The sequence below is a fragment of the Lathyrus oleraceus genome, chromosome 5, assembly GCF_024323335.1.
Source record: "Lathyrus oleraceus cultivar Zhongwan6 chromosome 5, CAAS_Psat_ZW6_1.0, whole genome shotgun sequence".
In the NCBI taxonomy this organism is placed as follows: Eukaryota; Viridiplantae; Streptophyta; class Magnoliopsida; order Fabales; family Fabaceae; genus Lathyrus; species Lathyrus oleraceus.
In genome coordinates, this window is record NC_066583.1 from 302,508,330 (window position 1) to 302,630,225 (window position 121,896).

Genomic DNA, 121,896 nt, shown 5'->3' on the forward strand with positions numbered 1-121,896 from the left:
TGAAATCTTTATTCGAAATATTTTCTTTTTTCCTGCAATTGTTTTTCGTAGTAAGGAAAAAATGTAAGACTCTCAAATTAGATTTTTTTAAGAAAAAAAGATAGTAAAATTAATAGTAAGTAGTGTAATATAGTTTTTTTTACCTTATAAAGATTTGAATAAGTTCTTCGTACACCCCTTTATCAATGCACTCTTGAGATTTAAAAAACTACAAATACTTGACGAAAGAGATAAAATCAGGTGGGTATAACGGCAAACCCTGAAATGTCACACAACATCCCAAACATATATATTCCCAGAAAGCCCTAGCGTCCAAACGGGCACCCCGTGTCCATTTGTCAACTTTTTTTAATATTCACACGTGTCAAAATATAAACGTGTATTTTTTATTTAATTTTGATTTTAATATAAATTGTTTTTGTAAAAAACTTTGTGATATGATTTATCTCCCCTCTCTCTCTAATCGTGTGTTACTGGTTCCTTATTCTCTTCATCATTATATCTCTCTCTCCACGATTTAAGAACATTAATAAAAAAATTATATAAAAGTATCAAATATATTAAATTTCATAGATATTTTTTTTGTGATTAAATTAAATAGACATACTATCATTTTATTTTTCTATTCTATTAATTAAATTTTGATTCACATTAATTGATCTTATAAGGATGCATTAATGGACACATTGCATATAGTAAAATATGCATTTCAATTCCAGTAGGCCTAACATTATTTTTGACTTTTCTATTTGATTTCATTGAAATGATTTTTACAGTATAATTGAAAATATTGAAAAATAAATATATGAAAAATGCAACCAAAGTTGGGGAAAAAAATCTAAATTAAGTTGAAATATTATAAAGAAAAAAGAAAAGATAGAAAGTGACAACCCTAAAATTCTTTAGTCATTATTTAGAAAGTATTCTCTTATCAAAAGTTTACAAAACAACAAGAATAACGTTGTTATTTCACTTTTGATTTTTCAAATGAGAAAGGAAAGGAAAGTAATATAAAACCAAACTCCAAAATTTTATTGAAACTTAAAAAGATCTTAACATTTAGATAAACATGTATCGAACAATTTGCATGTAATAATTCTATATGTATGTGTGCACACAAAAATCAAGTAAACGTAATTTTTTTATCTATAACATTTTCAATATTTTAACCAAATTTTTCAATATTTTACACAAAAAGCACATTTGTTATTAACCATAATTAATGTAGTACACATGTGACAATGATGTTATCTTTAATCAAGAAGAAAAAATATATCATCATATTAGTTCACTTTTCTCATTGTCACATTGTTAATGAAAAACATTGTAGAAAGAAACAATATTACATTGTTAATGATAAAATGATAAACGGTAAAAGAACCATTTTCAATACACATCATATTCTTCAACATGAACCATGACGACATTAGTTAAACATAATAACGTTTCAAAAAAGTTCATTGTCCTATAAAAGTATTATTGAAAGAGTAACAATAGTAAAATAGAAAATAACAAGAATATTATAGAAGAAGACAATACACTGACCATATATTATATTATCAAAGTTTGTTTAGCGAGACAGCAACCACAGATGTCAAAGAATAAATACTCTTTGACTGCTACCACATAAGAATGAAAAGGAAACTAAAAAATAGAGGATACAAAATAACCAATAAAGAAGTTGAGATTTGTGTGGTTATTATGTACAAACTAAATAGAAACGGATATTTTGACTGTCATAAATAATTTATTTGATGACGTGGGTAAATATAGTTATTGTTTATTACAATTTGGTAACCGTGGGTAAATATAATTATTGTTTCTTTTATATATAGTTATAGATGATAATAACTCTCTTGACATAGAAAGACTCATAAATAGAAACTCATGTTTTTACTCATCCAAAAACATCAAAATATATCGGATGATGGTGATGAGTGTTGTAACTTGCATTGTGGTTCCTAAAATACACTTATATCACCATCAAATATAAAGCTACACCAAAATGCTTAAACTATAACTATATATATACTTTCACCAAACTCATTAAAAACTCTATATTTAGTATTTACCATCAGAAAAGAAAAACTAAACAAATAAAAGAGTTCGATTCAATAGCAGGTAAACGAAATATTCATATTTATAGCATTATGTTCACAACTAAATGTTAACCTTTACTGTCAAGAATAAAAAAGTTAACATAGATTTGGAAAAAAATGTAATATTTGTAATTGCAAGAGAAAATATTGTGTTTAAGTTGAATAGAGAGACAAAATTGGACATATTTCAATTCAAGTTAGATGTTGTTTAGAAAATGAAAAGTGAGAAACACTCCAAATTCATCTTTGGGTCCATATTGAACCTTTATGATTTTTGGAATGAGAGAAACTTTGTTATTAACAACATCTATATACCAAAGACAAGTTTGATTATGAATAACAGAGTTTGTAAAAATGTAAAGAAATAATCTCCCATATGCAAGCTCCGGAATAGAAAAATCATTATCAAAACAGAGGTTAAAAATATTCTTATTGTTAAAAGAAGAAATATAATCAAAATACAAATGAAATAAAAGAGACTACAGAATATGTAAAAGAAAATCTCACTGTCACCATGAATGACACTTTCTGAGTCAGTAGTATATGCACCATGCTTTTGCGTTAGTGTTCATCTCCACCATGGGACAGGCCTACAAAAACCTATATGCTTCTTGTCAAAGACTCGCCCTTCGATCGCATATCATACCTTTGCAACCGACTCTCTATCACCTCACAGATTTCCCCATTAATAAGTTTAATGAATATATTATGGAAGAGAATGGTGAAAAAAAGTTATAATTGAATATGGATAAGGAGGAACCTTCATATGAAAGCTCTTAAAGTTTAAATTGTTCTTTTGTGGGATGAAGATAGAATAAATTTTGATTTCAAAGCATTGAGAGCCGCCGAGAGGATAATGAGTAGTTGAGAGAATGAAATCATGACTTCGAAAAGGATGATGATCGGTTGAGCAAATAAAATTGTAATTGTCGAGAGAATGATGGTCGGTTGAGAGAATAAAACCAAGAAATTATGTAGCCGGTAATTGATCTCAAATGTACATGAGGGTTGGTTTTATTATGTGGTGATCAGTAGAAAAATAAAATATAAAAGCAGTTTTCTCTGTAATGATAAATTTATAAAGACAAAGAGGAAGCTAAAAGGTAATTTTGTCATAAAGGGTAATTTTGTCATAAACAATTTTCTCTGTAATGATAAATTTATAAATTCAAAGAGGAAGTTAAAGGAAGTTAAAGGGTAATTTTTTCATTTAAGGATACATATCACATTCATTCGTTAATTATACACTAACACAACACACAAAACAAAATTCATCTTTCTTCCTTTATTTTTTTCTTTATTTTTTTATTATTCATTTCCAAACCCTAATTTTAATTTCCCCATTTTTTCTCCAATTTTCCATTATTGTTTTGGATCTAGGTGCTCCCTCACTTCCTCCTTATATAAGTGTTTCCATTTCACTTTAAATCCAAATAAATTTAAATTCATTTTTAACTTCACCCTGTGTTTCAACATTTGATCACAGTTTATTTTTTTATCTCATTTCTTCAACCTCTCTCCTCTTTATGACAAATCAATAATAATACCTTTGTTACCATAAAATTGAAAAGACACAAAAGCAAATTTAAAAAGGATTATTGAGGCAGTTTCTCTACAAAGACAACTTTCTCTCTCGATTAGTGTTCACTTCCACGAAAATTGCACATAATAAAAAGAATAAATAAATAAATTAAAAGTAACAAAAAGGATAAGACAAATTCAAAACTAAATTGAGCAAATACGTACACATTTCAACATCAAAACAATTAATTAAAATACCATGACATTAGAAGAATGAAAGTGATGATAAAGGTTGAAACCATATGGAAGACAAAAATAAAAAAGGTTGAAACCATAATATGAAAGACAAAAATAAAAAATGAAAAAAAAATAGATGAGAGAAGAATTGACAGTTCCATATAACTTCTAGATACTTATTCCATGTCTCTCTCATCCACAATAACCTCTAGGTGATTATTGTACGTGGAAGTTACTTAAATTGATGCTTTGAATTGTAAAATATGAAGTAAGTGAAGGATAATTATGTAAAAAACTTTGTGATATGGTCTATCTCCCTCTGCTCCCTCCGTCCCCCCCCCCCTCTCTCTCTCTCTCTCTAATCGTGTGTTTCAGATTCCTTATTCTCCTCATTAGTCTCTCTCTCTCTCTCTCTCTCTCTCTCTCTCTCTCTCTCTCTCTCTCTCTCCAAAATATCAACTTTGTGATGATAATACACCCACTCACTCCCCACTTCTCCCTACTTCTACTACTGCAATGCTTAAAGTAAAATTGCAAACCGGATTTCAGGATTTCAAACAACCACATGTCCATAATCATTTCCTTTCTCCATTCATGATATCAAACCAGATTTGCAACACATGAAAGAAAACATAGATAATAAAGAAGAGAGACATATATATAAAATTATAGATACTTTCTTATCATTACTTCCATATGGAATTCTAAATTAATACGAATAAGAAAAGAAAATAACGATGGGTTCAATTACAATTTTGTTAAGCATAAATCATGGTTATAAAACTTTAATGTATTATCTATTATACAACATTAGGGTAATAATTTTGTAAGTAGAATGAATAAACAAACCAATTTAAAGTGTAATTAGGAAAAGAAAATCATATCCAATATAAACTTATATTTTTGTGATAATGGAGAAAAGCAAAATAAATTTATCTTTATGTTTGTGCTTTTCAATTATTTTAAATTTTTTATGTGAAGATTAAAAAAATCTTTTTTAAGAGCAAATATATATGATCATATCTTGCAACAATGAGGTTTTTACGTTATGAAAAAATATGTCATTACCGTTACTAAAAGAAACTATTATCAATTAAAAAAATGTGGTGAGAGATTATTAAAATAAACTATATTGGAAGTAAAAAAACTGCATATTAGAAAGTTACAATAGAAAATCAAAAGTAAGATAGAAATATAATAGAATGAAAAAAATTCAACAAAAAAATAGTATGTTGATTAAGAAAGAGATAAAATTAAAAAAAATAGAAGAGGATTTTTAACTTATGTCATCATTCAACAGTTAATGGAAGTTATAGATACTATATTTTTTTTGTGAGAGATGGAAGTTAGTTTATCAATTGGTAACCAACAAAAGATATCAATCACTCAAGTTATTATAAAAAAGATAAAGGGTAATTTTGGAACAAAAATAGGTCACACCAAAAACTTGTATCCCCTTTATATATAGTTATAGATGTTTGTGCTTTTCAATTATTTTAAATTTTTTATGTGAAGATTAAAAAAAACAATTTTTAAGAGCAAATATATATGATCATATCTTGCAACAATGAGGTTTTTACGTTATGAAAAAAGATGTCATTACCGTTACTAAAAGAAACTATTATCAATTAAAAAAATGTAGTGAGAGGTTATTAAAATAAACTATATTGGAAGTAAAAAAACTGTATATTAGAAAGTTACAATAGAAAATCAAAAGTAAGTAAGATAGAAATATAATAGAATGAAAAAAATTCAACAAAAAAAATAGTATGTTGATTAAGAAAGAGATAAAATTAAAAAAAAAATAGAAGAGGATTTTTAACTTATGTCATCATTCAACAGTTAATGGAAGTTATAGATTTATTTATTTTTTGTGAGAGAAGGAAGTTAATTTATCAATTGGTAACCAACAAAAGATATCAACCACTCAAGTTATTATAAAAAAGATAAAGGGTAATTTTGAAACAAAAATAGGTCACTCCAAAAACTTGTATCCCCTTTATATATAGTTATAGATAAATTACGTGTTAGTAAATCAATTTATATGTGTATTGATTTATTATATATATTTTAAATTTTACAATAATATGTATTTATATATGAATTTAATTGATATACACTGACAGGGTAAAGATTTTTTACACTGTCAGTTAATCACAACCACCGATATATTTAAAAGATTTGACTTTTATTTTAAATATTTAAAAAGTAATATAAACGGATGATTGTAATGTATTGATAGTGTAAAACTTTTTACACTGATAATGTATAACAATTAATCTCTTTATATATTGTAGTTGCATTTAATGTTTATAGCCTTTTCGCTACATGTATACGTAATTATTGTATATCGAAAGACATGAAAATTTGTATTGATGTTATGATTCCGCATGATATTCTTGAAGTTTAACACGATCAAAGGTTTTAATTTATTTATTAATTTTAAATAAAATATTCTATTTATATCTTGAAATTATTTATTAAAATAGAATTTGTTAATCATCAAAGTACTTAAATTCATAAAATTTTATAATTTCAAATCTTACTATTGAATTTTGATTTGAATAACATGTTTGTGTTCAATGAGACTTATTATTATAAAGAATATAAAGATCATCCAAAGATGGATCACGACTTATATAGACTTTTGAATTTGGAGTCTAGTGTAATAATTGAATTCCGAGATATAGAATTTTGAGAATTTTTTACGGAGGATATGAAATTCGAGATTCCCACATTTGAAGAGCCTCGTGAGGAAGGTTCTCCACAGAGTGTTGAAATAAAAATTGAAAAGTCGTCATTGATTGTTGAAAAATAACTCGAACTTAGAATAAGAAAGAGAGTCTGAAAGGATAAGGATCTAGGACCAGACAAAATTAATAATCAATTTCTTTCTTTAATCTAATGGAATGAAATAGTTAGAATTTTGTTCGTAAGATTCATATTATTCTTCAAGTGGAAGATGATCCAAAGGCTTCTAAGGAAGCAATAGTTTCAAGGGACTCCTCTTATTTAGAAGGAAGTATCATAGTGTGATGGTACACTAAACACCCACAAGTCTAGATTAATGAACAAAGATTTTTTAAACAAAAAGAAGGTGCTTATTATTTTGACACATATGCACTAGTAGCAAACACAATGAAAATTAGAGTATCGTTTGCATTAGCTTCTTTGCATGACCTTATAGTTCATCAAATGGATGTCAAAATAACATAAATAGAGATCTCGATGAGGAGATTTATGATGGGAAAATAGCAAGTGTACTATTTTTCTCACTGTAGTAATAAAAGGGAAATTCCCCGTTTGTCGATCTCAAGGACTGCTTGACGATACAGAGTTTATAGATTGTTTCAATTAGACAAAAGCCTTTGGTTTTTATGTTGTGAGTAATTATACTACCAATTGCAAATAAATAAAACAAGTAAAAGGTTGAACAAGAGACAAATGAGAGAAGATTGCTAGGGTTCGGTGAATGAAACTTCTTGTAACAGATATAATTTAAGAAGGCTTAGACAATAATTCTGTCCAATTAATTCCGGTCCTCAAGGGTATCTATTCCTAATTCCTTAGTGAAAAGACCTTTGATTATGTAACCTAATTACTATGTCCATAAATAATTAAGTTCATACTCAAGCATTCGAATATCAAGAATTACCGGTCAGATAGAAAATCCCTAGTCCTAGGTTATTTTTAATATCCAGAATTCTTATACATATCAATGAATAATTGTTGTCCAGCTTAAACTATTCATATTAATCATCATTCGTTGGTCCGACGAATAAAGCATAAAGAACGGTAATAAGAACAAATCAATGGAAAAGAAGAAATAGTCAATGCACTCATAAACATAAAATCTGTCACATTCAGAATCAGGGTCACCCCCTAGTAATGCGGGGTTTAGCTACTCATAATCGAAATAAAAACAAAGATTAACATTGTTGTCATTACAGAATTTCGTGAGGAATCAATCTTCAATCGTCAGAAAACTCTTGAACATATGAATCCTCTGATAATCGTAGAGTCTCCAGCTCTCAAAATGCGTCTTTTTTCTCTCCAAAATCGTCCAACCCTTGAAAAATCGTTTTCTCCCCTCTAAATAGCTATTCAGTTGGGCTTTTCCTGATTTTGGGCTTGATACGCGTATTGCCCAGTCTCATACGCGTATTGCCCAGTCTGGTACGCGTATTGCCCAGTCTGGTACGCGTATCACCAGTTTGGTACGCGTATCACCAGAAGCTTGTCTTTTTGCTTGATTTTCAACCCCTCTGGTCATTTGCGTATGCTACGCGTACTGGGAAGGTCCATACGCGTATCATGTAAGGCCATACGCGTATGGACAGCAAGTTCTCCAAGAATTGATTTTTTCTTCCGCTTTCTTGCTCGGGCTTAATTTCGCATCTGACGTTTGATTCCCTGAGCTTCCAGACTAGTTTTTTACCTGCTAACATACCCAAAAGTGTAAAATATCCTCAAGAAATTCATAAGTAACAACACACTTCATATTATAGAATTGAGCTTATATCTAACTAAAAATGCTTCAGTTTACGCAGTTTACCTGACTTATTTACGGTTAAATAGTGAAATACCTAGCATAAATGGTGACTGATCACAACCCCAAACTTAGCTTGTTGCTTGTCCTCAAGTAACATTTTATTACCATCAAAGATCATGTCACCCCAAACTTACTGTAAAACAGTTCTTGCCACAATACTGCTGAAATCTTTCGCACTGGACCTCTTGATGTTTTCTCAGGTTTTCTGATTTTTCCACATAGCCAACGAGCTAGAAACTCTTTCCCTCAGAGATATGACTTTACCTGTCAGCTTATATCACACTCTCACCAAGTCTCTCTGGGTTAAAATGATATCACTCTCAAATCACAATATGCAATATCAAATCAGAAGTTTGAATAAATTCTCTCATCCTATCAACATGTACAATCACACACACTTTTTGAGGTCTTTTGGGTTGTAACGGGGCTTTGGTTTAGGTGGGGTGTGAAATTTGAACAAAGGTTTTTGGTTCAGAGTATATGAAATCATTCTCTCACTACGTTTCTTTCCTATTATTCCTGTAGGGTTTTGTAATCCTCTTTTCCTTTTTTTTTCTATAGTGAATGTAGCATTTTTCAAAAGCTGTTCTTTTATTGTTTTTCGCTTTTCTCTTTCTTTCTTTTCATGTTGTTGTTGTTTTTTTTTTGTTTTTTTATTTTTTTATATACTACATTCACTTACTATTCACTTACTGCAAAGCTACCCCAAACTTAAAGGTTGCTATTCCAAAGCAACCCCAAACTTAGATAGAAACGTAGAGATGAAATCAATCCTCACATACTCTGAACAGGGTAGGATAGCTACAAGGTCATGGGTTGAGAAAAACGGGTATATCAGAAATAAATGATTAACAGGCTCAACAGGGTGAAACAATGGATAATAATAATAATGGGATGGCTAGAAAGGCTCTAGGGGATAAACAAAAACATGCCTCAGTGTGTGTATTCGTACAGCTAATAATAACAAAAGAACATACGCAAACCAAGATTGATAAAGACATACCTGATATCTCTCATATGATGATAAGTGTTTGGCTTTTTCGGATCTCACCAGGACGGGTTAAGCTGACTTGTTCTATCATACCTCTGAGTTCAAAGCTCATGCTCGTGGTTCTGATGTTAATCTTAACCAGTGCGTCCAATCATAAACAACAGTATCTACAGTCAGGGGACTGAAAGAGAGGACGCCCAAGTATTTGGTGTAAGTGATCAAGATAACCAATAGCCAGACATAGTCACATATCTAACGAAATAAACAGGAAACTGGAGGTAAACAAAATCAAATTCATTAGATTAAAACAACCCATAATAGGTGATTACATCAAAGCAAAAGAAAATAAAAACTGACTCAAATGACATGAACAAATGCTAAATAAAACTAAAATTCAAATTTCAACTGACTCGACAAAATTAAAATAAAAAAATTTCAAACCTCCCTTGGGTTGCCTCCCAAGCAGTGCTTCGTTTAACGTCGCATGGCTCGACGGGACACCTCATACTCAGATGAGTTTAACAGTTTCAATTGGTCCCCCTTCACCGGGATCATATGGTTTCAACCTCTGACCATTAGCCTTGAAAGTATCGCCATGCTTCTCATTTAAAACTGCTGTGGTTCCCCCTTTCTTTGGTACCACATGCACAGGACTTACCCACGAGCTGTCAAAAATGGGGTAAATCATTCCCGAATCTAACAACTTTACAACCTCTTTTCTTTCCACTTCTTTCATCGCTGGATTTAACCTCCTTTATGGTTGTACTACTGGTTTCTGATTATCCTCCATCAGTATCTTATTCATGCATATTGTGGGCTAATCCCTTTTAAATCCTCAATAGTCCTACCAATAGCACTTTCATGTTTCTTCAGTACCTTTTCATCTTCTAATTCTGGTGAAGCTCTCAGATCCTCCCACCTGCGTGGTTTGGATTTCATCCAAAGGGGTTGTGTATCCAGCATAGCAAGCACTTCTTTTTCTTTTTTATCATCCTTCTCTTCAATCTCTCTGACCGGTATACTAAGAACTCTTTCAAAAGGTAATTCAGGAAACTTTCTTTGAATTGTGCTAGTTACAATCTGATCAATTACTTCTACAGAGTGGTTTGTACACATATCCTCTTTATGTTTCATAGTATCTCAGACATCAATTCTGAGCTCTTCATCATATACCTTTAGGGTCAAGGTACCTCCCTCAATGTCTATCATGCATCTACCTGTTTCTAAGAAAGGTCTGCCCAGAATCAGAGGTATCTCTTCATCTTCTGGCATTTCCAAAATTACAAAATCAACAGGAAAAACAAATTTATCAACTTTGACCAGAACATCCTCAACTACCCCAAAAGGTCTTTTCACTGAGTGGTCAGCAAATTGAAGTGTCATTCTGGTATCTTGAACATTTCCAATTCCTAGCTTCCTGTAAATAGACAAAGGCATAAGGCTAACACTAGCCCCCAAATCAATCAGCGCCCTTTTAAAGGACCTATCTCCAATGGTACACGGGATGGTCACAGAACCTCTATCTGGCTTCTTCACTGGAATCTTCATACCCTGCAAAATAGCACTACAAGTTTCAGTTAGTATAACAGGGCCAGTGTCAGTGGTGCGCTTCTTGGAGATGATGTCTTTCATGAATTTCGCATAGATAGGCATCTGCTCGAGTGCCTCAGAGAATGGAATATTGATTTCTAATTTCCTGAACAACTCCAGGAATTTCTGAAAAATTTTCTCATCTTGCTTCTTCTTTTTGTTTCTTTGTGGGAATGGAAGCTTAATGATGGGCTTTGGTTCAGGTAGCTTTTCTTGTACCACCGGCAGTATCACACTTTCTTCCTCAGGTGGTGTCTTGTTTTCTAAGATTTCCAGGTCCACTTCAAGCAATTGATCTTCTTCTTCATTCTTCTTAAGATCTTCAACAGATTTTCCGCTTCTTGTTGTTACTGCACTCACATTATTGTGCTCCCTCGGATTTGTCACTGTTGCACTAGGTAATGCGCCCGGTGTTTGAAAATTTGTCATCTGTTGTGCTATCTGACCCAATTGAATCTCTAGGTTTTTAATGGATGCATTGGTGCTCTTCTGATTATTCCTGGTTTCTTCCTGAAATTGCATAACCTGAGTTGCCATCTTCTCCATAGCAATCTCCCAATCCGCTTTCTTTGGTACTTGTTGCTGATAATGTTGTTGTTGCGACTCATATTGTGGTTGGTAAGGTGGTTGTTGTTGTGGAGGTCCTTGGTTCTGAATATTACCTTGCTGATCTTTCCAAGAGAAATTAGGATGATTTTTCCACCCCGGATTATACGTATTTGAGTAGGGATTATTCTGCCTCAGGTAATTTATAGCTTGCACTTGTTCTGCGGTTGCAACACAATGCATGGCAAAGTGTGGTCCACTACAAATCTCACAAATCATGGTCGGAACCGGTTGAACTTGAGCAACAGTCTGGGTACCTAAATTCATAGCTTTCAATCTTCTTTCAACCTCAGCTGCAATCTGGTCTTCCATTTTCACCACCTGATTTGCTAATTTCAAGTCAATTTTTCCCTCCAGCTGATTTACAGTACGGTCATATAATTCCAAATGCTCATTCGCTGCAATAGCTTCGATGATTTTTTTGATACCGGTTGCTGTTGAAAAATTAGACGAGCCACCAGCAGCTGTATCAATGAGTTGCTTAGTTCTCATCTTCAGCCCGTTTACAAAATTCTGCATTTGTTCAGTTTCATCCAGATTATGTGTAGGACATGCAACTAAACATCTCTTGAATCTTTTGTATGCATCTCCAAGTGTCTCTCCGTCTTTCTGTTTGAAATTCACAATGTCATACCTCTTACGGATATACACAGAAGCAGGAAAATACTCGTTCAAGAATGCTGTTTCCATTTGTTGCCACGTAGTAATGCTTCCTGCGGGTAGGGAATAGAACCATTCCTCAGCGTCCTCAGATAACGTGAATGGGAACATTACCAATCTCTTTGCCTCTTCAGAATGCCCATCAATTTTTAATGATGTAGTCATAGTCAGAAACCTCTGCAGATGCTTGTTTGCATCCTCATTGATCTTTCCTGCAAAAGGTTTGCTTTCTAACTGACGGATAGTTGAGGGGTGTAACTGGAAGTGAGCAACATTAACAGGTTGATTAACAATGGTCAACCGTACTGCTGGGTTATTCTGTCTGCCATAGTCACCTAAAAGTCTTTCCGCTGGGGGTGGGTCTGCAGCCATGTTAACAATGTCTGGATGTGAATCTGTGTCTGACTCAGATTTTTCGGAGTGAACAGAGGCTGGTGTGCTAAGTGTGGCCGGTTCTTCGGTGTCAGAGTTTGCCAGATTCTTTCTTCTAGCTTCTCTGAGCTTTGCGCGCAATGTTCTCTCTGGTTCTGCGTCAAAATGAAAATCAGCTGAGGCCTTACCTCGCATACACAGATTAGACAGAAATTAGTTATAATAATAATAAAAATTAAAATTAGCAGTAAATAAAATTTTGGATGCAGAGCAACAAAATTCTAAATGAAAATAAATTATTAAACTCTATTATCTTTGGCAGTCCCCGGCAACGGCGCCAAAAACTTGATGGGAAAATAGCAAGTGTACTATTTTTCTCACTGTAGTAATAAAAGGGAAATTCCCCGTTTGTCGATCTCAAGGACTGCTTGACGATACAGAGTTTATAGATTGTTTCAATTAGACAAAAGCCTTTGGTTTTTGTGTTGTGAGTAATTATACTACCAATTGCAAATAAATGAAACAAGTAAAAGGTTGAAGAAGAGACAAATGAGAGAAGATTGCTAGGGTTCGGTGAATGAAACTTCTTGTAACAGATATAATTTATGAAGGCTTAGACAATAATTCTGTCCAATTAATTCCGGTCCTCAAGGGTATCTATTCCTAATTCCTTAGTGAAAAGACCTTTGATTATGTAACCTAATTACTATGTCCATAAATAATTAAGTTCATACTCAAGCATTCGAATATCAAGAATTACCGGTCAGATAGAAAATCCCTAGTCCTAGGTTATTTTTACTATCCAGAATTCTTATACATATCAATGAATAATTGCTGTCCAGCTTAAACTATTCATATTAATCATCATTCGTTGGTCCGACGAATAAAGCATAAAGAACGGTAATAAGAACAAATCAATGGAAAAGAAGAAATAGTCAATGCACTCATAAACAAAAAATCTGTCACATTCAGAATCAGGGTCACCCCCCTAGCAATGGGGGGTTTAGCTACTCATAATCGAAATAAAAACAAAGATTAACATTGTTGTCATTACAGAATTTCGTGAGGAATCAATCTTCAATCGTCGGAAAACTATTGAACATATGAATCCTCTGATAATCGTAGAGTCTCCAGCTCTCAAAACGCGTCTTTTTTCTCTCCAAAATCGTCCAACCCTTGAAAAATCGTTTTCTCCCCTCTAAATAGCTATTCAGTTGGGCTTTTCCTGATTCTGGGCTTGATACGCGTATTGCCCAGTCTCATACGCGTATTGCCCAGTCTGGTACGCGTATTGCCCAGTCTGGTACGCGTATCACCAGTTTGGTACGCTGTAGCACCTCAAATTTGCACCTACATTTTGTACATACATTTTCATCATTAGTTCATTAACATAATATAGTCCACTGCATAACATTGCATTGTCCATTTGCCCAAGTGCAAGTTCAGCTGACAAGTTAGGTCAAACTGGTCAGGAGATCAGTCAATCAAGCAAACAAGTACAATCTCCATTGAGCCAAGGCCCTAGGGTTGGTCCAACATGTTCACATGACCTAGGGATCCTTTGGAAGTGTTTTGGTCAAGGATTGGGTGCCCAGAAGTCATCAGTCATGGCTCAGTTCACTAGAAACCCTAAAAAGTCAACCATGGTCAACTGTGGTCAACTGTGCCTGATTTTATGGATTTCAAAGTGGGAAGTGGTTTGAAGGGGTTCATTCATGTCCATATAGGCCTCATATAACATGTCAAACATCATCATGGAAGAATTTGAAGTCAAACAAGAAATTTCCAAAAATAGAAAGTTGACTTGTAATTGGAATTTGCCAAAAATGGAAACTTCTTGATCCTAAACTTACATCATGATACAAGCTTCAAATGAACTTTTGCCCAACATGAAAGTTGAAGATCTTGTTCTCCCATTTCCAAAAAGTCCAAGAACTCTCAATTCCCATGTATGGTTGGCAAGTTATGATCAATTCATTTTCAAAAATTCTTGAACTTCAAAAGGCCATATCTCTCAAACCATTTGGCCAATTTGGGTGGGGTTTTTTGCAACAAGTCACATTTGACCTCCTCTTTCCAAATATGTAGCCCTCATGCACCAAAACATTACAAATCAAAATGGCCTTTTTGCACTTACATTGATTTATTTTCAAGTGAGGGTGAAAAGTGAATTTTCCAAATAACCATTTTTAATCCATTTTGCCATTTGAATAAGGTCTGAAATGATATTTGAGACTTGTTACAAGCCCAATTTCGTGGCTTTTTCCCTAGCAGCCTCACATACCAAACAGAAAATCATTTTTCTCTCCATTCTTCATTTTGCATTTTGAAATTTTCTGGAAGAAATCTCAAAGGGGCACGATTATTGCTTGCTTATTCCATCATTCATCAGACATTTGGAAGCATTTTCAAGCATCTTTTCCCAACTGTAATGCCTGTTTGCACGACTGCTACATCAAGCTTCACTAATGGTAGATCTGGATTGGAGTGAAACCAAGCATCCTTGAGCTAAACTTCCATCACCAGTCATCTTTTGGAAGTCATTGGAGCAACTGTTGCGAGTTAAAACATCCAAATCCTCACTGCTTCAACATCTTCTTCAAAATCAAGTAAGAACTCGACCTCCTTATTTCTTGAAACTATGCCATGCTTTAGTTAGGTCTTGTTGTGCTGGTCATGTTGGAACTTGAATCATTAAAAATGGTTAACTATTCTGAGAGAGATCTAGGTTTTAAGTTTGATGTTGAAATATGTTTTGGCTTGATTCGTGTTGTTTAAGTTGATTTAATGGAAATGGCTTTTAGATTATGCATGTTGGATGTTTGCTGATCATGAGGATGTAGTCAATTTGTATTTCTGGGCATTTTAATTTTCCACGATTTTGGAAGGGATGAAGATATGTTACTGTTCAACATAAACCCTAATTGTTCATGAGTTGCCCAGAATTGGTCCCCTGTTCACGTTGCATGCTACTGTATGCTCATGCTGGCCAATCAGCTTATTTCATTTTCTTGCCCAAAACGCAGCGCTTTAGTTAAGTTGCCATTTATTTACAAAAGTGCCACTGCCGTGGCACATGTCCCATTAAACTCATGTTGTTCTTCAATATTCATTTCATTTGTTACACCAATTTGCAAAAATCATATCTCATCCATTTGTGATCCAAATTTCATGAAATGTTTTGCATTATGCTCTGCTTGATCTCTACTTATTAATCATGATTTTTCCTGATTTTTTAGATAAGTGAATTTTAAATGGTGCTAGGGTTTGTGACATGTATCCATTTTTTGTACCTTTTGCCAAAACATTTGTGAAATGATGATACTTTATCCAATGGCCTTGAACTTTTTTGTGAATAAACTAGACATATTCATGGTGATTTTGGTATAGAGTTTATGAATTTATCATCTCTGGTTGTTGAGTTATGATTTTTTGAAGTAGGATGTGACAATTTGTGTCACACCATTGATGTCTAACTTGATGATTTTCAATACCATGCCTCTGGACCTCAAATTGGATTGAATTTTTGCATGAATGTACTTGAGTATGCCTAGTTTACATGTGATTTTTCTTGGAATTATTTGTGGCATTTGCTAATTGATTGAGGTTTTTCTCCCCTGTTTGGTCTTATGTTGACTTTTTGTGATACATGTTCCCATTTCATTTGTGAAATTCTCATACTTTATTGGATGAACATGAAATTTTACATGTGATTAGTAGACATCTTAAGCTTTGCCATGGTTTTGATCCCATTCATTTCCCATATGCTATCACTGATTTATGATTTTTTGAGGTTGATGCATGTTTGGTTGACTTCTTTGAGCATGCTTAAAATTGCCTTGCCTTTCTGATTTTCATTGACCACCTTATACTTGTCCAAATGAGTTGAAATTTGACATGCATATCATGCTATGGATTATGTTTGACCATGATTTATTTGATGATTTTTGGAAATGTTTGAGATTGGTTTTGAGCTAAGTCTTGCTGTTGACTTCTATGAGCTTCTAAATGCCATGCCTTGACCTAATTTGTTCATGAAATGATGATGATGATTGATATGAATGTGAACCCAATTGAGTTTGTTTCTTGATTGTTTGAATATGATTTTGATTGGAGTCCATTTACTGTTTTGACTTTCTCATCCCCTTTTGACCCTAGGCTTATCCTAGTGGTCCTGTTACTCACATTTGAGTTCATGTTTTCAGGTTAACCAACAAATACCCAGTGAGACCAATTCAAATTTATTGAGCTTGCTTTGTTTATCATGACTAATCCATTTGTTTTGTAGGTTGCTTGACTCACATGCTTGAGCCTTGTGCATTGCACATTTATCTGCTTGTGTTGACTGTTAACATTTGTTTCATTCTGATTTAACTTTGACTTGTATACTAACTGTGCTTGATTGATTTCAGGTACTTTAGTTGCTTTTAGTTCCTTGTGAACTTTGCTTTGCTTTGCTTGATAAGCAATTTGCATTGAGGTATAAATTCTTATCTTCATGTAGTCTGGAAGACCTGGCCTGTTACTTGGCCAGGCAACTGTCTGAAGTCCTCCTTAAGAGGCAATGTTTGTGACTGTTTACATTTGTCCTTGTATAGAGTCAAAGACCTCCTAAGTGAAGAGGCAATTGGCAGAATCCAAGGGATATGCAACCTATCCCCTGCTATTTTGTGTGTCATCTGCTTTGCTCACACCACTGTGTTGATGCATTGCAGATACAAACCCGAGATCTTGTACAATTGTACAGTTGAGTCAGTTTTAAATGTGTAGAAGGGTTCCCACTTTCTGAACCCACACATTCTTGTCTTAAGCTCTCCCAGGCCAGGGATAAGAGCTGTGAAGTCTTATCTTCATTCACCTTTCATCTGCTTCACCTTGGCTCTCAATGTCAAGGTTAAGAGCACCATTAACCCAGTTACAGAGGTTTGTTTGTTGAGGTTGATATGACCCCTCGACTAAAACCTAACCTTGTTTGAGCCCATTGTTTGCATATAGTGTGTGCTACTTGTGCTTGTGTGTTTGTTTGACTTGCTTCCTGTGCAAGTTAGGTTTAGTTTAGCTTGCTTCCTGTGCAAGTTAGGTTTAGTTTGGCTTGCTTCCTGTGCAAGTCAGGGTTAGGATAGGCTTGCTTCCTGTGCAAGTTAGCTAGAAACCTTAACTTAGGGATGATTTGCATGATAACATCTAGGCTCGAGTCGTAGTCTCCCTAGTTGTGTCTCCCTCTGTTATCTGGTTAGGCTAGTCTTTCTCCCCTCTGTAGGGGAACTACATCGCCCTGATCCTCGTTCCAGACGAGGTATGTAGGCAGGAGACCGTGCGAGGTCTCTCCGGGCACCTTTTTTCTTTGTGTGTGTTGTTTGACGATTGCTAGGCTCGAGTTCCCGACTCCTTAGCAATTTGTTGTCTGTTTGTTCTTGTTGTGTGCTTGGAAGCCGGTATAAGTCCATCGAGTGGCATCTGGGTTCCAGTGTGCGTGTGTTGGTTTGGATGCTGATGTAAGTCCAGTGATTGGCATTCGGGCTCCACGTTTGCCTTTGCCTGTTTTTGTGTGCGTGTCAGCCGAGCTACGAATGCTCTGATTCTCCTTCGTCCAAGGAGATACGTATGCATAAGATGCGATATCCTAGCGAGCATGTGTCGTTTCCCCAGTCCGAACTACTTTGACTCTGATGTCTATGCCTGATAGACTAAGTAGGCCCAGGATGCGATATCCTGCCGAGTCAGTTTCAGTCTTGTTTGTTTTCTTGTGTCTCTTTCAGCCAGTGTGTGTGTGTGTGGTGTTTGTTTTAGCAACCTTTTCTTTCTTAGAGCGTGGATCCCGTCGAGTACGACGGACGTGAGGGGTGCTAATACCTTCCCCTTGCGTAACCGACTCCCTTACCCATTCTCTTTGGTCGCGAGACCATGTCTTTTCCAGGTTTACTCTGAGCGTTTCCTTTCCCTCTTTTGGGATAAATAACGCACGGTGGCGGCTCTGTTGTTCCTGTTTTCCCGCCGGTTTTTCGCGTAACGCGACAGCTGGCGACTCTGCTGGGGACTTTTAGATGTTGACCTTCTGCTGGTCCATCTTCCCTAAGCGAGTCTCTCCTAGCGCTCTAGGTTGGGGTTTTGGTTGCTTTGTGCTGTTAATTATTGCATTCATTGTTTATTGTTTGCATTTATTGTTTGCATTTATGTCTGCATTCATTCATATTCATCTGTTCATCTGGCTGTGTTGTGATCTCTCTGTTTGGGGGTGGGAGTCACTTGAGGTAAAAGGTCCAATACCCAGACCATGAGTGAAATCTAGGATGCTTAGGAATAGAGTGATTCGTGGGAAGCGGGTGGTATTGCGCCACTCAGCGGAACATTGATATCACGAACAGTTCAGACCCTGGTGGGATATTGTCGTTGCATACTTCAGGTGTGTATATGATGATATTCTGCGAAAGGTTATTTATGCTGTGTTTCTCTCGACTTTACCCTGGCCTAGACGACACCCGTGAGTGGGGAGGGAATGATCTTTATTACAGGTACAGATGGTGACTCAGGTGGTGACTAATGGTTCCGTTGATCAGAGTCATATTTATCAATCGGATTTATGGTCATTTATTGCCGAGACGCCGGAGTGCTGTCCGTGGTATTTATCAGTGGGGATCCGTTTATTTCAGGATTCCCCGGGCCGATTCAGAGATCCTATGGTTATCTGCTCAGAGATTGTCTGATGATGATGATGTATCTCCCGTTTATTTCGGGACCCTTGAGTCGGATTTGTGGTTAACCAGACCTCAGATGGTTGTGATCGGTTCAGCGACCAGGGCTGTGACTCAGAGCAACAAATGTTCAGATGACTCGGAGGATGGCACAGTGCATCGCATTCATACATCTGCATCATTCCCACTTTGCATTCATCTGCATCAAACCTACGTCTAGCCATATGAGGAGTATTATTGATTGAGAATCTGGTTGAGAGACATCTGAATGTCAAAATGTTATTGGTGAAATATTATCTGTCTCGATGAAACCAGGATCGAAGGACAGAATCTTCCTCATATGGACAGACGTTGCATTCATGCATATTAACCTGTTTGCTGTTTTGCAGGTATCTGTTGCTAACGTGCTTGATTGTTTCAGGAATCATTGCTCGTGCTCGCAGAGTTGTACCTTTGCACTCAACCCGACCTCACAGATACTTCACGAGGCGCAACACTCCTAGACTGATGGATCTTCCAAGCACAGATATCCTCGAGCTGAAGGACAAGATGACTGAGCTGATCATCATCATGCAGGGTTTTGCAGTTGGTCAGAAAGCTTTGGCTGACAAAGTTGAGAAGCTCGAGCGGGCTTCAGCGGCTAACAGTGGTGTAAACTTGGATGGTGTCTCCAACCAGGGGCTGGGTGGTTCTAGAGATGGTGGAAAGAGAGCAACGGTGGGTATGGCGAATAACACCGCTGAGGGTTTCGGTGCTGCTGGTGGTCAACCGGGGCAGAATTTGAAGGATAGTCTGTTTCCTCCATTCTTCGGGGTTGAGGATGACAGAGAGGAAGACAGGGAAGCAGACCAGTTCTCGATGCATAATGAACCTTTTGGTCAGTACAGTGCTCCGCCGCAGAACAAAGAGATTCAGCTGCTGGCTGAAAAGATCAGAGCTTTGGAGAGCTATGCCACTCCTGGGGTGGTAAACATGTCAAACATGGGGCTAGTGGAGGGGATTGTGATCCCGCAAAAGTTTAAAGCGCCCGCGTTTGATCGCTATAATGGGAGTTCCTGCCCCGAGACTCATCCGCAGGCTTTTGTCCGCAAGATCTCAGCTTACACCATGGACCAAAAGCTGTGGATGTACTTCTTCCAGGACAGTCTGTCCGGAGGCTCACTGGAGTGGTACACCAAGCTCAAGTCCTCAGATATCAAGAATTGGCAAGATCTGGGGGACGCATTCTTTAAGCAGTATCAGTTCAATGCTGATATGGCCCCGAGTCGTACCCAGCTGCAGGGTATGTCTCAAAAGAATAACGAAGGGTTTAAAGAATACGCTCAGAGGTGGAGGGAGTTGGCTGCCAGAGTGCAACCTCCACTAGTTGACAGAGAGATGTCTGATCTCTTTATGGGGACTTTGCAGGGGGCGTATGCTGAGAGGATGGTTGGTTGTCCGGTGACCAACTTTTCAGATATAGTTGTGGCTGGGGAGAGAATTGAGAGCTGGTTGAAGCTCGGGAAGATTCAGGGTGTAGCTTCGTCGTCTGGGTCAAAGAAGCCCTTTGGGAATGGACAGAGGAAGAAGGAGGGTGATACCAGTGCAGTATACGCACAAAGAGGCCCCAGTAGGGATCGTTACTTCCAGCATACTGCTGCGGTAACCATTCCTGCTGAGCATCAGCCTGCACAGCAACAACAACAACAACAACCTCAACAGCAAAGACAACCATTTCAGCAGAGGCCTCAGAGGGCTGGTTATCAGGTGTGGGGGAGAGCAGTTGATAGGCAGTTTGACAGGCCGCCTGTGACTTATTCTTTTCTGTTTAAAAAGTTGATGGACTTGGGGCTGGTACAGCTAAGGACTCTGGCACCTTTGAGACCTGATCAAAGGCCAGCCAACTATGATGAAAATGCAAAGTGTGAATTCCATTCGGGTGCTCCTGGGCATAATATAGAGAACTGTAAAGCTTTTAAGCACACAGTTCAAGACTTGGTGGATTCGAAAGCTATCAACTTTGCACCATCTCCCAACGTGAATGCTAATCCCATGCCCGCGCATGGTCAAAGGGGGGTGAATGCTATCTCTGAGGAGGGCAGAGTTGGGTTGTCAAGTGTTAATCAGTTGAAGGCTCCTCTGGCTGAGGTCAAGAGGCAGTTGTTAAAGAATGGGGTTTATCCAGGCTGTGATGAGCAATGTGCTGAGTGCGTTGGTGCCCCTGATGGGTGTGAACTCTTAAGGAAGACTGTCTAGAGTTTGATGGACGATGGGAGTATTTTGATTGAGAAGGTTGATATGGGAAAAGAAGAGGTCTCCACCATAACAATTTATTTTGACCCGGTAGATTTGTCTACCCTGGCGGAGGCGGCTCCAGTTACCATCACGGTACCTGGACCCATTCCGTATGACAAAGAGGATGCCGTACCATGGCATTATGGTGGAGAGGTATACTGCAATGGTGAGAGGGTAGAGGATCAGACTGCGGATGAAACCACCGTTTCGAAGGTGGATAATGCCGGTCCTAGCGGTTTCACTCGCAGTGGCAGACTGTTTGCTCCGGATGCCTTAAGGAGAGAAGAAGGAGAAAAAGAGAAAAAAGAAAAGGCCGAGGCTTTAGCCAGGGCAAAAGGGAAAGCAGTGGTGAGTGATAGTACTCCAGTGGTGACACCGGCGCCGCTTGGGTCGGAAGAAAAACTTGATGATGATGCAGAGGAATTCTTGAGAATCATCAAGAAGTCTGAGTACAAATTGGTTGACCATCTGCAGCAGACTCCTTCCAAAATATCCATTTTGTCCTTGCTGTTAAGCTCTGAGGGTCACAGGGAGGCTTTGTTGAAGATTTTGAGGAAAGCCTATGTTCCTCAAGAGATTACCATTAACCAGTTGGAGACGGTCGTGTCTAACATGCATGCTAGCCATGGGTTGGGTTTTACAGACATGGACTTGACTGTGGATGGGAGAAATCACAATCGGGCGTTACACATAGCGATGGAATGTAAAGGAGCCGTGCTTTCGCATGTGCTGGTTGATACCGGCTCCTCTTTGAATGTGTTACCGAAGAAGGCTCTGGCAAAGTTGAATTGTGATGGGCTGATTCTGACTCCGACTGATTTAATAGTGCGGGCATTCGATGGGTCGAAGCGGGCCGTGTTTGGAGAGGTTGAGCTTCCTGTGAAGCTAGGCCCAGAGGTGTTCAAGTCGACTTTTTACGTCATGGATATCCAGCCGGCATATAGTTGCCTGTTGGGTCGACCATGGATCCATGCTGCTGGCGCAGTGACCTCGACTTTACACCAAAAGTTGAAATACATCTGGGAGGGACAGGTCGTCACTGTCTGCGGAGAGGAGGATATCTTTGTCAGCCACCTGTCCTCATTCAAATATGTGGAGATGGATGGCGAAATCTGGGAGACGCCAAGTCAAGCTTTCGAAACCGTTAAGGTGGAGAATGCTCTGTTTGCCAAAGAGGAGGAGAAACCGTCCATTGCTTCGTACAAACAGGCCGCCGAGGTGGTAAAGAATGGAGAGGCTCCTGGTTGGGGCAGGATGATGGATATCTCCGCAAAGAAAGATCGCTTCGGAGTGGGTTACCAGCCGGGCCGAGGCTCAGGACAAGGCAGAGGACGTCGTATGTCAGTCACCTTCACAAGCGCCGGAATGCTGGATCCGGATCACATCTGCATGATGAGTGAGGAAGCTGATAGCGACTGCAACATTGACCGGTGGATAAAGCCATGCGCACCAGGGATGGGAATCCAAAACTGGAGGGCTGAAAAGATCATCCGGGTCACTCTGCTGGAAGAGTAATATTTTTCTTGTTTTGATTTTATGTGCATGAAAGCCATACGCGTTGCCCGACACGTAATGGTCCATTGTAAGGGCCACCTCATGTTTAAATTTGCAAGTTCGCATCATTAATAAAAGGATGTTTTTCAATTAAAAGCGGTGTTCCCTGTTTTTCATTTATTTTTGCAGTTTAAAAATAAAAATAAAATAAAAATGGCAATGTTTTCATTTTTCTTTTTCAATTTGTCACACACCGGTTCTAAAGCAATGCATGAATCAACATTCATGCAGATGTGATTCTTCTCCGGATCTCATTGATAACAATCCTGTTACACCCTCGTATGACTTCGACAATCCAATCTATCATGCTGAAGAAGAAGGCGAAGAAGATTGTGAACTGCCAGGGGAATTAGCCAGGTTGTTGAAACAAGAGGAGAAGGTGATTCAGCCGCATGAAGAGCAGATTGAGGTTGTGAACTTGGGTACCGACGAGGTCAAAAAAGAAGTGAAAATCGGGGCTGCTTTGGAGGAAAGTGTCAAGAGTAGAATGGTAGCACTGTTGAAAGAGTATGTCGACATCTTTGCCTGGTCTTATCAAGATATGCCAGGGTTGGATACCGATATCGTTGTGCACAAGCTACCGTTGAGAGCAGATTGTCCTCCAGTGAAGCAGAAATTGTGCAGAACTCGACCTGACATGGCGATGAAAATCAAAGAAGAAGTGCAGAAGCAGTGGGATGCTGGTTTCCTTGCTGTCACTAATTATCCGCCGTGGGTTGCGAATATCGTGCCAGTTCCGAAGAAGGATGGGAAGGTGAGAATGTGTGTGGACTACCGAGATCTGAACAGAGCTAGTCCGAAAGATGATTTTCCGCTACCTCACATCGATGTGTTGGTAGATAATACAGCTCAATTCTCGGTGTTTTCCTTCATGGATGGCTTTTCTGGCTATAATCAAATTAAAATGTCGCCAGATGATATGGAGAAAACAACGTTCATCACACCGTGGGGTACCTTTTGTTACAAGGTGATGCCATTCTGTCTCAAAAACGTCGGTGCTACTTATCAAAGGGCCATGGTGACTTTGTTTCATGATATGATTCATCATGAAATCGAATGTTATGTTGATGACATGATAGCAAAGTCCCAGACAGAAGAGGGGCATTTGGTAGATTTGGCCAAGTTGTTCGACCGGCTGAGACAGTTTAGACTGAGGTTGAATCCGAACAAGTGCACGTTCGGAGTGCGGTCCGGTAAATTGCTGGGGTTTATTGTAAGTGAGAAAGGAATCGAGGTTGATCCTGCAAAAGTAAAAGCAATAAGAGAAATGCCTGAACCGAGAACGGAGAAGGAGGTTCGTGGTTTCTTAGGTAGATTGAACTACATTTCACGGTTCATATCTCATCTAACAGCCACGTGCGAACCGATATTCAAGTTGTTGAAAAAAGATCAAACGGTCAGGTGGAATGATGATTGCCAAGCGGCATTTGAAAAAATAAAAGAATATTTGCAGGAGCCTCCGATTCTGATGCCTCCTGTGGAGGGAAGACCGTTAATTCTGTACTTGACGGTCCTTGAGGGGTCTATGGGGTGTGTATTGGGGCAGCATGACGAGTCTGGTCGAAAAGAGCATGCCATATACTATCTTAGCAAAAAGTTTACCGACTGTGAAACAAGATATTCACTGCTCGAGAAAACTTGTTGTGCTTTGGTCTGGGCTGCTCGCCGACTAAGGCAGTACATGCTGGTTCATACCACTTTATTGATTTCCAAGATGGATCCAATCAAGTACATTTTCGAAAAGCCAGCATTGACCGGACGGGTTGCGAGATGGCAAATGATTTTGACTGAATATGATATACAGTATACCTCTCAGAAGGCTATCAAGGGGAGTGTATTGTCTGATTACCTCGCTCAGCAACCCATTGATGATTATCAACCGATGAAGTTTGAATTCCCTGATGAGGACATCATGTTTCTCAAATCGAAAGATTGCGAGGAACCAATCCCGGAGGAGGGGCCTGACCCTGAATCCGAATGGATTTTGATGTTTGATGGGGCCGTTAACGTGAATGGAAGCGGTGTTGGTGCTGTTTTGGTTACGCCGAAAGGATCCCACATTCCTTTTGCTGCCCGGCTAACATTTGAGTGCACCAACAACGTGGCTGAATATGAAGCTTGTATATTGGGAATTGAGGAGGCGATTGATTTGAGGATCAAGAACCTTGTCATATATGGAGATTCAGCTCTGGTGATAAATCAGGTTAACGGGAAGTGGTATACGCATCAATCTCATTTAGTGCCGTACCGATATTATACGAGGAGATTGTTGACGTTTTTCACCAAGGTGAAGATGCATCATGTGCCTAGAGAGGAGAATCCTTTGGCAGATGCTTTGGCTACTCTAGCCGCCTTGATTAAGGTGCAGTGGTGGAATCAGTTCCCCAGTGTTGAGGTTGGACGTTTGGATAGGCCGGCTTATGTGTTTGCTGTTGATACAGCGCCTGATGATGAGAAGCCGTGGTATTACGATATCAAGCGTTATCTGGAGACTCAAGAGTATCCCGAGGGAGCATCTAAAAAGGACCGAAAGACTCTGCGGAGGTTGGCCATGGTGTTCTACCTGAATAAGGATGGGGTTTTGTATAAGAGGAACTTTGATTGGGTCTTGCTAAGATGTGTTGATGATAAAGAAGCAAGCCAATTGATGAAAGAGGTTCATGAAGGATCGTTCGGTACCCATGCCAGTGGGAATGCAATGGTAAGGAAGCTGCTGAGGGCAGGTTATTATTGGATGACAATGGAGGTCCAATGTTTTAATTTCGTGCGGAAGTTTCATAAATGCCAGATTTATGCTGATAAGGTGCACGTGCCTCCAAATCCTTTGAGCTTAATGTCGTCTCCATGGCCGTTTGCTATGTGGGGCATTGATATGATCGGAAAGATTGAGCCTACAGCTTCGAATGGGCATCGATTCATATTAGTGGCCATTGATTACTTCACCAAGTGGGTTGAAGCAGCCTCTTATACGAACGTGACGAAGCAGGTTGTGGCCAGGTTTCTCAAGAGAGACATCATTTGCAGATATGGGGTTCCCGAGAGAATCATTACTGATAATGGTTCTAATTTGAACAATAAGATGATGGCAGAACTGTGCCGGGAATTCAAGATCGAGCATCATAATTCTTCTCCTTATCGTCCGAAGATGAATGGGGCGGTTGAGGCAGCCAACAAGAATATCAAGAAGATTGTGCAGAAAATGGTGGTAACCTATAAAGACTGGCATGAGATGTTGCCGTTTGCATTGCACGGGTATCGAACGTCGGTGCGTACATCTACTGGGGCAACTCCTTTCTCATTGGTGTATGGGATGGAGGCTGTATTACCTATTGAGGTTCGGATTCCCTCTTTGAGAGTCCTGATGGACGTGAAATTGCAAGAGGCTGAATGGGTAAGAACCCGATACGAGGAGTTGAGCCTAATTGAGGAAAAGAGGCTGACGGCCATCTGTCATGGGCAGTTATACCAGCAAAGGATGAAGCGTGCTTTTGACAAAAAGGTGCGACCTCGGGTATATCACGTAGGTGATATGGTGCTGAAAAGGATCCTTCCTCCTCAAAACGATCGAAGGGGCAAATGGACACCGAATTATGAAGGTCCATTCGTGGTCAAGAAGGTCTTCTCTGGCGGAGCCTTGTTGCTAACGACCATGGATGGCGAGGATTTTCCATCCCCTGTGAATGCGGACGCAGTTAAAAAATACTTCGTGTAAAGAGACCCGCTGGACGAAAAGAATAAAACAGTTCAGGCAAAAATGGGCATCCCGGCGAACCAAAAACAGAAAGAAAGGTTCGGGCAAAAATTAGGGATAAAATGAAAAATTGTACACCCGGCAAGTCGAAAACCTGGAAAGGCGGCTTGGGCAAAAAAAAAAGGGGTATCCCGGTGGACTGAAAACCCGAAAGGGCGGTCCAGGCAAAAGAGGGATTGAAACGAACAACTGCGTCCAGCATGATCGTTTGCGTTTTGGTTAAGGCATCATGGATAATACCCGGTGGGGATCAATCAGAAACGTCTTGTTCAGAAGGCAGAAAGCATGGAGAGTCTGAGGATATATGGGGTGTAACTGAGTTGGAACTCGATGAGATCACGGGTTTCACATTGCCATTAGGATAGATTTTTCCTTTTGTGCGCAATTACCTCTTTTCAGGAATTGCTTCCTTTGTATTGCTCATTTGAGCCACACTTTTTTCAATCAATAAAATGCATATTCAGTCAAATAATTTTGTTTTTGTTACCGCTTTGATTGCAAAAACATCCAATTATTTTTGATAAAGAATCTTGCTTTTTGAGACATACAGGTCCCTTCCAATGCATGTTTATAAGATTGAGAGCTTGAAATCTTATTCGGAAGGTTGAGGGACCCAAGTGTTGAAATCTTGACACGCCTGGGGCACGTTTTTATCTGACGATCTCCTTTTGCAGGTGCTGTTAGATATTTTCGCTCACTTGCAGGTTGTGATGTGGAAGCTTTTGACAAGACAAATCCCCGTGGAGTCCGGTCAGGGACGAATGAATATGAAGGGATGACGAAGAGACGTTGAGACGTGCGACGATCCTTGAATGATAATCAAGAAGACTCTTCAAAGTCGGAAGACTGGAAAGTCTGTGGAAATTCCCCGCAGAGTCCAATCAGGGACAGGCGAGTTGGAGGAACGGTGAAGAGACGGCGAAGGACGTCCGAGGGCCTTTGAAATTAATCAAGAAGACTCTTCAAGGTCGGAAAATCGAAATTTCTGTATAAGTCCCAGGAGTTCGATCTTCGTTGAGTGCGGAGCGATTGGGAATACAAGATGATGGAGCAGAAAAGGTCCAGACGAGTCTGCGAATTCTCAAAAGTGGAAAGCTGATACGAGATTAGGAGGCGGATACTATGGTTCGACAAGTCGACGGGTGTTCTGTACCAACTTTTCTCATTTCCCCAGCGTAGTCTCCAAACAGAGTCGTGAGAACTAACTCCCCAGCGGATCCAAGGTCTGTGGGTCCCCTAGTCGAGTCAGGATGGTTATCCCAGGCAGGTTTAAAACGATGTTTCCTCAGCAGCAGGCCCGAAGGTTGCTATCCCCGAGTGGAGCGGGTTTCAATGAAATATATCTCCAGCAGTGTTCATCCTACCAGTGGATTGGATGAGTTTCCGTAGCGGACTGATATCTGCATCCCCAGCTGAGTTGATTCTATCTATGGATTGCATGGGTTGTCCCCAGCGGAGTAGCATTCGTTTCCCCTGGCAGGGTCAGGATGGTTATCCCAAACAGGTTTTAGATCGATGCTTCCCCAGTTGCCAGGCCTGGAGGTTGTTGTTTCCTAGCGGAGTATCTGTGAGCATTTCCCCAGTGAAGTCGTCAGGTATCTATGAGGGTTCTCCAAGCAGAGTCGGGATTGATATCCCCCGCAAGTCAAAGATCGAGGTATCCCCACTGAGTGTTGGTGGTTCCTATCCCCCAGCAATTCCCCAAGCGGATTGGGTGCAAAGGAGGCTTTCCCCAGCAAGGGTTACCTTTTCCCAACAGCAGCGTCATTCCCCAGTAGGGTGGAATCGGAGTATTGACGAGTTCCTCAGCAGAGTGTCTCGAGCTCCCCAGGAGAGTCCCCTGAGGGGGACATTTTTTATGCATTCATCATGAAGAATAAGCATAGCATATTGCATAATAAATCGCGTAGCATTTCCATAATTATGGAGCATTACGCAGAAAAGTCAATCATGCATCATATTGCACGCATAAGCTAGGCTGAAGCCGTGGTCACCGTTTGAGAGGTGGTTTTATCAGAAGTGAAGGTGTTGCTCCGCGGAGTTTAGTATCTTGATTTTGAATCAGAGGTGTTCCTCAGTAGTGCGATACTGGAGGAGTTTTCTGTCGTGCGAGACAGCGATTGGAAGATGTTACTCTGAGGAGTCTAGCATCATGACGTCAGATCAGCAATGTTCCCCAGTAGTGCGATATTGGAGGAAATTTTTCTGTCAAGCGGAGAAGGAAATGGAATCAAAGGACGTTACGCGATCAGCGCGATTACGGGGTTTAACTGGAGAAAAGGAAATGTTTAGACATTTTTTTGGAGATCGAGGTTCAACTGGAGAAAAGGAGATGTTGCGGCATTTTCTGGGGTTCAAATGGAGATTGGAGTTGAAGATTATATCCGGGATGAGGTCCTCAGGATTATCTTTTGTTCATGTGTCACCTTAGACTTTGGCTGAGGCCAATGGAGGTCGTTATAGGTGTCTTCCAGGGAAGAGACGCACATGTTACCTTCCTTTTGTGAAGGTATACCCTCTGATATGTCGCCCTCAGAGTGGTGTTGGTGTTATTTCCGACGTTGCCAGCGGAATTATCACGAGAAATTAGAGAGCGGGGTTCAAATGGAGAAAGGGAAATGTTGAGGCATTTTCTGGGAACGGGGTTCAAATGGAGAAAGGGAAATGTTGAGGCATTTTCTGGAGAGCGGGGTTCAAATGGAGAAAGGGAGATGTTGCGGCATTTTCTGGAGAATGGGGTTCACAATGGCGATCGCGAGTTATCGTCAGGCGACTGGGGTTCAAATTGGAGAATGGGGTTCATTATTTTGGCAAAACAAGATGTTGGGGTTCAACTGCAGCGATCGGGGATCATTTGCGCAAAAGAAAAATCTCGGGGTTCAAGAAAAGCATGAAAAGGAGAGATAATAATCCCCAGCGGACGTGTGGTGTTCAGGCCATGGTTATCCCTGCGTTACCATTTATTTTGGTATCCAGGTCGACGTTACTATTTCGGTGATCAGGCCGACTTTTTCCGTTCCAGACGGATTCTTGTTTCAAGACTGTTCCTTTGCCGATTATGACAGGCGTTGTTAATTATTTTCCCAACAGAGTGCAAATTTCTACGGTTCTTTGGTATTCAATCCCTGTGTACCCTGAAGGTCTGACAGCCGTTGCTCTCATCCATTCGGGTTCCCAGCTGATTGAATAGGGGCAGCTGTAGCACCTCAAATTTGCACCTACATTTTGTACATACATTTTCATCATTAGTTCATTAACATAATATAGTCCACTGCATAACATTGCATTGTCCATTTGCCCAAGTGCAAGTTCAGCTGACAAGTTAGGTCAAACTGGTCAGGAGATCAGTCAATCAAGCAAACAAGTACAATCTCCATTGAGCCAAGGCCCTAGGGTTGGTCCAACATGTTCACATGACCTAGGGATCCTTTGGAAGTGTTTTGGTCAAGGATTGGGTGCCCAGAAGTCATCAGTCATGGCTCAGTTCACCAGAAACCCTAAAAAGTCAACCATGGTCAACTGTGGTCAACTGTGCCTGATTTTATGGATTTCAAGGTGGGAAGTGGTTTGAAGGGGTTCATTCATGTCCATATAGGCCTCATATAACATGTCAAACATCATCATGGAAGAATTTGAAGTCAAACAAGAAATTTCCAAAAATAGAAAGTTGACCTGTAATTGGAATTTGCCAAAAATGGAAACTTCTTGATCCTAAACTTACATCATGATACAAGCTTCAAATGAACTTTTGCCCAACATGAAAGTTGAAGATCTTGTTCTCCCATTTCCAAAAAGTCCAAGAACTCTCAATTCCCATGTATGGTTGGCAAGTTATGATCAATTCATTTTCAAAAATTCTTGAACTTCAAAAGGCCATATCTCTCAAACCATTTGGCCAATTTGGGTGGGGTTTTTTGCAACAAGTCACATTTGACCTCCTCTTTCCAAATATGTAGCCCTCATGCACCAAAACATTACAAATCAAAATGGCCTTTTTGCACTTACATTGATTTATTTTCAAGTGAGGGTGAAAAGTGAATTTTCCAAATAACCATTTTTAATCCATTTTGCCATTTGAATAAGGTCTGAAATGATATTTGAGACTTGTTACAAGCCCAATTTCGTGGCTTTTTCCCTAGCAGCCTCACATACCAAACAGAAAATCATTTTTCTCTCCATTCTTCATTTTGCATTTTGAAATTTTCTGGAAGAAATCTCAAAGGGGCACGATTATTGCTTGCTTATTCCATCATTCATCAGACATTTGGAAGCATTTTCAAGCATCTTTTCCCAACTGTAATGCCTGTTTGCACGACTGCTACATCAAGCTTCACTAATGGTAGATCTGGATTGGAGTGAAACCAAGCATCCTTGAGCTAAACTTCCATCACCAGTCATCTTTTGGAAGTCATTTGAGCAACTGTTGCGAGTTAAAACATTCAAATCCTCACTGCTTCAACATCTTCTTCAAAATCAAGTAAGAACTCGACCTCCTTATTTCTTGAAACTATGCCATGCTTTAGTTAGGTCTTGTTGTGCTGGTCATGTTGGAACTTGAATCATTAAAAATGGTTAACTATTCTGAGAGAAATCTAGGTTTTAAGTTTGATGTTGAAATATGTTTTGGCTTGATTCGTGTTGTTTAAGTTGATTTAATGGAAATGGCTTTTAGATTATGCATGTTGGATGTTTGCTGATCATGAGGATGTAGTCAATTTGTATTTCTGGGCATTTTAATTTTCCACGATTTTGGAAGGGATGAAGATATGTTACTGTTCAACATAAACCCTAATTGTTCATGAGTTGCCCAGAATTGATCCCCTGTTCACGTTGCATGCTACTGTATGCTCATGCTGGCCAATCAGCTTATTTCATTTTCTTGCCCAAAACGCAGCGCTTTAGTTAAGTTGCCATTTATTTACAAAAGTGCCACTACCGTGGCACATGTCCCATTAAACTCATGTTGTTCTTCAATATTCATTTCATTTGTTACACCAATTTGCAAAAATCATATCTCATCCATTTGTGATCCAAATTTCATGAAATGTTTTGCATTATGCTCTGCTTGATCTCTACTTATTAATCATGATTTTTCCTGATTTTTTAGATAAGTGAATTTTAAATGGTGCTAGGGTTTGTGACATGTATCCATTTTTTGTACCTTTTGCCAAAACATTTGTGAAATGATGATACTTTATCCAATGGCCTTGAAATTTTTTGTGAATAAACTAGACACATTCATGGTGATTTTGGTATAGAGTTTATGAATTTATCATCTCTGGTTGTTGAGTTATGATTTTTTGAAGTAGGGTGTGACAATTTGTGTCACACCATTGATGTCTAACTTGATGATTTTCAATACCATGCCTCTGGACCTCAAATTGGATTGAATTTTTGCATGAATGTACTTGAGTATGCCTAGTTTACATGTGATTTTTCTTGGAATTATTTGTGGCATTTCCTAATTGATTGAGGTTTTTCTCCCCTGTTTGGTCTTATGTTGACTTTTTGTGATACATGTTCCCATTTCATTTGTGAAATTCTCATACTTTATTGGATGAACATGAAATTTGACATGTGATTAGTAGACATCTTAAGCTTTGCCATGGTTTTGATCCCATTCATTTCCCATATGCTATCACTGATTTATGATTTTTTGAATTTGATGCATGTTTGGTTGACTTCTTTGAGCATGCTTAAAATTGCCTTGCCTTTCTGATTTTCATTGACCACCTTCTACTTGTCCAAATGAGTTGAAATTTGACATGCATATCATGCTATGGATTATGTTTGACCATGATTTATTTGATGATTTTTGGAAATGTTTGAGATTGGTTTTGAGCTAAGTCTTGCTGTTGACTTCTATGAGCTTCTAAATGCCATGCCTTGACCTAATTTGTTCATGAAATGATGATGATGATTGATATGAATGTGAACCCAATTGAGTTTGTTTCTTGATTGTTTGAATAAGATTTTGATTGGAGTTCATTTACTGTTTTGACTTTCTCATCCCCTTTTGACCCTAGGCTTATCCTAGTGGTCCTGTTACTCACATTTGAGTTCATGTTTTCAGGTTAACCAACAAATACCCAGTGAGACCAATTCAAATTGATTGAGCTTGCTTTGTTTATCATGACTAATCCATTTGTTTTGTAGGTTTCTTGACTCACATGCTTGAGCCTTGTGCATTGCACATTTATCTGCTTGTGTTGACTGTTAACATTTGTTTCATTCTGATTTAACTTTGACTTGTATACTAACTGTGCTTGATTGATTTCAGGTACTTTAGTTGCTTTTAGTTCCTTGTGAACTTTGCTTTGCTTTGCTTGATAAGCAATTTGCATTGAGGTATAAATTCTTATCTTCATGTAGTCTGGAAGACCTGGCCTGTTACTTGGCCAGGCAACTGTCTGAAGTCCTCCTTAAGAGGCAATGTTTGTGACTGTTTACATTTGTCCTTGTATAGAGTCAAAGACCTCCTAAGTGAAGAGGCAATTGGCAGAATCCAAGGGATATGCAACCTATCCCCTGCTATTCTGTGTGTCATCTGCTTTGCTCACACCACTGTGTTGATGCATTGCAGATACAAACCCGAGATCTTGTACAATTGTACAGTTGAGTCAGTTTTAAATGTGTAGAAGGGTTCCCACTTTCTGAACCCACACATTCTTGTCTTAAGCTCTCCCAGGCCAGGGATAAGAGCTGTGAAGTCTTATCTTCACTCACCTTTCATCTGCTTCACCTTGGCTCTCAATGTCAAGGTTAAGAGCACCATTAACCCAGTTACAGAGGTTTGTTTGTTGAGGTTGATATGACCCCTCGACTAAAACCTAACCTTGTTTGAGCCCATTGTTTGCATATAGTGTGTGCTACTTGTGCTTGTGTGTTTGTTTGACTTGCTTCCTGTGCAAGTTAGGTTTAGTTTAGCTTGCTTCCTGTGCAAGTTAGGTTTAGTTTGGCTTGCTTCCTGTGCAAGTCAGGGTTAGGATAGGCTTGCTTCCTGTGCAAGTTAGCTAGAAACCTTAACTTAGGGATGATTTGCATGATAACATCTAGGCTCGAGTCGTAGTCTCCCTAATTGTGTCTCCCTCTGTTATCTGGTTAGGCTAGTCTTTCTCCCCCTCTGTAGGGGAACTACATCGCCCTGATCCTCGTTCCAGACGAGGTATGTAGGCAGGAGACCGTGCGAGGTCTCTCCGGGCACCTTTTTTCTTTGTGTGTGTTGTTTGACGATTGCTAGGCTCGAGTTCCCGACTCCTTAGCAATTTGTTGTCTGTTTGTTCTTGTTGTGTGCTTAGAAGCCGGTATAAGTCCATCGAGTGGCATCTGGGTTCCAGTGTGCGTGTGTTGGTTTGGATGCTGATGTAAGTCCAGTGATTGGCATTCGGGCTTCACGTTTGCCTTTGCCTGTTTTTGTGTGCGTGTCAGCCGAGCTACGAATGCTCTGATTCTCCTTCGTCCAAGGAGATACGTATGCATAAGATGCGATATCCTAGCGAGCATGTGTCGTTTCCCCAGTCCGAACTACTTTGACTCTGATGTCTATGCCTGATAGACTAAGTAGGCCCAGGATGCGATATCCTGCCGAGTCAGTTTCAGTCTTGTTTGTTTTCTTGTGTCTCTTTCAGCCAGTGTGTGTGTGTGTGGTGTTTGTTTTAGCAACCTTTTCTTTCTTAGAGCGTGGATCTCGTCGAGTACGACGGACGTGAGGGGTGCTAATACCTTCCCCTTGTGTAACCGACTCCCTTACCCATTCTCTTTGATCGCGAGACCATGTCTTTTCCAGGTTTACTCTGAGTGTTTCCTTTCCCTCTTTTGGGATAAATAACGCACGGTGGCGGCTCTGTTGTTCCTGTTTTCCCGCCGGTTTTTCGCGTAACGCGACATACGCGTATCACCAGTTTGGTACGCGTATCACCAGAAGCTTGTCTTTTTGCTTGATTTTCAACCCTTCTGGTCATTTGCGTATGCTACGCGTACTGGGAAGGTCCATACGCGTATCATGTAAGGCCATACGCGTATGGACAGCAAGTTCTCCAAGAATTGATTTTTTCTTCCGCTTTCTTGCTCGGGCTTAATTTCGCATCTGACGTTTGATTCCCTGAGCTTCCAGACTAGTTTTTTACCTGCTAACATACCCAAAAGTGTAAAATATCCTCAAGAAATTCATAAGTAACAACACACTTCATATTATAGAATTGAGCTTATATCTAACTAAAAATGCTTCAGTTTACGCAGTTTACCTGACTTATTTACGGTTAAATAGTGAAATACCTAGCATAAATGGTGACTGATCACAACCCCAAACTTAGCTTGTTGCTTGTCCTCAAGTAACATTTTATTACCATCAAAGATCATGTCACCCCAAACTTACTGTAAAACAGTTCTTGCCACAATACTGCTGAAATCTTTCGCACTGGACCTCTTGATGTTTTCTCAGGTTTTCTGATTTTTCCACATAGCCAACGAGCTAGAAACTCTTTCCCTCAGAGATATGACTTTACCTGTCAGCTTATATCACACTCTCATCAAGTCTCTCTGGGTTAAAATGATATCACTCTCAAATCACAATATGCAATATCAAATCAGAAGTTTGAATAAATTCTCTCATCCTATCAACATGTACCGATGTGAGTTGGGCATCAAGTGTTGGAGATTATAAATACACATCTAGGTGGATATATACACTAGTTGGAGGTGAAATATATTAGAAGTGAAAGAAACAAACATGTATTACTCTTTAAACTGTCATACCCCAAAATTTACCTTCTCCTTTTCTTCTTTTCACATACCTCATGTACATACATCAAATCATATCATACATGACCATTGCATTTGGTCATGGAATCACAAGCTTTACCAAATTGTGTATTATATATTAACACTAGGGTTTACTTTGTTTACTTGACAAACTAACCCTAGTATGCAACACTTTATAGAAGTAAAGCATTTAATTCGTGTAAAGAAAAAAATAACTGTGTCAAGCATGAGCAAAGATAAAAATAATATATGAATGTCACAAGTTCGGTTTTTCTCTTTTAAATCATATCTAACTCGTGTAAAGGGAGAGTGAAAATATATCAAGAGAGTATATGTTGAGCTAAGGTCCACTAATGTTAATGAAGTAACTATTTGTTCATGATGTGTAGTGTCGTGCCAAGAAAGGTCAAAGTGATCTGGAGTTGTATTTCTACAAAATCAAAACATGCATTTCTAGGGCAAGGGAACAAATCTCTAAGTCAAACTTATAACCCTAAAATACGCCTATTTATATTCTAAAATCACTTATAGTTGTAGTTCCTTATCTCCAAGTGAACTAATCAAGTGAATATATTTATCCTACTTTTTTCAACTACTTCTATTATGAAATCCACTTGTTGTTGGATCTCTCACAATAATAAGCTTTTATCTTTTTCTAAGTTGATGACTCAAAGAATCAGATTTGTAAGCAAGTTAACACATGATAAAATAAGGCATTAAATAACACATTACTTAACATAAAAACATCATAACATTAACTTCTCATTGCTCAACATATAAAAGGTTTAGCTCATGATGAGCTGAGTACAAACTACAAACATGGTTCTCAAAAGATACATTCTTAAACAAATACTGAAAAAGAAATGTAAATCTAAGAGTAACTTGAAGACTTTTTTAGATGGATAATCAGCAAGAGATTACTCTAGTCGCGTCAGGGCTCAGCAGCTGGTACAAGTAATGGTGAGAAGAAGAAACCATCTCTTTTATCTCCATTAACCTCACATTGTTATCTTCTGAATGTGATTGTGAATAATGTTGAACTTTTTTCCTCAATCTTCAGCAGGGTCTATTTATAAGCCTTCACTAGGGTTTCTTGAGATGTCTTGGATCATGGGCCAAAAATAAGTAAATCAAATCAAGCCCATTACACGAATCAGTCCCTTCTCATCAATATATCTGCTTATCAAGCAAGGAATCAGGTACAAGGGGACAATTGTGGGAGATAAGGTATCTTGTGACAGACTACCCCAGCAGGGTGCAGGCGGAGATGTCCTTTCTTGTAGAGCACGTATAGTAGTGGTTATACTATTGTACCATCTTTTGTCTTCTAGCGTCCTTTAATCTTATCCACTTAATTCAAATGGATTTCCTTTCGTATAGAGTAGAGATTCCCCCCAATACATCAATCCTTATGCATTTTCCCTAGGAACTCAGCTGCTTTCTCCATTTTCCCTCTTTGGCTGAGTTCACCTTTTTGTTTCAACTTGCGCTCCCAGTTGTTGACCATTACAATCTTGCCTTAGCTCAATAGAGTTAACCTTAAACCAAGCAACAAACACATCAAACCAACAAAATGGAGCACATATTGTGCTCCAGGAAAATTACTATAAAACAACCAAAATGAACTAAAAATAACAACTTAAGATGCAATAAACTAACAATGAAGAAAAACTAAGGTATGTAATCACTCACAAATATTGGGTTATCAGCTTTACTCAAAAGGAAGAAATTGATTATAAAGAGACTTCCTCTCCAATTTCTTCGAAAATACTCCCTTAGGATCATGATGGCATTGGTAGCTCATTTTGATTTAGAGTCGCATCAAATGGATGTAAAGGTTGTGTTTCTAAATGGAAACATTGAAGAGATAATATATATGGTGCAACCAGAAAACTGTGTCATGAGACACAAAGTCTATGGTTTGCAAACTCAAGAAATTCATTTATGGCCTTAAACAGGCTTCTCGTCATTTATATTACAAATTTCATCAACTAGTATCCTCATTTGGTTTTGAGGCTAATCCAGTTGATAATTGTGTATACCAAAAGTTCAGTGAAAGTAAATCCGTTTTCTTGGTACTACATGTAGATGATATCCTTTTAGCAAGCAACAATATAGGCTCATTGCGCGAAACCAATAGATTTCTCACAAATAAATCTGACATGAAAGATCTTGGGGACGCCTCATTTGTCTTAGGAATTAAAATACTTAGATATTGGTCTCGGGGTATTTTAGGATTTTCACAAAGGAGCTATATTGATACAGTTCTATGAATAAAAGCTTCCAACATGATTTTGATGAAGACAATATTTCAAGCTCTCCATATCAAAAGAAGGAAAAAGAAGGATCATATCAAAACTTTATTCAAGACTTTCATGGATCAAGTTAAGGTATATGAAATTCTTGACATATACACTCTTAGTGCTCAAAGTTTTTTATCATGCATTATCTCTTCATTATAAAACATTTTTTATCATGATTATTGTTTTAAATGAAATTTAGAAACATTGCATTTTTTAAAAGGTAGTTTAACTTAGAAAATTTTCATAATTTGTCTGCACCAATCGATTGTTCTTGTATATCAATCGATTGATCAAAGTTTCTGTTTTAAATTTTTTTGCTTCAAATGTTGAGCCAATCGATTGATGCCTTGAAGCAATCGATTGGTCCTAGGTTTATTTTTCAGTTTTTGTCCTATGCCAATTAATTGGGCTTATGAGTCAATCGGTTGATCTTGGGAAATTTTTGAAAAATCTGAATTTTATTTCTTCACTCTTTACACCATTTCATCATATCCTTTCATGGCAAGCTTCACATCTTTTCATTAACATTTTCATATTTCTTCTAACCATTGCCATGTTATTTTAAAAGGATGCTTTCTCATTATAAATACTCTTTAAATCTACATTTCACTTTCACCTCTTTCAATCAAGTTATAAAATCTCTCTGCATTTTTTCTTCATCTGAATTTTTACATATAGATACTTTCGAAATACATTTTCATATCATTCTCTTCAAAAGTATCCTTGAGCACTTAGAGAGCATTTTGTCTTGAACCTTCATATTGTGAAAGAGAAGAAGATTCTAATCATTTGATTAAATCTTGTCCACTACAAAATGTTCATACTTATTCAAATTAATCTATAAAATCCTAAGTACCAAGGATTGTTTGGTATTAGGTGTGGCTACTTATCATCCAAGATTGTTAGAGATAAGTGTCAAGAAAAGGAAGGATTAATTTCATTTCTTGTGCTATAAGTTTCAAGAGGATTGTTCTTGATAACTTTGTTAGAGGCTTGTTTAGTAAGATCTAACTATAATAAAACCTCTTACATATTTTAAGGGGACTGGAGTACTCTCGATTTGTGAGGGGAACCAGTATAATTCCTGGCATTCTTTACCTTCTGCACTTTACTGCTTTCATCGCCTAATCAATCCAGAAAAGAAAATAACCGTTATCCACCAAATTAGAATAAATTTTCTCAAAGTCCTAATTCACCCCCCCCCCCCCTCTTAGGCTCATTCCTAACTTACATTTGGCATCAGAGCAGGTTTTGGTAACTTTCTCCACAAATCTAGACGATGGCTTCCGCAAGCGCAAACCTGGTTTTTAAAGATGGAGGTAGTAGCAATAAACCACCTCTATTTTCTGGAGAATATTTCGACTTATGGAAAATCCGCATGAAAGCACATTTAGAAACACAAGGAGATCGTATATGGGAAACCATAGAAAATGGTCGTATAATCCAATGAGTGTGGTTAATGGTGTTGGCACTCCAAAGATTAAGAGCTCATATGATGAAGACGATAAGAAAAGAATACTTAATGAGAAGAAAGCCATCAACATTCTTCAAAGTGCATTAAGTATGGACGAGTTCTTCCGTATATCTCAATGCAAATCTGCAAAAGAAATATGGGACACTTTGGTGGAGACTCACGAAGGAACCGCTGAAGTTAAAAGATCCAGATTAAACACATTGATTCAAGAATACGAAATGTTCAAAATGCAGCCCGGAGAATCCATTGTTGCTTTACAGAAAAGACTTGTTCACTTAACGAATCACTTAATTGCTCTTGGAAATACCTTCACAAATGATGATCTCAACCTTAAAGTCCTAAGATCCTTGACTAGAGAATGGCAACCAAAAGTTACGGCTATATCGGAGAAGAAAAATCTTTCTACAATGACGTTCGCATCATTATTCAGAAAACTCCAAGAACATGAACTTGAACTTGAACGACTTGAAAAGCATGAAAATCAAGAAAATAAATCCAAAGGAATTGCTTTGAAAGTAGAATCAAAGGAAGAAAAAGATGAGGTCGCACAGGAGGAAGATGAAAATTTCATGCTCCTTGTTAAAAGGTTTGGTAAGTTTTTTGGAAAAAATGACAAACCTTTTCATGCAAAAAGAAATAAACATTTCAGGAAAAGGGAGGCTTCCACATCCACGTAAGAAGTCACATCTTATGAATGTGGAAAGCAAGGTCATATAAAGCCGGATTGTCCGAAACTCTCAAAGAAAGGTGGCTTTAAAGGCAAGAAGGATTTCAAGAATAAAAAGGTGTATGTTGCATGGGAAGATTATGAGATAAGTTCTTCATCTGAATCGGAGAGTGATGAATGTGCAAATTTAGCATTAATGGCTTCACACCACTTTGACGATGAAGAAGATGAGGTTAGTAGCAAATTTTCTCTTTTCGATAGTGGTGCACAAGGTGCTATAAATGAACTTCTTGAGGAATGAAAAATTCTGTATAAAACAATATGATCTTAAAAGAAAATAATTTCATCTTTAGAATAAAAAATCGTGACAATTGAAAAAGATGTCGACGATGAAAAATAAAAGATGATTAGTGAAAAATAGAATTTTATATGTAAAAATTGTGAATCACTTTCTTTCCAAGTTGTCCAATTAAAAAGGGTTCTTGAAAGGTATGAGAAAGGACAAATTGGGTTGGAAGGAGTCCTTAGCCAACAAATATATTCAAATGATAAAAGTGGACTTGGGTACTCAAAGTTTTCCAAACCAAGTTCCAGTAAAATTGTCTTTGTTAAAGCTAATGACCAATCATCCAAAGAGAAAGTTAAAAAACCTAAAGTTGTTCATCACTATCCTAAAAAGAAAAGATTTTCTAAAATGAAATCTTATGTTCCTAGATATAGAAGCAACTTTGAACCTACTTGTTTTTATTGTGGAATAATTGGCCATACACCAAATGCGTGTTATGTTAGAAATTTCAGCATAGCAAGTGGGTATTATGTATCGATAAAGAAAGACACTAATTATGAAGGACCCAAAGAAATTTGGGTACCTAACAAAACTTAAATTTATTTTGTAGGTATGCTTGAAAACCACATCAAATATTTAGTATCTTGACAGTAGGTGTTCCAAGCATATGACGGGAGACATTAAAAAAAATTCAAATCTAGCATTGAAGGCCAAGGGTTATGTCACATATGGTGATAACAACAAAGGGAGAATTCTTGGCATAGGCAAATTTGGAGCACCACCTTTCACATCCATTAAATATGTCCTTTATATTGAAGGACTAAAGCACAATCTTCTAAGTATTAGCCAACTTTGTGACAAGGGCTTCAAAATCAAGTTCACCAAGGATGAGTGCTTGATTGAAGATGAAGTCTCTCATGAGGTAAAACTAAAAGGTACGAGAATTAATAACATATTTATGATTTCCCTTGATGATGTTTCTTTGAAGGTAAAATGTCTTATGGTGAGCAATAATGAGTCACGGTTGTGGCATAAAAGATTCACACATATTCATATGGAACAATTGAATAAGCTTATAAAGCATGATCTTGTTATTAGGTTGCCTAAGATAAAATTCATCAAAGATAGAATTTTTTATGCTTTTCAAAATGGAAAACAAACCAAATCAACTTTCACATCAAAGAATGTGGTGTCCACTACAAGGCCACTACAATTGTTGTATATGGAATTATTTGGTCCATCAAGAACAAGAAACTTAGGAGGTAATGTATATGTCTTAGTTATTGTTTATGATTTCTCTAGATACACTTGGACTTTATTCTTAGTGCATTAAAGTGATGCATTCAAGGCGTTCAAGAAAATTCAAAATGAGAAATCTATAGCTATTGCCTCCATAAGAAGCGGCCATGGTGGAGAATTCCAAAATGCCTCATTCGAAGAGTTTTGTGAAGAACATGGGATATTTCATAATTTATAGGCACCTAGGACTCCTCAACAAAATGGAGTGGTGGAGATAAAGAATAGGTCACTTGTGGAACTTGCAAGAACTATGCTTAGCGACTCAAATCTTCCAAAGTATTTTTGGGTGGATGCGGTAAGCACGGCATGCTATGTAAGTAATAGAATTATTATTAGACCTATCTTGAAAAAGACCCCTTACGAACTCTTCAAAGGAAGGAAACCAAACATCTCTTACTTTCACATTTTTGGATGCAAATGCTTTGTCCTTAACAATGACAAAGACAATCTAGGTAAGTTCGACGAGAAGTCCGACGAAGGTATATTTCTTGGATATTCTATTACTAGTAAAGCCTATAGAATATATAATAAAAGAACTTTAAAAATTGAAGAATCTATGCATGTTACTTTTGATGAATCTAACCCCTCCAAGGAGGATATTGTTTTGTGTGATGATGATGATGATGATGATATTATAGAAATTCCTCATAAATATACTTCAAGTAGAAACAATGATATTCAACCAAAAGATAAAGAGGAACCATTCAAAAAAAGTCTATTGAAGAAGATATTCCTCAAGAATGGAGAATGCATAAAGATCATCCTATTGACAAAATCATTGGAGACATAAATCAGGGAGTATCTACTAGATTGAATCTTAAAGATGCGTGTCTCAACATGGCATTTGTTTCTCAAATAGAACCTTCCAAAGTCATAGATGCCTTATATGATGATCAATGTATTCTAGCCATGCAAGAAGAACTTAATCAATTTGAAAGAAATCAAGTATGGGATCTAGTTCCTAGACCAAAAGGTAAGCATGTTATTGGTACTAGATGGATTTTTAAAAATAAGCTAGATGAAAATGGTATCATTGTAAGGAACAAGGAAAGATTGGTAGCCCAAGGCTATAATCAAGAAGAAGGTATTGATTTTGAAGAAACTTTTGCACCGGTTGCTAGACTAGAGGAAATTAGATTATTGTTGGCATATGCTTGTTCTTTGAATTTTCAGTTGTACCAAATAGACGCTAAAAGCACATTCCTAAATGGATACATACTTGAAGAAGTTTATGTTAGTCAACCTCTAGGATTTGAAGACTTCAAACATCTCAATCATGTTTACAAACTCAAAAAGGCCTTGTACGAATTGAAGCAGGCACCAAGGGCTTGGTATGATAGGTTAAGTAACTTTCTTTGCGAACATGGTTTCGAAAAAGGTAAAGTGGATACTACTTTGTTTATCAAAAGAATTAACCATCATATTATCTTAGTGCAAATTTATGTAGATGACATCATATTTGGATCCACAAATGAATCCTTATGTGAAGAATTCTCAACAATCATGCAAGGAGAATTTGAAATGTCCATGATGGGTAGGTTGAACTACTTCCTTGGGTTGCACATCAAACAAACAAAGGATGGGATATTCATCAATCAATCTAAATATTACAAAGAACTTATCAAAAGATTTGATATGGATGCTTGCAAAGATATAGCCACCCCAATGGGATCAGGGACATATCTTGATCAGGATGAATTTGGAACTCCAATTGAAATCACTAACTATCGAGGTACGATCGGTTCCTTATTATATCTAACGGCTAATCTACCTAATATTATGTTTAGTGTTTGCTTATGTGCTCGATTCCAAGCATCTCCGAAGGAATCTCATCTCACTGTTGTAAAAAGAATAATGAAGTATCTCAAAGGAACATCCAATGTCAGTTTATGGTACCTCAAAGGTAGTATATGTAGTCTTGTTGGTTTCTCTGATGCGGATTATGCAAGATTCAAAACAGACAGAAAAAGCTCGAGTGGAACATGTCACATTTTTGGAAATTATCTAGTTTCATGGTCATGTAAAAAGCAAGCAAGTGTGGCTTTCAGCACCACTGAAGCAGAATATATCGCTGCTGGTAGATATTGTGCTCAAATTCTTTGGTTAAAGCAACAACTTCGCGACTATGGTATAAACCTAGGAAGCATCTCTCTCAAATGCGACAACACAAGTGCAATCAATATTTCAAATAATCCGATAATGCACTCAAGAACCAAGCATATCGATATACGTCATCACTTTCTAAGGGATCACGTTCTCAAAGGCGACATTGAAATATCCTTCATTGATACCTAAAATCAACTAACAGATATCTTCACTAAACCATTGGCAAGAGATGCATTTTATAAAATCATAAGGGATCTTGGTATTCTAAGCGAAAATGACATCTAATCGAATCAAGATCCTCGATTGGTTCATAAACATTTCTCTCACAAAAATTAATAAGGTACATGCACTCTTCCTCACATAAATTTATTATTGAGTGTTAATAAATAAATATTTGATTTTGTTACTAGAAAATGTTTTCTTTATAAAAAGAATTATTTGATGTGTAAATTTTTAAGTTTTTATCAAAATAGTTTTGATATCAATTTCTTTTCAACCCTCAATCGATTGGTTCCTCTTTTGTGTTCTCAATTTTTTTCAGTAACTTCTTCCAATCGATTACATATTTGCATCAATCGATTGGACCAAAAAAAAATCTCTATTTTTTTGGTCGTAGCTTCATGCCAATCGATTGTCTCCTTTGCATCAATCGATTGGTCCATCATATTTTCCTTATTTTTAGTCGTGTCAATCGATTGATCCCTATGTGTCAATCGATTGGTCCATGAATGTTTTTAATTTTTTCCTTAGCATGCGCATGGTTTATGTCACATACTCTGCATATCTACTGATACACTCCATTTATGTTATATGTCATTTACTATATTTTATCTTATTATACTACTTTTTCTCTCTAGTTCTTCTCCTTTTTCTTTGGTAACTGTCACGCGTTTTCCCTTCCCAAGCCATGTGATTCTTTACTAGGTCTTTATCATACTTTATTTCTTTTATTTAATTCTTTTTACTCATAAGCCCAAAGGTCCAATCACATTGACCCATCATAACTCCTCTTTACTACACCTTGGTATTAAAACCCTTCTTTGCTTCACACAAAGAGAAATTCAGCATTGTGGTAATCGAACCTTTCAAGTTTTATCCCTTCCTCCATTGCTTCCTTGTGTTCTCTTAGAATTTCTATGGCTTCTCAACTTAAGGCAAAAGGAAAAGGCAAAGCTTCAAGCTCCATAGGCCCATTAGATCTCTCAAGGCTCTTCACCACTAAAATCCAACAAGAAAGGTATAAAAAATATTTCTTTCAAAAGAAGATTATGAAACCCAAATATGGATCTTTTGTATCTTTTCCGGATGATGTTTTCAGTTTTCCTACTGTTTTTGAGAATTTTGGCTTAAGCGAACTCATAAGTGATCCTGATGACTTTTATCCCAAGTTTGTCAAAGTCTTCTACTCTAACATGGTGTTGAAAAAGGGAAAATTTACCTTTGTGGTAAAAGGAGTACCAATCTCCATGACGGCCACTGAATTGAGCTCTATTCTTGGTATTCCCTCTGATGGTCATAGGTTTGTTGGAACCAAAGCTCCGTGGGAAGATTACAGTAAGCATGCATTTTATTATGGTCTAAGTAGATTATTTGAGCATCAGTTTTATAACAAAAGAAAGAAGAGTTCAGGAGGAGATCTTCCAGAGTGTGTTTATTGGTCTCCAGCTAAATTTACTCTTGATGGTAGAATGCTGCATTATTTTTTGGTGTATGTTATTGTGCCAAGATACTCTAATCACTGCATTATAACTGGTTCTGAAATGATGCTTCTTTATGCTATTAAAAACAACTTTCGTATAGATTGGGGGCATAACATTCTTTGTCACATGTTATCCCATAATGAACATGCCGATGGATTACCGTATGCTGATTTTTAACCAAGATCTTTCATCATTTCAATATCAACGTGGAAAATGAACTCTGCTTCTCTATGAACAAGCCATCTTACTGCATTAGCATCAAGAGGATAAATCGGAAAATGGGAGTTATCTTCAACCAACATACTCATGAAATCAAATATCTGGAAAATGATGAAGTGGAAAACCAGCCTGAGGCGCATAGCGATGAAGAGATCAATCCTCCTTTCAACCATCCACCTTCAGAAGCTCGAACTGTTCAACCTTCAAACCAGATGATTATGGACTATCTTCAAGGGTTCTGAACAGATGTCACGACAGAGATTGGGCATTTATCCTCAAGAGTGGATCGATGGGAACTTTCCCAAAGTGGATATCAAGGAGGTGGTTCTAATGGTGGAAATGATTTGTGATTGGATCTCTCCCTCTCTTTTGTTGTTTTTTTCCCTTGTTTTTCTTATTTCTATGGTTGTTCGTACTTTTTTATGGTTCTGACTTTTTTTCGTGTTCTATGGTGTAATTTTGAACTTACGTGTGCTGGATGAATGTTTTTATTTTCATAACCTCCTAGTTGGTATTTGTAGCGGGGTATTCGTTACCATTAGATATATTGACTAAATCCAAGGTAAACCATACAAGTCGAGTCGCCACCGCACTTCTATTTATCCAAAGGAATGGTTAGAAAGCGAACAAAAACCTAAAAGTTTTATCGAATCAAAAACTAGTAAAAATGTCAGAGATCTGGGTAAGGGGGTTGGTTATGCAATGGGAAGGTTTTAAGCACCCAAAACATCCTAGGTACTCCTAGGGAGCCCTTTTCACATTTGTTGTAAGGTTGGTATTTTGTGAAAATTTATTTGTGCAAACATGATTGAAGAGATGAGAAGAGAATATACAAGTTATTTACATTGTGTGTTTGGATGGATAAACCCATTGCCTACGTACCATCTTTAAAAAGATTAGGATCAAAACCTCGTAGTTCGGGGTAAAAATCTCAAAAATGAGTTAGTGAATTGATTGGTCAAAAAGCCTTAAGGTCTTTTATTATCCAAGGGAGAAAACTCAACCTAAAACCACAAATCCACCATGTGAGGATAGCTTCAACATGCTAGAGAGGGGTTAACCCTATAATAAGCATGGAAGACTCATTGTCCATCACTAAGGATATAGGTGAGTATTACATCTACCTCAAGGATAACTCAAACCTAATAGCTAAAGGTTATGAAAAATTTGATTAAGGAAGTGGCCATTGAAGCCACAAAAAGACATTTGAATGGATTATATTTGCCAATGAAAAGTATGTACAAAATATGGTCAAAGTTGACTTAGAAGTTCAATTCAAAATAAGTGTTATGAAAAGAAAGTTTGAAAGTCAAAAGCATAAGGCTTAGGTTTCTAATGTTTGAAAAGAAGTGTTAAATGTTTGCACAAAAGTTTTGGCTCGGGTTAGAGTGGAGGGAATAAGAAGAATGGCTAAAGTCCTAATCATACAAGAGATAAGGGATAAGAAACAAGACCACAAGTGGAGTTCCTCTCTTGAGATCATATTGATGATCCAAGTAGCTCCCATCCTTTGGAATATGCAAGCATAATAAAAGTAAGCTCAAGCAATCAACATAATCAATCAAACAAGCTCTTGGAAAGCTCCTCAATGGCTCTTAGATCTCTCTCTCTTAGAAGCTCATGGCAATGGTTCCTCACTTGGGCTCAATGTTGGAATCCCTAGCATAAGAACACACACATTAAAAAGTTCTATCAAACAAATCAAGAATGAAGAAGAAGGAGTTTAGAAATTGGTCCTTTCAAAGTCCTCTTCAACATTTATAGCATTCTAAAGGCCCAATGCCTAGTTGCTCTTTGACTTTTATAGCACTCTAAAGGCCCAATGCCTAGTTGCTCTTTGACTCCAAATTTGCATAGGGAAAATCCTAAAGTCTAAGTCTATTTGTCCATTTCTTTGCATTTGGTCCACAACAATCAAAACAAAACACAAGCACAATAATATATATACAATTATGTGCTCAAGTGAGCAAAAGGAAAATTGCATTAACATAAACATGTGCTCAAGTGAGCAAAGGGGAAAAGCAAATGAATAATATGTACAAGAATAGTAAATTACATAAATGTAAAGAGCAAAAAGTAAATGTTAATAGTTAATGGTTAGTGTTAGTAGTTAGTGTGCCATAAGGCAAATTTAGCGCTATGTTAAGCAATCGTAATTGGACTTATGTAGAAGTCACAACTATCTGAGGCCGGTCAATAATAATGTAGGCAACAACACAAGTTAGAGGTCTTGATTAGTGAATCAAACTCCAACAACTTGCCATGCCAAAAAGAAGATGAGAAATGATCTTGTATTGATTTAGGTCCTTTGCATGATTTAGAAAGCAATTTATCTTTAATGCAAAGCCATTCACTTGATCAATTGATCAAGATGAATTAGATTTGAATCAAGGAAGATTAAACCTCCCTAATTAATGCTAACCATTAACCTTTAACTCATTGATCAAAAAAGAAAAAGAAGAAGAAGAAGAAGAAGAAAGAAATGAAGAAATAAAGTGCATTAAATGAAATGGTATGCATCAATCAACAAGTGTTGACCAAAGATAGGGAAGATCAATGTCAAACAATAGAAAACAGAAGCAAAATGAATATTAGAAGTCAAGAAATAAACAAAATATTTTTGGCATTTTTAATATTTAAAAATAAACTTGAATTAAAATATTAAAGAAAGGTCAAACTTCAAATTCACTTCAAATTCACTTCAAATCAACTTTGAAAAGTCAAAGTGAATTATCCCAAGTTCAACAAGGTCACACAAAGCTTGACAAAAAAATTCAGCATTTTTAAAAGTCAGAAACTATTTTAAATCAATTAAAAATGCATAAAAATAACCTAATTGAACTAAAATCTCAAATAAATCTCAAATCAATTAATAATTTGATGATAATATTTTTCATAGATCTATCATCGTTTAAAGAGGTTGGGAAAATATTTTTGTATTTTTTGAATATCAAAAACTATTTAAAATGAATTAAAAATAACCAGAAAAGAGAATATTACTAAAAAATAGCAAATGATAAAATAAAAAATATTAAAAATCATTTTCAGAAACTAGAAATTAAAATAGAAATAATGCAATTGGTCCCATAATTTTTGGACCAATAACGAGAGAGTTGTGATTTTTTGAAATAAAATGAAATAAAAGAAATAAAATGGATTAAATCAGAAATTAGAAAAAACCACGTGCGTTGGATGAGATCTCATTAATTGACGTGAAGGATCTAATGGCAATGAGTTGCGCGCGTACCATGGTCTAAAGTCAATGAGAAACAAAACGAATTAAATAAAGTCATAAAAATGGAGAGCTGAGATTAGATCTGGACAAAGCAATGAACGGTCCTGATCTAATCTGGAGACCAGACGGTGGCCAGCGCCACCGTCTTCTCCGGCTAGCTCCGACGAAGGTCACAATTTGCAGAGATTAAAACATCATCTAAAATGCACGATCTAGGTACCATTCGAAAGGTGGAGTGATGTACATCACTCCTATGCCACTCAATTCCACTCTAGATCTCTAGATTGAGAGAAATCAGAGGTGGAAGTTTTGTGGTGTTCAAGTGAACTTGCTTGATTTCAACAATTTAAAGCTCAGAATGGTTGCCTCTATGAAGAGGACTTCAGACAACACAACAATAACAAAAAACAAGCAATGTATAATGAGATTCGAAGAAATCAAAGTCTGAAGTAAACCTCTGAAATGGAGAGTTTGAGAGCATGATTTCTTGATGCTTAAGCTTGCAGTGTGATCTATGGATGAAGGAGAAGGAGGCTAAGGAACTTTAGATCTGAAATTTCAATCGAGGAAATTAAAATTCAGATTTGAAATTTGAGAGAAAATTGAGATTGTTCCTTTGGTGAGAGGGTGGGATTTCAGTTGCACAGCATGTAGGGCGCCTTTAGGTTGTAGAATAGTGAAGCTGAGCTCATGTATTTATAGCAAGGCAAGGTGGAATCATGAGAATTATGTGTGCATGAATGATAATGGCCTCCATGCATGGGCCTGTACAGGCGCATGGAGGGCCCAAATCCTATTTATTTGGCAAGCTTAAGATCATTAAAATGGTTTTGGACGCGCAAATGTAAGGGAAATGGATTGTGCATGGCTTTTGAACATGGTTTCCATAAATGCACCAAAATTTTCTCCTCTTTGAAAACACCTCTTACCAAAATAAAACATGGCCTTGTGGGTAATGGTTGGAAAGGTCTTGACATGAGGATCAATTGTTATGTTGAACAAAAGTTAATTTGGAATTGGGAAATTAGTGAAAATTGGTCATAAAGTTCAAGGTGCAAAACATGCATATGTGAAGTTTTCCAAATTTGGCCAATGTTCAAGCCCCTCTATCTCAATGATGCAAGCCCCAAATGATAAAATCTTCAACATGAAAGTTGTAGATATTCTCAAGAAAATAAATTTGTACTTAAAGTTTGCATCATTTGGATTTTTAATGAAGAAGTTATGGGCACTTGAAGTTGGACTTTTTCACATTTCAATGCATTTGGTCCAAAGTGACCTATAATGTTTTGCATTATCACATGTATTTCTTTTGAGATTTTGCAATTGTTCTCAACATAACATTTGAATTAGACACAATAAGATTTCCAATGCATTTGATCCCACCTAAAAATCATGAAAAATGAATGAGTTATGTTCTTGGGAAGTTGACCCAAAATTAGGGTTTCAGTCAAAATGACCTATAATGTCTTGGAATGGATGATGACCTTCCAAGCTTCAAATCAAATTTTGATGAACATGAAAGTTGTTCATATTGTTCTTAAAAACATTTTTTCTCTTGGGGTCATCTCCATTTGACCAACACATAAAACGTTAGGTCTCAGTGCATTTCAAAATAGTCAGATGAATTGACTGATCAACTTCTCAAGTCCACACCTCATATCTTGATGAATTGATGATTGAGGGCACTCAAATAAGTTCAAATATGCATGAAATGATGAATTAAAGAAATTCCCTTGATTGTATTTGACCATGGGCTGAGGTTGCTTCATGAGCAAGGCATAGTTGATGAGCAGATGAATTAGGGTTTCCTTGGGAAACAAGCCTCAAAACCCTTGACTTGCTTTGATCAAAATGATGAATTGAGATACTTGGTAGGCATATTTTATGGATGAGGGATTTGGGAACCATTATCATGCTTGCTTTCACCTTCTCTTAACCATATCATTGCACAAAGGATCTCCTAGAAGCTTTGGATCTTGTGACTGCTCAAGCTACAAAAAAAAGATGTTAGTGACATATTTTTGTGCTTTTAGTTAGTAAATAAAATGAAAAAAGCAATGATATACAATTCAAGTATGCTTGGTGATCTCAAACCACTCACAAGAGGTCTCAACCCAAAGGCAAAGAGAACCAAGATGCTTATGATCCTTGAGGTTATGCAAATGCCATGTTATGATGCCATGAGGGATCTTAGGGTCAAAATTGGGGTCTTACAGTATTATGTTCTTTTCCCTTCTTTTTTATAATGCCAAAGGGGGAGAAGATTGTATGCTTGTTTGTATGCATGTGTTGTTGTCTAACTTATTGCAGGAAATCTCAAAGCAGGTCATGTTATAGATAGGGGGAGTTTTCAAAGCCTTACTTTCAAGAGATAGAGGGAGTTTTGATTTCAAACTTAAAGATTGGTTGTCATCATCAAAAAGGGAGAGAATGTGAAGACAAGTTTCCAACATGATTTTGATGAAGATAATGATGCAAGCTCTCCATATCAAAAGAAGGAAACAGAAGGATCCTATCAAAACTTTGTCCAAGACTTTCATGGGGATCAAGTTAAGGTATATTAAATTCTTGCCATGCTCAAAGTTTTTTATCATGCATTGTATCTTCATTATAAAACCTTTTTTATCATAATTATTATTTTAAATGAAATTTAGAAACATTGCATTTTTTAAAAGGTATTTTAACTTAGAAAAATTTCATAATTTGTCTGCACCAATCGATTGGTCTTGTATATCAATCGATTGATCAAAGTTTCTGTTTTAAAATTTTTCGCTTCAAATGTTGAGTCAATTGATTGATGCCTTGAAGCAATCAATTGGTCCTAGGTTTATTTTTTAGTTTTTGGCCTATGTCAATCGATTGGGCTTATGAGTCAATCGATTGATCATGGGAAGTTTTTGAAAAATCTGAATTTTATTTCTTCACTCTTTACACCATTTTATCATATCCTTTCATGGCAAGCTTCACATGTTTTCATTAACATTTTCATATTTCTTCTAACCATTGCCATGTTATTTTAAAAGGATGCTTTCTCACTACAAATACTCTTTTAATCTACATTTCACTTTCACCTCTTTCAATCAAGTTATAAAATCTCTCTGCATTTTTTCTTCGTCTGAATTTTTACATACAGATACTTTTGAAACACATTTTCATATCATTCTCTTCAAAAGTATCCTTGAGCACTTAGAAAGCATTTTGTCTTGAACCTTCATATTGTGAAAGAGAAGAAGATTCTAATCATTTGATTAAATCTTGTCCAGTACAAAACATTCATACTTATTCAAATTACTCTGTAAAATCCTAAGTACCAAGGATTTTTTGGTATTAGGTGTGGCTACTTATCATCCAGGATTGTTGGAGATAAGTGTCAAGAAAAGGAAGGATTGTTTTCTTTTCTTGTGATATAAGTTTCAAGAGGATTGTTCTTGATAACTTTGTTAGAGGCTTGTTTAGGAAGATCTAACTATAATAAAATCTCTTACATATTGTAAGGGGGCTGGAGTACTCTCGGTTTATGAGGGGAACCAGTATAATTCCTTGCGTTTTTTACCTTATGCACTTTACTGCTTTCATCGCCTAATCAATCCAGAAAAGAAAAGAACCTTTATCCATCAAATCAGAATAAAATTTTCCCAATGCCCTAATTCACCCCCCCCCCCCTCTTAGGCTCATTCCTAACTTCTAGATAGATTCTCCATGAAAGATAATAAATCAGGAGATACACTTGTTTCTAAAGGAGACAAGTTTTGTCTCAAACAGTGCCCCACTACGGATTCTGAAAAGGAAGAGATGCATAATTTTTCATATGCTTCAGTTGTGGGAAGTATTATGTATGCTCAAGTTTGCACCCGCCCCGACTTACCATTTATTATAGGAGTTCTTGGAAGATATCTAAGCATCCCTAGGTACAACACTTTATAGAAGTAAACCATGTAATGTGATACCTAAAGAGAACAAGAGACTTCGTGCTCACTTATCGAAAGTCAGATAACTTGGAGATCATTGGGTATTCTGACTCATATATTGCAGGATGACCGGATAGCAGACGTTCCACATATGGTTACATTTTTCTCATGGCTAGAGGAGCTGTCTCCTGGAAGTCTTCCAAATAGACTTTAGTGGCTCCCTCCACCATGGTAGCAGATTTTCTGGCTTGCTTTGAGGCATCAAATCATGTAATTTGGCTGCGGAACTTTGTCACAAGCCTACACATCGCTGGGAGTATTGGAAGGCCCTTGAAGGTTTATTGTGACAATAGTGCAGTTGCGTTATAGGCAAACAACAATATGAGCTCTAAAAAATCAAAATATACTGATATCAAGTATCTTGGTATAAAATAATGAGTTCAGGAGAAGCAAATTTTGATAAAACATATAGGGACGGACTTAATGCTAGCTGACCCACTAACCAAAAGTTTAACACCTAAGACTTTTCATGGGCATGTTGGTATGGATGGGTCTTGGTTTTGAGATTGCCTTAGACTAGTGGGAGTCTTTTTCTTAATTTTTTAGGTTCTATGTTTTGGTTTTTGTTTTGTTACAAACTTTATGTTATGTTTGATTTTCTGCAGAAATAAAAATGTATGAGGTATTATTGTTATAACACTGTTACGTTTTTTTTTTTTGCAAATATTGTAATTTTGAATTGCACCAAAGGAACTTCAGTTTGATCTCACTAAATACTCCAGTACGACCAGTTGAAAATATGCATGACTTAGAGATTGAGTACATTGCATGAAATTTCCATGTCATGCATCCATAGCGATTTATATCATCAAGTACATTGATGTGGTGGTCGTCGGGGTTCCGTCACATTATATGTTAGTGACGACAGTCGTGGTTGTCACATTATTGATGTATGAGGTGGACCAGATTGTAAAGTTGAAATCTAAGGATAAATAGCATTCGGATGTACGCCTAAAAAATTGTAATATAATTATTAAGATATGTCGCACAAGTGGGAGAATGTTAGAATATATTTATATATATTATTTTAATATTCCAATGATTATTATGTGGGCGTGTGTATATATATATATATATATATATATATATATATATATATATATATATATATATATATATATATATATATATATATATATATATATATATATATATATATATATATATATATATATATATATATATATATATATATATATATATTAGCCATTTTATCAAATAAAGTATCTTAAATAATTAAGTGATCAAATATTATTAAAAAGGGTATTTATATTTTATTTTAAAATTGTTCAATTAATTAATTAATTAAATAATTATGTATGGGCTTAAATATGAGCGAATGTGAGACGGACTCATTTGGAAATAATTGGAAGCCTAATTGGTCATCCCACTATATATAGGTTATGATCTCTAATATACCATACACAAGCAAATTATATATTCTCTTCATCGGAAGAGAATTCGAGGCATAAGAAGTATCGGTTGAGGAAGAACCACAAAAGTCATACTTTTGTGTTTTAGGACTATCGTAAAAGGGATTTTTCTCAACAGATCCACGTATTCTAAAATTATTATATTGATCCTTTAATTTTATACATGCTTTATTTTCGCGCCTAAATTATATATTATAATTTCTTAAGCATATATGTTTTGATTAATCCTTATTAATCTAATTTCAACATTTATGAGTTGACATGTTAGACAATTTTCTGTTATCATTAAATAGAAGTTTTGACTAATAGTCCTTTTGGCCAATACCCCACAAAATCTTACTCTTGGGAGCAGGAAAAAGTAAGATTTCATGTCAAACATTGTACATCAGTTATATGCTGGTATTATTTTTATATATTTGTTTAAATAAACATAAAATTAACAAAAAAATATCTATGCATATATCGAAGACGGTTCTTTGGTTTTGACGGGCACAAGCCTAATGAAATATCCTGGATGGGCATCCAACTTATTTTTATCAATCAAATTCTCAAAATGAATTTCATCTGAAGCTTGTTGCACCAAAAATCAAATCAAAAAATAATCGTTAGTGGATGCTGAATAACATAAACTTCAGACAACTTTTTTGTTTCCTTTATAATAAAAAATGGTGCTTAAAATTATTTTGTTTCCTTCACATACTTAAAAAGAAATGTCAAAATGAAGTTATCGTAAATATGATGCTAAAAATGACCTCATGCACTTTTCAACACAACTGCATTTATTATTTTATAACACATACCTTTTTAAAAAAAATAATCAACTACAATTCTAGAATAAAAAGATAAGCAAAATGTTGAATACTCTTGAGAAATAATGAACTATCACATAAATATACATGAGAAAGAACTATTTACATCTAATTTTATAACACATTTACATCCGATGATATTTTATGCAGTAAAATCGTATTATAATAAGAAGTAAAAACATATCTATTTTTCATTTTTCATATAGAAGAGCACCGATTGTAAAGAGTCCAAGGTTCAGAGCATTTAAGCATATCATATACAGAAATATCAGAAAATTGCCGATCATTACGACTTTCACTGATAATGTATAATTTTTCATCAACTACTTTTGATGCATGCTATAATGAAAGAAAAATAATTGTAATAAGAATTTGGGGCAAGGCTAAGAAAGATTTTCTGCTAAGAAGCCAAAAATGACTAAAGGAAAATGTTGCTGGTAGAATACTTATTACAACAGTGATAAAGTCTCAGTCTCCAAAATCATTGCTCAGATGAAAAAAAAAAAAAACTAGATCAAAATTAAAAAATTAAAATGAAATCACGTGAATAAAATAAATATTTTTTATTGCATTTTATTTATCCTTGAGTTAAAAATGGTTGATGTAAAAAATAGGTTAAAGTTTTCATTTTTAGTTGGTTGAGGAGTAAAAAGGAAATGAGAAAAATGGTAACTTTTTTTTGTCAAAATCCACCGTAACCGACATTGAGAACGGCTTCTTTAAGACATGGACATAGAAATGTGTTAAAGGTTGAATTTTTTTGTAAAAAAATAATTGTATCTGACATTGAAAATTACATGCAAGAGATATAAAATTAAAAGGCTCGCATTTGTTAATGTTATTTACAAACAGATGCGTTAAACTACTTGAATAACGTGAAAAACAAAATCAGATATTTGAAAAACACCACTAATCGTTTTCAAATGTCTAAAAAATCAATGATTTCAAAAATCTAAAACATTATTGACCTAAAATTTGAAGTAATAATAAAACCTAAATTTGTGTATGAACGAAAGATTGAAGTTGTTCAAAATAATTCAGAAATAAATTAAAGGCAACTAAAGTTTAAAGATTGAAAGAAATATTTTAGATTAAACATTACTGTTGAAATCGCATAAAATAAAAGAGAAAATGGTGAGGGAAGAAAACTTTGGAAGAAAGAAGAGAGGAAGCAATAAAAGAGAGAAAAAATAGAGAATAAAGAAAGATTGTGCAAGTTTGATAAATTAACTAGAGGTTGTATTATTTTAATAATAAAATTGACGATTTTAGTTTAAAAATTCAAATAATGACCAATTTGAAGCACATATTTAGCTTTTCTAGAATATTTCTTTCTTATATGATATTATTTTACTTTTTAGTTAATTAATATGGTATTCAATAAAGTTTACAATAAAATATTTATAAATTAACATTAAAACAAAAAAAAAATCTTTATTTTAATGAGTGGTGTAAATTTTCTTTGGATCATCTAAATTAGACTTTTTCAGTATAATCGGATAAGAGTACCTTGTACTCTAAATCAATATATCTTGCTATTAAAAAATTAGTTTACATTACTTTTCTATTATATGATTGAAGTTTGTTATTCTATATTTTTGTATTCAATTTATTACTTTATCTTTTTTTATTTTTTTTATATTATTAATGAATAATAGTTTAGGATGAGTGAAGTAATTCAACTCTAATGTGTTAGTTGAAGTGTAGTGTCTCTTTTATATTATCTCCCATCAAATAGCAATAAGGTTATAAAATATTTTTCAATTTTTTATAAATTTTTTTAGAATTACAAACTCACATTATATTTTATATGTATACTTTGTCTGTTTTAAAATAATTGTGGTTTTAAGAAGAAAAAGATTGTTTCAAATTAAATATCAATGTAGAAATCATTGTTAATTTTCTAATTGTGTTATTTAATTATTACTTTGTTGTATACTATTTTAAAATATTAATGAGATTAATTTAATAATGATGCAATATCTTATTGTATTATCTTATGACAATATTATTTAAAAACAATCATTTTAAAACAAAATAACTGCCATGATATCCTTAAATATCCAATGGATATGTGTTAAAGTAACAACTTACATTATCTTTTCATTAATCCAACTTACTTAGTAATTTTAGAACATTTTATTATAAATGCATCGGTTTCAACCCACGATATTTCAATTATAAAAGTTTAAACTATTAGCTAAATAAAATTTAACTTTTTAAAATAATAATTAAGAGTCAACCATTCTTTAAATTCCCTTTTGAAAAATAAATTTTTTCAAAAATTTAATTGAAATACTGTGAATCAATTAATTATAGACAGTAAAATAATATAAGAATTTTGACTTTTATATTAATCATCTATAACTTAATCCAAACAAATGATGTTGATGAATTAAAAATATAAAAAATATTATTTAATCTCATTCTTCAAATACTTTCTTATATATGGAACTAAATTGATTATTTAAATATCAATTCTCCATTCCTTTCAAGAAAAATCAACATTCTATTAACTACACTAATATGAGTCAAACAAATTGTACTAAAATAATATTCATAATTTCCATAAAGAAAAAATTAACAATTCATTTACTTTATTTTAATACTAAATAAAATAATTATCGGAATATTTGTGAGTATAATAAAACATCAAATCCCAAAACCTATCATTTCCAACGATCCATTATTACACCAACGCATGGCCATGTTATCATCAGAAGAGAAGAAAAACACCAACGACAATGGTGTGATTATCAAATATTACGTCGAATCAGTGAAAATTCGTTCCATGAAGAAAACAAAACCGAACGAATATCTTAGAAATGAAGAAAAGCATGGCTATGAATATGATCGTCGCGCTAACCTTCTTGCTCATTCTCGATATCTTAGAAATCCAGCGTCGGAAACGGTTTCATTGCCGGTTATTCAACCAAGACCTAAACCTAAAAGCAAGGTAAATTATTTTCTGTATTTTCTTCTCTGAAACTGATTTAAATACTCTAGAGATTTGACTCTAACCTAATTTTCAGTTTATATCTTACCAACCGGTTCGAATCTGCTCGTGCTCGGCTTCGATGGAGACAGTTCCGAGCTTAACTATCCGGAGCAGAAATGAACTCAAGGAGAAAAAAGAAGATAACCTATCTGAGAAGAGAAAGTTTAATGAAAAATACTCTCCCAAGATTTTGGTAGGAGACTAATTATTTAATTTTGAGTATTTCACTATTTTGATTTTTGATCATGATTTGAATTCTTTGTTCTATATTTTGGTTTTGAATGATTTGCAGGGTAAAATGAACAACCTATGGAAGCAGCTGTCATGCAAAGAAATATAGTGGTGTAGAAGAAAGATTAATTCTATGGTGCTTGGACAATACTATTGTACTGTGCACTTTTTTTATTGTTAGATTAATAAGTTTCATCATATTTCATGTAATTTAATGGTGAAATTTATCGATTTAGCGGTGTAAACAAATTTATAATTGATACAACATTTTTCTTATTTGTGCACCATAGGACTAGGTAGAAGAAGATAATGGTCTTGTATTTGAATACAGTGTTTTATATGTATTTGAATATTTGATAATGTTCTCATAATTTTAAAAAAACGGAGAGAGTGGTGCTAGTAGTGTAGTGCAAAAATATGTCTCAGAATGTTGGACAACCTTGTCTTTATTAGAGTCCAGCACAGCACATCATTACCTGCTTCCAAACAAACTAGATGTTCAATAAATCATCAAGGCTTTTATCTACTTTTGGATCGGAATATGTATCAAATGGATGCATGTATTTTAACTGTTTTATAGCTATTTAAATACATATTGTGATTCAATGTTGTCGAAAGCAAAAACAAACAGTTTGTTCAAAATTCGTAGCACTGTATAACCACTATTTGGTACACCCTCCGAACACGAACACTAAGTAAATTTGACTTACTTATAACAGTGTAATAGTTTGTACTAAATAGCATATGGCAAAACAATGCATATTTTCAAATTTTACTGAAATATAACACCACTATTTGATAACACTCTTGATTTTAAGAAGTTAAATCCTAAAAATAGAGCAAAAATTAGGGATGCAGGTCCTCTCATGTGGTGGGATAGGTTCTGTACAATCTCAACCACTCATCTCGGTCTACCGCATGCAACATTTGATGAATGAGTGATCATGTGATCCAACACGGTAACAAACACCCAAGAGTCAAGCCTAGGCATGATTTGGCAAATCCATACGTTATATATAAATCATAGGAAAGAAAGAACAGCCTTGAATTCTGGAATACAAATGATAAAGCAGGATTTTTTTAAGCATATCCTTCTATTAATAAATAAATGACCAAGTACTACGTTCTTATCCCCAATACTATCCTGATTTCTCAAAAACATCTGAAAGAAAATCAAATTACCTAACCGCATCATCGAAACCACTAGCAATACCAATAGTGAGACAAAGGATGTGCATTACTCTATATAAAGACATTCAATTTTCCTAATACTGTCAAAGATGAATTGTTATACAATAATTCAAACTGTACAGTAATAAATCATCACAGGAAGAATAATGCATCATTTTCAAAATAAAATTATTTGAGACATCCTCCATGTCCCTGATCACCTGTTCAATTAAATTCACCAATTTGCATGACCCAATGACAATAATTATGACCTGAATCTCCTAAACCTAAAAGTAAAAGAGGCAACGAGCATTCTAAATTTGCCTTTTGTACAGTCTATTTGAAAACTGAAAACAGGGAAAATAACTGAAGATACAAGTGAGGATGGTACACAGCTAGAAAGAGGGCCAACCGCTTTACTCTCCCCAATTAAATAAATTAATGCTCTGGCATAGCAACAAAACAAGCCATGTCAAGGCCATTCATGTACTATTGTTGACGAAGAGTGACTCCTTCCCCACATTTCAGTAGTTCATCTATTAATTTATCGGCCTGCATTCAGTATCCTGTGCCTCCCTCGTCTTCTAGATCGTCCCAACAGTAGCCTGTGGAGGCCCCGTCCAGACAAAGCAGCAGAATCTGTAGGTGCAACTCTCCTGAAACCAACACGGGCCTGATTATACCTGATGTTTGACAAAAAGGTGCCAGGTCCGCCCATCATGGAGAAGAAATCACCATCATCTTCCCGAAATTCATCATCAGAATCAGAATCAGAATCAGTCTCATCGCTGTAAAATGCATGGTCATTTGGCTCGAGCACATAATCCCCCAGTACCATAGCCCCTGGTGTTGAAGACAAAATTGTGCTGATCACATCACTCCGTTCTCTTTCACACTCGAGTCTTTTCCATTTTTCTTCTCGTACAGGGTCCACTTCTCGTGGTCGCGAAAATGGATGCTTAGATCTAACATGTTTCCTAAGCTCCTTGTAACTCCCCACAAAAGAGCATTCATCTTGCATACAGCTTCTTTTCTTGGCATTCAAAGACTTCCGAGCTGCTTCAACCACAGTCCAACCTTTCACCTGCCGGCGGCAAAGGGGACAAAGAAGCTCAGGAACTTTTGCATTGTCACTGCGTTCACCAGCACTAGAATCAAAAGTCGAATAGTCTGTTAATTGCTGCGAACTAACAGAAGTTGCTTTTGTGTACGCCTTTTTATACTGTTCAAAACAGTTTGAATAGCGACGACTAGTAGCACACATATAAGGGCGACAGCCCTTGTTATACGATGAACATAGGAGCAGGATAGCATTATGGGGAACTTCCATACAGACTGAGCAGGTAGCACCTTTCCAGTCTTTCTTTTCAACCTCTTTAGAAAAGCTCTTAACATTTTTCATATTTTTTCTTGCACAAGATAAAAGATATGGGGTTTCCCTGTGACCTCGAGACCGGGACTTGCACCGCATCTTACCAACTTTAGCCATTTTAAAACTGAACCTGGAACTAATCAGAAGAAAAGCATGTATTAAAAGAAAGAATTTCAAACACAACAAAATTAAAATGATGAACATTTCAGAACAAAATAAATTAAGTGTCCAACTCTGAAGTACATTTCTAATGTGAATTCATTTAGATGACTTTGTAGTGAGGCTAGCCCCAAAAATGCATGCAAGAAATCAAGTGGCAGTACTAAAAGTCAAAAATCATATGAAGCGCAACCTATGTGATTGGTAGAACTACTAAAATACTTAATCTTTTCTTGCCGCAATTAGCATTAATCATATGATTCATAGCTAAACTAGTAGAGAAGGCACAGCCCCGTTGAAACTCAATCATAAGCTCGTCGCTATATTTATGATACAGTATTTACTCTCCAATGCTTGATTGTTGACACTTAAACAAAACATATCTAATCATCCTTCACATAAGCTTAGGCTTTCCTTATGATCCTTTTTACAGTTTTATTGATGAGGGTATTGCTCACATATATCTTTAGTGTGTGTATTGCTCACATAAGCTTAGGCTTTCCTTATGATCCTTTTTTTTTACAGTTTTATTGATGAGGGTATTGCTCACATATATCTTTAGTGTGTGTATAACCAGGCAACCATGATTTAGTGTAGATTATAATTCATCAACCAAAAAATAATTTCAAAACAAAAAATAAACTATATCAATGGAAACATAAAAGAATGAACCAAAAGTACAATTATTCTAAAAAAGTGCATGCATAATTATATTTAGCGCTTGTTAGAAGAAATACGAGTCAGCTTTATTACCAACATAAACATTCACTGAATTTGATAGGATACTGGATTTGGGCCTTAGCCCAATAGAAAGGGCTAATAGAGAATTGATTATAATTGCTTATGTCAAGAAGGGGAAGGGTAGTTATATATAAGGATTCCGATAGTAAAAGAGAATTCATTATGTGTATTTTCGGATAAAACCCTTTAGGGTTTGTTCTAGGATTATAGGGATTCGTCACTGTAATAGTTTTAATTTCAATCAATAATATATTTTCCATTTATCTAAATTTTGAGTTTCTATCATTGGTCCGACCTGCCAGATCTCGAGACGGAGCCAGTGAATTGCTAATGTTGTGTAACTTCCTGAAACTACCGTACAACTATCCGAAACTGCCGGATAATTGCCAAAAAAACTGGCATAACTGCCCGAAACTGCTGGATATTGTCTGAAACTCCCAGAAAAGTGTCGGAAACTGCCAAATAACTTTCGGATAAGTGTCAGAAACTGCCATTTAACTGTCAGAAACTGCGGGATAACTGTTGGAAACTGCCGAATAACGGTCGAAAACCGTCGGAAACTGCCCAAAACTGCTGGAAACTACCGGATTCTCGAAGGGGGAGCCAGCATTCATTTCATTCAAGATGATTGAAGACGATGAAGTGTCAGAAGCAAGAATGGCTATGAGAATTGACACAATAGAAACAAGAATGGGAAGATTGGAAGAATCTCTCCAATCCTTTGTGTCAGAGTTTCGTCAATTGCTAAAGGCGGAGAAGGCGAAGCATTTGGGGTATGTTCCCACAGAAAACATGGTTTTGGTTGGGACGTGTTGCCGGTAACAGATGTGTTAAAGAACCATCAGAAAACTAAGTTTCAAACAGAGGTGATACCAGAAAAGGAAGACACGGAGGAAGAGAAGAATCAAGCCACAAAACCAGACAACATGGGGGAGGAACAAGTCCTGCACAACTTGCAACTTTTGTTGAGTATGCCGCTATCAAATCCACTCCCAAGGATCCTTCTCGAATTGAAACCGCTTAACAGATGTCTATTTATGGTGGATCTTCCTTGGTGTGTGTTGCCTCCGCTGATCGTCCAAACGTCGGCATTAGACAAAACTATGAACGAAGCGCAATGGAAGTTCATATCCAGAGATACAACTAGGCTGAAAAAGGAAAAAATAATGGACACGGTTATGGATCTAGTGGAAGAGACACAATCTTTGTGGGAGCTATTGATCGCGGCTCCACCAGTGATGGTTCCGTTTGAATCACGCCCAGGTATATTTGTGAGAAAACTATGAACGAAGCGCAATGGAAGTTCATATCTAGAGATACAACTAGGATGAAAAAGGAAAAAAAAAATTGGACACGGTTATGGATCTAGTGGAAGAGCCACAATCTCCGTTGGAGCTATTGATCTCGGCTCCACCGGTGATGGTTCCGTTTGAATCACGCCAAGGTATATTTGTGAGAGACTTGATTTGGGCCTTAGCCCAATAGAAAGGGCTAATAGAGAATTGATTATAACAGCTTATGTCAAGAAGGGGGGAGGGTAGTTATATATGAGGACTCTGGTAGTAAGGGAGAACTCATTATGTGTATTTTCGGATATAAACCTTTTGGGTTGGGCAGAGTGAGAATATCTCTCCTCTGAGGAGCACTTTGCTCGGGAATTATAGGGATTCGTCTCTGTAATAGTTTTAATTTCAATTAATAAAACATTTTTCATTTATCTAAATTTTGAGTTTCTATCACATTTCTAGAGCAACTCAATAGAATATTAGAATTTGTAATCCTGTTGAGGTTGACGCATAGAAAAACATTATAAACTAATGAAACAAATTGAACACAACTTATCTTGGCAATTTACCACTTTTATATATGAATCATATGACTATTTAACTTCTGAAAAGTGTAGAGCACAATTTCATAGTTGTACAAAAACAAAACTTCATAACATCTGCTTCTAATACCCTAGAGTTCCGGGGTGAAAAACCTTTTCCCAGACAAAGGAACACCAATCATCTCAATTGAGAGTAAAGTAGCAATTTTAGAACCCCAGACATGATGTAGATTGCACAAATATGTAAGTAAGTGTTTAGGATGAGTCTTAAGAGAAGTATGGTCTTAGTCAACAAAGTCTTAAGAGAGCAGGACCAGAAGTATTCAACAGTCTTAAGAGAAGTATGGCCTTAGTCAACAAAGTTCTATATATGATACTTAAGCCAATCAAAATAAACTATAGACGAGTCTTCTGCAACTAACAAAGTTAGCATGACATCATTAAATACATAGCATATATCAAATGACTGGAAAAATAATATGAAAAATAAAGTATTCATGTTAATGTTAATGTCTCATTACTGTGCTTGGTGAACTATCATATGCAATCTACTATCCAGCAGTGTTGTCTGTAGCAGAAACAACATAAAAAAACATAAATGACATGACTTAGAAAAACAGAATTATAAAAAAGCAAACTAGAATTCATGTCTCAACCACAGAAAAGCGTAATTATAAATTGAGAATTAGAAAAACAGAACTTTCATTAACTATTTCCATCCAGGGTCAGTTCTCTTTGAACCAACAGCCCTAGAGGTTTGGGAAGTTTCGTCCTTTTCAGACATAGTCTACATAGAGTTAAAAGAAAGCCAAAAATAATAAAAACGGAGTACTATAAAAACAAAACAAGAAAAAATAGAGGTGAAAAAAACACTAATAACAGAGTAACAGACGGAAAAAAATGAGAGAGAATAGAAGAAGGTTGCAAGAGGAAAACAACACTGAGGGAGAAGAAAAGAAATGGTGGAAAATGGAAAGTCTAAATGTTTTAGGAGCTTTATCATTTTTGGAACCGTTTTTGAGTAGGCTAAAAAAACGCCCAAACAAACAAGGCTTGTCAGGTTGTTGAAAAAAATGTTTTATTTCCGCCATGAAGCCATGGCACTGCAATGTAAAACCTGCAACGCCACAGCTTTTCCGTGGAGCTATGTTGAAATCCACCTGCCATGGCGCCGCCAATTCGATAACGCTGTTATGCAGTCTTGAAATAGTAATGGGATTCAAAATCAAAGAAATGTCCAGCTTCAATAACTGATCTCAAGACACAACACACCAGAGAGTAAACAATAGTAAACTGGAATTTGATATACTTAGGTGAGTTAGTAATGTAATATTTTGAGTCGTAAATTGGATAATGAAAGTAGTTTAACAAAGACTGATACAAAATACTAGTTAATATGGCATAGAACTAATGCTTTATTCCTTTTCATTTTAAAGCTTAAAGCACCAAACATGGATAGATAGACTCATCCAGAGAGATAAATTACACTCCGCCAAGAGAGTATAGTTTAAATTACAATGTCTGGCCACTTGAGAGAAGAAATGCACTATACTCTAGACCATATTAAAGGTAGGGCCTTTCTTAGTGGAGTGAGCAACTGTGAACAATTTTCATGGAATATTTTTCCTCTCTACCTACGATTTTTAGTGTGAACAAGAGCTAACTTCAGATGCCCTATTATTCATTTTAAAAAAATCAGAAGATGAAATGAAGCTTCAAATGCAGTTATTATCAGCTTCAATTGCATTTTCTGAAGTCACACAGTTGATTGTAAGGGTTCAAAATGATTTCGAAGAGAGAAAGGGAGAGAGGGGGTAGGAAGAGAGAGACTAGAGTGTAAAGCATGTTAATCCCCAAAGGATTAATGTTTTAAAATTAGAAAAGAGAGCAAGCCAATTTAAGCATCTCTGAAGGGAGTTAAGTATCCATAAAAAAATAAACACATGGAGGTTACCAAAGAGTTAAGAGATATTGCTTTTGCTATTGCGCACATTCACAGGTGCTAGCATTTCAAATACTTTATGATTTTATGATATATAAGACACATATTCTCCATTCAATTTCTATGTCCATCGGAATTTTACAGAACATTTCAAAAGTAAATGAAATTGTTAAAACATGAAACTTATAAACCCAAAAACTTAAAACTCAAAAATTCTAGTGTGAACCACTTTCCCACAACTAGTCCATGTTGTCAATCACATATAGCAGAAAAAAGTGGTTCATTCAAATTTTGCTACAATATAATGCTATACCGCCGATATAACCACTATTAAACAATGTTTTGTACTAAATCTATAACAATATATAACGGCAAAACACCATTTTGGTTTAGACTATTTTTGTTCCAATCCCTTTTTAGTTTGTTTTAAATTTAACTTCTTTTTTATCAACCATTTCATAACAGTTTATATATCTTTTTCATTCCACTATCTTCTAGTACCATTTATCTGTTTTATCATACAACTAATTTAAATTAAATCAAAATTAGGCAAAAAAAAAAATACTGTTCACGTTTTCACACGTGGGCACACACAAAAAAAAAAGCAAACAGACCAGCACTCATGAGAGTGATCTGTTTATGTTTTCACATGTTTTCACGCGTGTAAACAAAAAAGAAAAGCAAACAGACCGGCACTCTTGAGAGTGATCGTCTATACGCAAGTAGCAAATAATGGCAAATTCTGTTATATCCTCAATTTGACAGCACTGCAAATAGTATGACTCCCATTAACTGTTTGAGAGGTAATTGATGGAAAACAATATCAAATCCAAAGGAACCATTTGTTTTAACCTTTTTTTTTAAATGATTTTTAAGGTATAACATAATTTTGTGTAAAAAAAATTTACAAAGAAACTTTTCATAAAAGTTTCAAATGAAAATTTGGTTTGAATTGTTATTCTTAAAATACTATTTTAATTTAGACATTTCATAATTTTATAGAAACTTTTTTTGAATATCAAAATTTCAAAAAGTCACCTAATTTTGAAACTATTTCATTTCATAAAAATCATTTTTGAGATACAACTTTTTGAAAAAAGTGCAATTTCGACTATGTTTTGATCTTCAATAATGTATGTTTATGTTATATGATGTCAAAATTAGTCTTTCAATTTAGAAAAAACAATATAAAAAAATTTGTAATATTTTGAAAAACTGTATTATAAAATACATTTTTGAAAATAAAAAATAAATCTTTTTTTTTAAAGCTAAAAAACATCATGCCCAAAGCATCCATATTTTTTCTAATAATAAATAGAGAATATCAATCCAAGTATCCAAGAAAGAATAACTCATAATCTCTGCCAATTCATGAAAAAATCCTCGAATTTTCACTTCTAGAAAAAGCAACAAAACACCCATACTTACCCTAACAAATCATCCAAAATCGAATTCATCTAACAAAACATTTGATAAATATATACTATAGAAGAAACTCTCGAGTACTCTGAATCTCATCACTTGAAAGAGTGAAAAATTATCACAAAGTTATGATTCCAAACTCGAGAGATTCAACGTGACAATCGTAATCTAGTCTAAAAAAACAGATCGCTGTAATTCAAAAACCGAAACCGTGGAGATCTAACATCTAATATCAAGCAAAATCATATAAGCAGAGTTAAACAAAATGCAACAGAGATCGGAAAAAGCAACGGAATAAATCGAGAAAGTATATTACCTGGAAGTGATGGAAATATTGTTAGAAAAAAATGGTGAGATTGAAATGAAAGGTAATCGGAGAGAGATAGAGCGATCTTCACGTTCAAGTTCACGTTCTCCAGAATCCGGAAAAACGGCCTCGGGTGACGTATGATGCAACAACGCCTAAACCATATGCTGTGTTGATCTATTCTACTTCTTACCTTCTCTTTCTCTCGACGTAACAGCGCCATCGAAATAAGAGGAAGTGTATTATATATGGGCCAGTGAGCCCATTAACGTGCTTCTATATCGGGGCCCAGTTTCTAGGATGGAATCAAATTTGGAAGAAGCTATTGTTATTCCCACTCTGCAAAATTTGAAAATTACTAAAATTCTTTTTTAATCTATAAAATATAAATTTAAAAAGTTCTAAATTAAAACATTCATTTTTTTTTATTTTGAACTTCCGTGTATTTAAAATTTTCTGACTTTTTCAAATCATTCCAAATTCAAAATTTTAACTATATCATATTTATCATAGAATTACTGTAGCAAATTATAGGCATCATTAATTCATTCTTTCTTTTTTTTTTAATCGCATGCATCATTCATTCTTATTAATAAAATTAGAAGAACAAAATAAACCTAAACCACATCAAAATATTCAATGGAAGAACTAAATTCTAAAACATAAAAATCAGATTTTTTTTAAATAATAATTATTTTCAAAATATATATCAATCTAACCATTTTTCAAATAAAAAAAATCTTTCACTAGAGGATGCACAACTTCTTGTGGTGCTTACATACACTTTTTTTTGTATTAGGTGGCGCATGTTTATATGTGATGCCGATAGTAGTGGCGCGTGCATGGAAATTTTAGGGGCATGCGCAATTGCTTGTGGCTCAAACGTAGTTTTGGTTTTTTATATATAGGTCATTCCCTCCCCATAATTTTCCACTCATCTTCTAATTCTCTCCTTTAATTTTTCTTCAAAATGTCTTATATTGTCAAGAGAAATATCGATTTAATTTATTCGGCATTAAAGATTCCGATGAAGATCTGACTTTAGAACACGAAGACTTTCGAGCATCTTCAGAAGAGTTTGATTCGTTAGTTAGATGGAGACATTGGACACGTGAAAAGATCAAAAGAATTAAAAGACTTGTTACAGTGTTCAACAATAATGGAAAACATTGTATCTGGAAGTCAGTTAAAACTGACAGTGATTATACTATTATGATGCATAGTTAAGATGAATTGTCCTAATGGTTATAATCGCATAGATATGTTGTTTAGTTGTTTTATTTATCGATTGTATTGTTGTTTTAATTGTTGTAATTGAATGTTGTAATCTTTATAAAAAGAAAGTTGTTTTCAATATCAAATTAAATGGTTACATAAAATAATTACATTTAAAAAGCAGGACTAAAAGTGGATTCAATAATTATGTTGTGGAGCTTGCTCCAACATTGGAACAGTTTGCACGATTGTGTCTGGGCTGACGACATGAACTACATAATCTCATCATTTTGTTTATTGTATCCATTTCGGTTTGAATACACGTGTTGTTAGGCCGGGCCTTTTTCTTTCTTCGCATATTTTCATTGTGTCAAACTATGCCCCCTTGATATGTAGGTCAATAATCCTCATTTACTACCATCGAAAAGTCATTGTCGTACATATTGCATACGTCTATGACTTTGTAAACGGTGGACAGTGTGTTAGAAGGGTCCACTCCTCCATTGGAATATTATAGATTCACCTTACTGCATTTTCATTTGTCAATCTGATCTCTTTGTGGGGATCTTGGAACGAAGGTTTTGTTAATGCACACCATGCGCTTACAACTTTCTTACGAAGCATCTTGTCCTTGATCTCCCGCATGAAATTTTGAGCGATATCTCTTGCAGTAGACATGCATAAAAGGAGAATTTTCCAACCGCTATCGTGGTTTTTGTATGTACTCTCAATAGAGGGATGTTTGTCTAAAATCAAGCATACGTTAGGTTGTGGAGCAACGTGTAATTGGAGATTCTTGAGAAAAAACTTCATCCACCAGTAGTCTCCCCTTTAACCAGAACGAAGGCGGTTGGAAAAATATTAGTGTTGCCATCTTGTGCCAATGTCGTGAGTAATGTTTCTTTATATTTCTCTTACAATCGTGTTCCATCAATTTGAATAATAGGTTTATAGAACGCAAAACCGTTGATGCATGGTTCATACGCCCAGAAGAGTCGGTGGAATATTTCATTTCCATTAACACAAGTTTTTTCTAGGGTATATGTCATCAGGGTCTCCATAATTGCAACAGTCTTTGGAGCATAATGCTTAAGTGCCACCAAGTATTGTGGAAGTTCTTTGTACGAATCCTCCCAATTTATGTATACTCATTCAAACGCCTTAGTCCTAGTTATCCATGCCTTTCAATCCGATGGAGTATAATTGTATCGTATAACAATATGCAAGATTGTTATACTCACTTTCAATGACGGATCCTTGCTAATGACAAACAATATTTCATCGCATATTAACTGAGAGTTGAGTTTGCGATGATCCTGCATTATATTGGTGATTATGCAAGTGTGAGGTGGACCCATAGAACCTATATCCCAAGAATCACTCTTCTTCTGATAAGATGTTATCAGTCGGAACATACAGAGCACGTTATGACACAGATTTTTGTACCTCGTCGCATTAGTGCGATCGATTGTATAATCAGTTGAGGTTTCCATATGAAACTTTTTTATTGCTCTTACAAAGTCTTATTTTGTTTGAAACCTATCTCCCATTTTTAAAGCTTCATCAGTATGCATCTACGAATTGTAAAACATATCTGAGAATGGTTCGTCTGCACCCAAGTTCAAGTTTGTCATGTAATGAGGTGGACAATACACATGACTTGGAGGTAACGGCTCTTGCTCGTGGTCGACAGTGTCATCGTTCACCATATGATCAACCAATATTTCTTCTTCTTCCTCATCAATAACATCGACTTCGGCTTGTTCGTCGTCACCAATTTTGCAAAAAACTTGTGACGGATCAACAATTTGAGACAGCTGATTTTGTTGTAGTGAAATATACAACTCAATATAATTGAACCTGGAATGTTCATGAGTTCGAAACTAATTTTGAACATCTTCATCATTGTTGAAAGTATATTTCGTGTCGGGTTTTTGTTATCGTATCCACATGGATTGTAAGATATCACCGCCGTTCGATGGTTGTATTAATCTTAGCTCAATGTAACAATAGGGTTTTGGTTTTAATCAAGTTATCTTGCATAAAAAGTAATAAATTGCGGTAAAAGTTTTGGTTTGAATAAATGAGAAATATTGCCAAAGTTAGGTTTCAATGATCACTTTGTATGTATTTGCTCGGTCAACAATCTTATAAACTCCTTTAGATGATAAATCATTTCACAAAGTCCTCTCAATATGTTTCTCTCGAACACACATTGTGAGTTTTGCCATTTTGATCCATTGTTTCTCTCGAACACAATCTATCAAAATGACAACTTTTTGGTTCAACCTTATGGTGAACAAAATCATTCATTACTATCTCTAGCTAACAAACAAGTTTGGATGAAAACCTAGGTCAAGAGTCGGTAAACATCTCTCGATCATAAACCAACACAAAGAGTTTTAAATAGAAACAAAGTTTTCATCATATATTTACCATTAAAGAGTTTACATATGAGGATCCTTACATTTACACACAAAGCTAGTAATCACCTACATCTAACCTTGACAAATGGATGACTTAGCTACTCATTTTCATGGTAGCTTGGTCGGCAAGTAAGGAAAGAAGGTTGATCAACATCCAAGTCGGATAATCGAAGTTGGATGGGAATCCACCTTCTTTTTGTAGAAGATGGTTCTAAGATGAAGAGAAATGAAAATTAGGGCATAAAAGATCCCCTAGAACAATGCTGTAAAATATCTCTCCAAAGTACAAAAGTGGAAAAAGTTGGTAAAAATGAGGTATGGTGCTCAAAAGTGGCACCTGCTACTTATAGACCTCTGTTGGGCTGTCATGCTCGCTAGGCGAGCAGAATGGCTCGCCTAGCGAGGGTCTAATATGGGCACATAAGGCACCTGCGCCCAGAGAAACAGGGTCTGCTGAACTGTCATGTTCGCCTAGCAAACATACCTTCGCCTAGCGAAGGACACGCTTCAACCTTCGCCCCAGCGAGGTTGAGAGGTTTTGCTACTGGAATGCTCGCTGGGGACTCGCTAGAGCTTCGCCTAGCGAGTGAGTGCTGGCTGCGCTTTTCACCAAAACAGAACGAACTCGCTACCACCTTCGCTGTCAGCTCGCCTGGCGAATTTATTGACAATTTACTGGAGCTTTTCGCTTGGCGCTCGCCTAGCGAACCAATGCTTCGCCACAGCCCTCGCCTAGCGAGTAGGTTGATGAATGCTTGTTTGCTTTGGTTCCTTTGCCAACTTTCTTGTGTCTTCAATTTCAATTATTTCATGCCTTCTTTCTGCACAATAACACACAAATCAAAGGCACCAAGCTTGTTTATCAATGTAATGCATTTCATCAAAAACCAAGGTGATTTTGACAATTTTAGCAGGGAAATAGAGTGAAAGATGCCCACATATGATAGCTCAAATAAGCACTTTTGGGCATCTAACAACTCTCCCCAACTAGATTCTTGCTTGTCCTCAAGCAAAGTATGCCTCTTGAAGGACAAGAGGATTTGCTTTAAGAAAATGGTTTCTCCGAAGTTGGATAAACGGCTCAAACACAAGCGAAATCAGCAAATACAAGTTTCCAACGGTTTGAATAAAATAATACACAAGAACTAAAACTTAAATAGCAATGCAAAATATTTATCTATCTACAACAGTACTATTCTGAATGAATCATCCTATCTCTCCTCTTCGAATAAGGAATGAAGATTTTACGCGTTTGCAACCGCGGGATTAATCTCACTCTCTAACAAACAATGAAGAAATCAAATAGATTCATACAATGTCTAACAATTATAAATGGTACTGTGGAAGCGTAAAGATCACTAAGGGCTTTTCGGTTGAAGCTTGGTTAGGTTAACAAACAAGGGTCATTTCTAAGGCCATTGAAACGAAAGTGCCGATGCAAAAGAGACATTCACAGTATTATTCACACTACTCGACTTTGTTTCATTTGTTTCTTATTTGAAACCTTCACAACACATATTCCACAACTCAATTTTTATTTTTCAGTATTTTTCTTCCAAGCAAGCATTCATTTTCATTCTTTTTATTTTTGTTCTTTTCTTTCACATCATATATACAAAACAGATGTTTCTTTTCTATATTTTCTATACATATATTTTTCTATGCTTGCTCGGTTTTTCTTTTCTTTTTCAAGAGTTGTGGTACTTACCGATTCTTTTTCGTTCTCCCCAACTTATTTCTTACTCACCCTAAGTGAATGCTCTTAACTTTTTACGGCAAAAGAACAATAATCAAGATTTTCCGGGTTGTAAAAAAAAGATTTTTGAGATCTCGCTTTATTTCAAGCCGAGATTCAACTGTTTAAGCTCAAAGGGGTTAACAAATACTCTCTCTGCTCACAGGTAAGTTGTTTTTGGATGTAGTTGTGCTCAAAAGAAAACAAGTGCCTTGATCATTTCTAATTGCTTCCACAATTTCACAATAATAAAAGACAAAGCATGAATCTCATGAATCAACAAAACTTATTAGAATCCAGCATTTAAGTGTACAATGGAGGTTTCCTCACAATTTGTGGTTTTAAGTTCTAGATGAAACATTCATTCAATTATGTTGCAAAAAGACAATATTCAATTTACCAAAAAGAGTAAAGTTCCTAATGCATTCTAAAATTCTAGCCGAAGGTAACCATGTACCTTAACTTCATTCACTTGTTTATTCTTATCATTGCCATCCAAGCTCGGATGCACCTTCATTGGGTACTTCTTGAGGAGCAACCAATCTAGAAGGGTTTGCCACTCAATCAACCAAAAATTTATTAAACACACAAAATTAAAAACATAAATAATTAACATTAACTGAAAATATAAATTTGTTCATGGGGGACAAAACACCTCAATAGTACAACACCAAAATCAAGATACAAAATCCGAAAATACAAATAGAAATGACATAAAAGCTGAAAAAATACAAAAACTTAACCCACTAAGGGCTCAGGACTCCTCCTCGCTACCGGCCTCAGAACCGGTAGCCTCATCATCAACATCATCATCATCAGCATCAGCGCCCACCCCCTCACTATACACTGGCGTGTCCACAGGCCAGTTGGCGTGAAGCAGAAACTGCTCACGCGTCATCAAAGCATGGGCACCACTTCCTTGCAGCTGCAACCGCTGCATAGAGTCGTGCATATCCAACATGGCTCTCTGGGATGCCGCCATCCATTCCAAACTGTAATTGCACACAACTTGGACGTACGGATCAAGTCTAGGAGTAGAAGTACCAGGACCATCAGAAGCCCGAGTACTTCCTGAGGCTGCACTGCCACCGGTAGTCTTTGCTCTACAATATTTGGCCACATACCGATCATCGATAGGTGACGGGATCCTTACCTGCCCACGAGACGGAAGTCTCACCCTTGCCTGAACGCATAAACTCATGATCAAACACGGGAAAGCTAGGGGACAATTAACACGAGCCCCCGACTTAAGCCCGCTCTCGACCACGGACTTCAGCTCATTTGCGATGATCCTCGCCACATCGATCTCGACATTGGTGAGGATGGAATGGACCAAATGTGCCACTGGGATCGGCACAGTAGAGGTGTGTGATTTAGGCTGGATGTTGGTCAAAACCAAGAGCAGTATCAGTTGAGCCATGGGAGTCATGTCCTCCCGGTGATACCTCATTGGAACCCCAGATGGGTTCAGCTCAACCGATTTCCCTGGTAAAAGCAGGGCGGCAGTAATGGCAGGAACATCACGGTGAAGCCGTAGGTCTGTATGGTATGCGTCCTTCTCTTCAGCTCCCAGCTGGAGCGGTTCCCCAAGGATGCGGTTGATTGCATCCCGATCAAATGCAATTGAACGCCCGGCCACTCTAGATACCCAAGTAAAGGGCTCGTCGTCATCGGGCAGTGCGTTAGCATAAAATTCCTGCACTGTTGCAATGTCATAATGTTCCAAAGGATTAATCAACCGATCCCATTTCTTCGCGTCAATCAACCCGGCAAAATTTCTGTTCGTGCCCTGAGGGTTGATGACGAAACGCTTCTCTGGAAGAATTTTCCTCTTCTCCAGAGAAATGTATCTGGCGGCCTGCTTCGGGCCGACAAACTTATCTTGGTCAAACTGGATAGGCACGGTCCGGGAAGTAGTCGCTCCCTTTCTTTTCTTAGCCGCTCCAGACCTAGATTCCATCTGCAAAGTATACAAGGAAACAACACACACCAAACAAACAGATTAGACATCAAAGCATAATTTAAAAGACTGCCATGCTCGCTGCTGCTTCGCCTAGCGAAGTGGCAGCGAACGCTCGCCCCAGGCTCGCCTAGCGAGTGCTAGCGAACCTTACGGGTTTTGGGGTTTTTCAGCATGTTCAGAGATTCTCCCCCAAAACCCATACTCAATTGGTTCTAACATCAGAACCTAATGATATATCAAGTAAATAATCGTTCTATGCTATTGGGGATTACATATTTGCATTCAAAACCCAAAATCCCCAATTCTTAAAACCTAAAATCCCAATTTGCAAACCCTAAATACCACATGCAAAGCTAAAGTTTCCCATACTCCAATCATCCTAATTGCAATTCAAATTGGAATTTTAGAGTTCAAACAAAAAGAAAAATGTAGTAGGGCAAACCTTAGTTACACGGATTCGGAAATGTGAAGAGAGTAGAGTTTGCAAATGACCGAATAGAGCAAGTGTTGGTGATAGAGATGCAAATGAGAGAGTGTGAAGAGCTTATCAAAAATTCCTCAGCATAGCCGTACAGAAAATTTTTGAGTTTGGGGCAAAATGGTTGCCCTTCTGAGATTTAAATACAAACTGTCATGCAGCGCTCGCTGCTGCCTCGCCTAGCGAGCAGCTAGCGAACCTGCTCGCTACTGCCTCGCCTAGCGAGCTGCAAGCGAGCATGACAGCAAGTGCTTTTTTCAAATGCAGCACTTGCAAGTTCATCCAGAACAGTTTTATCATAAGGTAACCCAACACAACACAACACAAAAACAGTAAATACTTACAATGTTGGGGTGCCTCTCAACAAGCGCTTGTTTAATGTCGGCTAAGCTCGACGGTGCGATGCTCACTGAGGAGCATCAAGCGGAATTGTGTAGCTTCCGCGTTCTACTTTGTTGTTTGAGCTCCCGGGATCCCTTTTGTTGAGCAACCTCCTCAAGGGCCTTGTAGTCTTCAAGAGGTTCTTGATGAACCTTTGATAAAATCTAATACCACCCTTTTTCGGAACTATTTGCACAACGCTCACCCATTCACCGTCGGCGATAGAACAATTCATCCCGGCCTCTACCAGTTTGACAACCTCTTTCTTTTTAGCACCCGCATCAATTGATTCTCTTGGTTCGTGGACAAATTATTGCTAATGATTACGGGTTTAGCACAGTTATCATCAAGGTACACATATTTCAAATGTGGCTCTAGTTTTGGCTCCTCCACTATACTAGTCATATCCCCGCCTTCCCTTGTCTCTTTATGATAGACAAGTTCTCCACAAGCTTCTAATTCATGCAACAATGCTTCCATGTCTTTTCCTTTATTTTTGGTTGAACCTTTGTATACTCCGATGAGAAATCTTTCGGAAGGATTCGAAACATGAACCTGGTTTGCGACTTCCACAAGTTTCTCGTCTGTGGCATCAATTCGGAAAGAATCATGTTTATCATTGAGATGCTTTTTGGCTTCAAACAGATGGAAGGCTACCTCTTCATTTTGGACCCTTACCTTCATCAAACCGTTATCTACGTCTATCATCATGCGCGCGGTTTTCATGAATGGTCGGCCCAAGATGAGCGGAGCATCATCATCCTCTTCCATATCAATAATAATAAAATCAACCGGGAAGAAGAATTTATCAACTTTGACTAACATGTCTTGAGCCACTCCATATGGTGCAGTGGTAGATTTATCAACAAGTTGCAAAGTCATCTTTGCAGGCTTGATATCAACATTTCCCAATCTTTTGATAATGGACAGTGGAATTAAATTGATGCTAGATCCCAAATCAATCAAGCCATTATCCATGTAGGTGTCTCCGATGGTTACCGGTAGAACGACTCATCCCGGATCGGATTCCTTCCTTGGGAGGGTTTTTTGAATGATGGCACTACATCGTGCATCAAGCAAGATTGTCTCAGGTTCCGTGTGCCTCCGTTTTTTTGTAAGTATGTCCTTCATGAATTTGGCATACTTGGGCATTTGCTCCAAGGCTTCGGCAAACAGAATGTTGATTTGCAATTGTTTAAAGATACCCATGAACCGGGCGTAATGCCGTTCATTCTCCCTTTGCAATTCTAGCACTCTTCCATCTAGGCTTTTTCACTACCTCCCTTATTACCTCATCACTTGTATTTTTCTCAATCTCCACACTTTTTTCTTTTTCAACTTCACCATTCTGTTTGTTATTTTCAACTTCTTCCTTCTCATTCCACTCTCCTACTTCACCATCAACATTTTCCTCCACTATTTCCTCCTCAATTTCTTTCTCTTTCTCTCTTTGTTCACTCTCAACTCTTTTTTTATTCTCACTACCCAACTCCCTCCCACTTCTCGTCATAATCGCCTTACAATGCTCCTTAGGATTTGTTTGCGTGTTTGCCGAAAAGGAAGGACCGGTTTGTTGTCCCGCGAGTTGCTTAGCAAGTTGTCCAACTTGAGTCTCGAGATTTTTTATGGCCGCGTCGTTGCTCTTTTGGTTAGCCATTGACATTTGCATGAATTGCGTCAATGTCTCTTCCAATTTAGAAGTTACGACCGGCGGTTGTTGAGGTTGAGGTTGATAAGGATTTTGGGTGGTGTGACGGCTAGAAGAACCACCTCCATAACCTTGGTTATGATAATAGTTGCTTCTAGGTTGGAACCCTTGGTTCCCTTGGAATTGTTGTTGTTGATTTTGAGGGTGCGGTTGATAAGGTGGTTGTTGTTGTTGTTGTTGTCTCGGTTGATAGTCCCGTTGATTGGCCATGTAGTTTACTTCGTCAAAACCGGGAGGTGGACAAAATCCGGTGTCATGTTCACCTTTACAAAGTTCACAACAAGCTATTTGTTTAGCTTTTGACGGTTCTCTTAACTCTTTGATTTGTTGCGTTAAGAGTTCCACTTGTTGTGAGATGAGCTTGTTTTGGGCAAGGATGGCATCGTTCGTCCCTAGCTCAAGCACTCCCGCCTTCTTCAAAGAATTTCCTCGACTTTGACTCTGAAGATCATTCAAAGCCATTCGATTTATAATGTTCGTGGCTTCTTCGGCACTTTTTGACAATAAAGAGCCACCCGAGGTAGCATCCAACAACGTTTTGCAGTTTGGTTGAAGTCCATTTCTGAAGATATGGATTTGAGTCATTTCATCAAATCCATGCCCTTTACATTTCCGAAGCATGGACTTGAATCTTTCCCACGCTTCATTCAAAGATTCACTGGTTCCTTGTGAAAACACCGAGATGGGCGTCTTGGATTCCATGAACCGGTTATGGGAGAAGAATCTTTCGATGAATTTCTCTTCTAACACGTTCCAGTCTGTCATTACGGCTGGTGTTTGATCTAGGTACCAATCCTTTGCTTTACCGAGCAAAGCGTGGGGAAATAATCGTCTGAACAACGGAAGCTCCTGAGCCTGATCCACTCCGGCAGCCAATGCTATCTCATAAAATTTTGTGAGAAAAGCAAATGGGTCTTCATGGTCCATTCCGGTGAATGGACTTCCATATAATAGATTTAGAGTTCCCGTTTTCATCTCAGCTTGCCTTCCGGTGTGGTTGGCAAACTGAGCGGTGTTCCTTGGACTGTTGATGCATGGAGTAGAAATAGGTGGTGGTGGTTGTGGCTCCATGTTTGGTATGAATGGTGGTGGATTTGTGGTTGAATAACTTTCTCCTTGCTCTTGGCGTTGTCTAGCCTGTTGCCTCCTACGTCTCGTTTTGCTATTGAGCCTCCTTGCGGTTCTCTCGATCTCAGGATCAAAAAGAAGTTCGTCCACAGGGATTTGCCCTCGCATAAAACGTAAGTTGCACACTAAACCAAACAAATTACAAGCACAAGTCAAAAATTCACAAGCTAAAACTTAAACAACCATTGCGATGCTCGCAATATCAATTTACAATCCCCGGCAACGGCGCCATTTTGTTGAAAGTATATTTCGTGTCGGGTTTTTGTTATCGTATCCACAGGGATTGTAAGATATCACCGCCGTTCGATGGTTGTATTAATCTTAGCTCAATGTAACAATAGGGTTTTGGTTTTAATCAAGTTATCTTGCATAAAAAGTAATAAATTGCGGTAAAAGTTTTGGTTTGAATAAATGAGAAATATTGCCAAAGTTAGGTTTCAATGATCACTTTGCATGTATTTGCTCGGTCAACAATCTTATAAACTCCTTTAGATGATAAATCATTTCACAAAGTCCTCTCAATATGTTTCTCTCGAACACACATTGTGAGTTTTGCCATTTTGATCCATTGTTTCTCTCGAACACAATCTATCAAAATGACAACTTTTTGGTTCAACCTTATGGTGAACAAAATCATTCATTACTATCTCTAGCTAACAAACAAGTTTGGATGAAAACCTAGGTCAAGAGTCGGTAAACATCTCTCGATCATAAACCAACACAAAGAGTTTTAAATAGAAACAAAGTTTTCATCATATATTTACCATTAAAGAGTTTACATATGAGGATCCTTACATTTACACACAAAGCTAGTAATCACCTACATCTAACCTTGACAAATGGATGACTTAGCTACTCATTTTCATGGTAGCTTGGTCGGCAAGTAAGGAAAGAAGGTTGATCAACATCCAAGTCGGATAATCGAAGTTGGATGGGAATCCACCTTCTTTTTGTAGAAGATGGTTCTAAGAAGAAGAGAAATGAAAATTAGGGCATAAAAGATCCCCTAGAACAATGCTGTAAAATATCTCTCCAAAGTACAAAAGTGGAAAAAGTTGGTAAAAATGAGGTATGGTGCTCAAAAGTGGCACCTGCTACTTATAGACCTCTGCTGGGCTGTCATGCTCGCTAGGCGAGCAGAATGGCTCGCCTAGCGAGGGTCTAATATGGGCACATAAGGCACCTGCGCCCAGAGAAACAGGGTCTGCTGAACTGTCATGTTCGCCTAGCGAACATACCTTCGCCTAGCGAAGGACACGCTTCAACCTTCGCCCCAGCGAGGTTGAGAGGTTTTGCTATTGGAATGCTCGCTGGGGACTCGCTAGAGCTTCGCCTAGCGAGTGAGTGCTGGCTACGCTTTTCACCAAAACAGAACAAACTCGCTACCACCTTCGCTGTCAGCTCGCCTGGCGAATTTATTGACAATTTACTGGAGCTTTTCGCTTGGCGCTCGCCTAGCGAACCAATGCTTCGCCACAGCCCTCGCCTAGCGAGCAGGCTGATGAATGCTTGTTTGCTTTGGTTCCTTTGCCAACTTTCTTGTGTCTTCAATTTTAATTATTTCATGCCTTCTTTCTGCACAATAACACACAAATCAAAGGCACCAAGCTTGTTTATCAATGTAATGCATTTCATCAAAAACCAAGGTGATTTTGACAATTTTAGCAGGGAAATAGAGTGAAAGATGCCCACATATGATAGCTCAAATAAGCACTTTTGGGCATCTAACAATCATCTCAAACCTTTAGCTGAAAAACTTGACTTGGTTGTTGGCAAAAATAACTTGACTTTTGTAAATGATTTGTGACACTGGACCACACTACAACTTCGTCTATATTTTCTATTTCAAATGCGAGAAATTTTATCTTCTATTTATTGTAAGTTGGGTAATATCAGTATTACGAAAATTAAAATTGGATAATTCACATTCAAATGTCATTGATGTAAGAATTGATCATGTATTATGGTGAATGAGGCATTTTGTGAAATTTTGGTGGTGATAATGCAGTGTGACTTGGTTTTCAAAAAGGAAGACGTGTGCACTTAAATAGGAAGAAAGAATCATGGTCCTAAATGCACTAATGCACCATAGGTTATGGCGCATGCCTTGTATTCTTTACATAGGCGGCATTGCTTATGGCTTGTCATGTGTTTTGCAACCTTGCATGCATGTCATGATGACTCCTAGCCTCTATAGCCTACAAAGGTTCCACGTTGCACTGCATGCATACTCTTAGGACTCGCCACTTTGACTGGCACATGTGTGGAAAATTAAGACGATGTGCCATATGCAACAGTGCATTGGTGTTTGTTTGCATGCATAAAAACTTCCACGTGATAGCCTACATCCTCTATACATAACACTTTATCTCAACACATTTCCATAAAAAAAATCAACAAACATACTTGATCAGCAACAAACACGCATGAGGATTATAAAATATGGCTTTATTAACCATGAATGAGACGCATTTATGAACCATTAACAACATTGCGGAGCTTGTAAGTCATTATTTTGAATACATTACTAAATTTGTCGTTACATTACTATATTTCTCGTTAATTCTTTTCCTTAATTATTTTTTGTTTGGATCGAAAGAGATTCATTGTCGTGTACATGAATATGTCTCACACGGCGAATTGATTGAATCGTATTTACAAGCAGTCAGTTTTCATAATTTACTCAACATAGTCTCATACTCTATTGATTACAAATTTATCCTCGCATCGGTAGAGAGTTCGAGACCCAAGACACACACATTTCATCTTTTGTTTGGTGAATGTATCATCACACTATGGGACATGTACATATTATTGGGTCTATCTATCAAAGGTAGGGTTCTTAACGATCGAGCTAACCAAGATAATGCAATATGCGAGCAACGTTTAGGTGTCGCTTTGTTTGAAGACACAACAAGGGGTCAATGTATTAATCTAAAGTACCTTAAACAACATTATTCAAATATGATATTAACTGAATATTCGATTGAGGATGAAAAAAAATTTAACTCGGTGTTATATTATGTTATTATTTTGTAACTTTTTATTTCCTTAAACTACTAGTAATACTGTAAATATTATGTATTTACCTTTGTTAAGAAACATAAATAAAATAAGAACATATAGTTGGGGTTCAACTATTTTGTCTCATCTATATAGTTCTTTGTGTAAAAATGCACAAAAGGTTACTTGTTCGTTTTATTATTATGTTTTTTTGCTTCAAGCATGGGGTTGGTCGAGAATGTCGTCACTCTCCCCCGTCAACGAGAACAACTTCACATTTCCCCACGTGACAAAGTAAGTTTATCTCATTATTTTCACTTACTTATTTTATACTATAACTAACTGTAAATAATTTATTTTCACACTTTTCGATTTTGGTGGTTCATTCTAGGGATGAACTACAACAAATGTCTCAAACACGCTATAATGGTCTATTGAAATCTTATAGATCACCTTGGACCAGACGATGTATTACAACTAAACAACTCATCATCTCATTAGTTTAGTTTTAATATTACTAATTTATGAATCTTCTAATAATGTATTATTCCTGTACAATTTATCTAGAGGTCGTATCTAGGTCACCATGAGATTAACCCCCGAGGATGTTGTAATTTAGACTGTAAAAATAGCAATCATCAGGTTCACTACTGTGGAGATGCACCAGAGTGACCGTCTCAAACTGCAGTTCATCATGCAATAACAAATCTCAGACCCCCCGACGTGTTTGGGACATTGGCATCAACTAAGAGTCAATGTTAAAGGGAATTATTTTGATAGGAGAGAGTTCTCTAGAGAGGTGTGTCATCAATGAAAGCACTGACATCAACATATCATAAACGAACATATCATGCAGGATGTTAAACCAACTCGAAATTATATGAATTAGTATAGGTAGGTTACAACGATATAGTTTGTGTCTGGCCCGAGGTATTTGATCGACCCACGCCAATGAGCTTCGTCATCATACGCCCAACAACCAACCCCCGCCCAACAACCAACCTTATAACATTACCAAATCCAATGACATTGTCAGCCCACCCAAACCCAACAACTAACCCACAACATTTCCATACCAGATACACCTAACAACCAACTAAACATGAGTATGAACCTACATACACCCAATCCTGCAACCAATTCATACCACACACCAAAACACAAGACCAAAAGCATGACCCATATCACCAACAACCATATACCGCCATCACATATTACTATAGCCCCGATAAGGCATATGATTTCACCTCATCCGACCATATCATCAACCAATATACACCCAAACATCATACCAACAAAGCACTTAAACCTCACATCGCCAAAACACTTAACCAACACATGTCTTTCAAACACCACAAGAACCATTGCTTCGTTTCCAAAACAATCTAATGTCTCAATTCAACCAACCATCTCACTCACATGTAACCAAACCAACACGATTCAACTACAATAACATGTGCCCCAAACTCGATTACAACAGCACCGATTAATGGGGAGATATGATTGAAAATTTGTTAGATAACACTAATATCTCAGGACTCTCACACCAACCACCTTTGACTCATGCGAATACTAGGATATCTCAAACACCTTAGCGAAATTATGGAAGACCTCGAATGCAAGCGAATGCATCGGAGTGTGGAACTGTTGGGCGTTACAATCAAGCGGGTCATTAAAATTCTCTCCAGTCGTTGTGTAATTCTATTTGATGGAATGATATTATAATTTATTTTTTATTAAACATTTTGATTATTATATTTTTGTTAAAGTAATTATAAAAAAAAACATAAGAGCCACATGCAATAGTGCATGCTCCTAAAGGTTGCATGTGCCACTACCATTGGCATCACATTGAGCATGCGCCTAAGACAAAGGTTTGAGTGCATGCGCCACAGGCAATGACACATCCTCTTGGGGACAAATATTTTTTTGTTTGAAAAGTTGTTAGTTTGGTATATATTTTGAAAATATGGTTATTTGAGAAATATTTTTGAAATATAGTGGTTATTTTAAAAAAAATCTAAAAACAATATATATATATATATATATATATATATATATATTATATATATATATATATATATATATATATATATATATATATATATATATATATGAACTTTCACCCATTAAGAATTGAGAAAATGGGATATGCATGGAGTGTAAAGTAATTTTAAAAAACACATAAGAGTCACATGCAATAGCGCATGCTCCTAAAGAATGCATGTGTCACTACCATTGGCATCACATTGAGCATGCGCCTAAGACAAAGGTTTGAGTGCATGCTCCACAAGGAGTGACACATCCTCTTGGGGACGAACTTTTTTTTGTTTGAAAAGTTGTTAGTTTGGGATATATTTTGAAAATATGGTTATTTGAGAAATATTTTTGAAAAATAGTGGTTATTTAAAAAAAAATCTAAAAACAATATATATATATATATATATATATATATATATATATATATATATATATATATATATATATATATATATATATATATATATATATATATATATATATATAAAGAACTTTCACCCATTAAGAATTGAGAAAATGGAATATGCATGGAGTGTAAAGTAATTTTACACCCAACCAATCACCAACATATATCACATCACGTTAAGTTAATGGAATGACATGACTAAGTGATGAATTTATGTTGGATGACAATTTAAAATTATTTTACATTATCAATATATACCCACTAAACGCTTAAAAGAATTCCCAAATTTTATTTATCACTATTTTTAAATTTATTGAATAATCAATATATAGATTAATTATTCAATTAATCTAAAAAAACAACTTTTTTATAAATCAATCAGATGTTGTACTTATTTAAAAATATTACATAATCATTTGAATCATATATTGATATTATAGATTACTAATAATTAAATCTTAGATATTTACACAGATATTCTGCTAAGTCCTCGCGAGCCTGGACTTTGACAATGCATAAGGGACATACTTTAATGCAAAGGGGTTAAGTGTGAATGACACATTTTATTTGTTGACCTTGTAATATAAGTCTTTTGAGAAAATATCTAACTATATCAATTTTGCATTAAATTAAAAAAATGGGATGATAAATAATATTCAAGTTTAAAATCAAGATAAACATAACTTATCACTAGGTGTGTATATATTCTCAACAGCTATCAACAATCGACTAAGGTAATACATTGTTCTTTCAGTTGCATCATAATAATTGATTGATTCCTCTTAAGTAGCAATGAGAGACTTGAATGACTTATCTAGAACTACAAGTACAACTATTAGTAGATTGGTCAAATCTTATTTATATAGTCAAATTACTTATGTTTAGCAACTCCTCAAGTTAGACATAATTTCTTGATACTTGGATCATATCAGAATATAATTGATTGTATTTTATTGTAATTAACAAGTCATTATTAGCCTAACATTAATAGTTTCTATGTTAGGATATAGCCATTATTATTAGCTTGATTCTTAGATCTTGTTGACCAATCTATCATTGTATATATGTTTACATGCCCATTAAATTATGCAACACAAATCAATATACAATTACACAGTTCCATATCTTGGCATCAAAGATCTTAAATCTTGAAGGCTCTAGATCCAATATAAACCATGTCATCCGCTGCAAATTCAAACCATAAAAATGATCTCTCATCCAGTGTTTCTGTCAAGATGGACAAAGACAACTATCCACGATGGAAAACAATGGTGTTGCCTATAATCAGAGGTGCAATTCTCGATGGTTACATGTTAGGGAAGAATGAGTGTCCTGAATAATTCATCATTACTCCATGTTCAGGAAAAAAAAATATCAAATCCTGAGTTTGAATATTGGCAAGCATATGATCAACAAATCCTTGAATGGTTGAGAAATTCAATGACTGCTAGCATAGTGACATCGTTATTACACTGTGAACCTCAATGAAACTTTAGGAGGAATCTCAAAGTATAATTGGTGCTCACACACGGTCACAAGTTAGTTATCTCAAATTTGAGTTCCATAGCACCAAAAAGGAGAAATGAAAAATGGAAGTTTATCTTATCAAGATGAAGAACCTGTATGATTAGCTCAAACTTGCAAGCAATCTAGTTGTCAAACTATCTGATCAAACTACACTCATGTGGGTTGATCTACAAGCTCAATTGCTGACCTTTGAAAGTAGAATTGAGAAACTGAATAACCTCACCAACCTAACTCTCAATGCAACAACAAACATTGCCAAAAAATTTAACCACAAAGGCATCATGTTCAATTCAAACAACAATTGGAGAGGTTCTAACTTCAGAGGTTGGAAAGGAGGTGGAGGAAGAGGTAAATCATCTAAGACACAATTCCAAGTTTGTAGCAAGGGGAATCACACAACAATTGACTGCTTTTACAGGGTTGACAAAAGCTACACAAAATTTAACTATTCAACAGGAAATGACAAACAAGAATCTCATAGTGCCTTCCTAGCTTCTCAAAACTATGTCCAAGACTATGTCCAAGACCTATTAAGTGTGTCTAAACTTGCTGTTAACAAAAACATTCTTGTTGAGTTTCATGAAAATTGTTGCTTTATGAAGGACGAGTCGACAAGGAAGGTAATACTATAAAGGACACTTAAAGATGGCATGTATCATCTCTCAGAGATTGAAAGTGATTCAAATGCTTATGTTTTTGTCAAGGAGAGTTGGCATGGGAAACATGGTCACCCAAACAATAAAGTTCTAGACACAATCTTAAAAAATTGTAGTGTGGAACTGTTACCTAGTGATCTTTTCAGATTTTGTGAGGCATGTCAATATGGAAAAATGAATTTTTTACATTTAAAAACCTTTCCATCCATTCTTAGGAAATCCTTGAATTGATTCACATTGATGTATGGGGTCCTGCACCAATAATATCATCCTCTGGTTTCAAATATTATGTTCATTTTATTGATGAATTTAGTATATTTACATGGATTTATCCCTTGAAACAAAAATGGTAATAAATACACGTATACAATTTAGAATGTTTTGTCCATATACATCTTAGCAAAATGGAAGAGTTGAGAGAAAGCATAGGCACATTGCTGAGTTTGGATTTGACCTTGCTTGATCAAGCTCAAATTCATTTGAATTATTGGTGGGGAGCCTTCTCAATTGCATTATACCTTATAAACAAGCTACCATCACTAGTCACTCAAAATAAGAGTCCTTACTCTCTAATATATCACAAGGTACCTGACTACAATTCTTTGAAACCATTTGCGTGTGCTAGTTATCCTTGTCGCAAACCATACAATCAGCACAAGTTACAATTTCATACAAAAAGATATGTTTCTCGGGGTTATAGTAATTCACACAAAGGGTACAAATGCATCAACTCTTATGGAAGAATCTTCAACTCAAGACATGTAATATTCAATGAATATCACTTTCCATTCCATGGTGGATTTCTTAATACAAGAGGCCCATTGAAAACACTAACTGAAATTCTTTTGTTTCTTTCCCTTTGTGCATTGCATGTAATTTCAACAGTAATGATACTACACTAGTCACTGAAGAAGCACTTCTGTATGACATTAACCTAGAAGAAATAGAAGATATTGTTGTCCAAGTTGAGGATCCTCAAGTTACAAACATTGACATAGATATCTCACCATACAAGAGGCCATGGATCATAGAGATACACTAGGCATGAATCAACCAAATATTGATGATTCAGACACAAATCCCACAAGCAATGACATGGGCACAAGTATCAACAACTATGAGTTGCATACCAGGATCAGAGCAAGTATTCACAACCCAAAGTTACATTATATTGGTCTAATTGAGACCTCCGTAGACACCATAGAACCTGCCACTTCCAAAGAAGCTTTTTAAAATACCTATATGGGAAGAATCTATACACAATGAATTTCAAGAGCTAGTGTCCAATCACACCTGGACACTATTACCCTACCAAGGCCAAGAAAAACTTATTGATTTCAAGTGGGTCTTTAAGATCAAGTACAAAGCCATTGGTTCAACAGGAAGGAGGAAAGCACAACTAGTTGCAAAAGGCTTTCAACAAACAGATGGACTCGAATATGAAAAGACATCAAGTCTTGTAACTAAAGAAAGAACAATCATGATCATTCTTTCAATTGCAGTGCACCTCTATTGGGAAGTAGAGCAACTAGACATCAACAATGCTTTTCTCAATGGCTACCTCAAAGAAACGATATGCATGCATCAACTAGAGGGATTTGTAGACTCGACAAAGACAAATCACATATGCAAATTGTCTAAAGCAATATATGGACTGAAGCTAGCACCATGGGAATCGTTTGATATACTAAAAATGAATTACTTAGTTGGGGATTTCATAACACTAAAAGTGATTCATCTCTGTTCATCCTTAAAGAAAAGGATCACATTACCTTCCTCCTCATATATGCTGATGACATCTTAGTCATAGGAAGAAACACCAAATTCCTTGAAGGCTTCATCAAGAAACTCAATAAAGTCTTTCAGGTATCTTGCAATATTGAGGTTGTTGTCATTAGTATGACAAATTCCAGTTAAAAGAAGGAGGTTCTTATCTTCAGATTTCCTTGGTAGTGATTGCGTGGAAGGCTACGGATAAGACAAAGTTCTTCTCAAATCTTCATACAATTCATCGCTCGAGGAATCGGTAGGATCAAGGGGTTGATTACTACACGTTAAGGCTTAAAGAATATTGATGATATTGGAATATTCAAGAAGCATTAATTGAGTAACAGTTACGCATAAGAGTTTGGCATTACGATGTATACAAGTCAAGATCCTGATAGGAGATTTTGTAATTCTCAACATTATTGCGGATTGGTGATTGTATGAACTCTTGTAAATATTTGTCAAATAAAAAGGAACAATGCAGGTTCTAATGGGTAACCATTTAGGAGTGCATATAGGCAAAGCGAGGACGAACACTGAAGCACTACAAATCTTGGTGTCATCTCTCTTCATACTCTTGCATTTAATTTTTGTAGGATTTGTATGCTTAGGTATTTCAATTCTAGTGTAGTTGATCGTTTTTTCAATTGAAAGTGATTTAATGCGTAAGATTATGTTTTGTTAGAATTGGTGCCTAATCTAGCTGCATTGGTGATTAAAATCTGAGAAACAATTGAAGTTAGAATTTGTTGTTATTGAATCAATGTATAATCACATCTTGAGAAATATACAGTTGAATCAATCGTATACCTTGTGTATCATTATAAAACCATTGGTTGGTATTTGGAAATTGAGTAAGAATTAATGTGATTAAGTTTCAATAAACATATAATTATCATATTTTTGCTCCAAATCCTTCACTCGCATCTTTCAAAAAACATTGGTACTCGTTTTGAAAAAGCAGTTGAATTTTTAATAAGGGTATATTCACCCTTCTAAACCATTTTTCTACTTCCATATTCACACCTAACAAGGCTCTCTCCGCCTCAGATAAGTCTAAAGGATTCCCTCGAGGGCCCATTCTACTCACAAACAAAGTTAGGGGAAAATTGTCCATACTTAGGGAAGAATCGTTCATACATAAGGAGCAAGTTCTTTTTCCCTACCATGACTTTGACGCGAATCAAATGGATTTATTTAAAGTAGTATATGACGTACAGTTGGTGGAAGAAGAAGAAGAAGAAGAAGAAGAGGTTCCGCCTCCCAATGAGTCTGCATATCTCTTGATGGGCGAACTTAGACTAAACCTGAAGGTTACAAGGAGATGAGGAGAAAATTCCCTAGGAGTATTATGCTCGCCAATAGAACATTCCCGAAGAAATGTGAGTTTCGAAGGAAGGCCGGTGAGTTTGAGGCTTCGTTATTTCTGCCCTTTGTGGCTTCGTTTTGTAACCATGCCCTTAGGGGATTTTTTTGTAACCATGCTCTTAAAGGCCTTTTTTGTAATGATTAATGGCACCCTTAAGGGCTTTCTTTTTCACTTTTTTCAATTGAGGGTTTGATTAATGAAATGGTGGACTTAGATGGATTTCTTTTTCTTTTTTTCTTGAGTGAACTATTTTTTTAGAATACCTTGAACATGTTTCTCACCACTGTAAGGATTAGTAAGGCGGAAATTATCCTTCATGAGGATCCCGCATAAATAATTGTCTCTTGGGAGACAAGGACTCCTTCATAAGAATCCATCGTGGATAGTTAATTGTCTCTTGGGTGGCAAGGATTCCTCCACGAGGATCCAATTAAGAAGATTGTCTCATGGGCGTCAAGGATTCCTCCATGAGGATCCAACATACATAAGCTCCTCTTAGACGACAAGGATTCCTCCATGAGGATCCAACATGGATAATTAATTGTCTCTTGGGTGGCAAAAGATTTATCCATGAGTATTCAACATAAAGGATTGTCTCATGAGTGATTTTGATAAGATTCCTAACTACAGTCCTCAGTTTTTGCAAAAATAAGAGCAATAATATTTCAAAATTCATATAATAACGGGAAGCGGCTCATTAAAAATCCATGCGGCTTACTAAAAAGGTCGAGGAGAAGAGTGCCCCCCACTCAAAATAAAGAATGTTTCAAAATAAAACATACACTTGACAAAGGTGATACCTCGTTGTAGCCAGTCCTAACAATAAATTTAAATTAAACAAAACATGGCATAATACCTAAAGAAGGAAAATAAAATATAAAATAAATTTAGAATAGTAAAAAAATGAAATAGTATATTATATTTCAACATATAATCTCAATGAGATAGAGTTTGAGTGTTTATCACGTTGAAGGCATGTGGAAGTGGATTCAGTAGAGGACTAAGAGATCATCCAATGTGATTTTGCTTCTACACCTTCTATTTTGCTATCATCATTACGAGTAAATAAGTTTACTTTTGTTGGTATTATGTTTGTACATTATCGTAACTTATAATATGTATATGATGTGGTCATGATATTATTTGTGATTTAGTTAATCGAACATATTTTATCATTACACTTTTATTTATTGTTTGTTATATTTTTATCATGTTTGTGAGTCTATCTGATGTCGATAAATTCTCTTAGGTTTAGATCTATGATAAAAAAATTATGCATAAAAATAACTCGGTCGTTTATAACATAACTTATATATATATATATATATATATATATATATATATATATATATATATATATATATATATATATATATATATATATATAATGTCGAGAGGTGCTTTTGGATTTAGACCTAGACAATCATCTATATAAAGTTAGAGTCTAGAGATAGATCTAGATTTAGTATTCATATATATTGGCAAAGTTTAATGTTATTTTACTATTTATTAGACTGGGAGATTGTCGAGTAAACAATATGATTGATATCGCAATATTATTTTAAATATGGATAACATTGTTGAGAAATAAGTGATAGTTTGGATTGATAGTTAAAATATACTACCTCCGTTTTTTATTATAAGTCACTTTGGAAAAATATTTTGTACCACAATATAAGTCGTTTTATAATATCAATGAATCATTAATGTTATTTTTTCTATTATACTCTTAAATATTTATTATTCTATTTCCTTTCAATTATGTCAATTTTTCTTTCCAATACCATTAATGAAGGATAATTTTGTAAAACTCTTCATAATTTTTCATTTTCATACCACAATTATTATATTTCTTAATACGTATGCAAAGTCAAAAACGACTTATAATAAAAAACGGAAGGAGTATATAATTAATGATGGACTTGCATGTAGTCATATTAATTGCAACCTAACCCTAACAACTTTGTCAAACCATTTTAAAACTAAACCATTTTCTAGTAGAAAATAATTATTACATTTAAATTGAACTATTGCAACATTTCGGATGGATATGATAATTCTAACATTACAATTTTTATTAACACAACTATTATCCTGCTTTTTTCTAAAAAGAACACGCTCAACATTTAAAAAAAAAACCTTAACAACGAGTAGGGTCAACTTTTTCCACAATCACTTTTATATTGCTTAGTGGCTATAGAGGGACCTTTTTAAAAAATCATCATTATGACTACTTTTAATTTGGTATCCGATTTTAAGATGAACTAATCTAAGAGATCAATCTCGTTGTACACTTATGATTGAGCCAATTAAAGACTACAGATGACTCATTTAAAAATAGAGTAAAATTTGGTATGAACTGATCCAATACGGAAATTATTAGCATCTAATGAAATTTAGACTTACATCGTAAGAGAAGCATCCTTTCATCAATATTATTTATTAGAACTATTCTTCATATTTTAATTTGACATATTTGTTAGAATGTGAAATAATTCCATATTTTTTCTCTTTATATTTAATTGTTCTTTTACATCTTCCTGTGATCTTTGAAAGACAGTTGTATTATGAGAAATTTGCACACATGAGTTAGAAAAAATCTTTAAGGACAATGTTCTGGCTCAAATTTTGTATAACATTTTATTATTTTGCAAATTTCATATAGTTACTAAGAGTATGATCGAATTGCAGTAGGCAATTTGTACCATGTGAACTCTTTAATTTCTCAACTAGTAGTGAACCCTAGCCAAATTTCTCACAGTTTGAGTGTTAAATCAAAATATAATCCATTCATTTTTATCCATTGGTCCTCTCATAAGATTAAATTTTCAGAGTTGTAAAATAAATATATCAAATTTTCAGAGACAGTGCAAGGAGTGCATTGAGTATTTTGGTGATGTAAACAAAACTCCTGCAGCCCGGGAGGGTTCAGAGAAGTGATAACGCACTTGATAGGGAAAAGATGGGGAATGTAGAGAGAGAGAGAATAGAGAGTAGAGATAGGAAGGGAGAATTTCATTTATTCAATAAAAGCATACATGGAATGGTTAGTTTCTAACTATTTATAACTGTCAAAAGCAGTTATAACAACCCAAACCAACTATATATAACTGTCTAAGCAGTTATAACTAATATATGCATCATATCCCGCCCCTTAAAATCTTCCTTGTCCTAAAGGAACAACTGTAACATCAAAATAAGGAAACTGGAGTTTGAGTTTGTATAGCAACTCCCAAGTAGCCTCTTCCATAGCCTCTCCTTTCCACTGAATCAAAACCTCAGTAACCGCCCTATTGTGCCTCTGAATGGAGCGCCTCTTCAAAATCTTAAATGGTTCCTTAGGATCATCCAAACTGCCCCACTCCTCAGGAAGTGCAACCATGGGAATGTTCGCATCAGGACACTCATGCTGGGAATTCCTGCTCACTCCGCGGGAGATTTCCAATCATGATGAGGGAAATATCAACTTCCTCGAAAAGACAGCATATCAATTTTTTATTAATTTATAAGGGATTTTAGGTCAGTCCACAAAAGGGATGACAACCGTATATTTGATAAAACACAGATGCTAGACTCAAACTCTCTGAGGATCTGAGGATGGAGGTATATACATTTTCAAAAGATCAAGGCCAAAACTCCAGATTCCCTGGGGACTTGATGACATATCACCTTTCTCTGTGCTTGCTGAGGAAACAACCTGAAAGATGATGAAGAGGATACAAATATGCTAGGAATATGAACAAATGTCTTACCCTTTTGGAGATCGTACTATCCTTGGAAGAGCACTGAAGACATTCTATTTATCCTTTCAGTCATTGTGAATGTTCACTTTGTTTAAAAACAGTTTATAAAAACTTTATTTGTCTAAAATAATGATATTTATCAATTAAAACAATGCAAACATTTGTTAAACAGAAACAATTAAGAGTGTAAAGAATTGGATAAAGGCTCAAATTTATTTGATAGAATGGTAGTCCATAAATGGCGAGACTCCATGGATCTTTACAAATTTGAAATTGGTGATATATATTGGAAAAAGGGCTACATTGAACATAATGACCATTTCTCCACCAACTCTGAATCCAATGTATCTGAAGCTTCAGTTGACGATGACTGAGTGAGAATCTTTGACAGACGACAAATGTAGAACAAAGTCTTGTCAGGATGCAGTTACTTGCCAAATCCCTAATTTTTGCCTAGATTTCCCCAAGGTGAGGTACTCAATCTAGCGGGATATATATATTCATTTTTTTATCATGTCTCTAACTTTTGCCTGGATCGCCCTTTCGGGTTTTCAATCCACCGAGACGCTCATTTTTGCCTAAGTCGCCCTTTCGAGTTTTTAACTTAGCGAGCTATTCTGTTTTTATTTTAGGAGAAGTATTTCTTGACTGCATATGAATTCACAGGACGAGTGAAATCCTCCCCATCCATAGTTGTAAGTATCAAAGCACCGCCTGAAAAGGCTCTCTTAACAACATATGGACCTTCATAGTTCAGAGTCCACTTGCCCCTAGAATCGGGCGCGAAAGACAAAACTTTCTTGAGTACGAGGTCACCTTCTCTGAACACGCGAGGCTTGACCTTCTTATCAAAGGCTTTCTTCATCCTTTGTTGATATAACTGACCATGGCACATGGCAGTTAATCTCTTCTCTTCAATTAAATTCAGTTGGTCATAACGACTCTGAACCCATTCAACCTCAGTCAACTTGGCTTCTATCAAGACTCTAATTGATGAGATCTCGATCTCCACGGGGAGCAAAGCCTCCATGCCATATACAAGAGAGAAAGGGGTTGCCCCTGTTGAAGTGAGGATAAATGTACGATAGCCATGCAAAGCAAATGGCAGCATCTCATTCCAATCTTTGTACGTAACAACCATCTTCTGAATAATCTTCTTGATGTTCTTGTTAGCAGCTTCAACAGCCCCATTCATCTTGGGTCTATAGGGAGAAGAATTATGATGTGCAATCTTGAACTCGCTACACAGCTCTTTCATCATTTTGTTGTTCAAGTTAGATCCATTATCACTAATGATCTTGTCTGGCACACCATAACAGCATATGAGTTGGTTTTTGATAAACTTCACAACCACCTTCCTGGTCACATTCACATACGATGCCGCTTCAACCCACTTGGTGAAGTAATCAATTGCTACGAGAATAAAACGGTGACCGTTCGATGCCTTTGGCTCTATCATGTCAATCATGTCAATTCCCCACATGGAGAAAGGCCATGGTGATGAAATAACATTCAGTAGTGTCGGGGGAATATGAATCTTATCCGCATAAATCTGACACTTATGGCATTTCTTCACATATTTGCAGCAATCAGACTCCATTGTCAGCCAATAAGAGCATGCTCTCAACATATTATTTGCCATGGCATGTCCATTGGAATGAGTACCAAATGAACCTTCATGGACTTCAGTCACCAACAGGTCTGCTTCGTGTCTATCCACACATCTGAGCAAAACCATGTCAAAATTCCTCTTATAAAGCACATCGCCATTGAGGTAGAAACTGCCAGACAATCTCCTCAAAGTCTTCTTATCCTTAACAGATGCCCCAGGCGGGTAAATCTGACTCTGAAGAAAACACTTGATATCATAATACCATGGCTTATCATCTTTCACTTCTTCCACTGCAAATGCATGAGTTGGTCTATCCAAGCGCATCACAGTGATATTGGGGACTTCATTCCGGAATTTGACCATAATCATCGAAGCAAGCGTAGCAAGAGCATCTCCCATCTAATTCTCATCTCGAGGAATATGATGGAAGTCAACCTCGGTAAAGAAAGTTGAAATCCTCCTCGCATAATCTCTGTATGGGATGAGGCCAGGCTGATTCGTCTCCCATTCACCCTTAATCTAATTAACAACAAGGGTCGAATCACCATAAACATCAAGATGTTTCATCCTAAGATCGATACACTCTTCCAATCCCATAATGCAGGCCTCATACTCCGCCATATTATTCGTGCATTTGAAAGTTAGCCTTGCTGTAAAAGGAAAATGGGTGCCCTGAGGAGTAATAATCACTGCCCCAATACCATTTCCATATTGATTAACAGCGCCATCAAACACCATACCCCATCGGGAACCAGGCTCTGGCCCTTCATCGAGCGTAGGCTCATCGCAATCTTTCATCTTCAAATACAGAGTCTCCTCATCAGGGAAATCGTACTGAGCAGACTGATAATCCTCAATTGGTTGATGTGCCAAGTGGTCAGCCAAGATACTACCTTTAATAGCTTTCTGAGCTCGATACTCAATGTCATACTCAGACAACAGCACCTGCCAACGGGCAATTCTCCCAGTTAAAGCAGGCTTCTCAAATATATACTTGATTGGATCCATTTTGGATATCAACCAAGTCGTATGATTCAACATATATTGGCGTAAGCGCTTAGCGGCCCAAGCCAAAGCACAACATGTTTTCTCAAGCATTGAGTATCGAGACTCACAATCAGTGAACTTCTTACTCAGATAGTATATAGCATACTCTTTCTTCCCTGATTCATCTTGCTGACCTAATACACAACCCATAAAGTCTTCAAGAACGGTCAAGTACATAATCAAGGGTCTCCCTTCCACAGGCGGAGACAGAATCGGAGGCTCAGACAGATACTCTTTGATACTATCAAAGGCCTTCTAGCAATCCTCGGTCCAATCATGACGCTGATCTTTCCGGAGGAGCTTGAATATTGGCGCACATGTGGCAGTCATGTGGGATATAAATCTGGAAATATAATTCAAGCGGCCAAGAAAACCTCGGACTTGCTTTTCAGTTTTGGGCGCAGGCATCTCTTGTATTGCTTTGACCTTGGCAGGATCAACCTCAATACCTCTTTCACTGACAATAAAGCCCAATAACTTGCCGGAACGGACTCCAAATGTACACTTGTTAGGATTCAGGCGGAGTTTGTACTTCCTCAAACGCTGAAAAAGCTTCAACAAGTGCTCTACATGTTCAACTTCCGTTCTCGACTTCGCAATCATATCATCAACACACACCTCGATTTCCTTGTGCATCATATCATGAAACAAGGTAGTCATAGCACGTTGATACGTGGCTCCGGCATTCTTCAAATCGAAGGGCATCACTTGATAACAGAATGTTCCCCAAAGTGTGATGAATGTTGTCTTCTCCATATCCTCGGGTGCCATCTTAATCTGGTTATAACCGGAGAATCTGTCCATAAATGTGAAGACATTGAATTTAGTTGTATTATCTACCAATATATCAATATGTGGTAGAGGAAAATCATCTTTTGGACTAGCTTTATTCAAGTCTCTATAGTCCACACACATTCGGACTTTTCCATCTTTCTTAGGCACGGGCACAATATTGGCCACCCATTGAGGATATGTAGAAGTCACCAGAAACCCAGCATCAATTTGCTTCTGAACCTCTTCTTTGATATTCACTGCCATATCAGGATGAGTTCTTCCGAGCTTCTGCTTCACAGGCACACACTCAGGCTTCAAAGGCAGGAAATGTTGCACGATATCAATATCTAGACCAGGCATGTCTTCATACGACCAGGAAAAGACGTCGACATATTCTCGTAGCAACTCAATCAACCCCTTTTTAACAGACTCTTCCAGGAGTGCCCCAATCTTCACTTCGCGAACACAGTCTTCAGACCCCAAGTTGACTGTTTCCAGATTCTCAAGATGTGGCTGAATTATCTTCTCTTCGTGCTCAAGCAGACGGGTAATCTCATCAGGAATCTCTTCAACATCATCTTCTTCGGCCTCAAATACAGGAAACTCAAAGTTGGGAGATGGTGTTGGATCATTATGTTCAATGGGTTTGATCAACCTGCATAATGATTTTGGATATAAAAGGGATTTTAGAATTCAAACAAGGCAAATCATTATGCAGATGAAAAGATTGATTTTATTCTTTTTTAGGGTTTTTTAGTGATCACCAATTTCATGCAAAAAGAAAAAAGTAAAAATAATTTGGAAAAACAAACATTTAACATGTAATTATTGAATGAATATCATTGTATTAATGTGCCAACAATGTCATCGCTTCTCCTTTTGGCATGGGAGAAGGGTTTTTAAACAAAAGTGAACACATTACATGGACTTATGGACAACTGTTGGAACATCAACATCGAACCAATTATTGCAGACTCCTCCAGGGATGACAAAGTTGCCAGAATCTTCCTTTGCATCATCTTCCACTATAGCAGCAGCCTCTTGGTCTTCGACCGTGTGGATGAAACCACCACTCTGAAACAAACCGCGCTCGTTGAAAGTGCCTGAAGAGTACCCTATGTCAGCCCGGGATTTATTGTCTTCCAGCTTAATCATTTGTCCTAACCCAGTAGTTGAACCATGCTCAATGGCCAACTTCGCATCATTGTAGGACGCAAATGAAGAAGTTCCTTTCCTTGAAGGCTCAGCAATAGATAAAGCTTGGGACGGCGTCCCAACCTCATCCTCAGAATCTATATAAGAAAAGGAAGACAAATGGCTTACCAAGAGAGCCTTCTCTCCCCCTACTACCACCAACTTCTTGTTCTTGACAAACTTTAATTTTTGGTGTAGGGTGGATGTCACGGCACCTGCCTCGTGAATCCATGGTCTGCCAAGCAAGCAACTATATGATGGGTGGATATTCATGACCTGAAAAGTGATCTGGAAATCACTAGGTCCAATCTTGATTGGGAGTTCAACCTCGCCAATCACAGTTTTCCTGGATCCATCAAAAGCCTTCACAACCACTCCACTCTGCCTCATGGGAGGCCCCTGATAAGAAAGTTTCGCCATAGTGGATTTTGGCAACACATTTAGCGATGATTCTGTGTCTACCAGCACGTTAGACAAGGCATCATCCTTGCAGTTCATGGAAATATGTATAGCCAAATTGTGGTTTTTTCCCTCCTCGGGAAGATCAGCATCGCAAAAGCTCAAATTGTTACAAGCAGTTATGTTTGCAACAATGCTATCAAATTATTCTATTGTGACATTGTGATCCACGTATGCCACGTCCAACACCCTCTGCAAAGCTTCGCGGTGTGCCTCAGAATTCATCAGCAAATATATGACATATATCTTTGATGGAGTTTGAAGCAACTGATTGACAACATTATATTCGCTCCTCTTGATGAGCCTCAGCATCTTATCACAGTCCTCTTTCAATATGTCATTCTGGCCAACAGGGACAGGAGTTTTAGCAACAACGGCAGGTTTATCAACAACAAGTGCCGGATTCGGAGAAGAAGAAGAAGTCCCCACAGGACTGGCAGAATTATCAACAGCATTAGTTCTTCTCGAGACGTCTACATGGGGTTTCGGCGGCGCCGAAAAAACACGACCACTACGGGTCACACCACTAACGTCAGATATACTTATAATAGAGGTGGAGGGTAACGACACCTCCTTCCCATCTTCTAACGCGGCCGCGTTATATCTGTAGGGAACAACTCTATCTGAAGAGTACGGGACAGGGCCCGCTGGCTTGATAATAAGAGATGGAGAAACCTTCTTCTTGCAGCCATCATATCTGACAACAACAGGTTCGGGTATTCTGAAAACAGGGGCTATAACATTTACTTCGTCCTCAACACGATTCTGAAGTATCTCGATCACACCCTGATCCAGCATCTCTTGGATGTCCTTCCTGACTTGGCGGCATCCTCTCTCGTTGACAGTGCACACACGGCAACTGTCATGGTCATGCTCATAATGACTGTATCCATATAACAGTCTATGCATCTCGACCAACGATTGCCTGATGTGACTGACATACAAGACTTTATACTTTCCAGGGCAACCCCGGACCATGTTAACTGCAGCCTTCCCATGCTCGGACAATGGGTTCTTCTTTACATTCGGACCTACGTCCTCGAAAAACAAGACCCCACTTCTAACAAGAACTTGAACCTTGGTCTTCAGGGGATAACAGTTCTCCACATCATGTACGGGAGCACCAGAATGATAAACACAATGAAGCTCAGGCTTGTACCTGAAGGAGAATGGCGATCCAAAACGCAGCGGAATTTAAAATTTCTCCTTTAATGATCCTTACGAATGGACATGATCAATGATAGAATCGTTACCTCTTGTGGCGATCACAAACGTTGAACGATGACAACGCCTCTACTCAGTCCACACGAACGGATTCCTTCAATCTCAGTGCTAGCTGCTACGAATGAAGGCTTTGAGTGAGAGAGAGAGAGAGAGAGAGAGAGAGAAACGAAATTGCAAGTGTGACAATGCTTCTACACAAGGGTTCTATTTATAGAACCACTTGTATGGGCTACAAGCTAAAAAGCCCACTCAAGTGTATATGGCTCATATCTTATAATATGCCAAAATCACTTAAGCATGTGGTACCTTACCATATTTCGTATTCTACTTAAGTACACCGTACCTTACGATGTTCTATAATTCACTTAAGGGCACCGTACATTACAGTATTCCTTAATTACTCTATCTCTCATCAATCCGTCCTTTGTGTGTGACCCTATAGGTTTTCGCGGCATTGACAATTATATTAAATCACGTATTTAACATAATAAACAGTGAGCAGTATCTAGCAACACATCACTGCTACCCAAGACACGAAAATGTCATGTAATCTGACAAATCCTTCTGTGATAATAATTATGTGTATAATTACCCTTTTGCCCTTTTGTCTATATTGAACACAAGGCATAGACTGTGTCATCCTTGTCTAGTTCAATATTGGGCTCATAGACATTTATCCTGTTACGCAGGATGGGCAAATTCCATCTAGGTCACTCATGTCCCTTAGCATGCTTCGTGGAGTACCCATCAACTGTCTTTATGGTCATCCAATTACGGACAACGTTTGATCAGCAATAAGGCACTCGACTCTACATCTAGGGTCCATAGTGGTTTCAGGTCGAAGGGCGATATACACCATTATCACCATGAGAATAACTTATGACACTTTGCATAACATTCTATATAGTATTCTCATAGCAGGTCAATCCAGTATAAATATTACTCTTAATATTCATACCTATATTTAAGACTTGATAACTCTTTATCCATGATCCATGAGATGTGATCATCAGTCTATAAACATAATAGTCTTCATGCTTTAATGTTATCCCACTTCACAATAAAGCTTGACTACGGATACTTTAAGAATAGTGTCCTTATGTTTAATGTGATCTCATGATTAAGTCATACTTGATACATTAAACGGACTAGCTATTCTAGGGACTTTATTAAACAAACATAATAAAGAAAAAGCCTTTTATTATTAATAAATAATTCGATACAAGTACCAAAAGTATTGGCCTCTAGGGCTTACACCAACAGTACCACCACTGACGGTTGGTCGGTACAGCATGTGGGTCACGTGGAGTAATCAGCTTTCGGTCTATCAATGAAGGATAGAGCTCATCATAGGTCATTGGAATTTGATCAAAAGTGACCCTCTTCTTATCATAGCTAGTTCTGGTATTGTTGTTGTTTCGAGGCTGGTAGGCCTGCTGTTGCGGACGATGCTGTTGCGGTTGATATTGTTGATGTTGTTGTTGCTGATGCTGATAATGTTGATTTTACCTGAAGGCAGGTGCTATATGAGCCACCTGGTGCTGGTTACTGGCAGGGCGCATAGTCTTCCTCTTCACAAAGGGTCTTCTTTTAGTATGGGAAGACACGGCATGTGCCTCTCCCTCCTTCTTCTTTGCAAAACCCCCATACCATTTTGCAGAAGATCCTTCATCTCTGGTCAGACGTCCTTCCCTGACTCCTTCCTCTAGTCTCATCCCCATATTCACCATTTCGGTGAAGTCCGAGGGAGCACTAGCAATCATCCTCTCGTAGTAAAATGAACTCAAGGTCTTCAAAAAGATCTTGGTCATTTCCTTCTCTTCGAGTGGGGGCACAATCTGTGCAGCCAATTCACGCCACCTCTGGGCGTACTCCTTGAACGTTTCCTTCTCCTTCTGGGACATAACCCTCAGCTGGTCCCTATCGGGAGCCATATTAACGTTGTACATGTACTGCTTGACGAAAGCTTTGCCAAGGTCGTTGAAGGAGCGGATGTTCGCACTATCCAGACCCATATACCATTTGAGTGCGGCACCGGATAGGCTGTCCTAGAAATAGTGGATGAGGAGTTGATCGTTGTCAGTCTGAGTTGATGATCGGCCACCATTTCCATTGAATTCCCGCCGCTAATTCGACATATTTTCATCACCTTGGTAAGATTTATGTTTGTTTTTAGTTGCATTTGAGTCAATTAGCATGTTTTGTTGGGTTGGTATTGCATTGCATTCGATTACAAGTTTATGTCAAAAAGATCTCGTTTATGCTTCGTTTGGTAGTGTCATTGTTACAAGTTTAAAAGCAAGAATGGTGAAGTTCTGGACACTCTGAAGGACAAAAATATGAAAAAACAGCAGGTCAACACGGGCACCCGTGTGCCACAACACTGCCCATGTTGTTGATCAAGCAGAGCAGAGAGGGAGCAGAAAAACAGAGATCGACACGGGCACCCGTGTGCCACCACACGGCCGTGTTGATTAAAACAGTGCATTAACACGGGCACCCGTGTGTAGGGACACGGCCCGTGTTGTTGCCACTGTAACTTATGCTGAAAATAATTAATGATGAAGAACAACACGGCCACCCTTGTGCCACCACACGACCGTGTTGATTGGACGCAGCTTGGAAAACCTAATTTTTGTTGTGTGAACCGATTCTGCTCATTAAGGGTAGTTTGGACCTTTAACTTGGAAGAGAGTCATCTGAAGCTATAAGAAGGCTTGGAAGAGAAAGAAGAGGACACCTTTTTACAGACGAACGAAAGCATTGCATTAGAGAAGATAGCGAATACGACGGATTTGAAGACGGCGAGATTCAAGGGTAGCAACCATTGAAGATCAAACTCTCCTAATTCTTTGTAATGTCTAATCTTTACTTTATGAGTTCTTTAAGTACTATGAGAGGCTAAACCCCCTGATGCTAGGGGGGTGGTTCTGATGTTATCGCATGTTATGAATTTGAACAAATGATTTCTTGATTACTATGTTACTTATTTCAATTCAATTGTGTGATGTTATTATGTTTTTGTATCGGACAAATACAAATTGATCTACGACTTTCAATAACAGGACTGTGATTGTTAGGGTTTTCACACAATTGGGTTTATGAATGGATCATCTAGGACTAGTAACTTTCGTAAATCACCGTAAACCTTGATATTTTGTATGATTAAAACCAATGATTAATTGAATGGACATTTGAGTAAGAATTGGTAGTTTAATAGTTTCTTCCTTAAGGACTTAAGTAAGAACATTCTGAGGTTAGGTGATTGAATGTTTCATATGTATCAAGGAAATCGTGACTGAATTCATAACCTGGTAACTCAACCACTCACCCTAGCATCTTTTATCTTAATCAATTATTTTTACTATTTTTGTGTTTACTATTATAAATTCCAAAACAACCAAACCATTATCTTTTTGTTCTGATAGAATCAAATTAAAATAAGTATTTCCTACGCAATCCTTGAGATCGATACTTGGAAATAAAACTCCTTATTACTACATCGGTAAAAATAGTACACTTGCTATTTTTCCGATCAAGTTTTTGGCGCCGTTGCCGGGGATTGCCAAACTACATATTTTAATTTCTATTCTATCGAAATTTTGTTGCTCGCCAACTAAAATTTTATCTGTGACAATTTTGTTATTCAATTCTAATCTTTGTCTAACTTGTTTATGCGAGGTAAGTCCTCAGCGAATTTTTCTTTTGACGCAGATCCAGAAAGAACTCTTCACGCTAGACTGAGACAAGCTAAGAGAAAGAAACTGGAATTAGCAGAGAAAGCAGACGAGGAAGTTGTTTCAGTGCATTCAGAGAATTCAGATTCAGACGCGGAAACAGTTCCTGAAATCATGGCTGCAAACTCACCACCACCACCAGAGAGACTTCTCGGTGACTATGGTGGAACCAACACTCCGGGTGGTCGTATGACAATTGTAAACCAACCGGTTAATGTCGACCAATTTCAGCTGCATCCCAGCACAATTAATCAACTCGAAAGGCGGTCCTTTTCTGGAAGAGTGAATGAAGATGCCAACAAGCATCTCCAAAGGTTTTTAACTATGAGCACAACGCTGAAAATGCCTGGACATAACGAAGAAGCAATAAGGCTTCGTATGTTCCCATTCACTTTAGCAGATGAAGTCGAAGAGTGGTTCTATTCCTTACCTGCTGGCAGTATCACTACATGGGAAGAGATGGAAACAACATTCTTGCATGAATATTTTCCTGCATCAGTGTCACTGAGAAAAAGATACGAAATCCTAAACTTCAAACAGAAGGAGGGTGAGTCACTAGGAGATGCCTACAAACGATTCAAGAGAATCCTAGTGGCTTGTCCTACTCACAACATGGATGAAACTAAACAAATGCAAATGTTCGTCAATGGTCTTCGAATTCAAACAAGACAAATCCTTGATTCAGCAGCTGGTGGCTCAGCCAACTTTGCAACAGCCACCCGTATGAAGAAGATAATTGAAGATATTGCCTCGAACGAGCATTTAGAGTTATATGACAGGGTATCAAGCAAATCTGCAGTTATTGACTTGAAGCTTGAGACAAATAAACAGGTGAAAATTGAAGAAGCTGTTGCTGCAGAGGTAGAGAAAAGGTTGAGAGCACTAAACATAGGTGCTCAGAAAGTGGCTCAAGTGCAACAGGCACCGAGTGAAGTGTGTGACATTTGCAATGGACTACATAATATTGTTCATTGTTTTGCAACACCGCAACAAATTGAAGATATAAAATTTTTAAAGCAGAACAATCCCTACTCCAACACATACAATCCGGGGTGGAAAAATCATCCCAACTTTGCATGGAAAGATCAAAGAGGGAACGTGCAACAGCAGGCATAGGGTCAATATCAAAATCAATATCAGCAGCAGCAACAACAGGTACCTAAGAAGGCAGATTGGGAGATTGCAATTGAAAAGATGGCAGCTCAAACTATGAAATTCGAAGAAGAGACTAGAAACAATCAGAAAAATACCACCGCCTCCCTAAGGAATCTCGAAGTTCAGCTGGGGCAGATAGCACAGCAACTGGCAAGTTCTCGAACACCAGGTTCCCTACCAAGTGAAACAGTTCAAAATCCGAGAGGTCAGGAGAATGTTAATACTGTCACGACGACAGAGAAATAGGTTGCTAAAAAGAAAAAAATTATATCACCGAGCGAGCCGACTAAAGAAGAAACTACAAAAGGAACTAAACCGGTGATTAAGTTGCCCTACCCTCAGAGAGTGACAAAGAAGGAACCTAGTGAGTCAGACCTGGAGAAATTCATGAAAATGTTTAAAAGGATTGAGGGTCATATGGCCTTATTTGAAGCACTTGAAAGGATGCCCATGTACAAGAAATTCGTGGAAGAGGTAATGGCTGAAAAGAAACTAACCATTGAAGAACAGGTATCCGGTAAGGAACAATATAATGCAAACTCCCTGGAGCAGAACATTCCTAACAAACAAAAGGATCCAGGAACCGTCACAGTACCTTGCACAATATAAGAAAGAACCTTCAAAAAGGTACTAATAGATTCTAGAGCTAGTGTGAATCTAATGCCATTATCGGTCTATCACAGGCTGGGTATTAAAAATATCAGTGATATAAAGACCAATCTGAAATTTGCGGATCACTCAAGAAAAGATGCATATGGTATAGCTGAAGATGTGCTGGTAACAATAGCGGACTTGACTTTCCCAGTCGATTTTGTAATCCTAGACATACCTGAAGACAATGAGGCACCCATCATTCTGGGTCGACCATTCATGAAGACGAGTCGATGCAAGCTTGACATGGATGAGTGCACGTTAACCTTGAAAGTTCATAACAAGGAAATAACATTGAATGCTATTGAAGACCAGGAGGTGGAGGAAGATACAGAATCTCAGTATCAAGTAGGCTTAATCAGGACATTGATTAGTATCAAAGTCTCACCACTGCCAGTAGCCACCCTAAACGGAAAGATTCCTAACATCGAAAGGAAAGTTAAAAAGGAATCGTGGAACAAAGGAGTCCAGACTGATAAAAGAGACAACGTTCGAGTTGTAGACAAGAGGTGCAACAAGGTTTTGACTCTGAAATATCCCCCATGATAAGGGAAATGAACCGTCGAGCCATGCGACGTTAAACGAAGCGCTTCGTGGGAGGCAACCCACGTGTTCGATTGTTAACTTATTTTGTTTTTTTCTCTTTTCTTTTCTGTATGGGTATGAAACGTTGTTGCAGGTAAGGAGAAAGGATGCCATAATCATAATCACTTCTCAGCGAAAGGAGGCCAGACCTAAGAAGCTTTGCAGAATTCAAAAATTGATGAAAACAGGGCATCCACACGGCCACCCGTATGCTGACACACGACCGTGTTAATCTAAACAGTGGATTAACACGGGCGCCCGTGTGGTGACACACGGCCGTGTTAATCTAAACAGTGAATTAACACGGGCGCCCGTGTGTAGGAACACGGTCGTGTTGTTTGTAACGGGTAAATTTTTCAAATTTTGTGATTTTGGGTATTTTCAATATTGGGCCCCACTTGCTATTTTATCTCTTCTCCACCATTCATTCCCACTTTTTCTGATTTTGGAAACCTCTCTCTCCCTCTTCCTCCATTGTTAACCTAGCCTCCATCAAACTAAGCTTCACTTTTCTCATAGCTCCACTCACTTTAACCTCATCTCACATTCACAAAAATTGTCCCTCTTGTCGTCCTCTACACAGTGACGGTTGCAGTTTTCACTAACCTATTTTTTGGATTTTGAGAAATTTTTGTCAGGTACCATTATGCCTCCAAAGCGTGCAAGCAAGGAGAAGGAGGTAGCCACGTCTTCTCGACCAAAGCAACGGGTTAGACGCTCTACAAACACTCATGGCATTTTGTTTGACCAACCGGAGCATCAAGAGAGGTATGTGATTCTAGCAAAACGTAAGCTTATTCCGACCCGATATATGTGTGATGCCACCCTGGATGAGTTAGGTTTGAAAGAGGAGGTGCAACGCATGTTCCACACCATCGGTATGTTGGAATACATGCAATTCGAAGCACCGACCTTCGCTCGGATCACCCTTGAATTCTTGAGTACGGTTGAGTTCAAGATGAGGAGAAGGTGGACAGGGTCGGAGTTGGAATTTTATGGGCAAATTACTTTCCGCATGTTTGATGAAGATCATGAGTTATCGGTTGAGGAACTGGGGAGTATTATTAAACTCCCGGTATCTGGACCCGGATCCCCTCCGGACACTTTTTCTGCTGTTGATTTCTGGCAAGCTATTACAGGTAAAACTGGATATAACCCTAGCTCGGGAAAAGCTTCCGGAATTCATAACCCGTGCTTCAGGTATGCACAAAAAGGGTTAGCATACACCTTGTTCAGACGGGGTGATAGTACTGGGGTTGCGGCAAAGAGAGAATTATATTTTCTGTATTGCATGGCCCATAATGAGCGAATCAATGCAGCGGCTTTCGCCGCCAATCATCTGAAACAGGTTGGCCATGCCACTACTGGGGATATTTCTGTCGGTGGTATGATCACGCAGATTGCGGGCCACTTCGGGTATGATCAACTTCTGATGGAAGAGACTGCAGTAATGGGCAAGACTAAGATTAACATGCACACGCTAGTCAATCAACAAATGATTGCCATTCGGCCGACTCATTATGCTCTGATGATTCACAATGTGAAAGTGCTCGCACTACCTGCACCTGGGTCCATTAGCATTGCCAATGCTGCTAATTGGTTGTACACAGGTTCAGCCCAAGCGGGAGGGGAAGATGCACAGTTTGACCATGATCCTTCAGGTGAGGACATGGAAGAAGATGAGAGGCAAGCTACCCACGGTATGCCACCCCCACATGATTCGAGCCTACATGGTGAAGGCTCCTCTTTTATGTCTCAGGACCAGTGGGGTTGGATACAGACGGAGATGAGAACTCTCCGCACCGAGCAGACCAGACAAGGTGCGGAATTAGACAGACAAAGTGTGGAACTGTTCCGGCAAGGGACATTCATGGATGACATGCAGGCCATGATGCAACGTCTGATGTTGCATTTTCCGCACGATCCCCCGCCTCCTCCTCAACAGTGAGCACTGTAAGTCCCCTTCGTGTTTGAATTTAAACATTGAGGCCAATGTTTAGTTCAAGTGTGTGTGTGTGTGTGGGGGGGGGGGGTTCTCCTTTCATGTTTTTATTTTCTTTCACTTTGTTTTGTTTATGTTATGTTATCATTATATTAGGATGTTTGTTGTTTTGGTTGTTTTCTGTTCTTTTGGACCTACTGTGTGTACAGGGTGATGAGAAACGGTTGGACGAGCTCAGGATCAAGGGTAGTGGATGAATGACACCCCTCAAACTTAGGCTGATAAGGCACCCCGGAAGTTGATGCAACCTTGAGAAAAGAAGTCGGACACATTTTGGGGACACCGGACCAAGAAAGCGGTATGGAAAGACCAAGTCAGGAAAGAACCACATAACACGAAGAGACTTCAGAGCTTGCAAGCTAACCAACATGGTGAGATCACAAAAAGCCAAACACGAAATATCAACATGAGAGTTCAGCCAGGTATGACTTTATCACTCTGATTTTGCGTATGTCCTGTTGACACGTCACAGCATGACAACACACACTGAGGCAAGTTGTTTGTTTAGCCAGGGCCTTTCTAGCCATCCCTATATGTATGTTTCCCTTCGTAAACCCCGTTGAGCCTTAGCCATTTTATTCATCGTAAACCCCATGTTAACGTTTAAGCATTATTCATCATAAACCTCCTGTTAACTTTTAATCATCTATTTCCTTTTGTGTCATAACTCGGTATGATTGTGTGAATTGCAAGATGTGCAATAAAACTAAGTTTGGGGTGGAAATCTTGAAAGAGAAGGCAAGTGCATAAGATGAGATCATACAAAAAGAAAAATAATATGTATTTTCTTTAAAAAGAAAAAAAAAGAAAAAAAAAAGAAAAAAAGAAAAGAAAAACAAAAGAGAAAAATGCACTTGCCGAGACCTTAGATTCTAACAGATATAAAATGCTCGGAAAATTTGAGTAGAAAAAGAGTCAAAAGAGTGAAATTAACCCCCAGAGTATATGTGATGCACAGAAAAAAAAAGAGAAAGAAAAATCACACAACATGACTACCGAGTTCAAAACCCTTTGTTGTCCAATTTTTTTTGTTTATCCCACCGTACCCAAGCCCCGTTACAACCTAAAAAGACCTCAAAAAGTGTGTGGAATCTGCTGTAGTAGTGACATTAGAATGTATTCAAAGTTAAGAGTTTGGTATTGCATACTGTGCTGTGAGTGTACACACCTAACCCTGAGAGATATTGTGAGTGTGTGAAAAGCTTGCAGGTGAAGAGATTTCTGATGTGGAAATGTGGTAAACTGCCTGAATCGGAGAGACCTGAAACTCGATTGGAAAGGAAGATCACAAATGGTGAAAGACTAGGTTGCATTGTGGAAAACGATTTCGCGGGTGACCTTTGTTTGGACTCAATACATCACTTGAGGACAAACAATGAGACAAGTTTGGGGTTGTGATCGGTCACCATTTCCATTGAATTCCCGCCGCTAATCCGACATATTTTCATTACCTTGGTAAGATTTATGTTTGTTTTTAGTTGCATTTGAGTCAATTAGCATGTTTTGTTGGGTTGGTATTGCATTGCATTCGATTACAAGTTTATGTCAAAAAGATCTCGTTTATGCTTCGTTTGGTAATGTCATTGTTACAGGTTTAAAAGCAAGAATGGTGAAGTTCTGGACACTCTGAAGGACAAAAATATGAAAAAACAGCAGGTCAACACGGGCACCCGTGTGCCACAACACTGCCCGTGTTGTTGATCAAGCAGAGCAGAGAGGGAGCAGAAAAATAGAGATCGACACGGGCACCCGTGTGCCACCACACGGCCGTGTTGATTAAAACAGTGCATTAACACGGGCACCCGTGTGTAGGGACACGGCCCGTGTTGTTGCCACTGTAACTTATGCTGAAAATAATTAATGATGAAGAACAACACGGCCACCCGTGTGCCACCACACGACCGTGTTGATTGGACGCAGCTTGGAAAACCTAATTTTTGTTGTGTGAACCGATTCTGCTCATTAAGGGTAGTTTGGACCTTTAACTTGGAAGAGAGTCATCTGAAGCTATAAGAAGGCTTGGAAGAGAAAGAAGAGGACACCTTTTTACAGACGAACGAAAGCATTGCATTAGAGAAGATAGCGAATACGACGGATTTGAAGACAGCGAGATTCAAGGGTAGCAACCATTGAAGATCAAACTCTCCTAATTCTTTGTAATGTCTAATCTTTACTTTATGAGTTCTTTAAGTACTATGAGAGGCTAAACCCCCTGATGCTAGGGGGTGGTCCTGATGTTATCGCATGTTATGAATTTGAACAAATGATTTCTTGATTACTATGTTACTTATTTCAATTCAATTGTGTGATGTTATTATGCTTTTGTATCGGACAAATACAAATTGATCTACGACTTTCAATAACAGGACTGTGATTGTTAGGGTTTTCACACAATTGGGTTTATGAATGCATCATCTAGGACTAGTAACTTTCGTAAATCACCGTAAACCTTGATATTTTGTATGATTAAAACCAATGATTAATTGAATGGACATTTGAGTAAGAATTGGTAGTTTAATAGTTTCTTCCTTAAGGACTTAAGTAAGAACATTCTGAGGTTAGGTGATTGAATGTTTCATATGCATCAAGGAAATCATGACTGAATTCATAACCTGGTAACTCAACCACTCACCCTAGCATCTTTTATCTTAATCAATTATTTTTACTATTTTTGTGTTTACTATTATAAATTCCAAAACAACTAAACCATTATCTTTTTGTTCTGATAGAATCAAATTAAAATAAGTATTTCCTACGCAATCCTTGAGATCGATACTTGGAAATAAAACTCCTTATTACTACATCGGTAAAAATAGTACACTTGCTATTTTTCCCATCAGTTGACATCTTTCGTGCATACATCACAAGATGGCTGAGAGGGCAAGTGTTTCCTTTATATTTTTCAAAGTCAGGTACTTTGAACTTGATAGGAATCTTGACATTTGGCACGAGGCACATCTCAGCAGCAGATTTAACGAAGAGGTCTTTCCCTCTTAGAGTCTTCAGTTCCTTGTGCAGCTCAAGGAATTGGTCATTCATAGCGTCCATTTTCTCATAGACATCTGGGCCCTCAGACGGCTCAGAATGATAAATGGTGTCGTCGACTCTCAGTAACGTGTGCACAACGGGAGGTGGCACAGCAAGGACCAGACTAGATGCTGGCAGAGAAGCAAAGGTAGGGGCGAGACCCTCTGGCACAAAATTCGCGGGCATCCCCCAAGGAAACCCGACTGGCATAGCTGACGGAGCGAAGTGAGCAGTGGCGGAAGGCACAGTAGAAGAAGCTACCTCTGAGATGACCGTCCTCTAGGGAGGAGTTGCAGGCGTTGGAGAAGACTGACTTTAGGCGGCCAGGAATGACTCCATCAGGGCAGTCAACCTACCCACTTCCTCCTTAAGTTCTTTGTTCTCTTGCTCAAGGTGATCCATCAGCTTTGAAGAATTGACCCTGGTGTTGTACCGGTGCGTCAACTTGTCTTCAAAATAAATGAAGAACACATAGTTAGACCACTGATCAAGAAGCCCTGAACAAAACCTGCTTATGCATATGATGCATGCAATGCTTGTGCATATGATTTTATTTTTATCAGAGGAATTTTAGAGATCTATTTGGAAATATTTGGAAATATTAATTTTTTAGACATATAATGGAATAACCATATCAATAATATTTGGAAAAAATTTTACACCAAAGAAGTACAGTCTTGGTAACCAAATACAATACAAGAGAGAAGGAAAATGAACATCCTATGGAACCCTAGAAACAATCGTCCAAAGCTCTCGAGACCGGAAGATAAGCTGCACGAAGCCTCTTCACCTCTCTCTCATAGGCTGCCTCCATGTCTGCCTTCTCCTTGGCGAGTCAATCATACTTCCTCTTCCAAAACTTGGATGACTGAGGAAGAAGAGAAGTCATCACATCATTAGGCTCTTCGATAACCTGATGCTCCATAAATTCTATCAAAGCATCCTTATCTCCGAGTTGCTGAAGTAGTTCCTCTCACTCACGGACCCAAGCACGTGAATGGTCTTCATCTCTCAGCTCCTCTACTCCTTAGTTAGGGAGGGTTGAAGGCCCAACCATAACCATAGGTGTAGGTCTCGGATAATTATAAGGCATGCGGTACTCAGAAGCTCTCTTCCTCACCCACGAGGTGTAGGGTTCCAAAGCAATACAATTCTTCAGACCAAGCTCTTTCCTTCCCTTCCTATGAATCTTGCGCCAAGCGCGGACCATTCTGCCCTTCAAGCTCTTTCCAGCTTCAATAACTGAACTCCAGACACACACACCAGAGTAAACAATAGTAAACTAGAATTTGATATACTTAGGTGAGTTAGTAATGTAATATTTTGAGTCGTGAATTGGGTAATGAAAGTAGTTTAATAAAGACTGATACAAGGTACTAGTTAATATGGCATAGAACTAAGGCTTTATTCCTTTTCATTTTAAAGCTTAAAGCACCAAACATGGATAGATAGACTCATTCAGAGAGATAAATTACACTCCGCCAAGAGAGTTTAGTTTAAATTACAATGCCTGGCCACTTGAGAGAAGAAATACACTATACTCTAGACCATATTAAAGGTAAGGCCTTTCATAGTAGGGTGAGCAACTGTGAACAATTTTCATGGAATATTTTTCCTCTCTACCTACGATTTCTAGTGTCAACAATAGCTAACTTCACAAGCCCTATTATCCATTTTTAAAAAAGCAGAAGATGAAATGAAGTTTCAAATGCAGTTATTATCAGCTTCAATTGCATTTTCTGAAGTCACACAGTTGATTGTAAGGGTTCAAAATGATTTCAAAGAGAGAAAGGGAGAGAGGGGGTAGAAAGAGACAGGGACGAAGAAAGAGACTAGAGTGTAAAGCATGTTAATCCCCAAAGGATTAATGTTTTAAAATTAGAAAAGAGAGCAAGCCGATTTAAGCATCTCTGAAGGGAGTTAAGTATCCATAAAAAAATAAACACATGGAGGTTACCAAAGAGTTAAGAGATATTGCTTTTGCTATTACACACATTCACAGGTGCTAGCATTTCAAATACTTTATGATTTTATGATATATAAGACACATGTTCTCCATTCAATTTCTATGTCCATCGGAATTTTACACAACATTTCAAAAGTAAATGAAATTGTTAATACATGAAACTTATAAACCCAAAAACTTAAAACTCAAAAAAATTCTAGTGTGAACCACTTTCCCACAACTAGTCCATGTTGTCAATCACATATAGCAGAAAAAAGTGGTTCATTCAAATTTTGCTACAATATAATGCTATACCGCCGATATAACCACTATTAAACAATGTTTTGTACTAAATCTATAACAATATATAACGGCAAAACACCATTTTGGTTTAGACTATTTTTGTTCCAATCCCTTTTTAGTTCTTGTTTTAAATTTAACTTCTTTTTTATCAACCATTTCATAACAGTTTATATATCTTTTTCATTCCACTATCTTCTAGTACCATTTATCTGTTTTATCATACAACTAATTTAAATTAAATCAAAATTAGGCCAAAAAAATACTGTTTACGTTTTCACGCGTGGGCACAAAAAAAAAAAAAGCAAACAGACTAACACTCATGAGAATGATTTGTTTATGTTTTCACATGTTTTCACGCGTGTAAACAAAAATGAAAAGCAAACATATCGGAACTCTTGAGAGTGACCGTCTATACGCAAGTAGCAAATAATGGCAAATTCTGTTATATCCTCAATTTGACAGCACTGCAAATAGTATGACTCCCATTAACTGTTTGAGAGGTAATTGATGGAAAGCAATATCAAATCCAAAGGAACAGTTTGTTTTAACTTTTTTTTAAATGATTTTTAAAGAATAACATAATGTTGTGTAAAAAAATTTACAAAGAAATTTTTCATAAAAGTTTCAAATGAAAATTTGGTTTGAATTGTTATTCTTAAAATGCTATTTTAATTTAGACATTTCATAATTTTATGGAAACTTTTTTTGAATATCAAAATTTCAAAAAGTCACCTAATTTTGAAGTTATTTCATTTCATAAAAATCATTTTTGAGATACAACTTTTTGAAAAAATTGCAATTTCGACTATGTTTTGATCTTCAATAATGTATGTTTATGTTATATGATGTCAAAATTAGTCTTTCAATTTAAAGAAAAAACAATATAAAAAATTTTGTAATCAGAGTACCGGTTCACATTGACACAGCAAATTCGACAAGAACCAAATCCAGCGAAATCCACAACCATTAGGCATTCCAGCGAAATCCACACACTACGGGACAACTATACTCACTAGGTTAATCAATTCTGTCTTAAACGTGTCGTCATCATAATTCCGATATAGCTTAGCCAAATCCGGGCAGACAGCGAAAGCCCTTAATAATGTATTGGTAATTCTCATTATCTTGATATCCGAATCAAATAATGTATTAATCCTAAGCACCAAATCATTCAATTCCGGAGGACGAGCATCAAGCTCTTTTGTGAAAGCCTTGAGCGATGACGTGCTTTGTGGGGGTTTCCTCACAGATTTAAATATGTCATCCGATGTTGACATTCGTGTAACACCACTACCACTCGCCTCCCCTATTGAATTGATCAGCTTTTTACTAGTCGCCTTCTTTTCCTTGTTCTTCAGAGAATTTCTATGTTTTAAAAATGTCTCTTTAAAAATGACTTTAAGACTCTTAAAATATAAGATCGGGTATCTGTAGTCAAACGTAAAGCATTCTATCGTTTCTCTCTGCAAATTTAAGACATTTGAAAATAAGAATAACGATATGCGATGAAAATCCATGAATTAAAATTTGCTAAGCAACTTACCAAACCGGAACTATCGGGCTTAAGGTTTGTTACTTTTGAAAAAGTACCATTGTCATAATCAAACTTCAGACCTGGGTACCCACGTTGCATATTCCAGCAATACAAATTAAATTTGAAATGGAGAAATTTCAATACTCTCTTAACCTACCAAGAAATACAAATTTTATACAATTGAAGTAAGAGATATGTATTTTTCATATATAATAATAAAAGCTGATTATAAACCCACAAAAGAGGATGAATCAAATTAAGCTGATTATAAGTATATACTTGTACCTCTTCATCAGTCACACTAATTTTCCTCTTCTTATATATCTTTTTCCTTATATGTTTAGCTTCCAAATCTGAATAACCCCGTGGATGATAGAATAAGATCTCCTTTTTTGCAGCTATTTCAACAATATGATGTACACTTGGATGATCCAAATCAATTTGTCGATCGAAAGTGTCAAGAAGATCCTTGCTTTTTGGATCCACGACCTGCAAAATGAAATAATTTGATTATGATTAATAATTTTCACATAAGGGATAAAACCACACATATCTTACTTGAAACCGCTCTTCGGGTGACTGTGTTTCCTGCACCGATAGGAACTCATCTGGGTATAACATTTTTGTTTCCTGCACTAGTAGGGAGTCTTCAAAGTGCAAATGTTTAGGCATCTTTTCAAGTGGCGAACAACATGCAAAAGAGATTACACGGTTAAGGAAATAACGACGTCAAAATTAAGGTAATTTAGTGTTAAGGAATGGTGTTGGTGTTGTCGTTAAGAAGAAAATTGAATTATTACCTTAAATGAACGTTGGGTTGCAGACAGATGCCCGCTTTCAACCTCTTGTCGGTTGCGTTTCTTGTAATGCGCTTTCTTCCCTTCTGCAGGGAAAGCATTAGAGCCAATGGACTCAAACATGTTTTCCTATTAAATTATATAGAAACTTTACAAAACTCAAAATTTTCAAAATTTAGGGCTATGCTTAGATCGACAGCAAACGGAGCGAAATGGACACACAACAAAATGGCACGCCTGTTTCACACAAAGAGGAGAGAAAGAAACATACCTGGATGAATTCGTTCCAAGAGGGGAGAAAGAGTGGTCGTTGGTGGTTGAATTCATTCACTCTCTTAGTGATAGATGCCATCTGCCTGGCAATCAATAACTAATGCTACCGCCGAATCTATCACTAATGCTTTGAGAAGATGGGTATTGTGGAGAAGTAAAGAAGAAAGACTAAAATATTATTTTATAGAAATGGATTTTTATTATACAAATAATATTATTTGATATCGATTAACTTTTCAATTTTTTAATTATTTTAAAAAGAATAAAAAAATTAATTTTATATTTCAATATTTTGTGAGTGTGCCTATAACCCCATGTGCCCAAGTAAGACTTGCTCCCTTTGCATTATCGCGCTAGCTTCTGATACCGATTAGACGTCCTAGGGCAGAGCAGCATCGGAAAAGAAGGAGAATAGTTATTTTGGTAGATACATGGAAAAGGTAAACATTTAATATATCGTTCAGCCATTCAACTCAAGTTTCTTCCACTTCAATTACTGAGTTTCTTCCACTTCGATTGCAGGCTATGACTGCATCGCAAATTTCAACCTTATCAACCATCATTCAAGTTTCTTCCATTCAAGTTTCTTCAAGGTTGTCGGTTTATTCCATCAAAGGTATAATCTATCACAATTTATTTTACTTATTTAATTTCTCCATGCAAAATTTGAAGTGTTGTTTGATCTCAGAATGAATTTGAATGATTGTTTAAGTTTGAAATCACTATAGAGCTAATTAGGATATTTTGAAAAAGTTAGGGTTACCTTATAAGAGAAAAAGGCCGCATTAGGGTTACCTTATAAGAGAAAAAATCAGGCACCATAATAAAAGTAAAACGGCCACCAAGGCCGACAACATTACATAATAAGGATTACGGCCACAAGGACCGATTTGTTCGAAGGTTACATAAAAAAAGCAATCCAAAAGCCTTAAAGTTGTTTGAATATTACAAATCATCAAATGAGTACCACTAATAAATTTGTCCAGCCTCTTTCATCCTCGTCTTCCTCAGCACCATCCTTAGATTGGGCTAAAAAGCATAATGTTAGTATTATAAAAATGTTCATAATAATATTAATACCAACAGTGAGCTATGTCCTTTGTTTTAGTTAAATAAATAAAAGTTAGATAAGTGAAAAACAGATCTACCGGTTGCAGAAAGTTTGAACGTATCTCACTTGGTCTTCCAATGACATTGATGTCCATAATTTAATTGTTGATATATGTATTGGATCCCGGTTTTCATTAAAAATATGGTTAGCATCAACTATTTGTTGGAAAGACAAACGGTTAATTGATCGAAGATAAGTGAGTCGATCAGCAACATATGTCATATAATTATCTGAAAATCCATAGCAAGTAAGATAAGCCCTATTAGAAATAAAAAATAATGCATGACAAATATCCTTGTACACTAATGTAAGCTGCAAGTTGTTGCCTATATTTTCAAAATTTTCCCCACATCTCAAATCACCTGAAAATATCATTAGCAATTAAAATAAGCCCCTTATAGAAATAAAACATAATGTATGACAAACATCCTTGTTGTTTGTGGTGTTGATTACCTTGGGCGGATCTAGTTAATTAACAGTGTAATTTTTAGCACTACAAACAGTTATTTATTTAGTATCTGGTTTAAACGGTTCAATAGCGGTTTAAGTTGTAAGTTGTTACTTGATGATGACTATCCACTTCTGAGTCTCTTCATTGCATTATTTCCCCTAGAATTCCTTCCCACGGCCCTGTAATTGCTTTCGACTTCTTCGGCGTCAATGACAAGTTCATTGACATTCTTACTTTGTATTGCTTGGAGCTGCTTCACAGATAAGTGACCCTTTTTGTCAAAGGCATTGGGTGTGAACACTCCAATAATATTGGTCTTCAAACCAACATCATCAATCCCTGTCAAATCTGGGTCTTCAGCATATTGCTTGGCGTACATTAAGACAAGTGAAATTACTGAATTGGAATTTTTGATCAAATTGTTGCAAATTTTGGTTGAACAACATTCTTTCAATCAAAATCTCAGAAGTGGAGAGTCATCATCAGGTAACAACTTACAGCTTAAACCGCTATTGAACCGTTTAAACCAGATACTAAATAAATAACTGTTTGTAGTGCTAAAAATTACACTGTTAATCAACACCACAAACAACAAGGATGTTTGTCATACATTATGTTTTATTTCTATAAGGGGCTTATCTTAATTGCTAATGATATTTTCAGGTGATTTAAAATGTGGGGAAAATTTTGAAAATATAGGTAATAGCTTGCAGCTTACATTAGTGTACAAGGATGTTTGTCATGCATTATTTTTTATTTCTAATAGGGCTTATCTTACTTGCTATGGATTTTCAGATGGATTTTCAGATAATTATATGACATATGTTGCTGATCGACTCACTTATCTTCGATCAATTAACCATTTGTCTTTCCAACAAATAGTTGATGCTAACCATATTTTTAATGAAAACCGAGATCCAATACATATATCAACAATTAAATTATGGACATCAACGTCATTGAAAGACCAAGTGAGATACATTCAAACTTTCTGCAACCGGAAGGTCTGTTCTTCACTTATCTAACTTTTATTTATTTAACTAAAACAAAGGACATAGTTCAGTGTTGGTATTAATATTATTATGAACATTTTTATAATAATAACATTATGCTTTTTAGCCCAATCTAAGGATGGTGTTGAGGAAGACGAGGATGAAAGAGGCTGGACAAATTTATTAGTGGTACTCATTTGATGATTTGTAATATTCAAACAACTTTAAGGCTTTTTGATTGCTTTTTTATGTAACCTTCGAACAAATTGGTCCTTGTGGCCGTAATCCTTATTATGTAATGTTGTCGGCCTTGGTGACCGTTTTACTTTTATTATGGTGCATGATTTTTTCTCTTATAAGGTAACCCTAATGCGGCCCTTTTCTCTTATAAGGTAACCCTAACTTTTTCAAAATATCCTAATTAGCTCTATAGTGATTTCAAACTTAAACAATCATTCTGAGATCAAACACTTCAAATTTTGCATGGAGAAATTAAATAAGTAAAATAAATTGTGATAGATTATATCTTTGATGGAATAAACCAACAACCTTGAAGAAACTTGAATGGAAGAAACTTGAATGATGGTTGATAGGGTTGAAATTTGCGATGCAGTCATAGCCTGCAATCGAAGTGGAAGAAACTCAGCAATTGAAGTGGAAGAAAGTTGAGTTGAATGGCTGAACGATATATTAAATGTTTACCTTTTCCATGTATCTACCAAAATAACTATTCTCCTTCTTTTCCGATGATGCTCTGCCCTAGGACGTCTAATCGGTATCAGAAGCTAGCGCGGTAATGCAAAGGGAGCAAGTCTTACTTGGGCACATGGGGCCATAGGCACACTCACAAAATATTGAAATATAAAAATAATTTTTTTTATTCTTTTTAAAATAATTAAAAAATTGAAAAGTTAATCGATGTCAAATAATATTATTTGTATAATAAAAATCCATTTCTATAAAATAATATTTTAGTCTTTCTTCTTTACTTCTCCACAATACCCATCTTCTCAAAGCATTCATGATAGATTCAGATAGATTCGGTGGTAGCAGAGTAGCATTCGGCGGTAGCATTAGTTATTGATTGTCAGACAGATGGCATCTATCACTAAGAGAGTGAATGAATTCAACCACCAACGACCACTCTTTCTCCCCTCTTGGAACGAATTCATTCAGGTATGTTTCTTTCTCTCCTCTTTGTGTGAAACAGGCGTGTCATTTTGTTGTGTGTCCATTTCGCTCCGTTTGCTGTCGATCTAAACATAGCCCTAAATTTTGAAAATTTTAAGTTTTGTAAAGTTTCTATATAATTTAATAGGAAAATATGTCTGAGTCCATTGGCTTCAATGCTTTCCCTGCAGAAGGGAAGAAAACGCATTACAAGAAACGCAACCGACAAGAGGTTGAAAGCGGACATCTGTCTGCAACCCAAGGATCATTTAAGGTAATAATTCAATTTTCTTCTTAACGACAACACCAACACCATTCCTTAACACTAAATTCCCTTAATTTTGACGTCGTTATTGCCTTAACCGTGTAATCTCTTTTGCATGTTGTTCGCCACTTGAAAAGATGCCTAAACATTTGCACTTTGAAGACTCCCTACCAGTGCAGGAAATAGAAATGTTATACCCAGATGAGTTCCTACCATTGCAGGAAACACAGTCACCCGAAGAACGGTTTCAAGTAAGATATGTGTGGTTTTATCCCTTATGTGAAAATTATTAATCATAATCAAATTATTTCATTTTGCAGGCCGTGGATCCAAAAAGCAAGGATCTTCTTGACACTTTCGATCGACAGATTGATTTGGATCATCCAAGTGTACATCATATTGTTGAAATAGCTGCAAAAAAAAAGGAGATCTTATTCTATCATCCACGGGGTTATTCAGATTTGGAAGCTAAACTTATAAGAAAAAAAGATATATAAGAAGAGGAAAATTAGTGTGACTGATGAAGAGGTACAAGTATATACTTATAATCAACTTTATAATCAGCTTAATTTGATTCATCCTCTTTTGTGGGTTTATAATCAGCTTTTATTATTATATATGAAAAATACATATCTCTTACTTCAATTGTATAAAATTTGTATTTCTTGGTAGGTTAAAAGAGTATTGAAATTTCTCCATTTCAAATTTAATTTGTATTGCTGGAATATGCAACATGGGTACCCAGGTCTGAAGTTTGATTATGACAATGGTACTTTTTCAAAAGTAACAAACCTTAAGGCCGATAGTCCCGGTTTGGTAAGTTGCTTAACAAATTTTAATTCATGGATTTTCATCGCATATCGTTATTCTTATTTTCAAATGTCTTAAATTTGTAGAGAGAAACGATAGAATGCTTTACGTTTGACTACAGTTACCCGATCTTATATTTTAAGAGTCTTTAAGTCATTTTTAAAGAGACATTTTTAAAACATAGAAATTCTCTGAAGAGTAAAAAGCTGATCAACTCAATAGGGGGGCGAGTGGTAGTGGTGCTACACGGATGTCAACATCGGATGGCACATTTAAATCTATGAGGAAACCCCCACAAAGCACGTCATCGCTCAAGGCTTTCACAAAAGAGCTCGATGCTCGTCCTCCGGAATTGAATGATTTGGTGCTTAGGATTAATACGTTATTTGATTCGGATATCAAGATAATGAGAATTACCATTACATTATTAAGGGCTTTCGCTGTCTGCCCGGATTTGGCTAAGCTATATCGGAATTATGATGATAACACGTTTAAGACAGAATTGATTAACCTAGCGAGTATAGTTGTCGAATTTGTGGATTTCGCTGGAATGCCTATGGTTGTGGATTTCGCTGGATTTGATTCTTGTCGAATTTGTTGTGTCTATGTGAATCGGTACTCTTTTGCAAAATAAAAAAAATCTATTTTTTTAAAGCTAAAAAAAACCATGCCCAAAGCATCCATATTTTTTCTAATAATAAATAGAGAATATAAATCCAAGTATCCGAGAAAGAATAACTCATAATCTCTGCCAATTCATGAAAAAATCCTCGAATTCACTTCTAGAAAAAGCAACAAAACATTCATACTTACCCTAACAAATCATCCAAAATCGAATTCATCTAACAAAACATTTCATAAATATATACTATAGAAGAAACTCTCGAGTACTCTGAATCTCATCACTTGAAAGAGTGAAAAATTATCACAAAGTTATGATTCCAAACTCGAGAGATTCAACGTGACAATCGTAATCTAGTCTAAAAAAACAGATCGCTGTAATTCAAAAACCGAAACCGTGGAGATCTAACATCTAATATCAAGCAAAATCATATAAGCAGAGTTAAACAAAATGCAACAGAGATCGGAAAAAGCAACGGAATAAATCGAGAAAGTATATTACCTGGAAGTGATGGAAATATTGTTAGAAAAAAATGGTGAGATTGAAATGAAAGGTAATCGGAGAGAGATAGAGCGATCTTCACGTTCAAGTTCACGTTCTCCAGAATCCGGAAAAACGGCCTCGGGTGACGTATGATGCAACAACGCCTAAACCATATGCTGTGTTGATCTATTCTACTTCTTACCTTCTCTTTCTCTCGACGTAACAGCGCCATCGAAATAAGAGGAAGTGTATTATATATGGGCCAGTGAGCCCATTAACGTGCTTCTATATCGGGGCCCAGTTTCTAGGATGGAATCAAATTTGGAAGAAGCTATTGTTATTCCCACTCTGCAAAATTTGAAAATTACTAAAATTCCTTTTTAATCTATAAAATATAAATTTAAAAAGTTCTAAATTAAAATATTCAGTTTTTTTTGAACTTCCGTCTATTTAAAAGTTTCTGACTTTGTCAAAACATTCCAAATTCAAAATTTTAACTATATCATATTTATCATAGAATTACTGTGGCAAATTATAGGCATCATTAATTAATTCATTCTTTTTTTTTTTTGAATCGCATGGACATTCATTCTTATTAATAAAATTAGAAGAACAAAATAAACCTAAACCACATCAAAATATTCAATGGAAGACCTAAATTCTAAAACATAAAAATCAGATTTTTTTTTAAAATAATAATATTTTCAAAAAAAATTCAAATAAATAATATTTTCAAAATATATATATCAATCTAATCATTTTTTAAATAAAAAATTCTAGAGGATGTACATCTTCTT

The 121,896-nt window shown here is 36.8% G+C and overlaps 3 protein-coding genes across 7 annotated transcripts; 1 reads left to right on the forward strand and 2 right to left on the reverse strand.

The window, feature by feature from the left end:
* Positions 1-57,855: 57,855 nt before the first annotated feature.
* LOC127088208 (uncharacterized) lies at positions 57,856-58,876 on the forward strand. Its single transcript, XM_051029124.1, has 3 exons — positions 57,856-58,117; positions 58,194-58,352; positions 58,452-58,876. The coding sequence occupies exons 1-3, from the start codon at positions 57,863-57,865 to the stop codon at positions 58,497-58,499; spliced, it is 462 nt and encodes a 153-aa protein (XP_050885081.1). The 5' UTR covers positions 57,856-57,862; the 3' UTR covers positions 58,500-58,876.
* Positions 58,877-59,718: 842 nt separating this feature from the next.
* Positions 59,719-121,339, reverse strand: LOC127084132 (uncharacterized). 4 transcript variants are annotated; one of them, XM_051024529.1, is made up of 2 exons: positions 121,118-121,339; positions 59,719-61,068 (listed from the first exon to the last, which is right to left on the reverse strand). In XM_051024529.1, exon 2 carries the CDS (start codon positions 61,047-61,049, stop codon positions 60,105-60,107), a length of 945 nt encoding a protein of 314 aa, XP_050880486.1. In that variant the 5' UTR covers positions 61,050-61,068; positions 121,118-121,339; the 3' UTR covers positions 59,719-60,104. The 4 variants fall into 4 exon arrangements, with proteins under 4 accessions (XP_050880486.1, XP_050880489.1, XP_050880485.1 ...); XM_051024532.1 differs by having other exon boundaries at positions 59,719-61,062; positions 121,118-121,335; XM_051024528.1 differs by lacking the exon at positions 121,118-121,339 and adding an exon at positions 67,341-67,578.
* On the reverse strand, positions 113,499-115,362 carry LOC127084133 (uncharacterized). 2 transcript variants are annotated; one of them, XM_051024534.1, is made up of 4 exons: positions 114,926-115,362; positions 114,411-114,797; positions 114,135-114,278; positions 113,499-114,054 (listed from the first exon to the last, which is right to left on the reverse strand). In XM_051024534.1, exons 3-4 carry the CDS (start codon positions 114,222-114,224, stop codon positions 113,584-113,586), a joined length of 561 nt encoding a protein of 186 aa, XP_050880491.1. In that variant the 5' UTR covers positions 114,225-114,278; positions 114,411-114,797; positions 114,926-115,362; the 3' UTR covers positions 113,499-113,583. The 2 variants fall into 2 exon arrangements, with proteins under 2 accessions (XP_050880491.1, XP_050880490.1); XM_051024533.1 differs by having other exon boundaries at positions 114,411-115,362.
* Positions 121,340-121,896: the final 557 nt, after the last annotated feature.

Excerpts from the sequence above, each read along its gene's own strand:
- LOC127088208 (XM_051029124.1), top strand. The coding sequence starts at position 57,863 with ATGGCCATGTTATCATCAGAAGAGAAGAAAAACACCAACGACAATGGT. Across the intron at positions 58,118-58,193 it reads GACCTAAACCTAAAAGCAAG|TTTATATCTTACCAACCGGT; the intron begins GTAAATTATTTT and ends CCTAATTTTCAG. Across the intron at positions 58,353-58,451 it reads AATACTCTCCCAAGATTTTG|GGTAAAATGAACAACCTATG; the intron begins GTAGGAGACTAA and ends AATGATTTGCAG.
- LOC127084132 (XM_051024529.1), bottom strand. The coding sequence starts at position 61,049 with ATGGCTAAAGTTGGTAAGATGCGGTGCAAGTCCCGGTCTCGAGGTCAC.
- LOC127084133 (XM_051024534.1), bottom strand. The coding sequence starts at position 114,224 with ATGCAACGTGGGTACCCAGGTCTGAAGTTTGATTATGACAATGGTACT. Across the intron at positions 114,055-114,134 it reads AGCCCGATAGTTCCGGTTTG|AGAGAAACGATAGAATGCTT; the intron begins GTAAGTTGCTTA and ends TTAAATTTGCAG.